Genomic DNA, 143,787 nt, shown 5'->3' with positions numbered 1-143,787 from the left:
AACCTGGGGTTGTTCTTGTTTTCTTCTATGAGTGTTGAGTAATATGAACTTCTAGCACTGCTGAGAGCTTTTTTATATGTTTTTCGGCTATCTTTCCAGGCTCTGTGAGACTCTTCTGACTTACTGGAACGCCAGTTTCTTTCTAATTTCCTTGATGTCTGCTTTAAGGCACGGATTTGGGAATTATACCAGGGAGCCAGCCTCCTCAGATTGAATACTTTCTTTTTGAGAGGGGCGGCATTGTCGAGATTCGAACGCAGCGTGGCCATAGTGCTAGTCACAAGGTCATCAACCTGCGTATGGGAGAAATCCTCATTTGAATTTAGATATGGCATTGTTGGGAATGATGACCAAATGTTCTCTTTAAATTTAGCCATAGCAGCTTCAGATAAACATCTTCTATAGCTGAATTTATTCCTCAATGCTGTGGAGCCCATTAAAGTAAACTCAAATGTAATAAGGTAATGGTCAGTCAGGAGAGAGTTTTGGGGAAGAATTGTTAGCTTGTCAATTTCAATGCCATATGATAGAACAAGATCAAGGATATGATTGTAGAAGTGAGTGGGTTCATTCACATGCTGGGAAAAGCCAATTGAGTCTAGTAGGGAAAGAAACCCAGAACTAAGGCTGTCACTTTCTACATCAACATGTATATTGAAATCTCCCAGTATAATGATTTTATCTGTACTGAGTACTAACTCTGATATAAACTCAGAAAACTCTGATAGGAATTCTGAGTACGGACCAGGTGGACGGTATACTGTAACTAACAGAACTGGTTTTTCACCTTTCCAGTCTGAGAGGGAAAGACTAAGAGTGAGGCTTTCAAAAGACCTGCAGCCAGATTTTGGTCTAGGGTTGATTAATAGGCTTGACTGAAATATTGCAGCCACCCCCCCCCCCCCCCCTCGACCTGTGGTATGAGGGATATGAAAGTTAACATGAGTTGGGGGTGTAGCTTCATTAATGCTAACATACTCATCCTGCTGCAGCCACGTTTCAGTTATACAAAATAAATCAATATGGTGATCAGCTATGAGATCATTTACTAGTAGGGATTTTGATGATAATGATCGAATGTTCAATAGTCCACATTTGATCGCAGTGTTATTTGAGACTGAATTTGTGGCTGTTTTAATTTTCAGTTAGGTTTTTGTTTTTAGCTCCTCTTCTGTTTAATTTGGATTTATTAACTTATCTAAATTTAGGTGGTCAGGGGACAGACACAGTTTCTATAGACCTAAACATAGACAGAGACTCTATTCTATTCTCGGTGGGTGACCGCTCTGATTGAGGCGCAGAAGAGCGTCCTGCCTCCTGGTCTCAATTCGGGATTGTCAGGGTTTTGGATTTCTAATAAAATCGGCCATATTCCTAGAAATGAGAGCGGCCCCATCCATGGGGGGATGGACACCATCTCTCCTAATTAGACTAGGTCTCCCCCAGAAAGACTTCCAGTTATCATGATTGCCCTCTACAGCATCCTGGGCGTCGAAGTGAAATTCCACATTTTGCACCACCCTCAGTCATCCGGTCAGGTGGAACGGACCAACTGCACCATTGTTCACATGCCAAAAAAGTATGCAAGCAGCAACGGTAAGGATTGGGACCTGAAGCTTCCACTGGTGTTGATGGCCATCAGGGCCAATCCGCACTGCACCACAGGAGTCACATCGTTTGAGATGATGACTGGGCAACAGATGACACTCCCGACCAACAGGGTGGTTAGTCAGCATGCCCAGCGGAAGGTGTCCAGTGTCGAGCATGTAGGAAATTCAACCACTGTGCCCACTGCTGTCTCTCTGAACCTGACAAAAAGGTGAAACAAAATCAACACGGACTGAAAATGAAACCAACACACAGCGCACAAAAGATGGAATGGCAGAACCAACACAGGCAAGTTAAAACTATTCAAACCAATGATGCTGAAACTGCTTCCATCAGTCATGTAGCTGCTGTTGGCTCCAGTACAGATGAGTATGTCTTTGTCACAATTGATGCAAAAGGCAGAGAACCACCAGTAAGGTCAGTTATGATAGCTGATGAAAGCATTTGTTACAGGTACCAGGCACAGTACCTGTGCACAAATAAGGTTCCTGTAAAACAGGAAAAAGAATGAGACAGATGGCCGTTTGCTTCTGTTCAGTGCACTTTCGCTCTGCAGAATTTATTCACTTTGCAAAATAACGCTTTTTTCTCTTCTTTTTTATACTTTTTTCTGTATTTTTTCTTCATATTCAAATTTCAGGTAACAGTACAACATTCATAATATCAGAAACAAATCAAAATACATATAGGCTAGTTACCACATCATCTTCTTGTTTCCAAATAAAACATATTTTCCAGTCCTTCATAAAGAATAACTCTGAATTCAGTGTACCACTGTATTAATACGTCCTCATTTATCCTCATTAACTGAAATACCATTAGTCCACGACTCCTAAAATAATACCATGAAACATATAATGTCTTTGCTCTCTCATATTCCCTTATTCAAACTCACTTGTAGTGCAAATAAAAATAAATCAGCATGTTACTCTTACAGTAAGAACAGTTGGTTCAAAATAAATGCTTGAGCTGAAGACTTGCTTTAACCATCACTATTAACAAAATGCATTATCCCTTTTGACTGTATTTGATGTATTCACACATTTACAAATGGTTTTTAACCCACAATGAAATGTGCTGGAGCCAGAAACCACGACAGTAAGGTCACAACACAAAGGAGAAAAACAGGAAGTATCCAGCGGCGCCATCTCGAGTCACCCGCGATACATGGAGAACTATATGTTTTGCCACTTGCTCAGAAAACCACTCAAACATGCTTGGTACTCTTAAAACTCGACAAAACATTGTACTTAAATGTGTAAAACAAATGTAGGTTTTAAAACAGATTTTAAAACACCACCAACCTTTAAAACAGGAGAGAGAATGAGACAGACAGCCATTTACTTCTGTTCAGTGCAGCTTCGTTCAGCAGAATGAGGAAGTAGACAGGTGCCTGAGAGGAGAAGCAACCCGTTACACTGCCCCCTGCTGGTAGCATTGAATCACTCTCTTTTCTCTTACCAAGAGGTACTAATTGACCATTTTGGAACATATTAACACATTTCAGAAATAATATTTTCAAAATAAAACAAACAAAACTACATAAAATGCGACCTTACATTTCATGATCATCACACACTGATGTTCTTTTCGATTCAGGAGCTTCAGCCAACTTCCTGGATTGAAAAGCTTTCAGCATATTGAAAACTAAACTCAAACTTGACCATTCCAGCAAAAGAGTTTATCCCTATGGTGCAAAGACTCTCTTATTTCATGGCAAAGCCTCCAAAATGGTCTCTGCTAATGGAAGAACAACTAAGACAACATTCTATATTGAAGGAAACTATGGCTCACTTCTGGGCTATGAAACCACAACTGCACTAAGACTCATACTTTTGGCCATACCACAAAATATGTCTAAAGCTGAACAGCTGCTCCTACAATATCCAAGCCTCACCTCAGGTATAGGGAAGCTGAAAATCTTCCAGGTCAAGCTGCACATTGACCAAAGCGTACAACCAATAGTCTAGCCAGGCTGTCGCATCCCCTTTCACATGAGAAAGAAGGTAGAGGAGACGCTACAATGCTTGAAGAACCAAGACATTATTGAGAAAGTAGAGGGTCCAACGCCATGGGTGTAAACCATTGTGGCATCCCCAAAACTAAGAAACCTGGAGAAAATACGCCTCTGCATAGACATGAGCCTGCCTAACACAGCTGTTCAAAGGGAAAGAAACATAGCACCCACTGTGGATGAAATTGTGCATGATCTCAATGGTGCAACTATGTTGTCAAAACTGGACCTTAATGCAGGACATCACCAACTTGAACTGGCACCTGAATCCAGGTACATCACAACATTCTCAACACAGAAGATACACAAGAATCATCATCATACATCTTTGGGATCTCTTCAGCAGCAGAGGTTTTCCAACATGCAATCCAAAATGTGCTCCATGGAATACCAGGAGTCAGAAACTTCAGTGATGACATCATAATTTCTGGCACCACTCCCGCAGAGCATCTCACTAACATCTCTAACATCTCACCTGACCCTAAGAACATACAAGCCATCACACACGTCAATCCCACAGAATCCAAGTGAAGTCTGCAGCCTACTTGGGATGGCCAACTACAGCACACGTTTCACCCCAGACTTCTCCGCAATCACCCACCCACTATGCGAACTTCCAACAAAGGATGCAGAGTGGTCATAAGAAACAAAACATACAGATGCCCTCAACCAAAACCAACCAAAAAACAGGCTGATCAGCAATCCAGCCATGAGCTATTTTCACCCAGAGAGACAAATATCATTGTGGATGAAAGTCCAGTTTGTCTTGGTGCCATCCTGGCACAGACAGATAAAATGGACAACAAGACATACATTGTAACTTATGCAAGCAGGGGTCCGACTCCAGTCGAACAGCGATACTCTCAAATTGAACGAGAGGCACTGGCAATCGTTTGGAGTTGTGAGCACTTTCATCTTTATCTCTACGGAGCTGAATTCATCATGTTCACAAAACACAAACTACTGGAGCTCATCTTCAACAACCCAAAATCCAATCTTCCTGTACCCCTGCCTGTTCACTAGTGTTATATTGTAGTTTTGATTTTTCTATTAAAAGTATTAAGTTCACCTATACCCAGTCTGGCTCCTGCATTTGGGTCCTCACTCCCACACCACCACCCGCAACACAACACCTCCCGTGACAGATCCACTGCTACAATCTACCCCCCACCCAGAGATGTACCCTTCTCTGACCCTTCTCTTGGGTTGGCTTGATAACATTATCAGGCTGTAAATTGCCGCTCTGGAATGAATCCAGGCCTAGAGGGACACAATAGGGATTGATATAATTAGAAATTGGATATTGGATATTCGTCAAATAAGATGGCAAACTGATTCCCCCACAAGAAGAGGACTTCACAGCTGTTCGAACCATTTTTCTACGAGCTAATTTGGCAGAGATAGAATTTACACTGAACAATGAACAATTCCAATTATGTAACATATACATATATATATATAACTTCAGTAGTTTCCCCATGTTTCTTAGCCCATCTCTATTCTTAGCTATTTTTCTAAACTCCACTATTTCTTGGTCCAACATATTTTTTTTTTCTTTTTTTCTTCTTTCTACTTAATGAAATTCAAATTGTTGAAATAGTTTAAATGCTCATGTATACATTCACTACTTCCCCCTACAAACATAGACATAACACAAGACCACCAACCTCCACATCTGTTTAATATATTTTATTTATCTATTTTTGCTCAAAAACATCTCCTAGGTTCTTTATTCTGTGTTATTCTCTTCATATTATAGACATCGTAAATACTCTCCTTCCATTTTATTATACATGGTGTTGCTAGGCTTAACCAGTTTTTAGTAATCTGTTTAATTGCTGTTATTCTCAATATTCTATTTAAGTATTCATCTGATGATGAAGATAAAGCTTGAGGAGGTTTTCCAAAAAGGATGTGTTGTGATGTGAGAAAAAGATTATATTGGAATATGTTGCTCGTTACCTCCCTTACTTTCCACCAAAAGGTTCTAATATTGGGCATGAGTATAATATGTCATGATCCACTCCAGTATCCTGGCAGCTTTTTCCTCTCACCTCCACTCAACTGTCTGCTCCATCTTCCTCACCTGCTCCTCATCAGCAATCAACACCAGACATAAGCACCCATCTCCAGACACTCATTGCCAGATTATTCTCGCATTATGCCTGACTCTCCAGCACTCATCTGTGGACTGCCTTCCTGGTTCTAGATCTGTGCTACTCTCTGCCCCGGTAAACCTACCCACCTGCCAGTTTACCTGCTGCCGATGTAACCCAGTCCACAACACCCTGCCTACACCCCTCCGACAATGAGTTTCCCGTTTGTCCCCCTTTCCAGTAGCCCCCCATCCATGGTCATGGCTGCTCTTAGCAGAGATTTGGACTGTTGGACTGTTGGCAGTGCTGTAGCCTCGTGGTTGCCTGGGGAATGGAAGATTGCTACTGCACCATCCTATACCAATTACAATAATATATGAGCATGGTTTGCTTCATCTTCTCCACAGTTACGCCAACAGTTTGCTGTAAATCTACAATCATATTTCACTTGAATAATATGTATTTTAAAATACCTCATTTGTACCTTCCAGGAAAACTCCCTCCAAACTCAAGAGTCTGTTGTTTTCCCAGGTATTCATACATGTATGTCCAGTCTTCCTGTTATTTTTATATGCAGTTCTTTTTCCCATTTTATCACACTTTTGAGTTTGTCACCCTCTTCGTCATCTTCGATCATTCTGTATATTTGTCCCTTTATATTCTTAGAATTTAGTTTGTATGTATTCATTATGTATTTAATTAGTGCCTGTAAGTCATTTAGTGTTTTATGTCCTATTGTTTTTAATCAAATAACTTCTTACTCGTAAATACTATGTGTCTATCCCTTGATTTGTGATCATCTGACAAAATCTGAGCAATCCCTTGTTGGCCCACAGTTTAAATGTATTATCTACTGTGCTCGGTTTAAAATCTGTATCTGTTGCAATTTCTCTCAGGCATCTCAAATCTTTGTGGAGTTGTTTTTGTTGTGTGATCTTTACCCGGGCTTTTACAGTGTTTTCTATTTTGCCGACAGTCATCTTAGGTTTGTTAATCCTCCAGATAGTTTTTTTTTTTTTTTATTTTATTTTATTTAATCCTGGCTTCTCTCCCTCCCCAAATAAAAGTGCTTAATCTTTCCCATTTATTGTTTTTTTTTTTTGAGGAATATGTATTAGTAAATTTTGGAATAAGAAAAATAAATCTTGGCAAAACATTTAATTGTTTAAATTCTCCCTGTAATTGATATTGGAATAACTGACCATCTCTGCAGGTCTTGTTTTAGGTTTTTTTTTTTCAAGAATTATTATTATTTAAATTAATTCAATTATTTTGTTCAATTGAATTTATATTTTAGTTTGATTTCTTGGAATATAGGTTGGCCTATTACCATTGTCTCTGATTTACTTGTATTTAGTTTGTATCCTGATAAACTACTATACTACTTAATTTCGTTGATTACTTCAGGGAGTGATTGAGTCACATTAGTTTAATAAAAGTTTAAATACAAGATTACATCATCTTCATACATTGCCAGTTTATGTTTTTCAGCTGCATCTGTATTCCTCTTATCTTATTACTTCCTATCTTTTCTGCCAACGGTTCCATGACCAAGATAAAAACTACGGGGAAGAGGGGGTCCCCCTGTTGTGTCCCTCTTAGGAGCTGAAATGCTTTTCACAGGGTTTCATTAACCCAAATTCGCGCATTTGGAGATTTATATATAATTTGTAGCCTACTGATAATTTTTTCATGAAAATTTAATTTTTGATAGACTTTTTTTTAATTTTCAATATGAAAATCCACAGTACTGTCAAAAGTCTTTTCAGCCTCCAATGTTAACATAAGTAGTTGCTAATTTATATTATATTTTGTGAGTATTCCATTATATTATATTTATTGTCCTTCGAACGTTATTGTTCAAGTGCCTATTGTTTATTAAGTTTGGGATGATTTTCATGAATCTTTTCTCCAATACAGAGGAAAGCAGTTTTTGATCAACATTTAACAGTGAGATTGGTCGATATGATGAACTGTGTGTTGGGTATTTGCCAGGTTTATAAATAACAGAAATAATTGCAGAGTTCCATGTTGTAGCATATTCTTTGCTCTCTAGAGCCCAATTAAATGCTTTGCACAGGGTCGGTGTTATATCTTCATAGAATTCCTTGTAAAATTTATTTGTGAAGCCCAAGCCTGAACATTTCTCATTTTTAGTTTGTCTTATAAGTTCCACCAGTTCTTGCTCTGTTATTGGCTTTATTAATTGAATATTTTGTTCTTTTGTTACCTTCAGTAATTTCCTATTCTAAGTATTTCTGTATTAATTTCTTTTTCTATTCCTAAACTTAGTTTCATAGATATTATTGCGTGATCTGATACTTCTATTGTACCAACAATCTAAAACTTTTTCTAAATCTGTATTAAACATAAAAAAGTAATCCAGTCGATCCAGTTGAATATTGATTGTGAGCTGTTGAAAAATAAGTAATCTTTTTGCTGGGATTTAATTTTCTCCATAGGTCAATCAGTCCAATCTCTAGTTCGGCTCTTTTTAAAATTTGTGAAGAATTCTCTGCTTTATCTTTGATATTATGTTGGCAGTCAAATTTTGAATTCATAATCAAATTTAACTCTCCTCCCATAACTAATGTCCCCTTCATTTCTGAAATTATCAAGTCTATTATTTTAGATATAACATCAGTTCCTTCTTCTCATGGCTTAATGTTTTTTCTGCATATTCTAGTCTTCCCTTAACTAATATCTATCGCCCATATTTGTTTACAATAGTGTTTGTCACAATGGAAGGGAATGTTATTTCTAATCAGTATCGCCATGCTCCTCCTTGCAGAGTTAAAAGAAGATGAGCACACCTGAGAATTTGCAGATCTTTCTAATTTCTTATGTTCCTCTTTAGAAAGGTGTGTTTCCTCATCTTCAATCTTTTTCCTTTTTATTGGGTTATTTAGGCCATTCACATTTTGTGAAGTTATTCTAATTGCCTGTGTCATATTTTTGCTTTTGTTTCTAACGTTATGGGTAGATTCATTTTTCCATTTCCTTTTATCTTACCAGGTCCAATAACAAAGCTTGTCAGACACAAAAGTAAAACAAGTATGAAAGTAAAAAATAACAACACAAAATTACATAAAATGGCTTCCATCTGTGCCACCCCCTTCTTTGGGTAGCTTTGTTTAGTTTTCCATGTGTCTCCTGTCACATGGATCCTGGGGTCTTTTGGTAGTTGAGACCCTTCCCTTGTCAAAGTGACAAGGTTTTTGTTATAAGACTTCATTAATTATAACAGTCAAAAACTTATGTTCCTCCTATGGAACCAACTTCCAGTATCGGTCTGGGGGGAGGACTCTTTAGTCATTTTAAAGACCAGGCTTAAAACTTTCCTGTATGACAGAGCGTGCAGTTAAAAAGTCCTCTACTCTTTAGCTATGCTGTTATAGGCCTAGGCTGCTGGGGGAAGGACTGAGCTTCTCTCTCTCTCTCTCTCTCTCTCTCTCTCTCTCTCTCTCTCTCTCTCTGTCTCTCCCTGTCACCCTCTCTCCCCCTCTCCCTCTTTCTCTCTCCCTGCGTCTCACTCGCTCTCCTTTCCTCCCCCCTTGCATGCGTAGATAAGAACCATCCTTCTTAAAAAACACAGTTTCATGTGTGATGTAACTTTGTTATGATTTGGCGCTATACAAATAAATCTGATTTGATTTGATTTGATTCCTCCAATGCCAGTGCTGATACCTGAAAAGGACACACTCTCCCTGGTGGTTTCAGGTACCCTCTTTAACAATTATGGTGAAGATCCAAAAGATGGGGTTCCCAAGCATCTGAGCAGAGTTCCCACTCCTCGGCTCAGAGTTTAGTGGCCGAAATGAAGGACATCTCCATGCGTGCTATCTTGCACTGGGTGTACTACAGCAGGCAGAAGCAGCACCAACAAGTGCCTTCTTCAGATGTAGACCAGCCCCTGCTGGCTTTGCTATTCCCCACTCAGAGGACTACCTGAAGGAGTTGCAGGCCTGTTGGAGGAACACTAAAGCCTGCTCCTGCCTCTCTGCAGACGGGTGCACCCTGGCAGTCGGATCATAGAGAATCTCCTAACAAGGGCTTATGATGCTAGAGCATGTGCTGGTCGTATGGGGAACTCCATGTCTCATCTCATGTTGGCCCTCTCAGTTTCACTGCAGGAGGGCAATGTGACTGCTGATTCCATCACCTTTTGTGATGCCCCATTGGAGGCATTTGGCCTTATGTCCAGACAGATTGGACGAATAATGTCCATCTTGGTTCAAGCTTTCACAGTCAAACTTGAGAAAGGCAGCTAGGAGAATTCTGCACAGCCTCTCGGTGGAACCGGGGGAGCTATTTCGTCCGGCAGTGCAAGAAGCACTGGGACGTACCATCCAGGCCAGACAGACCAAGCAGCAGCTTGTGGACCTTAGGCGAACGTCTCCTTCTGACAGGTCCCCTGCCAGCAGGCCAAGGGGTTCCTCGGCTGCCTCCTACACCTGGTTACTTCCACTGACCCACTCCACTGGCTGTCGTAATGTCCCATACAGAGACCGGCCGGGGAGTTTTGAGACTCCACCCACCTGCCCTCCAGACAACTTTGTGCTCCAGAGCCTACTCGTCCCCCCTCTAGGGCTCTTCGGGGCCAGGGGGCCAGCGGTTGGGTATTTTTTGTATCAGCAGCTCTGTCAGTGGGCTGCTCATACTTCAGACCCCTGGGTAGTTGCCACCTTGACCCACAGGTAGAATGACCTCCATCAGCGAATTATTTTGGACCAGGAACCAGGAATTATCCGCCCTCCTGGCCAAAGGCGGCATCAAGGCTGTGGATCCTCCAGAGGATTCTACTCAACCTATTTCCTCGTGACAAAAAAGACTGGTGGATTTCGCCTCATCTTAGACCTCAGAGGGCTAAACAGATTTATGAAGGTCATACCCTTCAATATGTTGACAACAGCAGATGTTCTGTGAACTGTGGTAACATCAGCACTTTTGATACCTCTTCCTGTGTCATTTTACAGTAGCTTACATGTATGCATGTATTCTCTATAGGATTGAGGGCCGAGAAGGAGGCAAGGAGGAAGGGGGCCCATATTCACACCAGAAGAAGAGAGAGAGATTATAACATGGTTTTGGCCAATAATGCCATCAGGCTCAGAGATCTTCAAGCCAGCATTATTGGTGACAATGCCATTTTCAATAATGTACATCAAGTCTTTCTGACAACAATATCACACATTTGAAGAGTTTTTTCTTGGCATGGTGGTTAAAGGTTTACGATCTCAGGCCCCAGGCACTGGCTCACCACAGGGCTGCATGCTGAGCCCCCTCCTGCACTGCCTCTACACCTACAACTGCAGTCCAGCCCATGGCAAAAACATTGTCAAATTCGCTGACAACACCACAGTGGTCGGGCTGATCTCAGAGGGAGACAATGCAGCTACAGAGAGGAGGTCCAAAAGTTCACAACCTGGTGCTCAGACAACAACTAGGCTCTGAACACCACAAAGACCAAAGAGATCATCGTGGACTTCAGGAGGAACCTCTACATCAACGGCAAGTGTGTGGAAAGGGCCCACACATTCAGGTTCCTATTAGTCCTGATCTCAGCTGCTGCTGGCCTTCTACTGCTCCTCCATCAAGCGCCTGCTGATGTATTGGGTTTCCACCTGGTATGGGAGCAGCACTGCTGCAGACAGGAAGAGGCTTCAGAGGACAGTCAAACCAGTGCAGAGGATTCGTGGCTGCCCTCTCCCCTCCCTGACAGACACCTACACCACCCGGTGCCTCAGCAGAGCTCAACACATCATTACGGACAGTTCACGTGCTGGCTCTCAGCTGTTTGAGCTGCTTCCTTCTGGGTGCATCAAAGCAAGGAAAAGCCATTAATAGCCATTAATATAACATTTATGTAAAACACTGTTTACTGTTACCCTGTGCAATTTAATCAACAACCTGTGCAATACAATTTGTACCCAGTGTAATATATTTATTATTTATTCTGTCCATAGCCAAACATCCTGTACAATAGGGTTAGGGTTAGTCCGTACATTTCAGTTTATATTCTCAGTATTTATCCTATTTAACCTTTTCTCTTTTCATATTCATACTGTATATAAGGCAACTACACATTTAGATTTTATATTTTAGATATTTTATTTTCTACTATACTATACTTATTTTTGTAATATATTTTAGTTTTTTTTTTCATACTTACTATCTTTGTGTATGTTTATTCTGGACTGAAAAGGGAGAAGCTCTCCAATCTCATTGTACAACTGTATAATAACAATAAAGGGCATTCTATTCTATTCTATTCTCCATTCTATCATATTCTCTGTAGAGCTTCTTGTCTGCAGATGAGCAACCAGTAGCTTCAAACTAAATCCCAAGTAAAGTGAACATTTGAATATAAACGTGCTATTTTATTTTCCCCTTTTTAATACATTGGTAAAGTTTTCATTTCACGGGAGTGTAGATTAACAAAATGTTATGCTAAACGATTTTAAATGGCTTCAGGGTTCAACATAACAAAATATGAAAAGTGAAAGGGTCAGAGAATTCTCCAGATGTTCTCCAGTAATCGGCAATGATATATGTGACACTTTGAGCTACAGTTTATGAAATGTTTCCTGCATTTTGTGTCAAATGTTCAATAAACCTTCTACTGATCCCATTTCTGTCCTATTTCAGTTATGACTTGATTACATCATTATCAACCATGGCTCATGTGAGATGGTAGTGATGTCATGGTAGTGTTTCTCATTGTAATCACCTGCCAGAGGCAGCTGCTAATATATTGCGTTCTTCTCGACAGTCTTAGAACTGTGTGGGACATTATTATTCCTCTTCAATACTCAGATACCATCACAACACATGTACTAATTAATAACACACTGCTTTGACTCAATTTGACTCATAAAACTGCATGACAAACAGATCAGGCTGCAGGAAAATTAGATCCTCTTGATTATTGTGATAATGTAAGGACATTGTGGCATCCTAGCAGAATCAGGGCTGGTCTGTATTGTGGTCAAACTGGACATTATGCAGCAGCCTATTTGTGAGAAGTGAAGTGTGAGAAGAGAGAATTGGCCTGCTAGGTGATTTATGAGTTGGAGAACATAGTTACTTTGGTAGTGCCTGCAGTCTGTTTTGTCTCCCACAGGGGTTGCCATTGGATCATTCAGTCTTTACCCTGAACTTGGCTCTGGATCTGGATCTTTCATTCCTGTTCATAGTCTTGGTGAGGTGATCAGTAAAGATTTTGCTTCCTCTGCTCTCTCATACACATTTTGGCTGTATTATTGCAGCTGTATTATTGACTGCTGGTGCATTAACTTCAAGCTGTGTGTATTATCTTTTGCACCTGGGATCAGAGGCAATGGAAAAGTGAATCAAAGGCCTCCTTCTTTGTACTCAAGAAAGTCTTAGAGAGAAAGTACATAGAACGCCTTGTTGAACACCACAGGATTTAAGTCATCCCATGTGGAATGATGTGAGCAGAGACTATTTCAGCTATTTGTGTTTGTTTATCTTAAAAATATCCATACTTTATTTAAGATGCAACATGCCCTCATATATTCCCGAAACGCCAGCACACAGAGATGGCTTGTGAAGAGACCGACAGGAATAGCAAAATTGAGATTGTTCCCAGTATACCTGATGACATGTACTTCTCTCCCAATAAATATTTAACACAGCCTTTAAACATTGTTTGTGCTTTGAAGACACAGTGGAAAGATGACGTTGTTTATTGTGTCAATACATTATATGCAGCATATTCTGTTCTCCAAAGCAGAGATCATTTGGCTAATCTAGCAGTCAAGTACTTCTTCTGAATTTTGTGTATTGAGTGAAGGGATCACATATTTGGGAGCAGGGTGGTGTCTTTCAGCTGGTGTTGTAAAAATGCAAACACCAAGGGGCTCAGCATAGTTTTGGTGTGTGTCATTGTGATTGAGTATTTGTCTCTGGCAATGCCTGCATATATGTGTGTGAAAACATATCCTTGAAATGTGTTTGTTTAAACCTGATGAGCGGGGCACTCCTGTCATTGAGAGTCTGTTGCTACACACACCCTTCACCCCACTAAAGGGCTAAAAGAAACCTTTGCTTTAAACATGATATTTTCCTAATGTTTCACAGATGTTGTGTCAGCTGCTACTGATTACCAAATGACCAAAACTTTAGTCTGTCTGCCACACCTGCACTGATCATTTTTCATACATTATACAGAAAATTTTGTCCTGCAGAAAACCTTATAAGTCTTAAGATCTCACACTTTCTACCAACACAAATCATGGCACGCAGAATCAAATTATGTCACAGTGAAACTGCAATAAAGTCCCTGATATTTCATTTTGTAGTCTGTATCTTGGGTTTTCAATATTTTTCTGAAACTATGGTAAAGTAGCACGAAGGGAATACACGCATGCATTTCAGGAATGTGAACAAACCTTCCTGAAGAGCTATGTTGCAAAACACAACATTAGTTGTCCACACAAAAACTCCAACACTGTATAGCACCACCCAGGGAAACCTTGTGTCTAAAGCTCTGCAGGTGTCATACCTGTCATACCAGCACTGAAGCTAGCTTATCCACGTAAGAAAACTGTGGTGACAGTCTGGCACACCCAGGTCACACCTCCCTGGGGAATGTATGTTGTGGACCTAACAAAAGCATCAATGCCTTCTCTTTCTTCATGTCTTACCTGCACACATTCAACCACCCAGTATCACTACAATGTCAACATCTTACCTCATAACCAGTGTAATTTTCAGCAAAAGCGCAAGGAAAATGATTGGATAGTGTAAAAAAGGCAGCAGGGCAGAACGGGTAGATTCAGAAAAAACTATTTAGTTTTTGTTCTGTATATAGAAATGTTCTATATGTTTTCACCCTGTCAAGGGTAACTAAGGGCCTGAAGTACACAAACCAGTCCACATAGCATCTACAGCTGCAGGCCCTGCAGCCTCAGCATCAGATCACACTATGTATCCTTCTCCTTTAGCCAGGTTTGTTCAACATTAGCCCTATTGGATCATACCTGAAAAAAAGCGGTCAAATCATTATGCTGGTGATAGTTATACTGACAATTCAGGCAACCTGTCCAGGGTGTACCCTGCCCTCGCCCAGTATGAGCTGGGCCAGCACCCCCAGATAAGAAATAGATAAGTGGAAGAAGATGAATGAATGAATGAAAGTAATTACCAAGGTCACTTCTGCTTTCATACTGTTTCAAATTCTGCTTCCACAAGACTTTGTCAAATCTTGACAGCTGTGACACATCTAATTTGTTTTTGTAATGTGTTTCCATAGCTTTTTCTATTTCTATTTCTGGTGCTTAAGCTTCCATTGCCTCTCCAACAGTGCTCTACTAATACTACAGCTACATTTTTCCATACATTTAACTTCTAATTTGAATAACAACCTCATAATACTGATTTCATCACAGTCCTCTACCATCTCCATATTGATTTTATTTCTTCCTCTACAATTTTCCTACACTGCAATTTCTTTCATATTTCATGTTTTGGAGCAGCTTTATGCAAAATAATTATATTAGTTCAACCTGTAGTTAACTCACACAGTGATAGTTTGTTAAAAAAATGTTGAAAGACTTTGTTTGGTCTCAGTTCTAAACATCTGGTCAGTCATTTGTGGTAAGGCTTGGTTTCCCTGAAAGTTTGGTAAAACATTCTAACTTTCTGCTTCCACTTTCTTATTATATGGTAGTGACTATGGGCTGTTGAAGGAAAATTAATATTTTATTTTTCCCTTTCTGCACCATAACATTCAACAACACACAACTTATAATGAATCCATAATCACGTCATATCCCAGGCTGCAAGGGGAAACTTGATCGCTACCATTTGTCAGCACGTATGAGAGAGACAAAGTCCAGTGTACTCTGGTCTACTCTTGTCTGCTAATGGTGTTAAGCAGATAAACACCATTAGAGTGAAAATGTGTTTGTAGATGTTGACTCTTTCCTCACAGCTGCAAACAGAACCTTAATGCCTGAAAGCTCTTTATAGTCCAGAAAATTGTTTCTCACACTTATGATTCAGCCCTCTCTACTTGTTCCTGCTGTGAATTAAATACACTTGTTGGACTTGTCCAAAAGTTTTTGTCTTTTTCACAGGGTTTGATCAGGCTGGACAGCAAGTCAGCCTCTCTGCATGGATGAATCATCCCAATGTTCATAATCAGAATGTTGTTGTACCAGTTCAACAGTGCAGCCAGAAATTCCAGTCATGGTAAACCTGGATCAGCCTCTTGGACTACACCCTGCTCAAATGCTTCATCTTTAATCACAGAGGCAGGCACTTGTGTCACATTATCCTTGTTTTGAAGGGCAATTTTGAAAACATGAATAAACAAAATAAGAAAATCTCATAATAAACACTCCTTACTTTTATGGCTTGAATTAATTAAAGGGAAGCTGCAAAAATTTTATACATGATAATCTTGTTATGACAAGAACAGCTCAGCCTGTGAATAGCTGTATAATGTCTGTGGTGCAATTGGTTGTCTTTCAAAATCAACATATAATATCATCAATCTGACAAGAGCTCAGTCCCCCCCCCCCCCCCCCCCCACACACACACACACACACACACATTTTATCCCTTTACTTCAAGGCATCATATCATACTATTTTTACTGATCTTGAAGGTGGCTTCATGATGAAACTTTTACAACTTCTCATAGAAAATATTTAGCACCTTTGTATCATTGGAGGAATGCTGTTGTAAAACAAATAGTGGGGTTGAGAGTAGGGCCTGTCACGCCTACACAACATCATAGTTGACAGTCCTACGTGGTCAGCTGTAAGCCCAAACACCACAAATGACCAGAGTTGAGATAATTATTTTTTTGATAGTGTTGTATGTGTCCCTCTGCTAGATCTCTGCTGTTGCTAGTTGCTACTTGTGTCAAATCTTATACTTTTACTGTTTGAAATGCTTTAAAGCCTCTAGTAATACATTTTCACAATATTGCAAGCATATCCATAGATGAGGCAATGCATTTTCACACTTTACTGGGCAGTAGCCAGAGGTAGCAGACTTTGCAAATCATCAGATGAACAGACCAGGAACAATAGAAGTGGACAGATATACATACACATTCATGCAGAAATGTATGTTCATGTCAATGAATGTTGTGCATTGCAAGTAGACAGAAATAGGATGTACCTAATGTGTTGTGTTAAGATGGGAAGCTACATAAGGTTAGGTTTATGAAGGTATTTGTCAGTGTCAGCTCACTCATGCAGAGATTTTAAGACAGACACACAAACACACTTTCTCTTGGGTCAGCTACAATTTTTCTGCTTTTGTGTCTTCTAGCTACCACAAGTTGCCTGTCAAAACAACAAACAAGCTTAGTAGAGCCCATACAGCACGATGTCTTTGCTTGCCAGAGCACTACCATATATTTGCAAGCTTCTCTACTGGCTTTATTTATGCTGACTTTGTACATTGTAATGGTCCCACAAGAGACATCACTTCCCTTTACATGACATATACCATCTTTGTGAAATAAATCAGCTAACTCCACCTTCCTCATGTATCAGGGAAAGTTGGTCACAATGCCAGGAGAACTGATATGACAACACTGATTCATACAAGCATTAAATACAAAGGCCCATGTTAAAATTTAATCCAAGAGATTGTATACTGAACGTATTTTGGTTCAATTTAACCAACCGCTAAAAGCAAACACTGTTCAGGAACACGCTTTAGTTTAGTGCCACGGGCTTCAGCACAGAGGCACTACGTAATCTCCATACTTATTATATGTATTTATATATTTATTATTATTCCGTCACATTTTCGGCGCGTAATGCGGCCCGCAGCGTTACAATGTATACGTCGAAACGTGCGGATCGATCGGGAATAGTGTGCTATGTTTTTTAGTGTCACGATTCCAATTTTTCCCAAAGCTATGCCATTTTAACAAACAGTAGTTATGTGCTGAGCACTGAATATGCTCTTCTGAATTCTGGGAAGAGATATAGGCTTCTCTTGTGCAGGCACAATAAATAGAAACATTCCTTTGTTCCTGTATCAATTAAGCTTCTTAACAGCTGGAAATGATGATTCTGGATATATATATACAAACATATGTGTACATCAGGGGTTGCGTTAACCGCAATTCTCCGTCAGTGACAGATTTTTTTTAGATTCGATGGACAAATCTGAAGGCCATCTGTCATTTTGACAGGTTGCAATTACTTCAGAAAAATATCAAAACAGCCATGAGAAGCCGTCTGGCCGAGGTAAAGTTACAAAATTTAATGACAATAGCCTCTGCAGAAACCTCACTTGACGCATTTGATTACACTCTAGCAGGCACCCTGTTTCACTCCATGCTCAACAGGAGGAAGGTGTGAATGAGACTGAGTTCAGGCCGCAGCAGGTGAACTAATTTAAATTCAGCTGATTTCTTGCGAAGTTTGTTCATATTTTAATTGCAAGTATTTAATTTTGGGTTGGGGTTAGCCTAACCCTAAAACTGCGTTGTTCACTTACACATATGGCCACAGTTGGTGTTTTTGGTGGCTATCGATGTCACTGCAGGGAAACGTGGTGCTGACAAGATTAATGTGTTCTCTCATGCCTCTATAAGTACATCATATAGTTTGTTCAAATTTAATTTGCATTAAAAACAAATGAATGAAAATTAAATGATATTGACTATGTCTTTATTATCATGTCAAAACGACAATTAAAATGACAGATAAAAATAGATTATGACAGATTTTTTTTTACCTGTCCATCAAAATGACGGACAATGAAAAAGTCTAGCGCAACCTCTGGTGTTAATGGAAATAAATGTATATTTAGGACTGAAGCTTGTGTATGGATGCCTGTGAGTAAATGGGCCAATATATGTTGTGAGGTTATGGGATGATGAATTCAATGTATGTTATTCCATATGGATGTATGGGAGTACTGGCGTGAGTTGGTCTGTGTTTACTCCACCAGTCTTGTAACTTGATGTAAGGTTGTACTGTATGTTGTTATTTTTTTGTACATTTTTTATATGTGCAACTTGCTCTCTGTCTCCAGGACAAATTTCTCCCGGTGGAGACCAATAAAGCAACCTTAAATCTAACCTTAACCTTTCTTTTAGGCAACATAATCAGGAAACACAGCACCAATTTTCAATGTTATGCAGATGACACTCAGCTGTATTTATCAATGAAGCCAAATGAAGTCAGCCAGATAGTCAAACTGCAGGCTTGTCTTGAAGTCATAAAAGTCTGGATGACCCGTAACTTTTTACTTATAAATTCTGACAAAACTGAAGTTATTGTACTCGGCCCTAAGCACCTCAGAGAAACGCTATCTAATCATCTAATCAGTCTGGACTTCATTACTTTCCAGTTCCACTGTAAGAAACCTTGGAGTAATTTTTGACCAGGACATGTTCTTTGTCCTTCACATAGGACAAGTTAGTCGGGCAGCTTTCTTCCACCTGAGAAACATTAGGGAAATTAGAAACATCCTTTCTCAGGATGATGCAGAAAAACTAGTCCATGCATTCGTAACTTCTAGGATGGACTACTGTAACTCATTACTATCTGGATGTCCAAACAAATCTCTGAAAGGCCTTCAAGTTGATACAGAATGCTGATGCATGAATATTAACAGGAACTAGGAAAAGAGGTCACATCTCTCCTGTGTTAGCTGCTCTTTATTGGGTGCTGGTAAAATATAGAGTAGAATTTAAAATCCTTCTGTTAACATATAAAGCTCTTAACAGCCAAGCTCCATCATATCTCAGAGAGCTCATAGTTCCTTACTGTCCTAGCAGGCCACTCCACTCGCTAGATGGAGGTTTACTTGTGGTTCCAAGAGTCTCCAAGAGTAAATCTGGAGGTAGCTCTTTCAATTATCAGGCTCCTCTTCTATGGAACCAACTTCCAGCATCGGTCCGGGGGGCGGACTCTTTAGTAATTTTCAAGACTAGACTTAAAACCTTTCTGTATGACAGAGCTTATAGTTAAAAAGTTAAAGTCCATTTACACTTTAGCTATGCTGCTATATGCTTAGACTGTTGGGGGAAGGTGCTGAAGAGGTGTGGACATGTTGTTGCAGGGGCCAGTGAGAAGATTAAACACAAACCTGGAAGTCACACCGGTATCTGTGCTCATTTGAAGCAGTATTGAGATGTGCGCAAGAACATAGACATAGTGGTATTTGATTAACAACTCGTATAATCCCTCCAAGAGTAGGCCTACAAAGACAAAAAAAATCAAGGGCTGGTTCTTTGCAATGCGGCATGTGGTTCGGGTGGTGAGATAAGTAACAATGGCTGCAGCCAAACTTTTTTTCAGGGAAATTTGTTGGGATGTGTGAGACTAGTGTTGTGGAGTGAAGTTTTGGTATTGATAGTCCACAGCCACTTACCATTTGCCGGCAAAAAGCTGATGTCCTGTGTTTTGTGCTTCTGCTCTCTGGATAAGGGGTCCAACTGTACCAGTGAAGAATTATTGAGTGAATGATGGGGTTGTGAATATACAGCGGGTAGAATAAGTTTGGAACACGTCACAGTTTTTCCTCAGTAAATATATCTCTAAAGATGCTAGTGACATGAAATGTTCAACAGATGTTGGTAACAACCCATGCAACCCACACATGCAAGGAAATCAAACCTTAGATGTCCATAAATTAAGTTATGTGTGATAAAATGGTATGACACAGGAACAAAGTGTTGAACACATGAAGAAATTGAGGTGAAAAAAGATACCAACTATCTATCAGTAATCACAAAGCAATCCTGCCCTTTGTCATTGCAAATTAATATCAGCTGGTTCAGTCCCAACTGATGGCCTATAATGATCTCATGATGGGGAAAAAGCAAAGAACTCTCTCAAGACCTTCACAACCTTATTGTTGCAAAACATAATGATGGTAGTGGTTACAGAAGGATTTCTAAATTTCTGAATGTTCCAGTGAGCCCTTTAGGGGCCATAATCTGGAAGTGAAAACAACATTATTTCACCATAAACCAGCCACGACCAGGCGCTCCTCGCAAGATTTCTGACAGAGGAGTCAAAAGAATTATCAGAATAGTTGTCCAAGAGCCAAGGACCACTTGTGGAGAGCTTAAGCAAGACCTGGAATAAGCAGGTACAATTGTTAAAAAAAAAAAACAACAACATTAAGACAAGCCTGTGAAATACTGGGAGAATATAGTCTGGTCAGATGAGACCAAAACTGAACTCTTTGGATGCCATAATACACACCATGTTTGGAGGTCAAATGGCACAGCACATCACCCCAAAAACACCATACCAACACTGAAGCTTGGAGGTGGGAACATCATGGTGTGGGGTCGTTTTTCAGCACTGGGAAACTTCATGTAATTGAAGGAAAGATGGATGGAAATATGTACCGAGACATTCTTGATAAAAATCTGCTGCCATTTACCTGAATGGCAGCAGATTTTACCTAATGAAGACGAAACAAGGTTGGACGATGATCCCAAACACACAGCCAAGGAAACTGTTAGGAATTCTCAACTCTTAGTTTGTTTACATTTGGTTTTGTTTTCATGTCACTAACTCTTATGTGATTTCAGATCACGCCCCCTTCTCTACCCAGGCAATCTGCTCATTAACTGCACCTGGTATTCCCCACCCATCTCCACACCTGTGGCTCATCCCATTTGGCCTTCAGTATATCTACTAGTCCCTTTTCCCCAGCCCTCTCCCAGATTGTCTTGTGTTCCTGCCAAGCTATCCAGCGTTTCTTCTCCTGTTCTGCCTGACTACCTGATTCTTGACCCTGTCTGCCTGTCTTGGACTCCGGATTCCCTGCCTGCCCCTTGTCAGATTTGTTTGCTGTTTTGCCTCATTTTCTGGTTGTCTACTAAGCCTGAGCTCTTAAGTAAAGAGAACTTTTCCTGCAACCTGATTGTCTCAGTGTCGTGTGTTTGGGTTCAAATCTGTGCTGGTGATTCTCACAGAAACTCTCACTTGATTTCAGAGAAAGAAAATAAAGCTGCTAGAATGGCCCTGCAAATCACCTGACCTGAATCCAATAGAAAATCTATGGAAAGAACTAGAGATTAGAGGCCCACAGAACCTTCAAGATTTGAAGACAGTTTACGTTGAAGAATGGGCCAAAATCACACCTGAGTGATGCATGCAGCTAGTTTCTACAGAAAGGAGGCGTCTTGAGGCTGTTACAACAAAGGCTTTTGTACGAATTATTAAATAAATTTAAGTGTGTTCACTACTTTTTCCCTGTATCATTCCATTATATCGCACATAATTTATCGACTGCTAAGGTTCGATTTCCTTGCATGTGTGGGTTGCATGGGTTGTTACTGACAACTGGTGAAAATTTCATGTCAGTAGCACCTTTAGAAATATATTTACTGAGAAAAATTGTGACATGTTCAATACTTATTTCACCTGTTGTATGTCAACGCTGACCCCTGTTCATTGCCAGAAATCCCTTCAATGGATACATGAACTTCAGAACAGAAGATTGTCTCACAGCCTGTCATGTTCAAGCCATTAATCTACAAGTGAATTGTGTGATTAACTTTTTGTTATTCCTGTGTTTGTGTTGTTCACCAGTGTCTCCACCCTTCTTCACCTGAAACTTTCATCACTTCTACTACTACTGAATCTGATTTCCCAGACTAGCCTAAACACGTCCTTTTACTTTTCCTGCTTCCAAACCATCAACTTCCGGAATAAATATCTCCTGTCCACTAATATGGGTCATGTCAATGGTCATAATGTTATTGTGTGCCAGTATATACTGTAACTGTAAAATACATTAGGCTGCAGTTAATCAGACTATCGACCCTAAATCTGCAGTAAAAAACAAAGGCTTATGCAACAAGCCTGGCTCCACCAGATGGTTTGGCTATCTGTGTGGTACACATGAAATGGCCAAGTTCCCTGCTACTAACTTCTGCTCTCTGCCTGTTCCTCAGCTCCCTGCACATCTGCCACATCCAGTCGTGTCATTGGTTCATGTTTGCTGAGTTAAATCCTTGATCCTAAATCTGCTCTCTTATGCCTCTATGTCTGCCTTTGTCCTTTTACCAGCACGACTGCCTGCTCTGTCACTGAATTTAACCAATGGAGCAAGCCATTATTCAAGATTACAGGCCAATGCCTATGGCCCGAAATGGGTATGCTCCAATTATGCCATTTTGGTTTTCTCTGCCTAGGCAGAGACTCCAAAGACCCAGTCATAAAAAACTTTTACAGGCACATACTTGGAAATGTAATAGTCAGCATTTTTGGAAGAATAAAGCACTAACAGCTATTTTTCCAGTCCACAGTATGAAACACACCTTCTTCTGGTGGTCTTGGTTGATGTGTAATATCTACTGCACTTTTTAGTTCACCTGAAATTCCTGTGCAGTCGTCGTATCTCTGGCACATGCCTTATGCTGACTGACACACACATACATACAAATATGCATTTACACCAGCAGATACTATCCAGTCTGACAGGCTCAACCTGTGTAGTCCTGGCACTACACCCTTCTCCTCCTCAACTACAAGCTAGTCCCACACACTCACGCCCACATACACAAAGGGTGTGACCATTGGATAATATAGATGTGGTTGAGCAGTATTTAAGAACTTTCAAATGGATTTTTTATTTGTAACAGTGAAGCAGACACCTATTTTCTAAGTAAATTATACATGTCGTGCTTCATTGTTTAGCATTAGTCTGCCTTTTGTATTAGTGATTGTAACTGACGTAGTCACCCAAAGGGGCGGGGCCGGGTGATGTGTCCCCGCCCCCTCTCTCTTCAGATACGTGCTCTTCGGTGTGAATGTTGGAGGTGAGGAGTCCAACACAGCGGGTGGGACACTGGGAAGGGTGTGTGGCATATTTGACACGACACACTCACAGCAGTGTGACTAGTGGAGTGAACACAGGACACACACGCACACGCAGCCGAGGTTCACCTGTCCTGCTGGGACTGATCTGTAACTGGAAGCCGCTGACAGGTGGACGCAAACCATGTTCAGGAAGAAGACCAAGTCCACATCTATAACGCCAACGAAGCCATCGTGAGTAGACTTCATTTCCCGACGAGCCATTTGCTTTTTGCTGTGTCGTGTCAGCAGCACGACTGGAGAAACCTTCACCTATTTTACCTTCACCTTCCTCTAGCCTTAGACAACCTGGAGCTCAGAATCCCAATTCCCTCTGTGATTACGGGATCTGCATGATGTGCAAATAACGAGGACGGATTTAACTATATTTATTTATTCATCAAAAACCACAAGTAGTTGATTCGATGGAGCGATGCTGTCATTTTGTTTGTTACATTTTAAAGAACAATGTCTGAGTTGAACAGGCAGCATGAGAACGAAGTGTACCTCATGGTGGACAAACGCCGTGACTGTGGATGAACCGCTAAGAAACAGAACCAGTGCGTGATCAGTGCTGACTTCACAGAAAACTTGATATTAAGTTGCACAAAGTGCTTGAACTCAGCTGAGGGTGTGGCTGGCACGCTTTGTTGTAAAGTTGTAGTAACTGGTTTGATAAGCCTGTCTTGCTGCACCAAGCCCAGTCCCTATCACGCCCAGTGTTTCCACCAGCCCAGGTGAAATGACTTTCTTAAGTGGATAAATGTGCTGTTGGTTGGTGAAGTTATTATTTTTCCACTTTGTGCTCAGGGTGGAGGAAAGCGTCTGAAGTGGGTAATGTTCTCTGTCAGTCAGCATTAGGCGTTTTGAAGATAATAATCCTCAAGGGTAAGGTGTGTTCCTCCGACTGTTACACCTCCCATCAAGAATGAGGGATTGTTCCTCCTCCAGAAGAACAGTGCGTTGGCTTCAGCAACCCTCTGATGGATTTTATTGGAATCTCTGTTATGCAACAACGAGGATATCATATTTTATTTTATAGTCACTGCTAAAAAAAAAAAAAAGATGAGCCAGATAGCAGACAGTAATAGATTTGTAATAATGTAGCGCCACACTCTCCATTTTCCTCATGTGCCCAAGAAAACTGACTGTGATCTCAGATTGCTGTCAGTGTAGGCCAGGCTGGTTAAAGAATAAGGTCACCAAGGATTGAGGCCCAGTTTTACATCCAAAAAGTAAAAGATTATATGCAAGTTCAAGCCAATTACTTTTTCTTTATGGTGGGAGAGAGAAAGTGCAGGATAGACAGTGAGGAGGCACTGCATGTTTTGGACTATATTTCCTCTCCTTCTCCGGATACGGACAGATTAATAACCAGGCCCACAGGACACATGGCAAGTGTCTCAGGGGTATGCAATAAACCTTAATGAGACATGAAGGGACAATAACAACAAGGAATTTAAATTGACCACACAAAAAATTGAGAACAGTAAACAGCCTCAGACGTGCGTAACACCATCACAAAGAAATGCAAAACAATTCCAAACAATTTAATGCTTTTGTAAAACAAGTACGAATTAAGCCTTTTTTGTCCCTCATATTCAGTGTTGGTCAGTAATGTGTTAGTAATGTATATTACTTTGATAGTAACAAGTAAAGTAAAGTATTTGCCAAACAGAAATATAAATTACAGTTACTATGGCAAATTTCATCTCATTAGCTGCAAGACTAGTGCAAACAGGTGTGGGAACTGTCTTCTAAAGAAAAAACCCCCGGCCCTACCATGGCGGCGGAGCAGGAGCGAGAGAAAACAGCGTTTGATTCATGGAAATATCAACACTACTTTCGGTTCGACTCCATCAAAGATGAGAAAAACATTAGAATCTACTGCAAGTTGTGTCTGAACAGCTAAATGCTTTCGACAGCAAAATATTATCCTATTATCCTATTTTATAAATGGTTATGTGAATTTCGCCATGGTTGTAGTGTTTTGGAGCCGTCTGGTGGTTATGTGGTGCAATTGCTGCCCCTTACAGTTGCTCATATATCAGACTGTTCATTTGTTTAAAAAGTGTTGCTATTATTTCACAAGTTCACCATAAATGTGGTGTAGCCTGTCAATATTAGACCCTTTGTTGAAAAAACATTTGAAGCATAGCATAGCCTGCTGTACGCTCACTTGTTTTAATAGTCTTCATGTTGGGTTAGGGTTACAAACAATTATTTTGTTGCATACCCATAGCTTAACCTAGGCTTTTAATAAAATGTTAATTTACATTAAATATATATTGTCTTTCTTTGGGAGGGGGAGGCGAGTACTAGTAACTAGTTACTTTTTCAGAGTAACTTGACCGACACTGCTCATATTGTATTTTGGCTGCAAACACATGGACATAGAGCAAGCTCATGAGACGAAGGGCGGCTCTGGGTTTGCTGTAATGCTCACAGTCCTCCACCCTCTATGACTTATTGCTGGTTTATTCTGGTTTTAATTTGGCCCCCTCCCAGTGGGTAATCTGATCTTTGTTTCTAAAGTTAATGTTTCATTGCCAGTTCTTTCCCAGAACCAGCACAGCATCAAAACACTGTCTGCATCTGTAAAATTGTGTTATGATTACACAACACACTGATCCATTGGTTTAAACGTTTCAGTGAGAAGTATGTGGTTCTTAACTTGTGCTGTAACATGACAGAAACACCCTTCAGGGTGTTTTTCAGCTGGATAGATAACCTGCTAGTTCTGAAGAACTCTGCAGGTTTCACCAGCACAGACTTGTTTCTTATCAAAACCAAAAGGGCCTCGAAAATTTAAAGACAGTGTCCAGTGTGTATTCAGCAGGCATTATATAATGTGTTGAAATAGTGAATGGGTGTGGATGTGTGTGTGTGTGTGTGTGTGTGTGTGTGTGCGTGCACATGTGTGTAAGGCAATGGTTGGTGGATCTTGATAGAAGTAAATGTTTTTCATCTGTGTCTGGTTCTCTGCAGTGGCTGCTTGTTGTAGTTGAATTGAACTATAATATACAAATATTTACTGTTGTCATGTGAAAATATCATTGTCTGATGATTGATTAACCCATTGATTGATGTGAGGAGGAAAGCTCATAAAAAGCAATCCTGAAGCCAAATAAAATTTATGTAGGCTCGGTATTTGAGGGTAATGCAGAAGTAATTTCAAGGAGTTAAATTAGTTAAAAATATGTGTTAATATCTGTTTTTTGGTATAAAAAACAATGGCTGAATTTGTTAGTCATTATGATGCCATGATGCCAGTGAAGCCATACGTTTGTCGTTTATCTGTTGACAATCTGTACATTTTCACACATTTGTTTTTGTGACAGTATCAGTTTCCTGTTCCAGCGTTGGTCTATCTATCTATCTATCGTTCCTTGTTAACAACAGTAAAATTATTTAACTGTGAGTGAGACGCTCAGCCACACCTTTCAGTTAGTTGTCACGAGTCACAGTCGTTGCAGTGACTGCTGCAGGTTATCAGCAAAAAAACCTGCTTGGTCAGTTTCTTGTACTTTTAAGAAAGATTTCAGCAATACCTTCTCTCTTTCTTCACTTCCCGGCACATCAATTTAACTTTGCAACTGGTTACTTTTAACTGTTATGTATTATGTTATGTATTAGCTGATATGTATTATGTTGACCAAAGCTTTGAGTCAACTCCTTGGTTTTACATCCCTGGGTTTGAAATAAAATTTTGCACAATTCAGTTACAACATGTCACACAGTGATAACTAGATCATAGCTTAAATGTTTAATTTCTATATTGTGTAATTGATACATACAGCATGACACCAGTGGAGTTTGCTTTGGGCCATTTGGGTGAAAACCAATGAAGAAATGTGGCTAATATACTGTCTAATATATTGTTGAATTGATCACATAGATTACAAAAGGCAAAATCCAAGCACTACATCTGCAAAACAACAGTCCAGATTTCCATTTCAATGAATAGTAGTGGATATTCACAGTATATTTGCTGACCATGAAACCTCTGGTGTGCTGCTAGCACTCCAAAAAATATCAAAATGTACTTTACACAGTAATGATAAAGATATAGATATCTTGTTCAAACTTTGGTCCTAAAACCCACTGATATTCACTTTACAATGATAGAAAGGAGAGAAGTTCCTTTATACTTCTTGATCAGCAGACTTTAATATTAAAACTTCAATGTTATAAATTGTTTGGTTTTCTTGCAGTGCGCCATCCACAGAGTTAAGTGCTCTGATTGAGAAGTTGCAGAAGAATGCTGATAAAGTGGAGAGAAACATCTGTGACGTGGAACAGAACCTCAACAAGGTGCAGCCTGATGACTCTGTCAACCAAATGACATCCTATCAAACTGACAGCTTTATAGAAATCATAATTTGACAAAAAAATTGACCAAACAAAATAAAATAATAATAATAATAATAAAAAAAAAACGGCCCACTGTTGCAGTAGAGTTAGGGTTCTAATGTTCTAAACTAAAAGGGTGACCAAACTACAGTGAACTCTAGAAATTAGAGACTCACTGAGTGATACTACTAAGAGTTGATACTTTCCTGCATTTGTCTTGATGTTAGATGTGACATTAGATGCCACTTCAGAATCATGTTTTTATATTGTAAAATGATGAAAATTATTAAGTATATCATTTCTGATTCTGCTGATAATTGTATTCACTCTGACATTCAATTATAGACAGCAGTATTTGTCTGACTCACTTTATTACACCCTCTGTTTTTCTGCTGTAGGATGTGAGTAAGATCAATGAGGGGAAGCAGCCACTGTATCAGGATGACACCAACAAAAGAATCATCAACTCTCTGGAGTTGCTGACCGGCCTGGATGAGGATGCTGTTAACGCCAAGCGTCTCCAGCATCCACAGGCTGAGATGATAGAACATGAGTGAGTAGTGCTTAGCTGTGAACACAGTATAGGCAACAAGTCTATACTTTGCTGTATAGCAACAATATGTATAAGCCATGTCTGCTAGTGTCAGTGAACTGCACACATAATAATAATAATAGAGTGAGTGGTACCCTTACCTTTTCTTTGTTAAGCTTGCTAAAGTCTTTTGTTTAACTGTTTAACTGACTTCCAGTGTTTCCTCAAATCTAAGTCAAACATAACGTTAAATACTTTTGAAAGTTTATGTTAATTGATTTCATATTTTTTAAGGGAAGCTTTAGATTGTCTGATGTGAACAGCATAATTTAAAAGCAACAAAAAATGATAAGTAGGAAAGCCAGAATTCAAATGGTGACTTCTTATTTATGAGTGAACCCAAGGCTGGAGTGTGTTTAGTAGAAACAGCTGTAGGCTGGAACATGGAGGGGTTTATATCTCCCTGTAGCCCACCAGGCACAAAAGAAATACCTGGACTTTCTTGTTTTGTCCTGACCATCATCTTGAATACAAGCTTTTATTAGACAATTTGTGGTGTTGAATATTATGGTGAAAAGCGTTGATATAATCAGAATGTGCATTCAGACAGAAATAACATATAATTAGTATAATATAGGGCAGTATGGCAGCATAGTGGTCAGCGCTGTTGCCCCACATCAAGGTCATCGGTTCGGTTCTCTTTCTGTCCAGCGTTTACATGTTCTCCCTGTGCTTGCGTAGGTTTCCTCCAGGTACTCCGGCTTCCTCCCACCGTCCAAAAACATGCATGTTTGGGTTAATTGATGACTCTAAATTGTCCGTAGATGTGAGTGTGGTTGTTTGTCTCTGTCTGTCTCTGTGTGTTGGCCCTGTGACGGACCGGCAACCTTTCCAGGGTGTACCCCGCCCTCATCTTGGCTCCAGCACCCCTTGCGACCCGGAAATAGATAAGCGGTAGAAGATGAATGAATGAATGAATGTGTCACCACATCACGCTGAATTTAACAAATTGTCATCACCATATGTGTATTCAGTATGATACAGCTGCGTGAGCGAGTGATGAAGCTGAGAGAGGATCATGACCGCATTTACCACCTCATCCGTACTGAGGGGAAGCCCAGCATCAACTGGGGCAACATGATGGATGAGAAACTGGTAGGAAACTGATCTGTCACTCACGTAGGGTCCCTGATCTGGCATGTAGTCTAGACCCAAGGCCGGTCAGATGACTTCTTGTTTTGTCCAGTTAAATCAAGCTTGTTTTCAAGGAATTTATGATTCTTGTCAAGATCATATGTACAAAGTAGTGCACAAAAAACAGAACAGGTCCAGAATCAGTGACATCACCACTGGCAGTGATCAGGAAACAACTGTAAAAGGAACTTGATGACAAACCAATGTCAGAGATGTATTATTGTAGGAAATAAAAAAAAAATAAATCAATAATTCATAATTGTCAGTCTAATGCAGAATATTTTATATTTGGATTATGTATTTATTTACTGAGGATTAATAATAAGATTTACAAACTGCAGTAATATATTTGTTTATTTGTTGATGTTTTTAGTGGGTTAGGGTTGGGTTAGGGTTAGAATGAACACACTGGAGTAACTGCGGAGCCAGATGTTTCCTTTCTGAAGCTGATGGAGGCCAAACTCAGACCTCCAAGAGAGGGAACACTGGACTTAAAGATGACTCCATATGAATTCTAATGTAGCGGTCTGCTTGACATATAAACTGTTTTTCGATATAGCTTGAATGAATTAATAAGAAAATCAATGACTGGATTCAATTTCTTTTGGCTGAACGCAGATGTTTCTCATGGTGAGTCAAAAAATACAAAAAAATGAACAAGGCTCTCTCTTTGCTGAACTGTTAGGTCCTTCCAAGTAATTTTAGGACTACAAACATGTCTATATCTTCTATGGAGGTTGTACTTCTTAAACTACAGCCTAACCCTTACCCTGAACAATGCTGTGAGGTCATATCATCAACATTGTAAAAAACAATATTTTCAGAAGTCAACAAGTGAAGTCTAAACTGTCACACTCAGCTGAGTCAAGTGGACTAAAGTTTCTTGTTTTATCACTCTGCTCAGGATAATCTAAATAACAAGGGCTTTGGACAGGACCTACCATCTGTGGAGAACGAGGTGGAGGAGCACAACATCTTCCACAGTGAGGTGGAAGCGTTGGCTCCTCACATATCCACCAGTGGCGACAAGGTGCAAACACAAAACCAGAAGGACAGAACTTATCTGTATTTATGAATAATGGTGAACATAAATGGTTTAAGTTTCATGAGTAATAATAATAATGACATTCAACTAAATCTATTGGCTGTCATAAAAGTGTTTTATATCAAAATGTTCTTTCTTTATGTCATGCAGTAAATTATTATGATTGTTATCTTGGACAGTTTGGCTTAATAATATTTTTGTTGATTTTGACAGGAGTACGTCAGTAGCCTTCAGATGAAGTACAACAAACTCCTGGTAACAACCCCACACCCACACACTTTCACTGTTGAAGCCCACAGGTGTTTCCATTGACACAAACATATGCTGTATGTAAACACACAAAGCAATGTGCATAGTGCATAATAACCTGTTCCATCTCGAACCACCAGCTGGTTTTTACCCCTTTGTCTAATTTCTGTGGCTGCCGTGTTGTTTGCAGACACTTCATCACAAGTTTTCTTTATTGCAATGAAAAGAAATCTGCTTCAAACTTCAAACTCTTTAAGGTATATAATTATTATTGTCAACAAATACCTTGTGCAAAGGTATTTATTTACAATTTACAAATTAGTACATTTATTACAACTGTAATAAATGTACTAATCTTTTCCACTGTGAGCCAAATGTGGATTTATCTGCCATAGAAATAGTCTACAATAGACTTGCATTTTCAGAAGGAAATTATGGGTTTTTAGCTGAGAGCCACAGAAAGAGACCATGTTGCTTTTAGTCTTCATCATTTCTATATATTCTATATATCTATATATATATTGCCAATCTCACTCTGCAAGCTAAACATGAAAACAGAATTATAGAATGTTGAAAAACTCACTCCATTGACTGTTCTTCATCTTGCCTTGCAGCATCATCCAGCCAACAAATATGCACATACCAAAAAAAGCTCTTCACAGACACCAATTTAGTACACCAATTCACTATCATTGAGTAACAGTGTGCTCACTGAGTGTGTCTTTCTCTTGTGTAGGCTAGTTCCAGTGCTCGTCAGCGCAACTTGCTGAGCCTGCGCGACTACATGCAGCGCTGCACCAATGAGCTGTATTGGATGGATCAACAGGCCGAGGAGAGGATCAACTATGACTGGAGTGATACCAACCTGGATTATCCTGCCCGCCAGAGGCAGTATGAGGTAGCTGAAACACATATAATCATATAATCAGCATATAATTAGGCAGCCCAAAGATACGGAAAACATGGAAAAATATGCATGTCTGTTTCACCCCATACAGAACTTCATCAGTAAATGTCTCGAGTCCAAGGAGGGCACAATCACCAAGCTAAATGATGATGGAGAGAAGCTGATTGCCTCTGAGCATCCAGGGAAAAATGTTATTGAGGTATAAATTTATCAATCCACTCCATTTAGGTGAATGCTCTATACTGTGTTTTTTCTTGTTGCCTATCTGAGCTTGTAGAGGGGTCATATAATGCCCAAGATAGATCAACTTAAATGAAGAGACTGGATGCATAAATGCTTTGACATGATAGTTGGTACTACAGCCATACGTTTTACTTGAAACCGATACTTAATCCCTCATCCACTACACGATCACTTTTCCAGAATGCAAAGAAATAAGAAAACATAATAATTCCTCTTTACACCCTAACCCTAAAACATTAAGGGAGAAAAGAATTATAATAGGGGTAACAAGAAACTAACAAACAGATAAAATTTACTTTTTTCTTGCTGCACTGTTATCATATTGATTACCCGTATTTATCTAATAGTATTTACCTAATTTAATAGATACTTAGTTATAAAAGACCATTAGGTAAATTCTGGTATCCGTCAGCTCACATGTAGATCAAACATCAGATAATTATCTATAAAGGATAAGAGTAGCATAGAGAAATAAGAGCCGTACATGTACTGCACACAGCCAGTTCTGATGGCTGTGTGTACAAACAACCAAGTCTTATGATATAACTGAAACTCAAAAAGTCTCACCAGCATGATTCTTATATTCTTTGAATGCTGGCACTCACCTCCACTTATTAGTACTTTTTATTTACATACACATTTGCCTTGCATTGTGTTTTTGCATAACCAATTCAATGTGTGTCTCCTTGTTCTGACACATCTAATGTTTATTCTTGTTGTGTTGTTTTAGATGTACTTTATATACAAAACAGCTTCACTTGAATTTTAATAATCATCTCCACACATGTTGCTGTTAGGCTCATATGGAGGCAGTCCATGCAGACTGGAAGGAGTACCTGAACCTGCTCATCTGTGAGGAAAACCACCTTAAACAAATGGATGAGTACCATAAGGTTAAACACTCACACTGGATTGCCAAATGCAAACACTTACACACTCACTCAAATCACATCATTAAGCTCATCAGTGTCTGGGTGTATCTGTGTGTGTCCAGTACCACAAGGAGGCACGTGACACTCAGGACCTGCTGAAGCGGCTGGATACAGAGGTCAACCAGAAGTACAACCCTGAGTTTAAGGATGTATATCAGATGGAGGGTCTCATTAGGGAGCTGGATGTGAGTATTTTATCTGAACAAGGAAACATCAATATCAGCTGAAGTGACTAATTTTCACAGAAGTGGAAAATATGTTTACTGAGTTAGTTTTTTTGTGTTTGTATAGGATCAAAGCAAGGCCATGGAGCACTTTGATGAACGGGTCAAGGCTCTCCAGAAGCGCAGTCTGCAGGTTTTGCCTCTGAAGTACCGCAGAGAAACCCCCCAGAAGCTGCTACCCGTTGAAGCTCTTTGTGAGTTTGACACAGAAGAGGTATGTCTGGATTACTGTGAATTGAAGTTCCCATTACTTGATATTTGTTGCTCTGTTTTTATCTCTGCAAATATATATATAGTATTTTTTCAAGGTGGTAATACAAAGTTCTCTGCAGGGCCTCACGATTCTGAGATGTCCAAAAGACATCCAAGATGCATGGTGATGTCAATAACACAATATGACAAAAAGGAGGCCTCAACCATCTGAAGCTATGAGCTTATATTCAACTTGATTTACTGAAATGCATTGTAAGCTCATACTCTGTATGTGTGTGCAGCAGGCAAGTTGCACACACACCTGTTTAGACATATTACTCTTTTGATTGTGTAATAATAACAATCAAATACTGCACCACTGACCTAAGATCAAGTGTTATTGTTCAATCATACAATCCATATCTACTTTCTGATGAAAGTGAAGCTGTGTCATCAGTTGACTCTCAGAGATTCTTTAATTATAACCAGCTCAACAAGTTAAATATATTTACAATAACATTTTCTAAAATCTAAATCCTAATTTAAAAAAGTCCAAGTCCTGTGCAGAGGAGAAAGAGCTCTGTTTGGCTCTTCACCTGCATGCATAATACGTTATGTATTACATTTAAAGACCTATTTAAATAATGCTTTCCATATTGAAATTCAGTAATCACTCGGCTGTGGGTTGAATTGGACTTTTTTATTTATGGTCTAGTAGCTGATGGCCAATTGTGGTTCTTGGTTGTGTGCAGGGACAGATCCTGCGAGGGGAGAGGTACACTCTACTCCGGAACAATGGTACCAAATGGGACGTGAAGGACGCAGCTGGACGGAAAATCACAGCTCCGGCTGTATGCTTCATGATTCCCCCCACTGACCCCGAGGCCATAACAATCTCTGACACGTGAGTGTGTTCAAATATATAAAGTACTGTACTTGTGACTTTCAGAAATCATGTAGTGTATGAACTCCAATATATAATGCAGTATCAGTTATCTTATGTTATGATGTGTTCTTGCAGCCTTGCCAACCATCAAAAGGGTGTAAAACAGAAGATGGCAAGCAGCAAGTCAACTCTGCTGAAATGCTTTGATGAGCTGAAGAAGGAGAGGGGGACAAGTACGGCTACAGGTGCAGAACACATTCAACTCAGCTTTCCTGCTACTGTTATCATTGATTAAGGTGTTACTAATCAGGCTGCACTTTAGAAATGAAGAGAGGGCAGGGCTTGACTAAAAACCAAGCCCTCACCTCTTGGTCGTAACTCCAGGTCATAATGCCTGACAAGAGCGCTGTTTATGAATGGTTCTTTCACCAGCTGCAAATTTTATCACCCTAGAACTTTTACCACTGTACTCCAACGCTCAAAAACTGTCGCATATCCAATACCAGAAAAATAAAGTGGCTGAAGAATATCTTCTTAGAGCACTTTTTATTTTAATGATAATAATCAATGTTCAGGATGCAGCTGAAAGCAAGGGGAACATCTCATAAAATACATTTTTCTTTTTTGTTTGGCTAAAATTCTGGGGAAAGGAAAGGAAAGCTGCACTTTCTTCTGCTGTAAATGGCACAAATTATTTCAACATAAACATTTTGGGTGCTGCATTCAGGCATGACAGATTTTAGTTGTATTTGACATAATTTGGAATTAAACTGTTTCTGTGTGTAACTATTGTTAATACATGACCCCAGACCAACAGGAGCAGCAGTGCCGTCAGCTGATGGCCAGCCTGGATAAGGTTGTTAGTGACCTGGACAAACAGGAGAAGGCCATTCATGCACGAGTGCGCCCACCGCTAGAGCAGAACAGGCCACTGCAGGACAGTGCTGACCGCCTGCAGGACATGAAGGTATGGCCTCCTCTTTATTGTGCTGAATTATCTAAATGGTCTGCCTCCCATTTTAGCTCAGAATACAGAGTATTTGTGTGATTTACAACTCAAAAACTGTGATGTTTGCCTTCAGGACATTGCAGCAGCTGTCAGCAAGATTGAACCAGAGAAGTCCTCTAAAGTGCAAGAAGCAAAGAGCTTTTTGCTCTCCAACCCGAACTGCTTCAGTACTCCTCAGCTTCACAGCAAAGTGGATGAGGCCAACAAGAAATACACCAAGATTGAACAGCTTCTTAAGTGCTCACAGGAGAAGTATGGGACTTGCCACATTTCATGTGTCTTAGTTGGTTTAAATGAAACTGGTAATCATGGTCAAATATGTCAATTTTGCCTCATCTAATAATTGTACTTTGCTTTGTTTTAGACTGAAGAATTCCAACCAGTTGGAGACATCCCTTCAAAATGGAAAGACTCTTTTGTCTAGCTACGAGAACAAGCTGGCCAGGGAGGAAGTGGCTCCAGCTGACATTTCCTCACTGGAGAAAACACAGCGGGAGCTTGCGGTAAGTAGTATATACTGTGGCTCAAATTAGAGGAATATCTTACACTAACTGAGGCCAAGGCCAGGGAAAAGTGGTATTTGATGGGAATTTGCAACGCCAAAGACTTTGGCCATTTTGCGTTTATTGTCAGTTGTGGTCTTCTTTAAGGAACTCATTACACTGATTTTGATTTGCCCTATCTGCCTATAGGACATTGCATCAGACCTAAGATCCAAGAGGTCAGTGATCTCTGAAACAGAGCAGAACCTGCATTTGGCCAAAGGCAGCTGTGACAACATGGCTAACAAATTCCAAGAGCACTGCCCTGACATTGAGAGGCAGGAAGCTGATGTCCGCAAGCTCAACAAACGCTTCAACAACCTGAACAGGCAGACTGACACCAGGTGAGAAGGTCATGAGAAGGATGGAGAAGTGTGCATCAATAATTACTCAGAGAGACACGCTAACTAAATACTACACCACAAAGACAGACATTACATAAATTTCGATATAAGATTTCAAGAATGATCTCTTTGCCGTGTTACAGATCTCAAAGCTTACAGAGAGCAAAGATGGCATACAACAATTACCGCAATGATTACGACAATCTGAACAGCTGGCTGTCTCGTGTTCCAAACTACGAACCCCGTGAAACTGATGACACAAGACAAGTGGAGACCAAACTGAAGAATCAGAGGGTGAGAATGAGCGGCAACAATTCATACCGTACAAAGTTTCCTTGTGTAGCACAAAAGTTGGCTTATTGTGGTACAAATAGAGTCTCATATTAACCTCTCTGTTTTCTACAGAACCTGCTTTCTGATATTGCAAGAAAGGAGTCTGACCTGAACAACGTCTCAAAAAATGCACAGCTATACCAACAAGCTGTCAAAGTAAAATACTCTCCACTGACTTTGCCACAAAATCAATTCTGTAATTTTTAGAATTAAAATTCATTTTTGATTCATATTTTTACTTTTTGTTTTTTGAAGGACTACGAGACAGAAACAGACAAGTTCAGATCTATCCTTGACCTCGAGGATGGACTAGTTCCACAGACATATAAGAGGAGCAGACTAGAATCTCCTGCTCTTACAGTCAAGGCAGAGGTAAGGCACCATAGTAAAGGTTTCAGGGGCCCGTCTGTTTTATTTAAGTTAAGTTAAGTTTAAGTTAAGTATAAGTTTAACCTCACGCCCCCAAATGTATAGAATTTAATTTTATACCTTTTTAAATATTCTAAAACACTGTTGCTCCTCAGACTTTTTCTTGTGGCATACCACATACTTTTCCCATCTTCCCATTTTTCTAAAACCAACTGAAATAAAAAACATAGAAAGGAAGATTACTTTTTGGTTGAACTGTTAGCAACATATGTACTCAGTTGGAAGTATGCTAGTGTGACCGTGTGCCATCAAGACATTTCTGTGGAGGTGTTGATTTAACGCCATGGTAATTGGGATGCAGTGATCTGTGCTGAATTGAAACATGCAACATGGGTTTGGCTTGATTTGAAGTGTTACTAAATGTTATTTCAATGTTTACAGGAAGCTGCCATTGAAGCTAAGTTTACTGAGGTAAATGCTGTGAATAAGCAAAGGTTGCAGAATCTCGAGTTTGCAGAAGGTCTCCTCAAAAAGGTAAAATATTTTCCCATAATACTATTAACAGTAATAATACCAACATTGGAAATAAAAATACTGATTTTCTTTTTCTCTCTTTATAGCAACCTGAGATCCCCATGATTCAGTCTACAAATGTTAAGTCAGTTCATACTGCTGCTCCAGGAGAAGAGCTTTGGAGAATGAGGAAGCAGCTTGAAGATGAAATTCAGAGGAGGGAGCAATTAGAAAAAGAAATTGAAACCATCCAAACTGACATCTATGTCCTTGAAGGACAGAAACCTCAGGACACAATTGTGAAGAAGGAGCTCATCAAAAAGGTTCCTGACCCCCAGCTTGATGAAGAGGTTCACAAAGTTCAGCAGAAACTCTCAGAAGAGCGCCGCACTACTCATGTCCTGGAGAATGACCTTGAAGTTTTGAAGCTGAAGCTGCGTGGCCTTGAGACAGAGGTCAAAGAAGGGGCACAACAATACACAGTAAAAGAGGTATTGCGTATAGAAAGAGACAGGGGTCAGGAGGAAGAGGTGCGCAAGCTTCGGGAGGACCTGGAAGAGCTTAGAAGGCAGAAGTTGGTAAAAGACAATGAGCTGATTCAGATACAAAAGCAGGTCACTCTCCTGGCTGAGGAGAAGAACAAGGAACAAGAGGTAATCACTGAAGAAGAGGTTATCATAGTTCAGAATGACCCCCAACTAGAAACAGAGTACAGAGTTCTACTTGACAGGAAGCAGAAGGAAATTGATGGCAGGACGCAGCTGGAGGATGAACTACAATTTCTTCAGGAGAAATTACGAAGGCTGGAGAAGGAGAAATCAATGGCAGAAGAGAAGATCTCCATTAAGGAGGTGCTGAAAGTAGAGAAAGACGTTGCCTTTGAAAGGGAGGTAGAAAACCTTAGGAGACAATATGAAGATGAGAAGGCCAAACGAAGATCCTCACAGCGAGAAAAAGCTGACCTCCAGAGGAAAATTACCAGCCTTGAGGAAGAGAAATCCAAGGTTGTTATTCAAGAGAAAGTGAGAGAGATCGTTCGCCCCGACCCCAAAGCTGAGAATGAGGTGGCCAATTTGCGGCTTGAACTTGTGGAGCAACAGAGGCGCTATAAAGATGCAGAGCTCCAGCTTAGATCCCTGCAGGATGAGCTTACCATGTTAAGGAACAGAGGTCCGCAAGTTGAGGTCAAAGAGATCATCAAGGAAGTGATCAAATACAAGACAGATCCGCAGACTGAAAGAGAACTTGAGAGACTGCGCAACGAAATTGTTGATAAAACCCACCAAACTGAGAAATCTGAGATGGAAATCCGCCAACTTAATGCCGAAATTCAAAGATGGAAGGACACCAAACCTCAAGTGCAAACTAAAGAGGTGGTAAATGAAGTACTGCAGTACAGAGAAGATCCAAAGACGAAGGAGGAGATTGAGACTCTCAAAAGGAAATTGGCTGATGAACAGAAAAAACGCCTTGACCTTGAGAGAGATCGGTCAGCACAAGAGGAGAAAATCAGACTGAGGAAGATGGATCTGTCGCAGGTCCGTGAGAAGATTGTTCAACAAGAAGTAGTAAAGATGGAAGAAGACCCTGTCCTCAAGTCGGAATGTGACACTTTCTTACAAAACATCAACAATGAGCAGAAACACAAAGAAAACCTGAAAACAGAGCTCTACCAATTGCAAAGACAGAAGACTGAGTTGGATCTCCAACTGGAAGAATTAGAGCGTGAGCGCAAGGCAAGGCGTGATGCAGAATTGGAGGCCCAAAGGCTTCGGGTCAGACTTAATGAACTGGAGATCCGTGACAAAGAGAACCGTGAGAAGGTGACAGTCAAGCAGAAGGTAGTACTACAGCAGGATCCCCAGCAGGAAAAGGAACACTCCATTCTAAGACTACAGCTTGAAGAAGAGCGGCACAAACACACCCTGCTTGAGAAAGAACTAAATGCTCTCATCCAGCAGCAGCTCACCCTGGAGAGGATGGACGTGAAGGAAAAGGTTGTCCGGACTGAGAAAGTTCAAGTTGAAAGGGATCCAGAAGCTGAGATTGAGATTGAAAATCTAAGGAGGACTCTGGAAGAAGAGAAAAGGAGAAGACGAGAACTTGACCAGGAGCTGTCCACTCTTACCTCCAGGCTGTCTGATATGGAGTTCTCGAACACCAAATCTTCTAAAGAAATGGATTACATCCGTGATGAAAGTAGCCGTCTACAGCTCGAAAATCAAAGGTTGCAAAATGAGGTCCGTAAACTGCGGTCTGAGATTGAGATCACCAGCAAAGAGACTCGGCTTATTACTGAGTCAGCCCCAAGAGAGGATGGAAAAAACCTTGAGTTGAGGCTTGATTCGCTACAAAGGGAACTCGCAGAACTCAGAGGCATAACCCTCCAAAAGGATGAGGAAATTGATAGGCTTCAAAAGAATCTAGCCTCAGTGAGAATAAAGAGGGAACAGAGGGAGAGCCATCTTCGTAGGTCTATCGTCGTCATTGACCCAGATACAGGCAAGGAGATGCGTCCAGAGGAGGCATACAAGCTAGGGCTGATCGACTGGAAAATGTTCGTCAACCTGCAGAGCCAGGAGTGTGACTGGGAGGAAATCACAGTGAAAGGTCCCAAGGGAGAATCTTCGGTTCTTCACGACAGGAAATCTGGGAAAAAGTTCTCCATCGATGATGCATTGCGTCTTGGACACATCACAAATCACCAGCTTCAGCAGTACATTAATAAAGAAATCACCATCCAGGAATTTGGTGTTATGGTGTTGGGAAAGAATAAGTAAATTTAAGAAAATGCACATTTGGTTTGAATGTTTTATTTGTGTTGTTTGAGAGTCTCTTTGCCTTTTATTAGACTGACTTATGTTCTGACTTTAATACTTTGGTGACTTGGCATTGTCTTGTAATTAATGCAGCATTCCATAATACACAACATATTCTTGTACATGTACATAAATACATGTATTTATTTGCGAATACATATTTGGTATGCTGTTACTATTTTTACAGCCAACTTCATAACAATTCAACCTAACAATGTGGTAAAAAAGGTGAGCATTAATTTCTGAGACTGGTTGCTATGGTGGAGAATATATCAGGGATTTGAGATTGTCATTGTAATTCATAAGGGTGCTATGATTCATTTATTTGTGGGCGCTTTGGTTTATCAGATGTGTGATCTCCAAGCTTCAATAAAAGTTCAATCAAACAGAAGAACACTGGTCTAGAGTAATTTTCTCACTGTATAACATTTGAATAGATATACATAGTAAAATTGAAAAAAAAAAATGCATCAATCTGCTATACTGCTTAAACTTTGAGGGTATCAGGGGGGCTGGAAGCAAGATGACATTAAGCATGTTTACATGACACCTAAAAAAACAAATTGTAGTGTCAGTCCGACCAAAACTGCACTTTCAAAAGTATCTGTAAACATTTTTAGCTTGGCTGAAATTGAACTGAAAATGTTCGGATGAACACACCCACATAATCCAAATGAAAGTCGATCTACTGCTGCATATATACGGACAATCGAACGGGAACCGGAGAAGGTGATCCACGCGTGTGCTTAAATTTTGCGCCAAACTATGACCCAGAAGTTGAATGCCATTTATAACCTAAACGCAAACGTCAGACAAAAGCAGCCGGCTAACATGGTGAAGTTATGTACAAATTTACAAGGTGGTTGTCCATCGTCGTGCCAGTTTACCTCTGAGTCGCTAACTTGCTAGCTCACCTGTCTTTGTTTCTTTCCACCTCTGTTGTGGTCTGTGATGTCATAGGTCAATCGGAAGTGACAAATTACCCAGAAGTCGAAAGGCGACATGATTTCAACAAATAAGTCGATTTCACTCCCATGCATGTATACTGGGACAAGGACATAAATCTGAGATGGCTTTATCGAGCTATACCATAGCTCGTTTTGCATGTGCATGTAAACTTGTTTATTGTGTGAAGGCAGGTTACGGGTGACAAAGGACTGAAAAAACTAATTACTATTCATGATCACATCTACATCTACAGGCATTTTTGATTTACCATTTCATGTAAACTATACAACCATGTTTTGTGAGGACATACAAACTCGATGCATTTGGCTGAGCCACGGTTTGAACACTATCTGTTTCAGTTCTAACTAGCGAAGTGTAGTGAAGAGTATATTTTGAAGATGATGTCCAGGTGCGAAGCACTGAATATGTGAAGTAAGAAATACTTGTCTAAACTGGTGTGTGTGCTTTGGTAACATCTGGTTACACCATTTGTAAAAACAAACAAAAAAACTATACATGTGTATATATTTCTATCTATGAAATTATTGCAATCCGGAATAAGTTCCATATTTAAATAGTAACGTGGAGGCGACCCTAACCCTAACCCCTGGGAGCCCAGTGAGGTTCGCCCTCTCGCCATTAGGGGGCAGTAGATTCAGTAAAATAAATAATTAGGTGATCTTAAATGAGCTCAGGCTCTGCTGTTGTGATAATGCGCCCATCGTGGTCGTAACCCCAGACAGAAATTGGTTTCAATTTAAAATAAAGTTTGTCTAATATTAAGTGTAAATACATAATTGATACAGCAGAAGATTTTACAGCATGAAGATTCTACAGTACACCATCATCTATTTCCTGTTTTTTTCCCTTGATGTGCTATTTTGTTTACACGGTTAACGTTATGTTAAATTACTGTATATTTTCTGTACTCTCTGATTTGGACGTTAAGCAGAGCAATAATGAAGACAGTAAAGTAGCGGATGTTACATAGGGAGGAAGACTTGGTGCTCATGTGATTAGTGGGTGTGTGTTGTCTTCTCCCCTCATTCAGTGCGACGTTTTAGTAAAGTTGTAAGATGGCGACGGTGCATCTAAGGATCGGGGACTTAGTGTGGTGAGATAATCTTTAAACGCTGTGAAACAACGACATTTCTTAGTGTGAATTTGCATCATCTGTGTTAGTGTTCTCTAAATTAGTTGAAAGACAATGTGTGATGTTGGTGTTAACTTAAATAATTAATTGTGTTGGCGTACTAGGTGAGTTGATGGTCAATCCAAACAAATTGCTAACCAAGCTGAGTCAGCCAACAGCTGTCGTTAGCTGCTAGCTAACAAACAAGCTACAGGAAAGGGTTAGACATAAACGAATCAATTCCGAAAACCTGATTGTTAAACGGTAGAAGTTCGACGTTGTGTTTATTTGTAAAGCTTCACGAAACACCTTTCATTTTTCCTTGTTTTACACATTACATTGTTTGTGACGAGCTTCGCTAACACGGTAGCTTAAGCGGATTTCTTATGTAGGCTCGACTCTCTTCCGTGTTAACGGTAGCCCCTCTGTCAGGATGGACAGCCCTCGGTTGTTATAATAATGGTAATAGTTGCTACAATTGTCAATTGTTATCGTTAACCACATGTGTTATTGGTTTAAAAGGTGAATAACGTCAGACCGTTCGTTTCATGTTGCTTTGTAGTACTAGTTTACCTATAGATTATTGTGTATCTTACGAAATACGCCGTGGCAAGTTGCCTTGTATATTGGAAATATGCACAACGAAACACGATGTCTCATCTCCTCCTTATAACGGCATTAGTCTACCAATATACCACCAGTTGAAGCAACATGTTTTTATCTATCTTCATGCTTCTTCCAGTGGCCTGCTGCTTTGAATGTACTGTTTTCAACTCACCAGACTGACTGACGAGACAGACAGCACATGCTTATTGCTAAAGAACATTCACAGCAGTAGAAGCTAATAGTTTAAATTTGACAGACTCTGTGAAACTATAATAATTTTGCAAGAGGAAATGTGTGGCCGACTTATGAAGACAGAGAAGCTCTCTGAATGACAAAAAATTTGACCCTATCAACTGACTTAAATCACCAGGGGATAAAAATAATTTACAAACACAGTATGAGAATAAAATCTTGAGTTGGAAGAGGTGCTGGCTCCACACCCTCGCTGGAGCCAACACCTCTGCTCTGTTCAATGGCTTCAGTTATATCATTCACTCTTTTCCAGTAGTTCGTTAAATTTGACCTGTCTTGATGTTCAGGTTTTTAGCCCAGTATTTGCCGTCTTGTAACAACCCTGAGATTGGATAGCTGGGCATTCTTTCAAAAAGTGCTGATAACTGAGATTTGGGGGAAAAACGCCAAAGTTCAAATGTTGTCTAAATTCAAAGCATCTCTGTGGGAATCTGTAATCCTCTGATTTCATGAGAAACTGACCAGGATTTGATTCCAGTTTTCATTAATCAGTGTCATGGATGCAGTTGGCACCAAAAAAGTAAATAGAGCCCATACCAACATGATGTAAATGTATGACTTCTTTTTAAGGGGGAAGCTTGGTCGTTACCCACCATGGCCTGGAAAGGTAAGGAGTGAAGATATGTCAATACTAGTTCAGATACATTCAAACAATTGTATGAAAAATTGTTATGTTAATGTTTTACTCAAAGTTTTGTTCGCATTGCAGATAGTAAGCCCTCCAAAGGACTTGAAAAAGCCTAGGGGTAAAAAATGCCACTTTGTGAAATTCTTTGGAACTGAAGACCAGTAAGTCTGCACTGAAAGGCTTCCATTCTGACTGACTTCGCAATGCCTTCTCTATGTCAATGTGTCCATGTGTATTTTTTCAGTGCCTGGATCAAAGTAGAACAGCTAAAGCCCTACCACACTCATAAAGAGGAAATGATAAAGATAAACAAAGGAAAGCGCTTCCAACAGGCTGTTGATGCAGTGGAAGATTTCCTAAAGAAAGCAAAGGGGAAGGAGCAGGTGAGGGTCTCCAGCACTCTTTTTTTTTTTTTAAACAAACGGCACTTTTTATCCATCTGCATTCCACTGGAAAGTACTGGAGATTCACTCGAAATGCTGCTTACATAGATAACTGAGTAAGAAGGTCATTACATACAGTGTCATTCAGAGCATTAGGATGTATTTTCACAACACACTCCTGTTATGAACCGTTGCTTGGTATACCATTCAGTTTCAGTGTATGTTGAATTTAGGTGGTCACATGGTCTGTATGTAGGTGGTCTGGGCACCGGAAGCTGTAGTTGCTCTGTCTGGACTGGTTTATTTTAGCTGTCTAGAAGCCAAACAGTTCTCCGACTTGACAGTTATCATGGCAGTACAAAATAATGATCATTTGTTGTTGCCAGAATTCAGATAGCAAAGGAGACTCCAAAGGAAAGAAGGCATCTAACAAACCATTAAAAATACTGGAAGAGGATGATGAAGATCTCAGTGCCCTGAAAGATCCCTCTGAGAAGGTCAGTTGGACAAAGTCAAGTTTAGAACACATGGAGATGTACAGATTTATTGATCATTAATTTCAGAAATTCATCATTTCACCTCAAGCCATCCAGGCTAATGTATATTCAGTAACCTGCAATTAAAGTTAAAATTTAAAATTAAACTTAAAAAGTCTAGAGTCAAAAACATTCACAATGTCTCACTTTTATACACACACACTTGTAAGTTAGCACTTAAAGCACATCATGTTTGTTTAATTTCAAATCCATTGAGCCAAATATTTATGGAACTGACCCTAAACTAGTTTCAATTGTGTCTGGATTGCAGGTTGATAAATTGTGTTATATATTGTAGTTAAGCCTTTAATTAAACACCCCATGTAACGTGTTATGACGTGGAAATAGATTCTGTTGTCAGTAGCTTCTTTTCACATAGTTTCATATCTGACATGTGTTGGTGTTCTTATATCTTCAATTTCACCTTATTTGTGAAACCCTTTAAGTAGCACTTAAACTTGGTGATACCTGCATGTAACAACAGCAGGGGCTGTGTTACAGCCATCTGACATCAATACTATCCCCCAGATTACAGACATATTTTCTGTCCTATCTCTAGTGGTGTCTGTCCATGCAGCACAGTCTTGTTGTTAGGCAGGTTCTAAGATGTCTGTATGTTTAAAATTACTACCTTGACACAGACAGACCAGAGGCGAATGGCATTTACCCCAAATTGTCTCCTTCCCACTTTGTTCCCCATTCTGAGCTGTTCCTGGAAAGGAAAGACCCAAACTGAGTGGTGTCCTCAGTGTGTAGCTCAGTCTCCACTCACCCACACATCCTGCATACACGAAGCAGAGCTTCTCTGACTAAGCTGCTATTCAGAGTGTGAGTGTGTTGCAAACAGTGGTTATAATTGGTTTATATCGGAGAAACTGTCATGAAAACAATTAGTATTGTTGTAATATTACACATAATGATAGTAAGTTACTTAATTGTAAAACAAGACAAATATTGTCTTGAAATTGGCATGGGCAGAAGCTGTTGGCGGTTGCTCTGATGATCGTCAATCACAGAGATCATCATCCATTGGCACAATCCTAATGTGTCTCTCTCCTCCTTAAGGACTTAACTGACTCTGACCCTGAGCCATCCACTATTGAGAGGCTGGGGGCTGGACCTGGCTCTGGATTCAAATGGGAAAGCAGTGTAGGTGAACCCCCACTTCCCACCAAGCCTGCCTTGCCTTGCTGTTCTTCTACCTGACCTTAACCTTTGGCTTTAATCACCAACAACTGTAGACCTTTCCATTCTGAACTTTTGTGTGGTGCTCACTCATGACTGCTGAAACTGTTAGTTTGCTATGTGCTATGCTCACCAACTCTGTATGTGCAGCCTAATAGAGGCTGAGGTTTGGTTGAGTTGAAATGTACACTTTGCTGGCTTCCTGCTTTCCATTTAGTCAGCTCATCAGGACCAGCGTTGTTGACCACTTTTGAATAATCTCTCAAACTCGTGTGATCAACAGGCTTGTGTTAGTGTGTGCAAAGAAATGCTGCATCTCCAAATAAGACATTAATCATTAACTGGTGATTTGTATGTCCGTGGAAACAGTAAGATCCATCAAACATGGTGAGTTCGCTGTTCCAGTTACAGTATAATAGCTGTGGGACTCGGTGTCAGTTAATAGTAGTTTGTGTTAGTGTGAGCATTCAATACTCCACTGTGGCTGATTAACTTGATTGCGCACAATCCAGTTTTTATACCTGAATGTAGCTGTTCCCATATTTCTTGGTACTTTGTAAAAAGATGCAAAAAAGACTGTGGTGGATCCCTGATGTGTCAGCACTGCGCATTGTAGATTTAAGGGTTTCTGCACACGACATTGTGTCAAGACATCCACTTGCACAGAGAAAACTGCTCCACTGAGCTCTTCCTTTGTTGCAGCCTGTGAAGGATGACCCACAATTTCATCACTTCCTACTCAGCCAGTCTGAGAAGGTATGAGGAAGCATGCTGCTTAACACTGTCATCACTGTACCTTTTGAATTGTTACATTTTCAGGCTCGTTTAGAAACATTCCTCACTTAGAGGAAGGGGTTTTTGTAGGTAGTTTTGCGGAGGCTGCATAGAATCAGATGTTAATTTTCAGTTGGCTGTGTATAGAGTTGAGTGATGATCTTTTCTTGGATTGTTTGTCCACAGCCAGCCTCATCAATGGAGCCCATTAGCAAGCGCCTGAAGATCATTGAAGAGGTAAATGAACTAGGGATGCATGATATTGGATTTTTTGCTGATATTTTACAACTAATTTGGCCTTTAACCAATACTCTTCTTCGTGTTGGCGAACTGGCAGATGCAAGCATGAAACAAAAAGTGTAAAATTATGTAATACAGATTGTTTATGCAAAATAAAACAAAATAAATGTAGCAAAATAAATAAAGTACTTCAACTTGCATTATATTGAAAATGTATTTATGACAACTTAAAACAGACTTGGATGAAGCTCTTCATAAGATAGTAATACCAACTAAGGAAATTTGGCAATTTAGTAAACAGGCTTGATTCACAGGGAACATATGAAAAGTGTGTTGTACAGCTGTACACCAACTCAACATAAATCAAATTACAGTGTACTCTTACAGTGTCAATAAATATGGCTGAATTACTAGGCTGTGTGCGCTAAACAGACTGTTGCTTGAATTAAAGATATATTCTGGCACTTAGAAAATTTCCAGACCGCACACATTTTGGTTTCCTCTCTCCTGCTGCAGGTAGATGTACACATCACATCACACTATGAACATTTTCTACACGCCATGCCCTTGAGGTTGGGTGTTTTTTGAACGAAATTGCGGCCGTATTTTTGATCAACTTTTAAAATTGGTGGATATTGGCCAGATGGCCTATGTCTGATATTACATTTTTCGGCCATTATTGTTTGATACTGATAATGTGCGGATAACATTGTGTATCCCTAAAATTAACTAATGAACTTTTATAAAAGTTACACATGAAATGTTTTAACTTTGAATTAATTTACTTTAATGTGAGTGGGCTTTTCACTTGTTTTGTTTCACATTTTAAACTATAGTTTGTTAAATAACAGCCTATTCTGTTTCATACAATACGGTTTCCCAAAGGATGATGTTTTGATTGTGCAGGACACGGGGTCAACATCTATCCAGGCAGCCGACAGCACAGCCATCAATGGCAGCATCACACCCACAGATAAAAGGTATTAACATGCCCACTATAGCAGCACTGAACACAATTATCACATTGTCAAAATTTTGCTTGAAATGGATGACGCTTTGTTGCATCTGCAACATTCCACATTTGACCTCAAGAGGATGTTCTTTGGGAAAGGAGACCAGTAGGTTCATAGTCAGTCACATTTTTCATCTTGCAGATGTTTAATGTTAATTCATGATTGCATGAGTAAACACATGTAGAGGTGTTCCTAACGTAGTGCTCAGTGAATGTCTGGCTATGCTAATTTATAATTTCATCATTTGTTTGCTCACAGTTTGATATGTTTGTTCTTTCAGGATAGGCTTCCTGGGTCTTGGGCTGATGGGTAGCGGTATAGTTTCTAATCTGCTGAAAATGGGTCACATTGTCACAGTGTGGAATCGCACAGCAGAAAAGGTGCATAATATCATATAGTCCTTTTTAGTTTAGGAGTTGGTTGACTTAGTTTATGAAATCAAAACATGAAATCAGATAAACCATACATGGACACAGAGGGATGAAAATGAAGTCACTTAGAGAGACTAGTTATTTGTGGACATGTCACTTAACAAGAAGATGTTTAGGAAGTGAAATACATGCTATGCATCTCTATGCTGGTTTTCACATTAGAATCTATTTAATTTCTCTTTCCCAAAGACAAGGCACTAACTCAGCATTAAAACAGCATTACAATAGAGCACCAAAGGTGAACATCACTGATCTCATTAATTTTTGCCTGTGGAGTTTTTGATCTCTAGGGCTGCTATGGAGAGTTCCTACCAGTGTTGTCAGATCTCACTGATGCACCCAGAAATGTTCCAGTGTAGCAAGAAAGACAGGCCACTTGCTGTTAAATATGGATGAAAATAATGCAGGGTTTAAAATACTTATAAAATTTTGAAACAAATTTATGAAGAAGGAATATATTAGATACTTTTGCCATAACAAGGATGTTCAGAGTGCGACTAGGTGAACATTGAATGTGGACAACACATACAACTTCACAGCCTTGAATAAAGCAGTGCATACAGTATCAAACTGTACAGTGATACTCTATTTCTGTGTCTTCATGTTGCTAATGGCTCTTGCCTGCTGTGTTCCAGTGTGACCTGTTCATCCAGGAAGGGGCAAGGTTAGGCCGGACTCCTGCAGAAGTGGCTTCCATGTGTGACATCACTTTCTCCTGTGTCTCAGATCCAAAAGCTGCTAGGGATGTGAGTATCAGTAACTGTCTACTTGTTAATTTATAAATGTTTGGCTTCTCTATGTCTTTGTCTTCATCGTTCTCCAGTTGGTGTTGGGTCCCAGTGGGGTGCTGCAAGGAATCAGACCTGGCAAATGCTACATTGAGATGTCCACTGTAGATCCAGAGACCATCACAGAACTCTCACAGGTGAAAAAACAAAGAAACAAAAAACAACACACACACACACAAAAAGACCCAAACTCAACAGGTGCAAAACAGCAGCTCTCTGCAGTTAGTTTGTTGACAGTCTTGGCTAAGACAAAGGAGCTCACTGAAGACCTGCAGCTGGACATTGTAGCTGCTCACCTCTGGCCATATCAAAAAGTTACAGTTCCAGTGGCTAGAAATCAAATCAGATTTATTTGTATAATGCCAAATCTTAACCATGAGCAAGCACTTGACAACAGTGGCAGGTAAAAACTTCCTTTAAGAACCAGAAACCTCAGGGGGATTTTCAACACAGGTGCAAGCAGGAACATATGATACTGTATGACGTTCATATGGGGGCAGCAGGAAGATGGGGTAGTGATGATTCAACACCTACGGGATGAGGACAGGGAGAGAGAGGAGAGAAACTGGGAGAGTGAGAGACTTCGGGAAACATGGTAAGTAAATAGTTACACATGGTTAGAACTGGGAGAAAGCGGTTTTCGGGAGACATGGTTAGTGGTATGTCGGCAAGTGTGAGAGGGAGATAGAGAGGTGCTCAGTGCTTCCCCCAGCAGTCTAGGCCTATAGCAGCATAGCTAAGGAGTAAGTGAGCTTTGATTTTTTTTTTTTCATTATTGTCATGTTATTCATCTTCATTATTGTCATTGTACAGCAGTTGTAATAATGAAATTGGTTTGTGATTCTCTCTTCCCATGGTGCAGAAGTGTCAAAAGATAAATAATATAATTTAAAAAACTTTAATCTACTTAAAGAACTGAACAAAGAAGAAGACATCTGATGTTCTGTTTTATGGTCAGATGTAACAAAAATGTAATTGTTTGGCCGCAATGATGTAACCTCATTTGGTGATTAGGAGATCTGCAGAGAAACATTTCAGAAAGACAACAAACCAAAACACCCCACAAAAGTGTTAAAGAAACAGTTAGCGGACAAAAACATGAATGTTTTGGAGTAGTCTGTCAGAGTCCTAACTTGGATCCAAATAAGAATCTGAAGGGAGCCAAATATTAGGGTGATGGCAAGGAGACCCTCCATCTGACAGAGTTGGAGCTAATTGCAAAAGAGGAATGGGCAAAAATATCAGTGGAGACATGAAAATACTGGTCAGCAATCATAGGAAGTGATTGATTGCTGTAACAGCCAATATTTTTTATTTATTTATCTATTTATTTATTTATTATTATTATTATTATTGTTATTAGTATTATTATTATTATTATTATTGAGAAGGGTATGAATAGTTTTGGACATGCAATTTTTTGTTCAAATAAAAGCTGAGATTTTTTTTTTACCCCCACCACCCACAATGATGCCTTTTGTACATTGTCTTATCTTTTGGGAGAAGGGTGTGTAGTTTCCAATTTTAAAAAAACAAAACAAAACTTGTTTTGTCTTAACTATGTATATACGTTTATAAAAAGAATTTAAGTGGCATTATGATGACGTTTAATGTTTCGGTTTTAAATTTATGGTTTTAAAGGTTATAACATCGCGTGGTGGCCGATTCCTGGAAGCTCCGGTAGCAGGAAGCCAGCAGCTCTCCAATGATGGGATGCTGGTCATCCTGGCAGCTGGAGATAGAACAGTCTATGAGGACTGCAGCAGCTGCTTCCAGGCCATGGGCAAGACCTCTTTCTTCCTTGGTATGTAGGGTGTAATGATGTTTATTGGATGTTTCTGGATTAAATGAGAATCAAACTGAGAACAGGATTCTTCATGATTTTTTTCAATGATTATTTATCTGATGCAGTCTGATGTAGGGTTGGGACAACAACTTCGGAAAACAAGAAAGGAGTGCTCTTGTTTTTACCTTCAAATGCATAATTTTATTGAATCATTGAAACAGCCTACAACAACCTGATGAATCTGACATTGAAACAATTTTTTGTCCTCTTTTTGCAACATAATTGTTTTTACTACTTACACAGCTTTCATTGACAGGTGTCTCACTCACTCTCTATGGGCTTATTTTTCTCACATCTAGCTTCTGCTACTTTGCATGGGAAGACACTGTTATCATTTATTTAAGGAGAAAGTTTGAGCACTTGTTTGATGGAGCCAGTTTTGTGTTTTATTTTATCTGGTTCTGGGCAGCAGTCTCAGGAGGGAAGTCCAGGCTCTCCTCTCTCCAGCCGTAACATAGACCGCTATATTAAGAGCTCAATTAGAGCATGGCCTCCTTGAAAGCCAGAGTTTTCATCTCTGCAACTGTAGTGCACAGGGATACTGGTAGTTGGTAGTCAGTTGCCTCAGGAGTCCCATAAGATATCTATGCATTATAGGACTCCTTCAGCTATGCCTTAGAGAGAGACATTGGTGAATACTGCTAGGATTAGGGTTGGGGACTCTCTAGGATTTTAACGATTCCGATTCCTTGCTGATTCTTTTCTATGTATATATTACTTACAAGCACATGATAAACACAAATGCAATCTTACAAATACAAAAACTTTATTGTAAGTGTTGCACAGTACAATTGTGGGGTAGTAGGTTGATCAAACATATCCAAAAACACAACATTAATCCCAGGGAATGTACATTGTTCGTCACCCTGAAAAAACGTGCACCAGCACTGCAGTTTCATCATAGCGGATGTGCTACCACCAGTACAAGTGATGACTGCATTGCACTTAATATACTTTGCCTCGTTCTTTAAAATTGTTAAAATACAACCACACTTTAGATTAGGGCAGTTGATATTGAATATCTCCTGAAAAGTAATTGGATAAAACATATTTTTGCCTTGTTAAACAGCAATTCTAAATATACATGAGAAAATAAGTAATTTCATTTAATAATGAACAATTGTTTTCCTTTTTTAAACAATCAACATTTATCTTTATCATCGCTTTCGTCATCACCATGTCTTTCCTCCATAGAGGCAGAGCACATTTAAGCCCCACCCACACTGGAGAGGAAAACAATCAAGAGCTCTCCATTGACTTTGTATTGTGTGAAGGTGTCTCTTGTCACTCTCTGTATGCCAGCAAACACAAACAAATGCTCAAAATCTGCTGTGTGGTAGGGTGCACTACTAACAGGGTAAAGAACCCTGATCTAAGTTTTTATAAGCAGCTGAACAGAAGAAATTTACCTGTAAGACGAGAGAAGTGGATACAGGCAGCAAGATGAGAGGCTCCGTCGCCAGCTAGACACCAGCCTTGAAGACAGGTCAGTCAGAGTTGGCAGCTTATAAAAACTTAGATCAGGGTTCTTTACCGTGTTAGTAGATCACCCTACCACACAGCAGCTTTTGGGCATTTGTTTGTGTTTGCTGGCACACAGAGAGTGACAAGAGACACTTGTAGTCTGGGCGAAATATGCGCACTATCTGAGATTAGTGGGCGGATCCACTTGACTCACGCTTGTAGATGGATGTGACGTCACCACAGTCACTTTAATGCATGGGCACAGCCAAATCAAAGAAGAATTACACAGCTGCCACTGTCAATCCAAAAGCGAACCGGATCCAGATCCCAACCCTAGCCAGGACTAGCAAGCTCTGAATAGCCAACTCTGCAATATCAGTGCAGACTATGGACCAATCAGTAATCATGTCAGCCTTTAGCACTTTGCTGATTGTAATGTCAGCCCTACTCCCATGACTGCTGCCACATAATTGAATGATTTTATAAATGCAGGTGTGTACTTTTACCTAAGAAAATGCTTGCTTGTTTGGTTTTATATTTTCTGCTTGTGTGTTTAAGAAAATTGGAAAATTTAACTTGACAGATTCCAGACTACAAGCCTGTTCTGTGGTTACCCATAATTACCAATTATAGGCATATTAACAATTGTAGTGTCTAGGCTTTTGCACATTTATCCTCTTTATGTATGTATAAAGTGTGCGTGTATGTGTTTTAAGGTGAAGCAGGGAATGCAGCAAGGATGATGCTGATTCTTAACATGGTGCAGGGAAGTTTCATGGCTACCATTGCGGAAGGTTTAACTCTGGCCCAAGCCACAGGCCAGTCACAACAGACTTTCCTGGACATCCTCTGCCAGGGCCAGATGGCGAGCACCTTTGTGGACCAGAAATGCCAAAGTAAGTCAATCCAAAGGAGATGTTAAATAATTTCCTTATTCTATTCATTAATCAGGTAAACAGTTTAAAACATAATGTGCCAAGGGGAAGGATTGCTTGTGCTTACAGCAAGTCCAGGAGTCGAGGTCAGGTCATGAAGGGTGAATCACCTAGTTTTCCTAGGAGATTACAGCACTCAGAAGGGTAACTGGTGTAGAGGGAATGGCCTTATGGGTTGTTACTGTTTAAGACTAGCAAAGAGGGTAGTCATTGATTGACAAATGAGAAAAAGTTGAATTGAGCATGAGGGCTAATGCTGCTGAGCATGCTGTTAAATGCCCTGGACACTTAGATGAAGAGAGAAGCTGTCACCTGATCACAGCCTGATGGCAAGCTGGATCCACTGGTATGTGAGACAACATATATTGAGTTCAAGGTGGGAGCCTCTGCCTTTGGCCTCCCAGTGGGGATCTTACAGTTTTGTTCAACCAGTCAAGGACCTTGGGGTAGGCAACAATATGCCTCATCTTTACAGACCTCAGGGTTCTTCAAGAGGCGCTGGAAAAACTTTCCTCGAGAGGCACATGTAGACTATCACGTCTATAGTGCTGCTCACACTGTGACCCGAATTGTAAACCTTGTTTGTTTGAATTAATATTCATAATAACCTTTCGTTCTGTGTCTTCCAGATATTTTGCAGGGCAACTTTAAGCCAGACTACTATTTGAAACATATTCAGAAGGATCTGAGGCTAGCCATCTCCATGGGAGACATGGCCAACCATCCAACCCCAATGGCGGCAGCTGCCAATGAGGTACCAGCATGCGCTTATTTATTTAGTTTTTTTTTTTTTCCCTGACGTACACATATGCCTCTGCACCAGTGATGGCTCAGTTTGGAGGCTTTCGTGTTGTCTTCAACTTCAACTAATTACATTTTTTGGCAAAAATGTTTACACAATTGATCACAATTGGTTTGTTTCTCTATTTGTTTCATTGGACTGCCATGCCCTGTCTGCAAACAAATTTACCCTTGGGTGCTAATAACACATGCATTTTATTATATTGTGCAGCTTGAGTGGTTGTAGGAGGCATATTAGTATAAGGCAGTGATTCCACGATTTTCTGCTTTTGTGTACTCATTGTATGGTTTAATTTCTAGTATCAAATACTTCTGTATCTTTAAATTTAACTGGAAGTAAAACACCCAGTTCCAAATCAGAACCAGTTCCAAAATGCTAAGAACCCTGCTTATGCTTCCTATCCGTCAGGATCTGTTTATGTGACTACTGTGTCCGCTTGCTTAACCACAAGCTAGCATGAGCAGAATTAGGTGATTGAGATCCCAGTGTGATATAGACATCTTTGACAGTTTCAAATTTACTGAAAATATTAACTTAATGAATAATATGTAGTTCTTTTCTGTATATATGTTTAAACTCTTCTACATGTGTTTACATTTTCCATCTTTGGATTTGCTTGACATTTAAGTTTAGTTTTTATACTTATATAGTTTTTTTTTTTTATAGTTTTTAAGTGTTTACATATGTAAAAAGATAGCAAATAGAAAATGTCTTTTTTCCCCACAATGGCCTTTAAAGCCATTTGTCTTTTTCAGTGCATAGGTGTGTTGACACTGCAGTATGGCAACTTTCAGTGAACTGGAAGTACCCAGATGTTTCACTCAAAGTGGTGAATCGATATGCAGTGTAAAAAAGACTCTCCTCATCCCTGACAGTCACTATATCTTGGCTATGAAGCATAAGGGGAGGGGGTTCAAACGTACTATTGGACAATAGTGTTTTAATTTGTGTCAACACTACTATTTCTTAAGTTTCTAAAGCACATTCCTAACTTGCCCCAGGGCTGTATTCTTAAACAGTGTATGGTTAATAAGTTACATTATCATTTTAGCTGAAAATACTGGAGAAATTACGAAAAATATTAGCTTTTTATTATTAAATTACCTTTCACTGTTACCTTTGTCTCAGCCAACTCCATTTTTGATGAAGACCTTTGTTGGCGATACTTTTCACTTTTTTAAATGCCACCAGACATTTGTGATCACATCCGGTGTATCAAGTATGCTAGCAGCTCAGAGCCAAGACCCAGTTATTTGACTTGAGATGGAGCCCTGTTATTGTAAAATTTTGAAGTCTCTTTTCCTGGTTCTGCTCACTGTAGAATTGGAAAATAATGAAAGAACTGAAATAGTTTTCCCATTGGAGAGAGTGGTGTGAATGAAATTGACCTTAACTATAACTCCATCGCCATGAATCTGCCAGTGAAAATACAACTACATGGGAGATTATTTTTGCCTCCTCACACTCTCGTAGTGAGTAACCCTTGATGAAAATAAAACTGCTCTTTTGGCTTCTAATACAACCTGCCATTCTAAAGAGTCTAAATTGCGATGGGATCTTTACCGGATTACTTGACAATAGACACCTGGGTGTTTAACTCCTGTCTATCACAATTTGGATAAAAGCTAAATTAAAACAAGTGATGTGAAAATCTGCAATATAGCTGAAACCTGTTTTTTCTGATCCCATGCAGGTTTACAAGAGGGCTAAGGCACTGGACCAGTCAGACAATGATATTTCTGCAGTCTACAGAGCCTACATTCACTAGAGAAGGGTGTGACCTATCCTATGGACCACACAGTCTTTAATCCATTCTTATTTCTCCCTCGTCATTTACTGGGTTTTTAATTTTTAATTCTAGTGCTTTTATTTCATTTGTTCCAGCTACAGGTGTTACTTGCCCACAAGTCTATGGACGAGCATTGTGCTGACTGTATAGTGGAAATGTAGTCTGTAAGCCCGGGACATACTGCTTCTGCTGCATGTTTGAGGCAATCACAGTACAACAGTTTGTAACTTCTTCATTTCAGATGCCTTGTGGGCAGATTAGAGCAGGCTAGCCTCAACTGGCTGCATTGCAACATCAAGAAATAAAGACATTTAATCATTAATGGCAATAGGCAACAAACATACAGGTGGAGTGGGCACAGTTCAGTGAGAAAGCCATCATGCACACAGAATGTAAGCTGCGTGTCCTGGGTGGAAGACACCTCACAAGGTTGAGCCTCCTCACAGTTGCAGGTTCTGGCCACTCACAAAGGGCTAGTACAGGAACTGGTGATGGTGTGGCGTCCAGTACTACTGCGAAGAGCAGGGTGTGTGACTCCATTGCTGTCAGGCTTTGTTGATGCGAAAACCCCTCAGATTTTTTTTCCCTTGTTCAAATGAAGAGTTTATTTAAAAGTGTGATACTTGATTTTCTTTTTAAAATCACAGAACATGCAACTGCATTGCCTTAATATTATAATCCCCTAAGCGATGTATTTATTTATGTTCTTTTCCAGGTTTCCCTGGTACAGTTTGTCCATGGCTTGTATTTGACAAGACATTTGCTTTTACTATGGTGTGAATAATCTCTCAAACAGGTTAAGGACAGAGCAACAGATGTGTTGAAGCCTTAAAATGCAGTAATAATTGATGTTTCCAGCAAGACTTAAGATTTCCACATTTGGAACCATTTTTTCCTTTTTCTTGAAAGAGTTTTCATTTCTACTGCTATTCTTTTTTTTTTATATATATTAACCTGCAACTACAGTAATCCACTGTTTGCGTTGCTGAAGCTGATCATTAAGCTCCAGAGTCATGTTTGTTTTTTTTTTTTGTTTTTTTTTTCTGATAAGTTTTGGAAATTAGTGGCTGTGTTTTGAAGCCAAGTTTAATCCTGATTGAACAAAAATACAATATATAAAGCCAAATTGACAGCTTTTGTCTGTTTGTGATGGGGTTTCATTGGTTTCAAACAAACTGATAATAACAAAGGAATAAATTAAACATCCAAAATGCCACAGTTTTATTTGGACTATCATTATTGACAAACTGTCACATCAGTTTAACACACACAACTGACTTCTGCTAGAATGTTCTTTAGCTAATATGAATGTGGTGTTTTGTTTTTTTTTTTCTCTCTTCTCAGATAGCAAGTAAAACAAAGGTAGGCACATTTAGCGCATCCTCACTACATTGTATTGATCCTTGAAAGTCAAATCCCAGAATACGAATTGACTGCTAATTGTATTGGCTTATATAAGGTCATGACAGATTGATCAAATTGGTTGTCAGCACAAACTAGAAATGTCCTGAGCTCTACATCAGTCACAACAACTGCATAAATAAATTCTACGAATTACGATTTATGAAGTTACATTAAATCTGTTGCATGCTGTTTTAAAGGGAATAGTATTTATTTAATATATTTAACACATTTCCAACCCAATAAATCAATGGTTTATGTTTTACTTGATTACTGATTACTGTACTGGGGCCCGAAATGACTTTGAGGCTCATGGCATCATGCAAAAATGAGTTCTGTGACTGAAGATCTCTGGCCTGTTGATCCAAGCAGACTCCAAAACAAATGGCGACAGTAAAATGTGACACATTAATGTTTAATACTCACTGACTGTGGAATCAGTCATTCTGGATCAAGTGTGATTACTCATGTTTATTCTACTTAGGTCAATTTATTTATGTTAGGTTTTCTCTGAGAGCCCATATTGGATGTGGACGTTTAAGACCTTGGTAGACGTAGGTAGCCCAAAACACGGTCTATGTAATTATACAGGTGCAAATGACAATACCCATTATTTGCAAAGGAAGCCTAGACAATTGTGCATAGCCATGATGATTCCAGTCACTCAAACTGGACTTGTCCAAGACCATAGAGAAGAACAAATCAAGACATTTCTTCCACTGAAATGGATCACGATGTGTACATTATATTCAAAGTTTTAGGTTTACTTCCTCGATCCTCTTCTGTCAGATTTAGTCACCTTTACACAGGCTTGATTCTGTTAATGTGGTTTCAGCGGAAATAAGTGCAGAAACAGGTTTATCACCTTGGCAAATGTGATTGTTCACCCCAGTGTAAAAGTTGTTAAAGTGATTAAGACACAAGCTTGTTGCTACAAATTGTTAGAAGGCAATGAAGCAAGCCATCAGCGACTGTGTGGACTCTGACTCATTATTATAATGCCATCCTGCAGGGGGGGGAAGACCTTGGTTGATTTGTTCATTTGCAGTTTCGATCAGTTGAAACTGAAAATGGGTGCGTTTCCCCTAAAATAGGCTTATTGCATGTTAAGACTCCTGCATCACATTCTATGCCAAACAAACTGTTGAGGTTTTAATTTAGATCCTACACCAAGTTTAAAGAACAGTTTTTAGTGGACAGGTGTAAATAGCATATTTGGTTGAGTAGACTGTCTTTTATATCTATAATAACCACAAAAAGCATCTATTGGTTTTTGACTCTACAGAGCAACTGTCTAACATCTTTGTGTCTTAATACTGTAGACTGGTCAGTTCAAGTGTAAATGGTTTGTTGATATATTGATATATATTGAGATGACAATGGCTTGGGTCATGTTAAAGAAAGGAGGATGTAACTTTGGTTTTGGGGATATATGATTTTGTGTACATGTGGAAATATCAAGACTTTTGTGCTGTTTAATAAATCCTCTCCTGATTACTGGCAGTTGTTTCATGAATGATAAATTGTTATTATGCATTATTTGATTGAACTAAATCGAGGGAAAAATGACATAAAAACACTGCCGAATTATATGGTTTCATCAATAAGGCTTGCGTGGTTTTTCCCCGGATATTCCGGTTTCCTCCCACCATCCAAAGACATTTGTGACTAAATTGTCCGTAGGTCAGAGTGTGAGTGTACATGGTCGTTCCACTGTCTGTCTCTGTGTTGGCCAATGAAGGACCGACAATCTTACCAGGGAGTACTCCGCCCTCGCCCAATGTGAGCTGGGATTGGCTCCAGCAACCACCGTAACCTGGAAACGGATAAGCGGTAAAAGATGAATGAGTTGAAAAGCTCAGCTGAGCAGGGTGTGCGACTCCGTTGCTGTCCGGCTTTGCGAGCTGGGCACTAATTTTTAGAGAATTGTACTGAAGCAGTAAATAAGGTACTATCGGAGAATTTGTCTGTGTTGGATCAATCCATATCTGGATTTCTGTTGGGAAGGCAATGTGTGGCACTGTGCCGTTGAAAGTTTGGATCGGGCGATATCTCCCACAGGAGACCTATCAGGCTCTGGATACACACACAGTACTCATTATGGGATTTGTTCATAATAGAAAAACTTAAGAACAGTTTCAGCGTCCTCCGTCAAGAGGAAAGAAGTGTGAACTGACCAGTGTAAGGATTTTTTAAAGTGATACGTATAGAGGACATTACATCTTATATGGAAAAGCATAGATTTCCTACCATAATTTCCAGGAATCTAAAAATACAGTTTTCTAATTTTCAGTTCAGGAGTACCTGAAGCCATGAATGAGGTGATAAGACTGAGGCCAGATGGAAGTTATTTGTAGGTTTGGTTGCAGATAGTGACCATCAGCAAAGGAATTGTAAATGTTTTCACATAACTAGAATATAAATTGCAAAATACGAGGGATAATTTCCTAAGGTGTTAGGCTACACAAATGTCTCAATGTGATGTAATTTCATTTTAAATCTTGAAAGAACTAAAAAAATGTTTTGCTTCAGACTTTATTGACACGGTAGCCTAATCGTACATGTTCAGATTTTCCGCCGCCCACTGACGTTTCCAAATGTTCCCTTTCTCAATGTGTCAACATTTTCCATGTCACCTGAACCACACCGATGCTCTCAGTTCGCTTGCGTGACGCTGAAGCGGAAGTTTTTTTGTTTATTTGTTTGTTTTGTTGTTGTTTTTTAACGCCTCTTAGAACGAGTGGGTGGGTCAATTTTTATGGTGAATGTGTGACCAGCCAAATGGTGTGTTCAAGTTTCTCGGAATGGGCACAGACATCCATACTTGCTGGTTTGGTCAAAATTCATAACGGCATATATTTAAGAAATGCTATTTTGCACCACAGACATCATGCGAATGCCCAGTGTGGCACTATGAAGACATCGTTCTATGCTTGAAACATGACCGAAGTGAGACATTTAAGATTAAATTGCACACAGTTGAAACATACGGAATTTTCTTTATTTAGGCTTAAATTCGTTTAAAATGTACCCGCAGGCAAATCGTCTCGTGGCCAAAGTGGTAATATCTCGGGTGTTTTTTAAGGCTGACAAATGTCATTTGAACGCACACAATATTTCCGACAACACTGAAGGCAACAGATCAACCGCTAAGCTAGTAGTGAGACGCTTTCATCCCGAGGAGCGGTCAGGGCTTCCAAGGTGGGACTCGAGGCTTTGCTTCTGTTCGCTGGACGAAATGCTCAACCCGCAGAGGTCTCTGTCCGAGCTCCCAAAGATGTCCGCTGCCAACCAGGTGGAGAGAGCCGTGCTGGTAAGCTCTTCTGTCTCAGTTTGCAGCACCGAGAATGGTCAGCGAAACACAGCGGCTCAATGGCTGGCTGGTTTACTCACTAACCACTCGGCTAACTCGCGTTTTGATATTTAATATCTAATAATTGTCTTTGGAGGATGTAGCTGGACATATGCGACTCGCAGTACAGTGCAGGTGCAGAAGCCAGAGCTGGAGCTGGGCGGGGGAATGACCGTGACCTTATACATGCAGCCGACTGTCTCAGCCCAGTCCTTCTACGAGCTGGCCTCCATAGCCAGTAAGAACTGTATACGCAGTGAACACTTCACTGCACTTTTTTTCTCGGTTGTCTGATTACTTAGTGGACTGGTCAATAAAATCCCAATGCCCGAGTTGACGGTTTCAGATTTGTTGCGTCAATTACACGGTTTTACATACAAACATATTACGTCTACTCGTGTACACTATTCAGCCATAACGTTATGATAACTGACATGCAGAGTTAATAGCATTGATTATGTGGTTACCACGACAACTGCATCGACTGGGATATAGTAATACAACGAATTAAAATGTGTTGAAGCAGGAAGGTTGGTCAAGTGTGAGCATGTGTACAGGTCCTGGAGGTCCTGGGAGGCTACTGCCCTCATCAGACCTCAGCAGAGCTTGATGACTAGTTTATCATTTGAATCAGGTGTTTTCTAAACATCTAAAACTCTCCAGGACTGGAGTTGGAGACTCCTGGTCAGAGCCCCTCCGCTGGATAATCCCAGTCTACAGGGGGAACGACCTAACAAAAAACGCTACAAGGAAGGGAAACTAGTGACAGGTGGAGTATAGCCAGATTGGGCACATTCCTAGCATCTTGGGCTAGGAACATTTATTAAACTGGCAGAGTATGAAGTGCAAATTACATATGAAGCTGCAGCATATGACTGAAAGTACAGGGTACAAGCTTTAAAAACTGCATCTTACTGTTAGATTTTTTTTATTCTATAATCTTTATATACTTTCCTCCCTGGTGTGGAGCTAAGGAGGTGTGAGGGCTGGGTCTGAGCTGTTCGTTGGCCAAGTTGCTGTGTGTGCTGCAGTCTGTCAATCACTTGGTAGCCACACCATAATGCTGCGGTTCTCAAAGGGTGAGGAATAAAGATATGGCAGGTGAGGACAAAGTCTTTCTTTCAAAGGCAGAATACTGTCAGCAGGAGAAATGCATGGTAAATGCTGCTTCTGTGAAGTAAAGCACTATTGATTTCATACAGAGTTGCATACAGAATTGCCCAATATGCAAATACATAGAAACACATTTGCGTTTTTCACAAAATTGGAAAGTGACAATCTGAAGTACAATTTAAAACAAAATGTATTTTTTACTTTGTGGTATTTGTTGTAGCACAGCGGTGTGGTGGTTCGTGCTGTCGCCCCACAATAAAAAGCAAAACTTGTATGTTCTCCGGGTACTCCGGTTTCCTCCCACCATACAAAGACATGCATGGTAACTCTAATGAGTCCGTAGGGCTGAATGCAAGCATGAGTGGTTGTTCGTCTCTAGTGTGTTGGCCCTGTGATGGAACGTTGGCTGAGATTGGGTCCAGCACCCCATGACCCGGAAACGGAAAAGAAGTAGAGAATGGATGTTATTTATTTAAGATAGAACACAATTTTAAGCCAGGGGCATTTCGGTAGCATTTTGTTGGGTCAACAGGGGGAGGTGGACCTTGAAAATTCTTCCTAGACCATGGTTGAGGATGACAGAAAAAGTTTGAGAACCACTGCCCCATTGCGGACCATATTTTATGGTCTATTTCCTTCTAAGTAAGGCCATCATTTAAAAAATTAACAGTACTATGTGGAGTTGAAGAATTGAAGATGGAGACCTTAAATTAATTAGGAAGATGTTTACTGAGGTACTGAATAAGAAGTATGACTGTTTCCACAACCTTCAATTTAATCTAACATATTTTTACAACTTTTTCCTTTGATGGCCATTAGGCAGAATGCAGGTTTAAGGTTGCTCAGGCTGCACTTTATAGACCCAAAATCAACATTATAGCTGGAGAAGGAGTGAAAATGATTTTGTATGATGACCTGAGTGTTTGCATCAGTACCCCTCGAAGCCAGAGATATGTGATAAATGCCTATGTGTACTGTCGAGTCATTTGACCTGTATCCAAATGCTGCTTTCTGAAATCCAGATGTTAGAGGGTAATAAGCTGAGTCTTCTTACACCTTCCTCAACGAATCAACTTTCACCAAAAGGTTTCTGTAAATTTTTTTTTTTTTTTTTCCAGGGGGATTTTAGCCCTTCATCCTTTATATTCCTGTCATTCTGCAGGAAAATCTTAATTTTATCTTTTTGGCAGGAGGACGAATTCAACTGGCTGCTGAAAGAAGAGGTACATGCTGTCCTGAAGCAGCTCCAGGATGTCCTTAAGGTAAAAGTTAAGATTTCATGTATACTGTCCTATTCAGGATTGAGTGACGTCATTAAAAGATTTACAATCCATTAATGTACATGGAGATCTGTTTACTTGTCTTGGGGAGTCCTCCTCACTGTGAGAATGCTTTTATAAATGTTGTCGATGGCTCTTGAGGAAGTTTGAAGTTTGGGAAAAGGAAACTCTGTGGACTTAAATCAAATCTGATTTATTTGTATAGCACCAAATCATAACAAAGTTACATCAAGGTACTTTACATATAGAGCAGTTCTAGACCAAATTCTTTATACATTTTTTTAAAGAGGCCCAACAGATTCCCCGATGAGCAAGCACTTGGCAACAGTGGCAAGGAAAAATTTCCTTACTTACATTTTTAACTATAAGCTATAAGTATAACAATAACTATATAGCTATAAGCTCTGTCATACAGAAAAGTTTTAAGCCTAGTCTTGAAAAAAGTTAAAGAGTCTTCCCCCCAGATTGATACTGGAAGTTGGTTCTAGAGAAGAGGAGCATGATAACCGAAAGATCGGCCTCCCGATTTACTCTTGGAGACAAAGGAAACCCTTTGATAGCGTATACACCACATTACATTGCACCAAATAAAGAAACATCCTATAGACACAAAAGTCCTGCAGGGAGTTCAGGGAGATGCATGTTTCAAACTGGCGGGGGGTGGGGTCTGACAAGATTCAACCTATTTACGTGCCCTATGAAAATGGAGGACATGGCAGTGAATTAACTAGAGCAAACAGTCAACCAGATTTTAGCCAATGACACGAGTAGATCAAGTTTTGATCAGTCAGATAGTCACCTGATACATAAACAGCAGAAAGACAACTTAATACATTTTTTTGAACCCACATTTCACAAGTGGAACAATACTTAATTTACTTACAGTGGTTCAGAGAGTACATGCTACCACAAATGTCAAAAATCTTAGGAAATCCAAAGTGTGAACTCACAAAAAATTGCAGTCCAATATCCTCAATCATCGAATGGTTATAATTTAAATAGCCTAAAATAGGGCACCTATCACAGCTTTAACTCTAGCTAGCTCCTTGTGGGTAGTTGCAATTTATCTATCCATCCATATTCTATACGACTTATTTGTGCAGAGTTGCAGGGCAGCTGGAGCCCCATGCGCAATTTAAAGTTGCAAGTTAACATGCAAGTCTTTTGACTGTGAAGTACCTGGAAGGAACCCATGCAGACACAGGAAAAACATGCACAACTTCACATAGACAGACCCCAGGCTCATGGTTCGATCACAGGAATGTCTTGCACTGAGGTGCTTACCACTGAACCACTGAGCAAATCTAACCTTGTCAAATTAAAGTATTATAATAATTAGACTCTAGCCAGAATGATATGCTGTGTTGGTCATTTACCAGGTGCCGAAATACAATAAGGACTTCTTAACCAAGTCCTCTGACTTAGGCAAATGTTTTATTGCAATTTAATGTAAAATTCTGCTTTGGAAGTGGGTGCAAGAATTTATAAATTAAAGATAAACATATAAAAGACAATATAGGAATACAACAAATGAAATGTAAAAGAAAAACAGCACCCATTGACCATGACTGCATGAGACTAAAAGAAGAAATAATGCATAAAAGTGTAGATAAATGTGTATAAATGGCCAAATTCCATAGACACAATAATGATGAGCACATCAAAAGGGGGTTCAATATATATTTTGAGGGGACACACTATATGCTAATATAAGAATTGTTGAGTCTGAGTACTGCACTTGGAAAAAAGTTCTTCACAAAGCGAGACAAAGAGCATCAGCAAAGAGCTGATCTATAGCATTTGCCTGATGACTAGGGTCACTTATAGTACTAGTGGCCGGAGATAAAAGCCTTGCACTGTACAGGTCTTTTAAAGCTGGAGTTAGGGTTAGGGTTCGGGAGTGATTTTACATATTTACATATTTTACATGCATGGTGCACAGCTGTTCAGGGATTTTTGCTCCCGGGCAGTACGATTACCAAATCCAGCAGTAAAGGAGCTGGGAAGAATGCTCTCTATAATACAATGATAAAACATTATTTAACAGTATTTTATGATTACATGCCTATTTCATTCCAAACTTCAGTTCATTTATGACTACATTAAACTTTGTGTACCAATGTCATGTCTTTTAGCAGATTAAACTTAAAATCAATTATAAGTTATAGCCTGTCTAACTAGGGCAGCTGCTGACATAGTGGTTAGCACTGTTGCTCCACAATAAGAAGGTCATGGATTTGGTTCCCAGTGCCCTTCATATTCTTTTAATGTCTCTATTTGCATGTTAGGTCATCAGGTCTCTTATGTGTATATTTTTATTTTTTGAGTTGAAGCTTTGTCTTTGTACAGTACTTTGTCTTGCACTCCTGTGTTTTTAAATGTGCTTTATAAATAAATTTTATTATTTTAATAATACTTATTACTTATAAACTTATAGTTTAATGATGTGAATTTCATGCAACTGTCATGTTTTGATAGTTTTTGATAGTTGATTGTTTGATAGCACAAAGTACCTTACACATGTAAAACAGCGTATGTTCATTTATTCATCATTAATTTATTATTACAAATTGCACAGAACTCTATAAAATCCTATATTAATTTGATTGATTACCTTTTAATTAAAAGTCACTTACCATCCTATTTTTCTATCGCCCCTATTTATTTCTGGCTGTTTTTTGTTTTTAAATTGTCTTGGTGCACAAAGCATTTAACTGCATTTTGCAGTATACATGATTGTTTATGCAATTAATAAACCTTGATTTAGAACTTTTATTGATATAGTGCCAAAGCTGTCACATTGAAATTATTCATCTTTATATTTTTTAAAAGGACCCAACATTCCCTATCAACATATTCTGTGTCTGTTACATGTAACTGAATTGTGGAACAACAATCAAGTCAGAAGTGTTCACTAGAAGCCAACAGAATAACCTGCAAGAAAAAAATTACTGTGATGTAGTTTTAGTTCTAATCTTGTGACATATTTTTCTCTGCTGTTGTCAACAGGAAGCACACAGACGTTTTTCAATGCCGACACCAGGCCTGGAGAGTCAGCTCAAACAGGAAAACTTCATACTCGGCAGCTCAACGTAATACTGCAATATCTCAAAGTATTTCATCTTAGAGTAGGTTAGAGCTGTTGGTTGCTTTTATTATTATATGGTTATTCCTATTTTCTGTCATTTTTAATGACTGAAACACACTAACACACCTTTTTCATAGCTGTCCTCTAGGGATGATGCCTTTTGAGTTTTTAATGCATAATATATTCTGTAACCTTTTTGAATCTCGCCCCTGGCCAATGCTGCCTATTAAGAAAAAGAGAAACCAACCTTAAAACTGATAAAAACAGAAACAGAGCATTTTCAAGAAAAAAGAAAAATATGTCCAAACACAAATTAAAGTTCATGTAAACATCAAGTAAAAACTAATGACAAATCCCAAATTATTCATTTGACCTGTGACTTTGGCTGCTTTACTGTACATTGTGATCTTATGTCAGGTACTTTGTCTCTCATACTTATCAAAAATTGCTTCACTATAATCTGCCTTACCTGATGTGTCTGTGTTGCTACTTAAGTGAAATATGATTTGTTGTTTTGTAGCATGGATCAAGTGAAGGGGGTGCTGACTCTGCAGGGAGAGGCTTTAGTTCAGGCTGTGAGTTTGACCATTTCTCATCAAGGCTTTATCCCATTATATGAAACTCAAACTGTAATTCAGCCCAATGTCCTGTTCATGTTTTGCTTTTCTCAACAGGACATAAACCTGAAGGTTACAAAAAGTAGCCAAGTTCTGCACTTTCAGTTCAGAGAGGACAAGCAATGGAAACTGCAGCAGGTACAGTGTGTCTGAGGTGATTGATGCTACTAGAGAAATCAAAAACTGTTTCAGGAACAGAAATCTCTACAAATTCATTTCCAACAGACAGCAGATAAACACACGCAGTTAATTAGGGACACTTGCACACCTCCTTATTTTTACAACTATCCAACCAACCAATTACATATCACCAGGGAATAAAATCCTCAGATCCAAACCAGAGCCACAAATACTAAAAAGATAAAAATATGACATTGTGACTTTGATTGTACACACACACATGCAGGTAGTGACATGATTATCTAAACATTTCTAACAAATGCTTATCTGCATGGCATTCACAATAAAGATAAAATAACAGGTAGCAATTATTTACTATTGTGGTGAAGCAGAAAAGCTTCACAACACATTGAACATGACGTCTAACCTTGAGGTAGATGGATTATACCAACTACAGAATCCTAGGCTCCAAAGGACACAGACTCACCTGCACTAGACAGTTGAAGACCATGGGCCTAACTCACAAAGCTGGATTAACTTTTCATTGGATCTCTTTTCATTATCTGGGTTCCCTTCCCCAGACATCCACAGTCCTGATAAGCTGTCTCATGAAGCTGGTTATCAACTTACTATTTTAACCCAGGGTTTCCTTTTTAGATCTGCATGTTTTCACATAAAAGGGCAGACTTTTTTTGCATACAACCAATCAGACCATGGAGAGGACACTAATAGCTGCATATTTCACAGTGGAGGAGAAAACTAAAATCTAAAAAATAAAATTTGAATACTCTAAATCAATAATTCAAGCAAAATGTTACACTGTGGTATCTGCCTGAAGTAACAAATGCTGGCAAAAAAAATAATTGCTTGACTCTGTCAGCGCGTAAACTGCCTGGATTTTTAATAAGCAAGATTTACTGTATGTTCCCCATAAATTTATGCTTCGGATTTTTTTATTGCTTGTTTTACAATTTTCCCTCATTATTTAAGTTCACACCACAGTGGAGCAAAGCAGACTTGGGGGCAAGCCTGCTTACCTTGTCTGGAAAAACACGGAAAACCAAACGGGTTAACTTTCTTTCTCTCTCTTTAGAGCTCCTTTCACTATTCTATCACCCGTATCAATAGGCTCATCCAACATAAATTACTGGTTAGTAGGTGGTCAAATATACCTGCCGAGCTCCTATCCTGAACTTAGGTATTCTGTATAAGTTACCATGACAACGTACCCCGACAGAAAGTAAACCACGTTTTTGATATTGAAACCTAGGTTCAACCCTGAAGTTAACTCTTTAAGATTAAATACATCCATCAGGCCATGCCTCTGGTCAGGGAGCAGGGTCTCTGAGGAAAGTTTCAATACCTGGTAGATCCAGGACATGGAGAACTGAAATTGTTTGAGCAGAGGGAGGAACTGACTGGTGTGATGTTCCTAATAAAGTGCTGTGAGGTACAACTGAGATGACCTTGATGAAATTGGCCTGATAGCAATGTTATGAGAATTTGCCAAGAAATGTTTTTTTTTTTGTAAATGTATGTTTTTATGTAAACCTTGGCTTGATTATTCAAACGATAGCGTGCACAATGTATTGCAAATTTTTCTGGTTTTTCCCAATGATGGTTGTTTTGACCAGGCACATGTTGACTATTCATATTGCATGGGTTGTCCTATAGTCTGTTGTTTTTTACATGACCTACTGATAACCCTGCTAGCAGTGCTCTAAGGTTAACTTATTATTTCTGGTAGCGTGAAGGATGATTTAGTCTCCCCACAAGAAGCCACACTCAGCAGCAGAGAGAACATGCATAAACACTGAAAGCATACAGAAATGTGTGCTTTTTCAAACTCTCATACTTATCACTAATCCTCTTGTCTCTGTTCCTCCATTAGATCCAGGATGCCAGGAACCATGTGAACCAGGCTCTGCAGCTGCTGAACAGCCGTGATGAAAGCTACCATTTCAAGACAGGGGCTGAAGTTAATAAGGTCAGTCCCTGTTAGGGCAACAGTCAGCACAGAGTTTAACATGGATAGGATTCAAATCTGTGTCAAATCTACAACAACTCCATGTAGCATCTGAGGAAGCTGATTTTAGAGTAACTAAACTTTACATTCTTGGAGATGTCTCACCTCATCTGTTTCATCGGTTCTGAGTGACTGGTAGGGAAACCAGGTATTCAGCCTTGTGCTGATGAAGTACTGGATTTACAGTGGGAACAATACTTATTTGATTCCTTGCTGATTTTGTAAGTTTGTCCACTTACAAAGAAATTAACTGTGTAGACGTGTAATCATAGGGCAATTTTTACATTGAGAAACAGAATATCACAAAAAACAGAAATCCAGAGTAAACAATTTTATATATTTTATAAGGAAGTTTTTCCTTGCCACTGTTGCCAAGTGCTTGCTCATCGGGGGATCTGTTGGGTCTCTTTAAATAATTTTATAAAGAGTTTGGTCTAGACCTGCTCTATATGTAAAGTGCCTTGATGTAACTTTGTTATGATTTGGTGCTATACAAATAACTCTGATTTGATTTGATTTGATATATTTTTGCTATCATATTCTCACATGAGGGCGGCTCAGCGGCATAGTGGTTAGCGCTGTTGCCCCAAGAAGTTGTGAGTTTGGTTCCCAACCTTGATCCTTTCTGTGCAGAGTTTGCAAGTTCTCGCTGTGTCTGTGTGGGTTTCCTCCCACCATCCTCCCAAGACATGCATGTCTAGGTCAACTGGTGACTCTAAATTGACCATAGGTGTGAATACGAGTGTGAGTGGTTGTTCGTCATTGTGTGTTGGCCCTGTGATGGATTGGCGACCTGTCCATGTGTTGGCTGGGATTTGCTCCAGCAGCCCCGTGACCCGGAAATGGAAAAGCGGTAGAAGATGGATGGATTCTCACATGAAATAAGTATTTGATCCGTAGAACAATAGTACTTAATACATGGTGGAGAAACCTTTGCTGGCAAGCACAGAGGTCAGACATTTGTTGTATTTTTTTCATCAGGTTTGCCTCCACAGCTTTTCAATGGGATTTTGGTCTGGATATTGGCTAGGCCACTCCACAACTTAATATCATTCTTTTTGAGTCACTCCTTCATTGCCTTGGCTGTATGTTTTGGGTTTTCAGTGTTCACATTCATCCTCCCCTTGATACAGTGAAGTCGTCCTGTTCCCTTAGCTGAGAAACAGCCTCAAAGCATAAGGTTTCCTCCTTTAATCTTCACAGTATTCACAACGAGTCGAGTTGATGCCATATAGCTCTATTTTGGTCTCATCTGACCACATCACCTTCTCCCAAGCCTCCTCTGGATCACCCAGGTGTTCTTTGGCAGACTTCAGATGGGACTCTGCATGTGCCTTATGCAGCAGGATTTTAATCTTTTACAGTGTAGTGTGTTACTAATGGTTCTCTTCGTAACTGTGGTCCCAACTGCCTTCAGGTCATTAACAAGTTCCTCCTGTGTAGTACTGGGCTGGTTCCTGATATTTCTCATGATCATTGATATCCCACAAGGCGAGATCTTGCGTGGAGCCCCAGATCAAGGGAGAGTGGCAGTGACTTTATGTTTCTTTCATTTTCTAAAAATTGCTCGAACAGTTGTTAACTTCTCACCAAGCTGCTTGCTTATTTTCTTGTAGCCCATCTCAGCCTTGTGCAAGTCTATAATTTTGTCCCTGATGTCCTTAGACAGCTCTAGTCTTTTATACAGCTGCATAACAATGTAATGAGTTGACACAGGTGTTTTGGGTAATGAGTTGGGCTTCTTAATGGAAAACTAACTGGTCTGTGGGAGCCAGAATTATTGCTGGTTGGTAGGGGATCAAATACTTATTTCATGCAGAAATCTGATAATAAATATGTAAAATTTATATGATGTTGTTATTCTGGATTTTGTTTGTGGTATTCTGTCTCTCAATGTTAAAATGTACAGATAAAAGCATGGTTGTGCCATGGGCTCAGTTTTTCCCATTATGGCCAATCTCTAGATGCAAGATCTAGAGAACAGATCTCTGAACTGGCCCCCTGAGCCATGCCATGATTAGCATTAAGTGAGTGTTCCTCCTTTCCCGTGCTTCCTCAATCCCTGTAAAAGAAGCATAATCCTGCACCATGAATGTGTGACCCTGGATGTGGTGTGTTGGATTAAGATTGGGGGACAGGAGAAAAGGGTGGGGACAAGTCAGAGGGCTACAGCTCACTGCTGTTCTGCAGCCTGCCCCAACAGTGAGCCTTCTGAACCTACCCCTGTCTGTTCCCCAAGGAGTGGTGCATTAAAATCATGTGTATTATGTTTATGTTCATAAATGTGCCTGTGAAAATGTACAGTGAAGTATGTGTTGAGTGAACAATAAGTGCAATATAAGACACCAATCAAGTGAGGGCTTGGCCCCCAGCCAGAGTGTCGCAGGAGCGGCAGTCCAGGAGGCTGCTATTTAAAAGCGAAACCATCGTCGAACAGAGGCAGAGGCTTCAGGCAATACTCCCCACCCTCGCTTTCCAGGAGACTAAACCATCGACATTTGGCCTCATGTGACTCCAACAATCATTCACAGCTTAGTTAAGGTAATTTTTAACAACCGTGATGGCAGCTATCACAGCAACCAAGAGTATGAAGGAATATAGTATATATAGTATCAATGGTGCTGTTAGCAATCCCACCAAGGCTGGATACCTGGATTTGCCCCACAGTCACACAGAATTAATGGAGTCTCATGGATGAGGTGAAACTTCTTGAAGAATGTACAGTTCAGACCAGTTGCCCAATATTGGAACTTTCTCAGAGATGCTTCTAACTGCATGTTTCTGTTGCAGCTCATGGACGCAGTGATGCTCCAGCTGACAAGAGCACGAAACCGTCTCACCACCCCAGCATCCATGACGCTGCCTGAGCTCGCCACCAGTGGTCTGATGGTACAGGCCAGCAGGAAATACACACGCACACACACAGACAGCGACAAAGTACAACCGACAATGGGAGGTTAAAACATAAATATTATTTAATGTAGAGGCTTTTTTTTTTTTTTTTTTTTATACCTGGAGATGAAACATCATGCTGGATCTGGAAGCCAGAAAGGTTTTAAGATTTGCAGAAGTGTCTGAACATAGAACTCTGATCTTAATCAGAGTTCATCTCAGGATGAACTGGGCTCGATTGAGAACTACAAGCTAATTTTGTGTGCAGAAGCAGGTTAAAGATCTGGTAGAAAGACTTAACATTCAGATGTTCACATACTCCTGTTCTGGAGTATACAAAACAAGATGGTCTCCAGCGAAGAAACTACATAATAACGTTGAAAACAAAATGCCAGTTGATTTGTACTTTTCTATGTTCCTTGTTCTTGTTTTTCATCAATAGAAAATGTTCATGCCTCCCATGCCTGGAGATGTGATGGTCAACTTTTACATCAACTTGAGCAAACTTTGTCTGACTGTCTACCAACTTCATGTGCTGCCTCCTAACACAACCAAGGTTTAAACATATGATTCAGTGCAACACTTAATGAAGACACAGAGGGATGAGTGACCAATGTTGTTTTTTTTTTCTCTCATTTCTATAGAATTTCAAGCCAGCTGGAAGCTCAGTGTTGCATAACCCTGGTGCAATGTTGTAAGTTCAGCCACCTCCTTTAATTTTTTTGCTCTTTCTATATAGAATGCTCGATATATGAGCAGAATAAAATAAACAGTTCAAAAGAAAAAGAGATTAAAAAGTAGTAATATTATGTAAATAGGAAGAGTTAGTCAATTAATCAGATCAATTAGAAACTATTCTACATTCATAAAGTGGAAGTAATGTGCTTTGTCTTTACTTCTCAGTGAGCTGAACAACAACCGTTTCGAGGTGAGCCATGTTCACAAGGTGGAGTGTGTGGTGCCTTGGCTCAATGACACTCTAGTGTTCTTTACCATCTCCCTGCAGCTCTGCCAGCAGCTCAAGGACAAGGTGGGTGTCTCCTTTGGAAGATGACCCTGCCACAGAGAATGGCAGTGTCACAGTCACTTTTCACATTGATTAAAGTGCTTCAAAAATGATTGATGATTTTTTTTTTTTTTTTTTTTTTTTTTTTAAGGATTCTGGGATAGATTTGTATTAGCAAAAACAAAAACATGGGCAAGGGATTATTAAAAGGAAAAAATAGAATAAAATATATTCACTTCACTAAAAGCCAGAGTGAAGAGGAGCATAAAAGCTGTCTTAGTGCTGCAACTGAACACTCTTGCCTGAGGACCCGAGGAGTCATATGGTTCAAAGGATGTAAGCATGTCAGACATACAGTTAATGCCAGCTTCAATCCACGAAGTGCTAAGCAGAGAGGCAACCAATGTGGGGACTTCAAAACCAGCCCACAGCACTATTGACATTAGGAGTGTATTTCAATCCAGCCATGCCTACAAACTGATCAGACCTACAGCTGGGCGCAGTCCAATTGCAACCCACTGTGGCATTACCCATTGGTTTGTGAACTGCCGGTAAATTTGCCATCCTGATTTATTTATTTATTTTTTATTTTTTTTATTTTTTTTTTTTACACACAGTATTTACACTGTAATGGATGTTTTGCTTTTTTCAATTTAAATAGCTTTAAATTGGAAATGGGACTGTCATTTAAAACTGTTGCATTGAAGAAAACTTTGAAAGACCATAAACTCATGGGAAAAGTATTTACTAAGACACTAATTCAAGCATGGCCATTTTCACATAGACATCAATAAAAGTGGCCCACTGAGTGTCATTAGATAGAATGTACACTTTTAGACACAGGCTATGGGTGTACATAGACAGGAAGACCTCAATGTGCTGGTCACTATGAGACAAGGTAACTTTGTCCAAGTTGTGTTGGGTCCTGAGTCCTCAGCATACAGTGCATCCGGAAAGTATTCATACCACTTCATTTTTCCACATTTTGTTATGTTACAGCCTTATTCCAAAATGGATTAAATTCCTTTTTTCCCCTCAAAAATTCTACACAAAATACCCCATAATGACAAAGTGAAAAAACTTTTTTAGAACATTTTGCAAATTTATTAAAAATAAGACACTCAAATGTTGCATATACATAAGTATTCACACCCTTTACTCAATACTTGGTCGAGGCACCTTCAGCCACGATTACAGCCTTCAGTCTTCTTGTGTATGATGCAACAAGCTTGGCAAACCTGGATTTGAGGAGTTTCTCCCATTCTTCCTTGCACATCCTCTCAAGCTCAGTGAGGTTGGATGGGCAGCGTCAGTGCACTTTCAGGTCTTTCCAAAGATGTTCAATCGGGTTCAAGTCTGGGCTCTGGCTGGGCCACTCAAGGACATTCAAAGACTTGTCCTGAAGCCACTCCTTTGTCTTCTTGGCCGTGTGCTTAGGGTCATTGTCATGCTGGAAGATGAAGCGTCGCCCCAGTCTAAGGTCTTGAGCGCTCTAGAGCAGGTGTTCATCAAGGATGTCGATGTACTTAGCTGCATTCATTTATCCCCCTCGATCCTGACAAGTCTCCCAGTCCTGAAAAACATGCCCACAGTATGATGCTGCCACCACCATGCTTCACTGCAAGGATGGTATTGGCCAGGTGGTGAGCGGTTCCTGGTTTCCTCCAGAAATTAAGCCAAAGAGTTTGTTCTTCGTTTCATCAGACCAGAGAATTTTGTTTCTCCTGGTCTGTGAGTCCTTCAGGTGCCTTCTAGAAAAGTCCAAGTGGGCTGTCGTGCTTTTTATTGAGGAGTGGCTTCTGTCTGGCTACTCTACCATAAACGCCTGACTGGTGGAGGGCTGCAGAGATGGTGGTCCTTCTTTAGGGTTCTCCCATCTCCTCAGAGGAACGCTGGAGTTCTGTCAGAGTGACCATCGGGTTCTTGGTCACCTCCTTGACCAAGGCTTTTCTCCCCCGCTTGCTCATTTTAGCTGGGCAGCCAGCTCTAGGAAGAGTCCTGGTGGTTCCAAACATCTTCCATTTCTGAATGATGGAGACCACAGTGCTTTTTGGGACCTTCAATGCAGCAGATATTTTTCTGTAACCTTCCCCAGATCTGTGCCCCGATACAACTCTGTTTCGGAGGTCTACAGACAATTCTTTCGACTTCATGGCTTGGTTTGTGCTCTGACGTGCTCTGTCAGCTGTGGGATCTTATATAGACAGATGTTGCTTTCCAAATTATGTCCAATCAATTTGCCACAGGTGGACTGCAATCACGTTGGAGGAACATTTCAAGGCTGATCAGTGGAAACAGGATGCACCTGAGCTCAATTTTGAGTTTTATAGCAAAGGGTGTGAATACTTATGTATATGCAACATTTGAGTGTCTTATTTTTAATAAATTTGCTAAATGTTCTAAAAAAGTTTTTTCACTTTGTCATTATGAGGTATTTTGTATAGAATTTTGGGGAAAAAAGGAATTTAAATCCATTTTGGAATAAGGCTGTAACATAACAAAATGGGGAAAAAGTGAAGTGGTATGAATACTTTCCGGATGCACTGTACCTGCCTATGGTGTAGTTTTCAACTGGATGGTAGATAATAATTTGGTATAACTGCAGCTTTACTAAAGCCTCATAAAGCTCCTGTGTCTTCCCATTGCAGATATCAGTCTTCTCCAGCTTCTGGAACTACAGACCTTTCTAATCCACCTCTGGTCCATCTTCCAGTGTAACCACACAAGTGTAAGGGATATCCCGGGAAGCTTCTTATTTTTTTTTATTAATATGTAATCATCCAGTCACTCAGTCCAGGTTGTTGCATGAAGATGCAGAAGAATTAATCAAAGCCTGAAAAACATCAATATTTGCCATTCCAGTTGTGTTAGCCCATCTGAATGAAGCTCCTCATTTGTATATTGCATTTTGCTGACTTAAACTTCAGAGAGAATAAATGAGAATGTTGCTGATTTATCATAGAATTATTTTTTGCTACAATTGAACAACTTAACACTGTACTAGTATTTTTGTGATTCTTATCCCAAAGGTTTCATGTAAACTGTCCTGTTGTGTTAAACTCTAATTTGTGTACTCAGGGTTAGAAGATTAATGAGTCATCAGAGGTCATGGGAGGGTTGATTTATTTATTTATTTTTATTTTTATTTTTTTTCATAAGTAGAAACATTTTTGAATTGCTACAGCTGATGAATACTCATGAGTCCTGTATTTTTCTTTGTGTTTGAAAGACTAATTCAGTTTCTCATTTTGGTAAAAGAAAAAACAATTCATGATAACATTTTGCGTCAAAAAATCAAGCTTAGCTTAGCATATACACCACAAACAGGGGTACAGTCCCCTTTCACTAATTCCATAGTCCACTGCTTATTTTACCGCTACATTAAAATCATTCAATTCATTTATTCTAACTTGGATTGGATATATGGAAAAGTGAAACTACCAGTCTTAACTGTTGATGTATAACGTGTTCTGTGTTCATATTTATTTTCCGTGTTTTGCACATTGTGGATTCTCTGTGAACCAAACACTAAGCCTATCATGAACAAACTACTTAATTCCAGTGTTATTCTGTTTTCAAAAGCTGCCTGTAAAATGTTGAAATAATTTATCTGTGCAATAAAATAAAATAAGCTAACTTCTGCATGTTGAACCTAATGTTTTTATGTTTCAGTGCTCAGTGATATTCAATTCACTTTGATAATTTTCTCTTGCTTAGCCCTACTGAATAGAAACTCTCCCAGTAATGATGTACATAACCTGTAACTCTAATCACTATTAAGTCACGTTAGTGGATTAATTTTTTTCTCAGGTCTAGTTTCACACGAACAGATTTTAGTACACAGTACTACTGTGAGAAAACACTGCATGACATCTTTTCCACTTTCAAAATCATACTGGGAGCATTTTAAGTATCAACATACAGCACTCACCCAGTGCAGAATCAACATTTGAGACCTGTGTGATTTTCACAGCAACACAAACACACCAGTGGTTTTGTTTACTTCTTCAGCTAAAAGTGTTTCATTTAAAGGATCAAAGCAAGTTTGATGAAAAAAGGGCACAGAGCAAAGTTTAAAATTTTATTACTAAGTAAAAGCTTCAAATCAAAACATGAAAAATCAAAGCAAGAGGCAAGGGTATCCAGATCTACAACACAAAGTTAACATGCTGCCTCTTTTGGTTTTTCTAGCAAACACATAGCAGCAGATAAGTCAACAACATTATGTAATGTGAGACTTCGCCAACTATGTAGCAAAGGACTTGTGACTACTTCATTCTATGTGCAGCTCAGTTTCCACAGTGAAATTGTAAAATCAGAGCTTCTGCTTTGGCACAAGAGTTCAAGGCTCTGCTTCATCAGTTGCCTTCGCACCACTGCAATGCAGCTCTCAGGGCTCCAAAGCCATGTTTTCTATGCCCACTTTCCGTCCACGAGACTGTTGAGGAAATGTAAATGCATCATTTATGTTATCACACTAGATGAGTTGTAATAATATGATCTGAGCCAGATTTCACTTTATATCATTTAATGGTATTCTGTGGTTTTTGGTGCAGTTTTCCCACCAGCCACCAGGTGTCTTTCTTCACTGAAGAAAAGGAAAAAAAATAAAACACACACACACACACACACACACACACACACACACACACACACACACACACACATATATATATATATATATATATACCTATATATCTGTTCATTGGCTCAGTAAATTTAAGATTTTTTTAAATCCAGCTTCAGCACGTGTTATTAGCAAAAACACTGATTATATTACAAATTGGTTTTTACAGAAAATTAGGCAATTTTGAAGTGTTTCACACAGAGCATAAACTCCAGACACAGAACACACTGTTTTTCCTCTCAGTACTTCACAACAGGTGTGTTTTCCTTCATGTCTGACTTGTGTGTCTGTGTGTGTTACCTTCTCATTATCACAACAGCAGCAGCAGCAGCGGATGAGGACCAGGATGAACAGCAACAGAACCATGCCTGCCAGTAAACACATGGGTAGAGGACTGAGAACAGGAGATCAGGGTTCAGCGTTGGACTGCATTCATGTTAGGGTGGCAACATTTCCTACAGTTACATCCAATTCATGACAGTTTCAAAGTGCTACAGCAGATAAATTTCCAAAGAGCTTTATTGGTAATAAGAATAAAATGTGTATCCATAACAGAGTCCTGTCCAGCTTTAACAGATCGAAACCAGATAAGATAAGAACCTTTATTGTCATTGCAAGGAGCACAACGACATTTTGTCCGGCAACATCTCTTGTAGCAGCTACAATGTCATAATTGTTAAACATAATATTAAAAACAAGGTGCAGTTCAGAATAAGAATTTAGAATAGATACAGACTGGAATGGTCCGTATCAAGAGTGCAAGACAACAAGTCAAAACAATTTTATTTCTACAGCATGAAATCTTAGCAAAGTCATTTGAAGGAACTTTACATATAGAGCAGACCAAAGATTTTACAGAATTATTTATAGACCCAACGAATCCCTCCATGAGCAAGCATTTGGTGACAGTGGCAAGGAAAGGAAAAACTTCCTTTAAGGGGCAAAAATTGCAAACAGACACAATTGGGCTTTATATTACATAGAGTATTATACAAAAGAATGTTTAAGATGCAGGCAATAGTGGAAAGTGGATAAATGATGGAAGATTTGGACAAACACACTGTGTAGATTTCAACACAACCCCTTAGTGATTTTGTTGTTTGTGTAACAGCTGTGTACAGGACAAATGAAGTGCTGCTCAGTATAAGACTGATGCAACTAAGAAAAAAAAATATATTAAAATGTGAATGTTTGATTTTTTTATTTTTTTTTACAGCATGTGTGTTCTAGAAATAATTACCTTTGGTATGAAACCCTGTTTCTTTGTTCTTCACTCACCTATAAAGATGAAGAAGACTGCAAAAGAAGCGATGTCCCAGTCAGACTGGAACAACTGCTTGGACTGCAGTCTGGAAACCACATCGTTGAACTGCTCCTCAAATTCCTGTTGAGTGGCCCTCTGCGCCATCTCTCTCAGTTCTGTGTACACCATACAAAACCATTCTCTCACTACAACCTTCTCTGACATATGCACATGGATTGAAGAAACGCTCTCTGAGGGAATCCTCACTCAGGCTGATCAGTAACAAAATGGTCTCTTCACACCTTTCCCTAACTAAGGAGGTGAGAAAAGTAGGTGTCCGATGAAACAGTGTAAAGTGAACGAGCTGATCTCACAGCTGCTGGGAAGTGGTTGGTGAATCACCCGATATAATTGACTGGATATTATCGGTGGATCAGATATTGCAGAGAACAGAATTCATCTCCAAGGAAAAGCTTCCTGAACCGCTGACGTGAACGACGACATGATCCCTCAACTGATTTGTCTGAGAAACCATTCCATTCTGAACTAAATCCACAAACTTCAATCCTCTTAAAGACACAGTAAATTGTATCATCTATGCTGTCCGACACGGCGACGTTAATCTGAAGTGTAGGTGCCTACCTGATCGTGGCGTCGCTTGTTGTGTTTTCTTTCCGTGTATGTGTTTGTGGCGCACCTGTTCACCGATCACCTGACACCCTGCTCTGAGCCGGCCGGAACAGACGCACGATCCCACACCAGGGAAGGTGAAAGGAAATGACTCGGAAACCAACTTGAATGGCACATTGGTGTAACAGTACTATTTCAGTATGTTTCACTCTATTTCTGTGTGCTGAGGTTTGGCACCATAACAACTTCCATAGTAAATTACCAAGTGTAGGGGGTGTTATCAGAGCTTTAGGGTCAGGTGTGGTTTTTCTTTTTTTTTTATTCAATAAAAGCCAGTTACAGGGCACTCTTGGTGAACTACAGTTGCGATTTCAGGATTAAATGGGAGATATTGACCTAATAAATAAATTGGTCAGCGCGCAGAGATCACTGTGATCACCGTGGTTCTATACCTAATGTATTGTGTCTTGTGAATAATAAAGAAAGTATGAGGAGGGTCAGTTTTCACATAAACGTCATTTTAAAAGATAAGGTTTCAGACCGGAGCTTTCTTTCCTGATGATAACGTGTTGTCTATAAATACCAGGTGCTATACAAACGTGTGATGACCGCTTTGCAGGTTGTGCATTGTTACTTTCGACCCCGTTAGCTGGGACGAACGTAACATGATCAAATAAACTGGAATTGCTTACATTTTTGTATTTTTTTTAAACATCAGACAATTTCCTCGCTAATTAGCAACTACAAATATATAATGTACTTTAATAATTTTATTTGCTCAAAATAATTTATCAGTAAATCCAGGTCTGCAGCTACTGCTGTGAAAAAAAACTAAAAATATCATATATGAAATGACGACACAAAAGATTCTCGTGATGTCTTTATTCCCTATCAAAACACAAAATATAACTGTATCCTCTTTGTCCCTCTTTATCACACATAACAAAATAGAACTTTGTCCTTTGCTCACAACATAAAACAAAATATTCCCATACAATCTTGAGCCTTTTCCTTTGGCCTTTAGATGTAGACCTCTTCTTCTGGCTCTTCTGGCTCCTCTGCTGAATCTTCTCCTCCAAAGCAGCCTTCACAGGGGTATCAGTCAGTATTACTGTTGACGTGCAAATTCTATGTGATTGTAGAATCATCTTGTTTTTATATTGTTACAAATTTGCATTGAATTCCACACCAACCAGGGTTAATATTAGGAACCAGACCCCTCTCTTCCTAACGTTTAGCATTTTCTGTCGGGAAAATATAGAATCCTTGTGTTTCAATAAGCTGTTAACGCAGAGTGCGGCCGCATTAGCAGATGGTGACAGTAACTTCTAACATTTCCGCCAGGTTTTTTCCTAAACCGTAAAACATTTGATCGACAAATGATCTATCATATCATTACAAATATGACACACTAAATGATAATCACAATTTCTTTTGGACAAAATTTACATTGACAGACAGAACAGGGTGAGAGGGTTATATACGAAAATAAAATAATGCCGATTGAAATGTACATGAAATCAGGGTGCAGGAGAATAAAGCAAAAAAATATATTTCTGAAAAAAAAAAAACATCGAAGTAAAAATAATAATTTTAAATACTTTATAGCTTTCTAGTTTTCAGATTTAATAATTGTGTTAATGTATTTTTTAATTTCCCTATCGAGACGGTAAGTGCATGATAATTGATTAATGAATTTACGGTTATGGATGTGAACTTTGGCTAAAAATAATATTAAATTAATTATGTGATATTGGGCTATTTGGGGGGATGGGACTGAAAAGAAACCAAATAATACATTTTGACATTTTGATAGTCCAAAAAATCTGCAGGTGGGGACATGACCAGAAGAGATGGTGATTTTCTGAAGCCTGTTTACAGAAGGAGCAGAATTCGCTGATGCCTTTTTGTGTCTTTGCATGAATAGATTGGAAGGATAGATTCAGTGGATGCGTTTTAGGGATATTTCTTTGGTTTGATTAATGATTAAATATTTGCAGGGGACCAACCAAAAACAGTTTCCGATAATAAATTCGAGGGAAAGTGACGTATTCAAGCTTTTTCTCTGGTCCGGGGATTACTGATGACGTAATTTGGCGCGTCTACATTCATCTTGTTACTTTCTCACCGGCTCACCCTGTGTGGTTAGAAAAACAGGATCACGCTTTGGAATCATTTGATTGGTTCAGCAGTGTGGGTGGGCGGGATCCTGCCTGTACGGAAGTGCCCCTGACAGACAACATTGATAACCAATGTGCAAGTCGCTTTTGGTCGCCATCACAGTTTCCCCTACGTGGACGCAGGAAATATTTTCACCCTGTGAAAATAGAGCGCGTTGGCATTAATCGAGGGGCGAAATAGTTTGGGCACCATGGCAGAGGCTTCTGCGTTGAACCTCCGGGTCTCGCACATTAAACACCAGACGGATCTCTTCGAGCGGTACAATACAGAGGAGATACGCCAGATCGAGCGCAGAGTCCGTGGGGAGATCGAGCAGAAGAAGGAGGAGCTGAGGCAGATGGTGGGAGAGCGTTACCGGGACCTGATCGATGCCGCCGACACCATCGGAGAGATGAAGCAATGCTCGGAGAGTGTCGTCCAGTCCATCCAGGACATGCAACAATACTGCCAGATGCTGAGACGAGGCAGAACCGGCTTTGGTGGCTGCAAACAAGAGGTGAGCCATCAGACTACACAACACCAGCTCCGTCCTCCTCTGAACGCTGCACTCAATTTCTTTGAAATGCCAGGGTCCATTAATCACCATGACATCATTGCTTCACATCAGGTCACCCGTGTTAATATAATAGAATAATAACAATAATAATAATAACATCATATATCAATAATAATGTGAAATATTATCCACTGGTTGAAAAATGTACAGCGTCATCTTCCAATTGCCAAATCTGAAACACCAAGCTCAACTGAAGTGGTGAACTGGTGGATTTCCACTGTGCCCAATCAATGACAACTCTTTAAACCTGCCTTCCCTTCTGTGACCACAGAAGGGAATATTAAGCCATAGTGTTTTGTTAAAAGAATTTTGAGATGGGTCTTTATTAATATTAATATTGTGGTACGTCACTTTGCTTCTGTCAAATAATTTCTGCTGTTTCTCAAATTAAATTTAACGCACAACTTCATAAAAAAAATCCTGCATAACATTTGTTCTTACAGAGCCAGAGCCAATGGCAAGAGAAGTTCTACACCATGGCCTCCCAGATCAAGCTGCTCCTGGAGATCCCGGAGCGCATCTGGAGTGCCATGGAGGCATCACAATACTTGCAGGCCACCCAGCTCTACCTGCTGTGCTGCCATCTGCACAGCCTACTGCAGCTGGACACTGCTACAGGCGGCCACTACAGCCCCATCCTGGCCCGCTTCCCCATCCTGGTCCGGCAGGTCGCCATTACTGGACACTTCAGGTATCAGATGTCTTCTTTTGACTAGTTCCATTTAAACAGAGATTGAGCAGTGAGAAAAGTCATTATAACACCTTTGCTTGTTTACATTCAACCAAACTAAGTTAGAATAAATAGAATGTTCTGGAATCAGAGGTGTAATGAATTAGCACCACAGCAGCATCTGTGTACAGGGACAGAGTTCTGTTCTTTAAAGACCTCCATTGGAAACATAAAGGCAGAACTACAGTCAGCCTCATTCTAAGTTTACGCCATCTACACATAACGGCAACCAGAGTAGAGATGCAGCAGTCACCCCTTGAGCAGCTGGATTGACACGTGAAACTTGTTGTAAGCTCTGGCAAAGCTCAGCAACAGGTCTACTTCTTCTTCCTGTAGGTCCACTATACTGCTGGACAGCAGGTCACTGCTGCAGGGGCGGGCAGTGTCGGACCAAGCTATTGCTGAAGCCCTGGTGTCCACGATGCTGCTGGAGGACAGCTCGCCACGCCAAGCCCTGGCTGACTTCTTGCTGGCCCGGAAGGCCTCTATCCATCAACTGCTCAACCAGCCGCAGCATGGTATTCACCTATTTTAGCGAGACAGGAAGCAGAAGGCACTGGTTAACATGCAGTTAACTGTCAGAAATGTATACTTGTACATAAAGACATTTTTTTCCACCTAGGTGCAGGGATCAAGGCTCAGGTGTGCAGCCTGATTGAGCTGCTGGTCACCACTCTGTTCCAAGCATACACAGTTTTTTACTTGCCTCCAGAGGGAGGTCCTAGGCCAGGAGAAGGGGCACTGAGCTGTGGCATGCTTTTCTCTATCTTAGAGAATGTTACCGCTACCACTCCTGCAGGTAAACAGCTGAATTGTCCTCAAAGTTTGGACACTTTTTTGTCATTTCATCACCAATAGTCATCATATAAAGAACCTTAGACCAGAGATTTCCTTTTGAAAATCCAGACTCAGAGGTACAGAGCAGCAGTGAAATGGAAAACCATTTTAAACTTACAACATACTGTACTCAGGGTGGGTAGCCACCTGCCAGCGGTTTGAGAAGAGAAAGAAGGGTTGCAGGGAGAGAGAATTGGGGAAAGCAAATAGGAAGAGCAGTATACACTATTTTTTATATTAATTCATAACTAGGAAAATTCCTTTTCGAAGCAGCAACAGTCAAACACCGCTTCTCTTCAAAGGTAGGGACCACTTTACTCTGTACAGCAATGTACCAGCAGGAGAGTAAAGAGAGAGTACAGTGCTACACTGTAAGAGGGGATCCTAACTCCACTATTGTGGGGGGCTGGTTCCTGTTTGCACTGTAAATGTGAACATAGATGTGTTACAACAATGGTTTTGGTTTTGATGAAAGGATAATGATCATGTGACAGGATTAGTTTAAATCGTTCTTCAGAAGAAATGTGCTGATTGTGGCATTATGCAGACCTGAGTTATTCATCCTGGTACAGTTTGAACTTGAATTGATACCTAGAATAACTTCTTGCAGTTCTTGCAGTTTTTTCAGTTAGGTTCAAACAGTTTACATACAGTGCATTAAGTTTGACTTAAGAACCATATGCACATTAAAAAGACACATTGTTTGAGGGACAATTTAATAGTATGTCTCCCCCATAAATCCCACTTCTCTTACTTCAGCCAAAGTCAGGAAACTGTTGCAGGAAGAGACAAGTACTGGCCGCTGGTTCAAGTACTTGCCTCCCTCCATCACAGAGTTCCAGCCCACCCTTCGCACCCTAGCTCAGCCAATCCAAAGGGAGCAACTCCGGGATACCTTGCAGCAGTGGATTGAAACGTGAGGACGTTGCTCATCTTTTTCAAATGACGTGTTTTCTCTGTCATAGGTTTTGTTTAAAGCTTGACATGAATATCCATGAGATACAGATGTTACATACAGCAAAACATGGGACTGACTTGTAAGTACTGGGTTTTAGCACAGTAGAATCAGTAAGACTTGTGCACCTGTCTGTTGAACAGTGAAGTAGTCAGTGTGATATAACTCAATTTATATACTCTTACTGGCTTTCATAGGTAGCTCCTAGGACTCCTGTTTTCACTCTTCACCTGTGAATGTATACATCCAGCAATGGATGTATACATCAAGAGCAAAGTCACTGCTCATCATCATCATCATCATCATCATCATCATTTATTCACTAATTATTTTGGAACTGCTTTCAAGTTGCTGTTAAACTCAAGTCTCAAGCAATTTACTATTAAAAGCTTTCTGGTAAAGATGAGGGCTGAAAATACTGTTGATGATAAACCTTTTGACATTTGCACACAGTAATGCTGCAGAGAGCCAAGCTTTTTGTCTGTGTAGCCCAGTGTCCTAGCACTGGTAGCACTAGCTGCTGGCCTACTTAATTGCAAACAGTGCAAACCCTTGTCTTATTAAGCAAGAGAAAGGAAAAAAAAAAGATAAAGCCTGTTTAAGAAAGGGTTGTCCTGTAGCAATGGGAGTCCAGACGTTTACACTGCCTGTATGGTTTGAATGCATGCAAACAATGGGGTCATGTACAGAAAGTCGTGGATCTGTGATGGTAATGATATGTGCCGTTTGATGTATGTTTCCTCCTGTGTGGTGTTGTCTCTTTTATCTCCAGGTGAGTTTCTCTCTTCTGAGTGCGTGATGATAAGTTCCGGAATTGTCTGTATTCTTTGGCTTTGGCACATTGTGCTAGTTATGGTAGCGAGCAAATGGTCAGCCTTTTCATTCAAAACATTAAATGCAAAATTGAGCTGTCTTACTGTCTTATTAAGTAGCAGACTCCATGTCTTCTCCAAGATTTTTTTTCCTGTTCCGAAGCCCCTCGTTGTTGACTCTAGGTGTACGTGAGATGAATTTGTGTTGTTGGTATCTTAAGTTGAATCGTGAGTGCTTCCTGTAGCCCCCAATTTTCCTGGCTTTTCTGTCACGCTCCCACACAATTCTGAAGGCGTTCATCCAGAGTTGTTGTGCTGCAAGTCTGTGAATATTCGCCATCATCCTGGTCATGGTTCTCAGAGAGCTATGGTTCAAAGAAGAACTATATCAGCTAATTTTTAGCATCTTTGACATCTAATCATAAACTGTTTGATACCATTGGTTTTGTTGCTCCTGGTTGTTGTTTCAACTTGTAATGACTGTTGTCAGAGTTGTTAAGGTTGCCTAAACTCAGGTGTGAGCGTTTCAGTGTGTTCACCTTAAGTTAACCAATATTCTGACCACATGATCCAGAAAGGACACCCAACACAGTGGGTGATGAAGAAAAGAAGGAAATGAAAACATAATGTTGTTATACAAGTGAAAAACTGGTATATTCCGAAGCCTGTGCTCATCAAACCCATGAATGTAGTCACTCAACACAGGAGGGCTCATCAGTATGAGACCCAGGGATTATCTTACCACTAAATGACCCTTGCAGACATCTATAGAAACTTGATTTATAATGACTTCAGTTTGATGAATTTATGCATGTGGGCTTAACACAAGAATTAATACACACTAAGGCCCTGCAGCATTTAAAGTAATCCACGGTCAGCTATCCTGCAGTTTTAAAGAACAAACCCTATAGTATTTATGCTATTTTCAATGTTTTCCATTGTCCTCACATACTGGGTTTAAAGACAGCAAATCTCTCATTAATTTTACTGTATTCCTGCTCAATTAGCAGTAGCATAATGTACAGTGATTTTTAATGTTCTTATAGATTGTCCATGATCCAGGGGACATCAAGCCGCTCTCTTCCTGATCAGCCTACTGCTAAGTAATGCTGACGGGAATTCACTTTCTCGTGTGACAAAGTAAGAGCAGTCAGAATTGCAGGATTGTCACACTGATTGGAGTTACTGCTCTGGAATTGTACATATACCTAATTTATCAAAAAATAGCACAGATAGATCAACCCTCGTGTTTATTAATAGGCAAACACTAATGAACCAATGTCTCCTCTGATCTCAGGTGTAAGGAGGACATCTGCCATGGCGTCGGCAGCCTTCTGGTCTATGTCAAGAGTCTGAAGGGGCTTGCAGCCATCAGAGATGCTGTGTGGGATCTCTTATTGACTGACTCTATCAGTCATCACTGGAACAATGTGTGCAAACAGCTGCTGGAGTGCCCCCTGGCTGTCTGGGATGACTTCCTCCAGCAGCTCTTCCTTCAGCGCCTGCAGGTGTGTGCTCTCCTAGCTTCACTGATATTAGAGCTACCACCTGTTTGCCAGTCTGTCTATTTACGTGGAAAGGTATTTGTACCTTCAACACTGTATTCAGTCTGTTACCACACAAACAGCCTAGTCTGATTATCTGATTTAAAATCGCACATACTGAAGTGCTCTAATGAATCCCTCCTGCCATTCCCTAAGGCCATCACCAAAGAAGAAACTGAAGCCATCTCATCCAGCTCTGTCTTGCTCCTCAACTTGGCTGTAAGGGACCTGGATTGCGAGACCATCCATACTTCTTCAGGGACCACCCCTGCCTCTAGCTGCACAGCCCAGTATGAGGTAGATGTGTCGTCATTCCTGTGGTCAGAATCCCCAGGGGACCTGCTGAGTGATGCAGGGTGGGTTAGCGTGACTCAGCGGGGGCAGCAGAGGAGTGGCCTTGCCATGAAGACTCAGGCCCTGACACCATGCGTTCAGAACTTCTGCTCTTCATTGGATGCCAAGCTGAAGGCTAGACTTGATGACCTTCAGCACTACCTTCCTTCCCAGGATACAGGTAGGTGTAGTTCCAGCCACTATCTACTAGTCTCCATTCACTAGAGCCATTTCAGACAAACATATTGATGGAAAGTGGATTTTCACTCCAGTCCCAGTCTAACCCAGTCCAGTTGACGTGCAGTACCTGATGTACAGGCAAATCTTTTCTTTGAGCTTACTTTTAGATTCGCTAATCAAAGAGGGATTTTAGTTTAGGAAAGTCCATCTTAAGCGAATGCCCAATGTAGGCCCTGAGTTTTCTTCCATCTAAGTGGATAACCCTAACCCTAACCCTAACCCTAAGGCCCTAAGTGGCGTAAGAAAAGATAATGGAGGGACCAAAATGGACACCGGTCATCTGCAGAGCTGTTGTCAGCTTTGAGGGGTTGTGACAGGACATGCCGAGTCAGTACAATTCTTCTCCGCACACCAAAATGGTCTCTTTTTGTAAAAATTCTGTTTTGTCTGAAAGTTATGATTGAGCTGCTTTTAATGCATTTTCAAAAATGGACAGGATTCATCAGCTGAGGAGCAAGGACAGTAAGTTTTAATATTGCTCTGCCTTTGCCTCACATCATAATTCGTACTTGCCCAATAAGCTGTTTAGACATATACTGTACCTAAGGGAGGGATACAAATGATCTCCACACATTTTCAGTAATTGAATCCCATTAAAATTTTTTGTGTCTTACAAAATTAACAGTGATAAATATTCTTCTTCCACGCTGGGCAGGGTCAGACTCCATCACAGTCTCATCTGGGCCTGTCAAAACCTGTTCAGCATCATCCTTTAACCGTTTCATGGACTCACCAATGGTGGAGGAGGCTTTACGGGAAGGCTCCTTGGCCTGTGTCAACCACATACTGTCCTCCATCCGATCCAAACTGGTCGCAGCTTCATCTTGCACCAGTCTCAACCAGCTTAGTTTGGTCCTTTTCATGGCCAGACTGTGCCAGTCAATGGGTGAACTATGCCCTAACTTGAAGCAGTGCATCTTGGGAAAAAAGAGTGGGTCTGAAGCCAGGATTAAAGGAACCCTTCGTCAGGGAAAGAAGCTTGGTAAAGCAAGGACTGCAATTGAGCTCAGTCCCACTCAGGCCAAGTGGGCAGGTTTGAAGGAGGAGCTTCTCAGCTGCAGTATGGAAGCCTACCGTATCTGGAGCACCGCCGTCTCCAAAGTTAGACACTGTCAAATATATTTATTTATTTGCTGCATGTAATATGAAGAATGTTTACTGTTGATTGTGTGTGCTATAATTTAATTCTGTTTATACAGGATGTCATTTCATCAGCTCAAATCTGCCATTAATTAATTTTTTCACAAAAATTCAACTATGTCTTGTTCTGCAGGCTAGTCTGTATTGAATTCAAATTCAAAAAAGGTTTTTAACTGATGATCAACAACAATCAGTTTCATTTTCAAAATTTCAAATATCTGATCATCTTAAAAAATATAAAAATTTAAAGCTGTATAAATAACATTTTTTTCTCATCCTGGCAACCTCACTAAGTTTTCATCTTCACTTTTCATGATCTTAATTCAGTGAAAGTTGACACTTTTAGTGACGTGCTAATTGATTTGATTGATTTGCTTTTATTTTTGGGCTCATTAATTCATCAGCTGTCATCAGTGTCAAAGCCCCTAAAACCCACTGCAGCTCCAAAAAACTCTTGGGTCTATTGAAGGTACTTTGTGATGTCTAACCAACAGTCCATAAAACAGAAGATACTGACATTGGACAAACTGGAACAGAAAAAAATTAACTACAAGTACAATTGATTGTCAATAGTTACTTATTCATTTTGTTCTATTATTTTAGTTGAATAATCCATTACGTTCTATTCAGGTTGACACTCAGATGAACGGAGTGAATGACACTGTTGCTCTGCTGGATGTTTAAATAGAAAACCTGATATTACACAAAAGAACTGTTTTGATAATCAATGTGTTTCCAGTGTATCCAAGTGCAAAGGTATATGAATGCAGCTTTAATTCACATTGGAAATGTTTCAGTCATGTAGAGTGTTGACTGTGCTGTACCATGACTTATCCAGGTGTTGCTGGATAAGTTTGGCTCAGTGCTGCAAGCAGACTCTGCTGGTGCCATCTTAACAGCAGCAACAAATTGGGAATATCTGGAGATCCAAGAGGAGGCTGAGTCAGGGAGCAGCGTAACATCAAAGATCCGTCTTCCAGTCCAGGTCAGCCACTCAGCACTACACACACTCATATGCTTTCTGATTCCATTCAGGGATTTAATGGGAAACTGTGTATGTTCTGCAGCCATCTTGGTTTGTCCAGTCACTGCTGTTCCAGCTTTGTGTGGAGGTGAACAGGGTGGGGGGTCATGCTCTGCCTCAGCCCACCCTGCAGGAACTGCTGCAAGATTGCCTGGATAAGGCTCTGTTCCACTACAACAGCCTCTCGGAACAGACCAGCAGCAAGGTTTCTGGCAAACACGCATGCATATGCACACACACAATGTCATGTCTTTTAGCAGATGAAACCCTTAAAATCAATTATAAGTTATAGCCTGTCTAACTAGGGCAGCTGGCGGCATAGTGGTTAGCACTGTTGCTCCACAATAAGAAGGTCATGGGTTTGGTTCCCGGCCCTGGGGCCTTAGTGTGCTGAGTTTGTATGTACTCCCTGCGTTTGCATGGTTTTACTCTGGGTACTCAGGTTTCCTCCCACCATCCAAAGACATGTTAACACACAGGTTAATTGGTGACTACATACAAGTGTAGGGCTGGGCGATATGGAACAAAATCATATCACAATATTTCATATCAGTCAATATATCACATTATAAATCAAATAACAATTTCTGCCAAGTTTAAAGGTTCCATTTTACCCATATGTGAGATGTGAAGATACCACAATATTGGTTTAAATATATGTATTTTCTGTCAGAAGTTAAACATAAATGTACTACAGGCCTTGTAGAACTGTATCAAATAAATATAATGATTATATAATAAAAAAAAATCTTAATTCTCACCAGTCAGAAGCTTCAAGTGTAAAATAGGTAATACAAAATATAAAAGTCTGAATTCTGACCAAAGGCTCGACATAATTTGCAATGCTCTGCTTTTTGTCAGATAGCCAAAATATCCCCACACCACCGAATTCCTCTGACCTTTCTTCTCAACAATGTCCTCTTCTTTTGAGCCTTGGGCTGTGTCCGTTGGCGTGTCTTCTTCTGGAATGCTATTGTCGCTAACGCTAACGTCTGCTTACGTTTATGCCAGCTGCATCACCTACTCTCTATGTGTGTGTCAACCTACCCTGACATGGCTGTAACTCTATTCCAGCTGCGTGATTGGCTCGGCAGGGCGCTATTCTCATTATCGTTGGCTGTTTGTGTTGCCTGCCAAACATGGATGGAATGAGTTCAATCGGCCATGTCTTATATTTCTATAGAGAAAAAGTTATTTCGCGATAATTATCGTTTTATTGCCCAGCCCTATGTGAGTGTGAGCACGAGTGGCTGTTCATCTCTGTCTCCATATGCTGGCCCTGTGATGGACCCCTGTGACTCCACCATCACCCAATGTGAGCTGGGATTGGCTCTAGCACCACTCATGACTGGTAAACGGATAAGCGGTAGATGAATGAATGCACCTGCCTAACTGGCATACTCCCTTCACTTTTCAAATTTTCCTGAATCCAGGAAAAATTTTTTCAAGACTAATTCTCATGATTTTTGTGAAGAACAGAGCTTATATTTGGACAAATAGAGGGAATAAAAAGTAGAGAGGGGAATGAGAGGGAGAATAACAGGGCAAAGAAGCAAAAGAAAATAGAATGGCAAGGGGGAACATTCATCATCATCAGCCTTATTCTATGTTTTTTCTGCCCGTTCGTCCTGTAGGATGGTGTGTTCCCTATGACTCAGAACAGAGCCCTGCAACTGCTGTTTGACCTTCGTTACCTCAACACCACACTGGGGAGCAGACAGGAGGAGGGCAAGAACTCCCGCTCCCATCAAGACTCCAGGTATCAAACCCTTTGTCTATATTGTCTGTGAGTCCTGACCTGAGAGATTAGTCTCTGCACTTGGGGACATGAAAACATTAGGCCCACATGCATCACACAGTATGGGTTTCTTTTATGTTCCTCCACTACATTATATGGTGTGTGGGAAAGTATGTATTCATGCCCTTTAAGATTTGATTATATATATTGTCTGTAATCACTGTAAAGATACAATGAAATGCTAATGTAGCAACCCTCCAGATGCCTAATATTTTGTAATAAAAATACAAATGAGTACAAAGTGTACAAGTAGCACTGAATTTACAAATAAGTTTTGGATACACAAATGCGTAGTACTAAGAAATTTACTGAAGCCAAAGGCTAAAAAAAATGCATCTTAAACCACTATAGTCCGAGGGGGGGGTGGCATGACAACAGGCAGGCAGGACGCATGCAGTTATGGTGAGGTGAGAGAAGTTACTTTCCCTGGTAATTAGTTTCCCTAGTAACACAGTTACTTTAACTAATTACTTTTTTAAAGTAATGTGCCCAACACGTTGACTTTTTGTGAAAGTCCTGCTTTCTTCAGACACCACTGGTGGTGAAACCTCTGGGATCTCTTCTTGGCCATGGCTAAGGTGTTGACAGACAGTTCATGTCCTGGCTGTACTTGAAAAGCTTCTCGACCTCTACTCTCTGAGAATTCGTGCAAATTTTGGCCAATGACCAGAAGGTTTAAGTCCAGCCAAAGAAGCCCTTGAAGTCCAGGATCATCTCCTCCATCTTTGATGCATTGAAGATCAGTTTATTGTCTTGGCTCCAGCACTCAAGGTTTTCAACCTCTGCTCTGTACATTGACTCGTTATTGTTAGTTATTATCAGCAAGGTGTTGAAGATGGAGCTGTAATTGATGAACAGCTTTTGCTCATAGTTGTGTTGCTGATATTGTTATTACCCGTCATTGTGTTATAACAAAATTGGCGCTGTGCAGGAAGGCTTTCATTATTAATTATTAAACAACAAAAACCTAGATGAAAAAAAACAAACAAACAAATACTTTTTCTTGATGTCTCAGAGTCAAAGTCACGCTTTATCTTATTTCTTCTAATGTGTTTGCTAATATTATGGAGGACATGAGCTGATCAAATGGTGAAAGTTGACTTGAAGATATTTCTGAATTGTAGATAAGAAAAAAACACTTAGAACATAGTACCACTGCAAACCTCTCGTCAATATGTTCAGTGCCTCATCAGAGACAATAAATCCATCAGGGCCTGCAGTCTTTGAATGTTACAAGACCAGAGAGTAGGACTGGGTGATATGGCTTGAAATTCAAATCAAAGATTTTTTCGCACCAAACCAAATTTACATTTTAATACAAAAAAAAAAAATCCTTCTTTGAAATACACTACAAATGACAAATAATGTATCCATAGGAAGGTTTGCTTATATATATTTTTCTATTTTCCCCTTTGGGATTTGAACAAAATAAAAAATTCACATATACATAGACATAGACATATACAGGAAAGGAATGATTAAACTCTTATTGCAGAAAATGAGATCCTTCAATGTGTGCAGCAAGATATTGGAGATCTTTTATCAGTTAGCTGTGCTCTGTTGGGGTAGCAGCATCAGAGCCAGTGAAACGATCACAGTCAATAAACTAATAAAGAAAGCTGGTTCAGTCATTGGCTGTGGTGGAACACACAGCTGTCCATCATGGATAATCCTGACAACAATCTCCACCCCACACTGGACATACAGCAGAGCACTCGGTCCAGGCGTTGTGGCTTAAAAATAACGTATCCGGTCAGAACCATAATATGTGCATGTTAATTTTGTTGAATATGATGAAAATGTAATGGTTCATATTTACGGTCTTTGTAAAGGACAGAGTTATGTAAAATGTACACAATGTATGTATGACGTGAATGTTCCTTTAGTTAGTGTAGTGAGTCACGTACAGCAAAGCCAATTTGGACGAGAGAGCTGTATGTGCTCTGAGTATAGAGGTCATGTTGGGACATTAGACAATTGCGTTTTTCTGCTTTTCTGGTCTCTTTTGCAGGGGCTCCCCAACCACACTCACACAGTTACCCACATTTGCATGTTCACAGCCAACCTCAATCTGTTCTGCTCTAGCAGGGCAGAAAAAGTTAGGGGCCTTGATTAAGACCTCATTGGGGGTGATGAAAGGTGCAGGTGCTGCTATTTTCATGCTCAGATTTATCCTGATATTAATTGTATTTTTGAAAACTTTAAGACATGTCTGGAGACAAATTTAAATAATGCCTGCTGGGTTACCTTGAAGGTAATTTTATAAAAAGTTTGGTCTAGACCTGTGCTATATGTGCCTTGATGTAACTTTGTTATGATTTGGCGTTATATAAATAAATCTGATTTGATTTGAGGTTTACAAAAGAGTTCTGCTACTCAGCTGAACTGTGAGCAGGCACTGTGGCATGGCAGTATCCTGACGTTATTCTGTGCCCCCCAGATTCCACAAGGTCTGCGATTGGTTGGAGAGCTTCATTGACCCCTTTGACCTGGATGTGTTTACACCGCCACTGAATGCAAACCTCACCCGCCTTTCCCAGAGAACCTCGGTACTGTCAGCCACATAACATCAATGTCTCATGTGAAACCAAAACAAGCACAGTCAAACATGAAGTTTATAGTTCACTTTACAAATACTGTTGTCCAGTTTGAGAGAGATGTAGCAGCAACCATGAGACATGGCTCCTGATGTTAATTGGTTATTGTGATGTTGCAGGTGCTGCTTGGGCTGCTGAGCAGCTCAGAGAAGCAGTTTGCCTTACGGAGCAGCAGCATGAACTCACAGGAGCCGTACAACATCGTGCCACTTGCCAGCAGCCCGATCAGGTCAGAAGGGCTCTGAGACATTACCTAATTAGAGAGCCCATGAAATAAGGTCATGAGTAAAATTAACTGATCTTGGTTTCTCTGACCTACTCAGGATTCCATAGAAAATAATTGAGTGAACTGGAATGGTCGTAGTGGGGGGCTGGCAAACTAACAGATTGATATGGTTGGTCATAGATGACACTTCGGTGTGGGACACATTACTTAGCTTGTATGTGTGTTGCTGACTTGCTGCACAATGTGTACTGACTCCACCTGGTTGTCTGCAGCTACTGCCTTCCTACATCAAGGCTTTCATAAGGGCAATAAACACTATTGATATCCTTGTAATTATTCACCTTATTCATCCACATGAATAGATGTATTGATAAATTAAGTTTATTTATCAGGATCCCCATTAGCTATCACTCCATTGAAGGAATAATGGCTATACTTCCTGGGGTCCCCAGACAAGACATACACTCAAGTTTCAATATGGAATGACATTAAGATAGTTGCATACAAAGTGAAAGCAAAATCTGATAAGGCAGTCAGATAAGACAAAAAATAACATAAAACGTAATGCCTTTAAAAGTTTTTAACTAAACTTCAAAATTATGAACACAAGCAACACAAAGAATTTCTTTCTATTTCAGCCTATAACAGCCTAAAATAGTTGGGGATTGTGGAAAATTATTCATTAATTATTATTATAATATGGCCAGCATGTCTTTTTGACTGTTGAAATGTTTCACATCTGCAGTTCCATCATTACTGGAAATTGGAAACTTGAGTTGACCTGATCCACACTGTGACTCTTTTGCAGGTTTGGATTGCTGCCTCTCAGCATGTCCAACATTAGGAAGTCCAAATCTGAATCCAGGAGCTCTGAAGCACCATGCCATCGGGTGAGTCTCACAGCTGAAATCTGGTCATTAAGTCAGTTTGACTTTGTCTGACTTGTTTTTATGAATTCATTTACTGACAGCCAAAGTGTGTCATTTTTTGTTTGTTTGTTTTTTGTTTTGTTTTTTTCTTCCCTTGTCCGGTTTGTTTCATCCTCTGCCTTTTCAGTTCTGAATTCAACAAACCCAGGCAAGTTTATCAGGGTGGGTTTATGGATCTTTTTGTGTGTTTTGGGGTTTATTTGTTTGTTTGCCTTTGCTATACTTGCTGTGTGAGAGCATTAAGAACTCAAAAAAATTGCGGAGGTTGAATTCATCTCCCTCACTCTGATCCAATCACTCCAATCACTTAAATCAGACTAGAAACTCTTTCTGGGCGGCACTGATGCTGAAACATTTCCTCCTGTGTGAGCGGACTAAGATTGTCCGCAACACTAGCACAATGTTTTTGTGCAGCTCGATTTGTCAAAAATGTTAGCTTTTTCCTCATTTAAGACAATTTACAACGTGGTCTTGCTTGCTGTTTTTGCAACACTCACCTAATAACATCTATAACACTTTGCTTTACGGATATTATAAGATAAATCTTATCACTAGGCTATCCAGTCTGTCTGAGACAGTGTGATGCGTGTCACTGTGCTCTGTGCTCTCATCACTTACCAGTTAACAAGACCAAAAGGACAATTCAAGAAAACCTTAGCAGATCTCATTCTTCATCTTGTCTTCATCAGGCTCCTGCGTCCATCACAGCAGACAGTGAAGATACCTTCCGGCCTGGCAGCTTGTTCAGACAGCTTGCTGATCAGGACGAAGATGCAGCAACGCCATCTTTATTCAAACTCAGCTGGCTCTCTGGCATGTCGAAATAACCATTAAATGCTCAAGATTTTTTATTTTTTTTTGCATTAACTTAATGCCAGACTAGAATTTGCCTGAACTCATTCATGCAGCTGAGCTAAAGCTAAGGACATACAGTTGACTCTTGTGTGTTTCAGGACTGCCAATTAGCAAGCACAGATAAATGTATGGAGTACACTCAAAGCTTGCCATGTTAGTTCCTTATGTCCATGTCGACAACTACTAGCATAGAAAGAGGCATACTTGCCTGTGTGCACTGTCCGTTTTGGAAATTACTCTCATTGACATCATGCATTGATGTTGTACTTCTTGATTATTACTGATATATTTTGATAATTTGCAGCAGTGCACAGACAATTTCAAAAAAATCTCTCAGCAGTATATACAGCCACATTTTTATACACTTGCAAATGCCAGAGTATCTCCGACCTAAACATTAAACATGAGACAGCAATTTGAGTGTTGCTCACATGTATGACATAATATGAATGGCTAACTATTACAGTCAGCCACAAAAATCTATTTCATTGGTTGGTGAAAAGACATTCAAGAATAGGCTTGACTTTAATAAGCCATCTATTTTAATAATTAAAATCATCATTATTATTTGTGTTTATCATCATCCTTATTTTCAAAAAAACATATGAAACTAATTTATAAATAAGATATTCAATAAAATGTTGATTTAGATACTGTATTACAGTCTAAAGTAAAGTAAGTAAAAAATAAGAAGCATTTCAGTCAGTTTTTTCACATTTTAACATTTTCTACAATGAAGCAACACTGAAGAATAACCGCTACTTGTGTTGATACTTTATGTGTCGCATGATATCAAGTGCCACAGTATTGCTTTTTACTTCTTCCTGTCGATTTTGCTCATCATGGCCTTGACATCGACTGGAGCAGAGGCAGCAGCAGCCTTTGCTTTCTCCTCCTCCTCCTGCTGCCAGAGGATGATTGGATGAATGCCCACACCGCGGTTCAGAGAATTTTGCTCCAGCTGGTTTGGACTATAGTAAAAAAGGAAACATGATAAACCCGAGATGATAGCACATACCAAAGCCAGATGCTGTTAATTTAGGATCTGTTAGTCCAGGTTTAAAGAAATGTGGTTATCAGTGAAACATGTGTCTCACAGTACAGTAAAGGTTAATTTCATTCATTTCTGTAGGTGATTTTATTTGGATATCTATCAAGATAAACAACAAGCCTATCAGTTTGCTTATATTGTGATGACAGTTAATAGACATTGGAGAGAAACTAGATTGGAATTAAACAACCTGAAGTTATGAGGCTCAGGGTTCCGCGCCTTTTTCTGGATGTCTTTGTACACAGGTGACTTGAGGTAACGGAAGAAAGTATCCTGTACCAATTGAAGCACAGGAAATTGTGTGTGACCTCTGGATTACTCAGACCATGTTTATAGTAATTATTCATTTGAAATCGAGATCAAATCAGTCTTTGATCCCTTTTTGTTCAATACACACCTTCTTCATTAGCAGGAAGACATGTGTCTGAGCTGCTTCCAGCACATAGCGATGAGGATGCTCTAAGCCTTTCACTGTCAGTCCCATTGTCCTCCCATCAATGTTAATCCAGCGGGGGGCCCCAGGGGCCAGGAAGGTCCTGAACACACAGACACTCCAGATCAATAGAACTGCAACAACCATATTCTATATTAGACTTTTTGTTACAAACCAAGTTCATGTTGTGGTGGTTACGTAGTAGGCAAAAGCAAAAAAAATAAATAAAATAAATAATAATAATAATAAATAAAATCAAGATTACATAAATCATAATCAAACAGAAAAGTCAAGATGATTGTTCAAGGGGATGTGTTCCTAATGTCAACAAGAAAAAGAAAAACAATTTTATACAAGGCCTGCTGATGATGGTCAATGGACAGAGAGATAGCGATAGTTTGAAGTTTATTTGTCTTACTTGAAGATGGTCTCAGCTTTTGTTGACATGGATGAAGCAGTGCCCCATTTCAGTTCTTCAGCAGCTTCCCAAAAGGCCAGGTTCTCCCCTGACACACACACATGCATGCACACACAGACACCTACCTTAGGGGTGATATGCAAAGGTTAGCTTGCCCTCTAAAAATAGTGACCATCACTATGCAATTTGATGTTACCATACAGCTCAAACTGCTTTATGTAAACTGTCCGAGTACAGCTGCACAGAGCTATGAGGAAGCCCAGTAAAGCCCTCCCTATTTAGTTAACTTTGCAGTGCGCACTGCGTAAAGTGATAAAGGTTCAGAAAAAGTAAGAGATGCTGGTAAATGGTCAAGAGTCCCCAGAGAAATTTAGAGAACCTCTTTGGTATCTCACCACTGAACTCCTTCTTGAGGAAGATCTTGAAGTCATCTCGGCCACGCAGGTCACTCAGCAGCTCAAACAAGCTGAAGGACCAGCGCTCGACTCGCATCTTAGTGGGGACATCAACTCTGAACGTATACAGGCACAAACAGGCCCCTTATTTATGATGGCAGCGTAAAAGAGGGTCCATAGAAAAAATTACAATAAACAACCTATTTGATTCCGAGTAATCCAAATAACTAGTTAACATATAATTACATAATAATGATGCTTAATTTCATTGTAACATCCATGATAATAAATCTAATAGTTTAGTATTTAAATGTATCAAAATGAATGCCTTTCACCTCAAAATTGCTTCCTCCCACACTTCAAAAACATGAATGATAGTGGTATAGATAAAGGATGTTTGAAAGAAGATGCTAAAAATCTCCTGGTTGTGTTTTTTTCTGTAATTGTACCCATGTATCCCCATGGCTGTGACCAATTCTTGGTGATAAGCCATCTTCACCTTCTCATGTTTAGAGTCCAGTATGAGTCATTGTCGGTTTGCCAAGGGTTGCTGGGTAGACATGGAGCAAGGAACGCATCATGATTTTTGTAGGTGGTGATGTACTTGACCAATCTGCAAAGACACAATAATAGGACCAATGGAGGCCACAGAGCCTCAATGTCAGGGTTCCTCAAACCAGCATACTGGACAACAGTGTGCACAAAATGCTGAGTCAGATTTATGAGCAAAACAGGAAATTCATTTTAACTGCTATAGTAAAAGTTGAAGTACTTACGCTCCAAGAGACACACTGGATTTGACCTTTGACCTCATGATAGCTTGTTGATAGAAGATGTTCTAGCAGAAAAGAAGAACGCAAAATGTTGATAATGGTAAAATTCCAATTGTCATTTTGCTAATGAAATTCAATCTATTCCCTTGTTGACTTTCTGATAGATGTACTCTCACAGACATACACTGACATACAACCCGAGATACTGTCACACACACTAAGATATAAACGTGCTCAGTTACACTCACATACTGATACATCTGTTTAGACTGAACACTCGCATTTGGCATTCTGAACCTGAACGTGGTCCTGCATGGGGCCCGGTAGGGGACTCCATAGTCCTACTGGTAGACTTCAATGCACACATGGGCAATGATGGAGAAACCTGGACAGGTGTGATTGGGTGGAACGGCCTCCCCAGTCTGAACCCGAGTCGTGTCTTGTTGTTGGACTTCTGTACTAGTCATGGATTCCCCATAGCAAACACCATGTTTGAGCATAAGGAAGTTCATAAGTGTACGTGGTACCAGAGCACCCTCGGCCTATGCATCCGAGCTGTGTACAGCAAGGGTGCGATGTTACTGACCTCAAATGAGGAGATAGTTCAGCAGTGGAACTTTGAGAAGCTCCTGAATCCAATGTACCCACCCTCTGAAACAGAGACAGAGCTGAAGGATGAAGGGGGGCCATCTGCAATTTCCCGAAGGGAAGTCACTGAGGTAGTCAAACAATTCCACAGTGGCAAAGCCCCAGGGATTGACGAAATCCGTCCTGAAATGTTGAAGGCTCTGGGTGTTGAGGGGCTGTCATGGATGACATGGATGACATGCCTCTTCCACATTACGTGGGGGTCGGGAGCTGTGCTGAAGGATAAAGGCTGAGTGGCAGACTGGGGTGGTGGTCCCAATTTTTTAAAAAAGGGGTGCCAACTATAGAGGCATCACACTACTCAGCCTCCTTGGGAAAGTTTATTCCAAGGTGCTGGAAAGGAGGGTCAGTCTGATTGTTGAACCTCTGATTGAAGAGGAACAATGCGGGTTCTGTACCGGTCGTGGAAGCTATTCACCCTTTCGAGGATCCTGGAGGGAGCCCTGGAGTATGCCCATCTGGTCTACATGTGCTTTGTGGACCTGGAGAAGCCATACGACCGGGTCCCCTGGGAGCTTCTTTGGGGGGTGCTGCAGGAGTATGGGGTGATGGTGTCATTTTTAAGGGCCATCCATTCTCTGTATGCCCAAAGCGAGAGCTGTGTGCGGGTATTCAGCAGTAAGTTGGACTTGTTCCAAGTAAGAGTTGGTTTCTGCCAGAGCTGTGCCATGTCACCGATCCTGTTTGTGATTTTCATGGACAGGATTTCTAGGTGCAGTTGAGGAGGAGAGGGGTTGCAGGTAGGGGGGCTCAGCATTGCATCACTGCTTTTTGCAGACAATGTGGTGCTGTTGGTACCATCAGTCTGTGACCTTCAGCTCTCACTGTACAGGTTCGCAGTGTTAAACAGCTGGGATGAGGACCAGCACCTCCAAATCAGAGGCCATGGTTCTCAGCAGGAAACCGATGTACTGTCTACTCCAGGTTGGGAATGAGTCTTTGCCCCAAGTGAAGGAGTTCAAGTACCTCGGGGTCTTGTTCACGAGTGGGTTGCAGTCGCTGTAACAAAAAGAGAGCTGAGCCAGAAAGCAAAGCTCTTGATCGTCAGGTCAATCTTCATTCCTACCCCCAACTATGGTCATGATCTGGGGGAACATGAACTGGATCATGACCGAAACAATGAGATCACAGGTACAAGCGACCAAAATGAGCTTCCTCAGAACGGTGGCTGGCTTCTCTCTTAGAGATAGGGTGAAGAGCTCAGTCTTCCGAGAAGGGGTTCAGAGTAGAGCCACTGCTCCTTTGCATTGCGAGGAGCCAGTTGAGGTGGTTCTGGCATCTAGTTAGGATGCCCTTCTGGACGCCTCCCTTGGGAGGTTTTCCAGGCATGTCCAGCTGGGAGGAGGCCCCAGGGTAGACCGAGGAACAGGTGGAGAAATTATATCTCCACTCTGGCCTGGGAACGCCTCGGGATCCCCCAGTCAGAGCTATTCAATGTGGCCGGGAAATGGAAAGTCTGGGGCTCCCTGCTGAAGTTGCTGCACCCGCGACCCGACCTCAGATAAGCAGCCAAAGATGGATGGATGGGATGGATGGATGTACTGAGACACACTGACAGCTTTACAGATGGTGGTAAATATTTACCATAGTTCATAATAAAAAAAAAAAATTAGATATTAGAATGTGGTTGCTAACAAAATATTCAGACTTACCCTCCGCCTATATTCGTCAAAGCTGATTTTCTGCATGATGAAAAAAATCAGTATGACAGAGAAAATCATTCTGGTTTTTATTCCTACCTACAAGACGCTGCTGCAAACAGGAACACACAACTAAACACAACCTCAACAGTTTCTCCAGGGTTAAGGTTACTTTGCAAAATATTGAGGTCTATTTTGCAGTTCTACAATATATAAAGATAGACTTACTAAGGTCATGTGCCATAGTGACAGTGAAAATTAACTTGGCTTGCTGACATTGATGCTTTCTATGGGCTCAAATTAGGGTCCAACAGATTTTCAGTTTGTAAAGAACAGTAGAGGTAAAATAAAGAGAGGATACACAAAGTGAAAATGAAATAATAGTGTCATATTAACTAGAAAAAATAATCCAAAACTTGACTGAACTTACAAGTATAAATTTTGTCCCTGTGTTCACACCTTCAGTATGATTGGACAATCACAAAGCAGAGTGGGATATAACAGGTTCAGTTGATTTGTCAAAGCTCAGGTAGGCAGGTAGGCAGACACACATAGTTCATCAAAAGTTTACCAATATTTTCTACACAATCAAATAAGCTGCAGTCAAAAAAATATTTAAGAAAACTTAATTTAACTTAATATAGAAAAATATGGTCAATTCCTGACCAGTTCAAACAATCCAATCCCACTCCCTGGAGAGACTGACTGAAGCTTACATGGAACATCAATCTATATGAGTGTAGTTTACACTGAGGAAAAGGCCATATATACTTTTTTTCTTTTTGCTTGTTTTATTACGTTACTGTGTTTTCATCAAGGTAAGGATATCTGTTTGAAAGGAGACAAAGACAGACAAAGACAAAGACTTCATAGGCTGCCTTAATATTCCTATTCATTTATCATCTTCAATAGGTTCTCTTGTTCTCTTATTAGGTTGAGTTCATACTAAGAAAAAAATCAAGACACCATCATTTTGTACCACTGAATTTATAGTTTTAAGATGAAATATTTGTGTGAATATGTGGTTGTGGTGCTTCATTTCAATTAATCAACTAACTGTTTCAGCCCAATTCTCAATGACTCTAATAGTGTTATCTATTGGATTATACAGTATACAATTATAAGTATTCTGTTAATTGACCATACATTCAGTGTGTGCATGCGTACTGACCTGTTACCTCATCTTTGTTTGGATCAATAAGTCGCTCTGGACCACAGTCCAAAGCACTGTGAGTTTGTCGCTGGACACACACAGATAAGGTTCAATATAATGATGACATTATGATGAGATCTTTTTTAAAACAGTAGGAAGAGTCACACACACAAATACTGACCGGAGGCCTGTTCACTATCCAATAAGCTCTCTCCTGGCAGTCAAACACCACACGGTCCGCCTTCTTTCTTTCCTTACCAGCCCTGACACACAGGCACACACATACACATGGTATTAAAAGGAAGGAATGTAAAGACTATGTCCTCACAAATCAGATAGTTTCAATGTTTGAACATTTTTATCATAATTTTTAAATAGTATTTCTACAATAACACATACATGAAATAACGTGTGCTATGTGCTATGAAATTACTTTCTCCCTCAATAAAAAATGAAGAATGAAGAAACTATGAATAGATAAATATTCATGCCCAAAGGTTAATGTTAAAATTTTCTGTGTCCTCTTTCACCAGCAGTCTACTCTCAGTTTTTAAGTCTCCATACCATACTGGTCAGTGATGGTGTATGTGTATCGGTGTAGGTGGTTAATTTCATGAGAGCGCAGCTCAGCTCTTGAAGCAGATGAACAGATAGCCAGAGTAATGCAAAACTGTAGGGTTTCCCTTACTTGTACTGTTCAGTGGCTTGCATCACAATGAAGTCCCACTTGTGGTTCAGCCATTCATGGAGATGGTTGTAATGCACCTGTTAAAACACAAACAGTCAGCTCAGAGCAAATTAAAACTATTAACCTTTGCTTGAATGAAAGTGTATGCTCTTGTTGTTGTTTAAGTCATGATGAAGTACTGTGGTAAATGTGGAAATATTTTAAACTGAAGAGGCCACTGAAAGACCCACTTAAAGAAACACTTTCACCACTTTTTCACATAGGGCTTAGTTTGGTCATCACTGAGTGTAAGACTGTGTATGAGGACTTTGAGTGAATCCTTTCGTTCTGGGAGAGCTTTATGTCTAAGGAAAAGCGCAGATTTTAATGTTTAAGATATAAATCTCATGAACTGAAAACCACATTATAATACCAAGTTCCCAAACTATATCTAAACATGAGTTTGATTGTTATTTGTTTTCTCCCTATATAAACATGTAAATGCCAGGTAATGATCCCTTGATTCTCCACAAATCCACAAAAAAATTACTATCATGTTGATTCAATTCAAACAATTTACAAACAGGGGTTGTCCAAACAAGGGCTGTGAGAGGAACTGAATCCTCAAAAGGCATCTGTTCTACAAACAGCCATTTGGGAACATCACATAAATATTAACCTTCAGCATTGCATAAATTGTCATATCCAACAAACAACACTTTCTATACTTTTACCTGTTCATAAGGCTCTAACATGCCTTTCTTGCGAATGTTCCTCTTTGCCAGGTAAATGGCTGAAAACAACAAAACACACAGGGTACTGGTTACTGGTTGGTGGAAAGTGACCAATCAGTTTTACACAAGTATTGCATTGAAGTAAGATCTATTTTAGAGGAAAGTATTGCTGTTTATAGTCTAGTTCATTCATTTAAAAGTTTAAATTACTAGTTACTTACTAGTTACTACTATCAAATTATCTGTTGTTTTTATTTGTGGGTTATTTTTCGTTTTTAATTTTGAAATCTATCTTCTTTGGCATGGCGGTGGTGGTCCTACTCTGCCGAATTATGTGTAATATTTGCTATAACTAATTTCTTACTGATTTATTGTTACATTTATTATAAGATTAACTTATTTTTTAGTTCGTTTAAATCTCAGTTTCATAGTGTACTTAAAAAGAAAGAGGAAATGGTCAGTGAAAAAGAAAGTGGCCAGAAAAGAGTGTTCAAGTAGTAGTAGCAGAAGAATTGAGCATTAAATTAAGCCAATATACTGTACCCCTATATCTGTGAGCCAATAGTCTGCAAGCTTGACTGTATGCTGCTGAAGATTCTCTACTGTACTCACCATAATCTGAATCCTCTGGAACCCATTTCTGTGCAGGCCAAAAGTATGGTGTCTGAAAAAGTTGAAATATTGAAATGGAATTAATGTTCCTTCAGCAGCCTTTTCATTGCCGTACAATACAGCAGTTATTCTGGGTAACAGAGGCATTCGATGGTCATGACCTTATTACTAAATGCGATATGCAGTTGGAAAATAATTTGACTATGAAATACAATTTAGAATAAAATGGAAATGAACTCACAATTAGTTGCATTTTAATCTGTTTCGAAAGGTTATAAAAATGATTGGTTAATTTCTGTGCTATACAATTTATTCATGCAATTGTCATAATTATTGTCAACCTATATAATATTGAATACTTTGATGTGCCATAGCTATCCAGACAGTTCAAAATTACATTGTTATAGTACATGAAACCACATACACACAACACTTTCATGAATGGCTCAAGGCCCAGATAAACGGATAAAGCGGTTGAAGATGAATGAATGAATGAATACTAAATTCAAATCATGTGTAAACACCCAATAGTGTAGGAACTAATGCAGGATCCAGCGATTATTCTGTTGCGTCCTTCAACACATCTGTGTTAGTGTCTAGCCGTTTGAGGACAAAGTATCACATAGATTCCAGCTGTTGGTAACAAGGGGGGTTTTACCTGGAAGCGGTAAAGGCTGGTGTCATTGCTCATAACCAGCTTCTTGTGGTTCTGCAGGGGGTAGATGTAGCCATAGGCCACTAGCATGGTGCCAAACACATGAGCCTCTGGAAAAATATATGCAGGAGATAGCAGCCAAGGAAATGAATAAAATTAATCTGTGAAGATGTCATGATGCCATTGTTTTGTACAGTGTACAGATTTTACCCTCTAGTGGAGTTTTCATCTTGTTGGCAATCCATGTAATTATTTCCTGACCTGCATGGAAACACAGAAAATCTATTTACTTAATTACTAGATAGACAAACCCTTTGATGTACAGGTGTCCTGTTCAGAGTGTACCCCGCCCTTGCCCAATTTAAACTGGGATTGGCTCCAGCACCCCCTGCGACCCGGAAACAAAACAAAACAAAGTAGAAGTTGAATGAATGAATAGACAGACATATACATAGTCTGACCCCAGTCTTACTGGATGTGCCAGCTAACATCAAGCCATTAGCCATAACATTTGGGCATGAGCCAATCCCAGCTGACACCAGGCATGTTTGGTGTCCACCTGGGACCGTTCTCAAGGTTACAGAGCTGGCATACAGAGACATACAGCCGATCACTCACATTCATACTTTAGATTAAGGACAAATTAATTGGACTGGAAGTAAGTGAGGGGTTAGGGTTAGTTACAAAGGGGACATGCCAGCTCCAGTTGAACCCAGTACCATCCATCCATGCATTTTCTACTGCTTTTCCATTTCCTGGTTGCGGAGGGGTGCTGGAGCCAATCCCAGCTCACTCTGGGCGAGGTGCGGTACACCCTGAACAGGTTGCCAGTCCTTCGTAGGGCCAACACAGAGACAGACAGAGACACACAGCCACTCATCCTCATATTCAGACCTATTAATTGATTTAGAGCCGCTGTTGTGGGACTTTTTTTTGGGCAGATGGTGTGCTGCACGTTATATTGCATGTTCAATTACTATACTGTATCTTCGCACTGGAAAAATACACTGGTAGATTCAAAGAGGCTGCAACCCACAGCTGAAGCAGAGGTCTGCTGATGATTTGGTAAGCACAGATAATTGGGGAGTACCACTGCTGATGATGACTGGGGGAGTACCAATAACTGATAAGCACCAAGGACAACAAAAACAGGTGCAAAAGTTGCACAGTCATGGAAAGTTACAAATTTGGGTGGCAAACAAGCTCAAACTGGTATTTTAAAAGAATGGTTTGTGGCCTCGGGTGAAGACAGGAGGACTCGAAGGTATATATGAAGGTGTTGTTGTATTTTGAATAAGATTATACAGACTCTGAGACCTTCTTATCCTGAATTTTTCAAAAACATTGGTTGCTGATTTTTGAGTCAAGAAGTTCATGTTGGGCACTGCTGTCTGACCTTCCTGGCCTTTAGTCAGGCAGTGTTCTGCCCCAACATCACCAGTTAACCTACTGTAGACATGTATGTCTTTGAACGGTGGGAGGAAACCCACGCAGACATGGGAAGAACATGCACACTCTGCACAGAAAGGCACCACAACCTTTTTATTGTGGTGCGACAGAGCTAACCACTATGCAACTCTGCTGCCTGAACCCGGTACCAGAATATTATAATTGTTAGACAGTGTTACTAAACCATGACTAAACCTGGGCATATAATAAATTATACTCTCATCAGTCCTGAGAGACCTAAAAGACACTATATTATCATAATTCACTCAAAATAGCCTCGACTTCCTGCTATTCCTTAATGTTTTTGTCTTTACAACGCTTGCAACATTTATACGGTTTCACTTGTAATCCAAGGGGCTTCTTCTGAACTGCTGCCTCCTGTGTGTTTTATTTCAGAAACATCCTAAGGAACTATGACATGGACAACCGAGAGCCTCCACAAACTGGTGGATCAATAAAACTATCATACACAAATACATGTGTTTTTCTACAATAAAATAACAGTCTCAAAATCATAGTCAAATTACATTTTATAAAATCTTTCAAATTATTTTTTTAGTTGTTTAATTTTACATTCATACACCCAGTTCTCATTTAAACTAATCATGCTATGTCATACTGACATCACATCCTGAGATAATGGTAGTGATGATGATAGAAGATAGAAAGCCACAGCAACTCAACAAAAGTGTAACTAAAGGGAACAGTCATTCAGGATAAATTGTGCTCCTATAACTAACAGCCAGAGGTGCATCACAAACTACCTCAACTATTGTCATGGTGGTCCATGTATCCATGCTGAGCTTTCCCTCTGAGGTTTTAGACCAGATTAAAAGAGACTTTGACTAACCCATAGCACAGTCCAGTTTTCATCCAATTATGGTTGCTTTATTTAGCCTGGTTTAGCAGCTTGGACAGTCAAAGCCACCTGCCAATGTCTGTTTTAAGTATACAGTGACAGAGTTTGTCTTTGCCATGAAAAAAGTATTATGTTTGCCTGATTGGCATACAAGTCCATAATTAACTGATACTCAGTAACTCAAGACTTTGCTAGTAATCAGACAATCAAATCAGAACTATGGAGAAAATTCAGGAACTGGATAGCTTTTCTTGCTCCTTTTTATAATAAGTACTGCATAGATCCAAATCAGTTATGCAACATTTTGTATCACTGAAAAATAAATTAAAATGATGAATATATGTGGAAATAGAAGAAAACACATCAAAATCTTAACGCAAACTGTGCTATTATGTAAGTCCAATACACTGTGGAGGACAAATGTAAGGGTCAAATCAAATCAAATCAAATCAGATTTATTTGTATAGCGCCAAATCATAACAAAGTTACATCAAGGCACTTTACATATAGAGCAGGTCTAGACCAAACTCTTTATAAAATTATTTAAAGAGACCCAACAGATCCCCCGACTAGCAAGCACTTGGCAACAGTGGCAAGGAAAAACTTCCTTTAAGAGGCAGAAACCTCGAGCAGAACCAGGCTCAGGGGGGGCGGCCATCGGCCTCGAGAGAGAGAGAGAGAGAGAGTGAGACAGGCATTGGAGGGGGGGGGGGGGGGGGGGGGGGGGGGGGGGGGGGGTGTAGGCAGGAACATGTTGCTGCATGAAGTTCATGGAGTTGAGCTGTAATACAGAATTCATGAAATATGGGACCAGCAGGTGTTGCAGGAACATGGGATGGCAATGAGTCACCACCTGCAGGATGAGGACAGGGAGAGAGAGGAGAGGAACTGGGAGAGACAGAGACTTTGGCAAAACATGGTTAGTAAATGCAGTATAAATGCTTAGAACTGGGTGAAACTGTGTTTTTTTTAAGAAGGATGGTTCTTATCAACACATGCAAGGGGGGACGAAAGGAGAGCGAGCGAGACGGAGGGAGAGAGAAAGAGGGAGAGGGGGAGAGAGGGTGACAGGGAGAGACAGAGAGAGAGAGAGAGGGAGAGAGAGAGAGAGAGAGAGAGAGACAGAAGCTCAGTCCTTCCCCCAGCAGCATAGCTAAAGAGTAGAGGACTTTAACTTTTTAACTATAAGCTCTGTCATACAGGAAAGTTTTAAGCCTGGTCTTGAAAATTATTAAAGAGTCCTCCCCCCAGACCGATACTGGAAGTTGGTTCCATAGAAGAGGAGCCTGATAACTGAACGATCTGCCTTCAGATTTACTCTTGGAGACTCTAGGAACCACAAGTAAACCTCCATCTAGAGAGCGGAGTGGCCTGCTAGGACAGTAAGGAACTATGAGCTCTCTGAGATATGATGGAGCTTGGCCATTAAGAGCTTTATATGTTAAAAGAAGGATTTTGAATTCTACTCTAAATTTTACTGGCAGCCAATGAAGAGCAGCTAACACAGGAGAGATATGATCTCTTTTCCTCGTTCCTGTTAATATTCGTGCAGCAGCGTTCTGAATTAATTGAAGGCCTTTTAGAGATTTGTTTGGACATCCAGATAGTAATGAGTTACAGTAGTCCAGCCTAGAAGTTACAAATGCATGGACTAGTTTTTCTGCATCATCCTGAGAAAGGATGTTTCTGATTTTACTAATGTTTCTCAGGTGGAAGAAAGCTGCCCGACTAACTTGTTTTATGTGAGGGACAAAGGACATGTCCTGGTCAAAAATTACTCCAAGGTTTCTTACAGTGGAGCTGGAAGCCAAAGTAATGCCGTCCAGACTGATGAGATGATTAGATAGTATTTTTCTGAGATGCTAAGGACCGAGTACAATAACTTGTTGTGTGTAACTGATTTGTCAGAGTTGAGAAGTAAAAAATTTCCAGTCATCCAGACTTTTATGTCTTCAAGACATTCCTGCAGTCTGACTATCTGAGTGACTTCATTTGGCTTCATTGATAGGTACAGCTGAGTATCGTCTGCATAGCAGTGGAAGTTGATGCTGTGTTTCCTGATAATGTTGCCTGGAGGAAGCAGATAAAGCGTAAAGAGGATTGGTCCAAGTGCCGAACCCTGCGGGACTCCATGACTTACTACAGTACATGAGGAGGAGCTGTTGTTAACATGAACAAACTGATGTCTATCTGATAAGTAGGATTTGAACCACTTTAGTGCAGTTCCTTTAATTCCAATTTCATGTTCCAGTCTCTGTAGTAAAATATTATGATCTATGGTGTCGAATGCAGCACTAAGATCTAGAAGGAGAAGTATGGAGGCTGATCCATTGTCTGAGGCCATTGAATGTCATTGGAGACTTTAACCAGCGCTGTTTCTGTGCTATGATGGGCTCTAAATCCTGACTGAAACTCTTCAAACAAACTGTTCCCATCCAGATGCTCATGTAGTTGTTTTGCTACAGCTTTCTCAATGATTTTAGAAATAAATGGAAGGTTCGATATGGGTCTATAGTTTGCCAAAACATCTGGATCAAGATTAGGCTTTTTAAGCTGGGGTTTGATGACCGCAGTCTTAAGTGCCTGAGTTACATAACCCAGAAATAAAGTCAGATTAATCAAATCTAGAATGAACGGCTCAATTAAATAAAAGATCTCTTTAAAGAGGCTAGTTGGTACTGGGTCTAATAGACAGGTTGAGGGTCTGGATGATGAAACTATAGAAGCTAGCTCTGAGAGATTCAGAGGTGAGAATGATTCCAGATATTAAAGAGGCATTGCAGCTGATTCAGGAGTTGCTGTATTCAGTAGGAGATTTTTATCTAACGTAGGCAAGAGCTGATAAATTCTTTCTCTGATCGTGAGAATTTTATCTGTAAAAAAGTTAATAAAATCATCACTGCTTCGAGCTAAGGGGATCACTGGTTCAACTGAGCTATGGCTCTCTGTCAGCCTGGCTACAGTGCTGAAGAGAAACCTGGGGTTGTTCTTGTTTTCTTCTATGAGTGCTGAGTAATATGAACTTCTAGCACTGCTGAGAGCTTTTTTATATGTTTTTAGGCTATCTTTCCAGGCTCTGTGAGACTCTTCTGACTTACTGGAATGCCAGTTTCTTTCTAATTTCCTTGATGTCTGCTTTAAGGCATGGATTTGGTAATTATACCAGGGAGCCAGCCTCCTCAGATTGAATACTTTCTTTTTGAGAGGGGCGGCATTGTCGAGATTTGAACGCAGTGTGGCCATAGTGCTAGTCACAAGGTCATCAACCTGCGTATTGGAGAAATCCTCATTTGAATTTAGATATGGCATTGTTGTGAATGATGACCGATGATGACTCTTTAAATTTAGCCACAGCTGCTTCAAATAAACATCTTCTATAGCTGAATTTATTCCTCAATGCTGTGGAGCCCATTAAAGTAAACTCAAATGTAATTAAGGGTGTGCCACTGAATGTTATATCATATAATGATAAATGTATATACAGTTGAACTCAGCCTTATAAGTGTAAACTCTCTGTTTTAACCATCTTTGTTAGGTTACAACCACTAACCTACCTAAACCACTGATGCAAAGAGTTTGAAGTTCAGTGTTTCCATGGTCATGAATAGCACAGTTCCTTTTTCTTCCATTGGTCCTGAGGACATCATGGGAGGTTTTGTGTGTGGAGCTACTTGATGTATGGAGCATTGGGGCCATAATTATGAGCCATTTAGTCTTAACCAAACTAACCTGTTTCCACACCCTTGTCACAGAGGTATTTTGGCGTGTCATGATTCCACCAAGTTTTGTCTCTTGTCTCTGATATTCATGGACAGGATCTTAATTTGCAGACAAGGTAAGGGATGTATCTGGTTTGAGAACCTCAAAATCTCCAAGTCTTAGGCCATAGTTCTCAACCAGAAAATGGTATAGCAAGTAAAACAAGATCTTGTTCCCAATTGAGAGAACAGGACTTGCAAGCCAATTATGTGCACATCTGCAGAGGAATGGCTTGTTTGAACAGTTTAAGTCAGGTTTTAGAGTGCATCATAGCACATAAATAGCACTGGTAAAAGTTAACAACCACATACGAATGGCTTCAGATATCAGATTGGCCTCCATACTTGCCCTGTTAGATCTCAGTGCTGCTTTTGACACCATTGACCATAATATTCTATTAAGGCTAAAACATGATGTTGGGATCTAAGGAGCTGCACTAAGCTGGTTCAGATCATACTTATCAGACTGATATCACTTTGTTCATGTTCACAATGACTCTTCATGACGCACTTCAATTAATCATGGAGTTCCACAGGGTTCTGTCTTTGGATCAGTTCTTTTCACCCTATTTATGCTTCCCTTCGGCAAAATTATCCAGAAGCCCAGAATCAATTTTCACTATTAAGCAGATGAAGTTATACTTGCCAATGAAGCTGAATGAAACTAATCAGCTAATCAGACTTCAGACATGTCTTACAGACATAAAGACCTTGATGACCTGCAACTTTTTACTTTTGATCTCAATCGAAACTCAAATCATTGTACTTGGATCTAAGCACCTTAGAGAAGCAATATCTGATGATGTAACCACTCTGGATAGTATCAGTTTGACCTTCAGCTCCAATGACAGGAATTTTGGAATAATTATAAACTATTGTGGAATAGTTTATAATTATTATAATAAACTAGACTACTGTATTTCATTACTATCAGGAGGTCCCAATAATTCTCTGACAAGCCTTCAGTTGATTCAGAACACTGCTGCATGAATATTAACGAATAGGAACTAGAAAAGGAGATCACATTTCTCCTGTGCTGGCTTCTCTTCATTGGCTCCCAGTACTCAGAATAGAATTGAAAATCCTTCTCCTAATGTACAAAGCTCTTAATGACCAAGCTGCATCACATCTCAAAGAGCTCATACTACCTTATCGTCCCAGGTGGTCACTTAGCTCTCTGGATGTAGGGTGACTTTTGGTTTCTAGAGTCTCCAAGAGTAAATCGGGAAGCAGATCTTTCAGCTATCAGGCTCCTCTTCTATGGAACCACCTCCCAATCTCTGTCTGGGGGTGGACTCTGTCACATCTCTCAAGATCAGGCTTAAAACCTTCCTTCATGACAAAGCCTACTGTAAAATAAATTTGTGCTGCTATAGGCCTTGACCGCTGGACACCTCTCTCTCTCTCTCTCTCTCTCTCTCTCTCCCCCCGTGTACATTACAACCTTACATTTATCTAACTTGCTTCTTCCTGTAGTCTGTGTTTTGTCCCTCCTGCCCTCTCTTTTCCTGTCCCTGTTCTACAGGAGCTGAATCATCTCTGTACCATGTTCCCACTCAGTACTCAGTACAGCTGCTGCAAGAGTCACCTTTAGTTATTATTACACATTACTACTCACTTCCCATTGCAACCTCTTTTTCTCCCCTACTGCTATTATTTACTAATGCACATTTAGAAGTGCCAGGTTGCAATCACTGTATGTTTCCTGTATGTTTTGTTCATATTTACCAGAGCATATTATCTTTTCCTGTTCTTGAGTTCGTTCCATCCCTCTATGGAATTGAGCTCCCCCATGCTTGCTGTCACTGTGTCTCTCTCTCACTGCCTCTTCTTCTATTTCTGCTACCCCCCGCTGAGGTTTCTGTGTTGCAAAGGTAGTTTTTCCTTGCCGCTGTCGCCAAGTCCTTGCTCTTGGAGGCATATGTTGGATCTCTTTAACAACTCCATAAAGAGTTTGGTAAGAACTGCTCTTTAGAAAGAGCCTTGATGTAACTTTGTTATGTTATGATTTGGCGCTACATAAATAAATATGATTTCATTTGATTCTATTTGATTTGTGTTTGACAGATGGAACACTGGGACATAAGCAGTAATGCAGGCTTTACACCAGGTTGTTGTGGTGAAGCGGGACCTGATCCAGAGAGGCAATGGTCTCCATTTACCCATTAATTTCCTTTCCCACCTTCACCTATGGTCCTGAACTCTGAGTTCTGACTGGAAGAACTAAATTGTATACCAAGCAGCTCAAATTGGTTTCTTCTTCAGGGTTGCTGGGCTCAGCCATAAATGTAGGTTGAGGACCTTGGACATCTGTAGGGAGCTCTGAGTAGAGAAATTGGTCTTTCACATAAAAGGGGCCAGTTGTGGTGGTTTGGGAATCTACTTTACTGGCACCCAACTTTGGAGGCTTTCTGGGCATCTCCAAATGGGAAGAGAATACAAGGTAGACTCAAAGCTTGCTGGAGGAATTGCATATCCCATCTGGCCTGAGAGAGTTTGGGGATTCCCCAGCAGAAAGCGGGAGGCATTTCAGAAAACAGCAATGTCAGGAATTAATTTGTTGTATCATGCATCACCCTCACACAGTGACCTGGCAAGCAAGCCGGACCTTAGTCTAAAACTGAAGTCACATTAACTGTCCAGATGGAGTAAGGTTAGGGATGGATTATTTGTGTGTGTGTGTGTGTTGTTACAACTGTCTCGTAATGTTCTGCTTGCATATATTTTCTGTGATGGCTGGTTGTTGTGTGTCTTCTTGCTGATTTGTCTGGCAATTTCCAGGTTGGCTGGGGATTGGCAGTGGAGACATAGGAACTTGTATATAAGGTCCAAGTTTGCGTCAGTTGAGGACAGAGAGGCTGATGTGCGTGATCATTCCTTATTCTCCTTTTCATCCAAACAGCCACGTCAGCAGTAAAGCTCTTGTTGTATAGGGGTGGACTACCATTTGCTTTGTTCCTACATTTTCCTAAGCATGCATTAGTTTGGGAAATTAGTCTTTGTATTTTGGTTACCTTTCTTTTCCTTTTAGGTGAGTTTACTCCTGCTCAGTTAGATTTGTTTTTGCTTGTTGCTCTTGCTTAAGCTGGTGGTATAATTTTTTTGCATTGTACAAATAAAACATTGTTTCACTTTTTTTGTGTATCCTGGTGGCTGTTTGGATCTTGGGGAATATGGGGATCCTTCATGAGGCATAACAGTGTGTGTGTGTGTGTGTGTGTTCAATCTTACCAGCAATAACATGTGGGATGGTAGTGACATTAAGTTTCTGATCAGAACCTTTCACTCCAACCTGTGGGTCTTGCATCTCCACGACAATGCCCTCCAGCTGTGAACCAAACAATACTGAAAATATTCAGACACACTTATATCAAAGTCAGTTATCCATTGTCCGGTCAGGAACAGAAAAGCTCAAGCACAACATAAACATTGGTGTGTGTATCATGTCTATCAGCTTCTTTGGTAATCACATACTTATTTCCACATGTGTTATGTTAGTTGCACAAAATCCCCAGTACACAGGGAGCAAGGATTTAAATATAAGATTGTATCAGTCAAAACTTGCTTTTATACAGATTCTTATCTTTTTCAAATAATTATTTACTAACTACTCATAAGTCAAACTGAGTTGGAACCCATTATATACATAAAAAGGTGGAATCCTAATTCTTGTCCAGTAGATATGTAATATGTAGTATGTATTACGACGAAGAGTTGTTCAAAGACCCCATAGATTGGAGAGGGAGGAAGGTTACCCTGCCCGGAAGAAGCCCCGGGCCCATGTCTGAAGCCAAGCCTGGACGAAGGGCCCATCAGTGAGCGCCTGATGGCCAGGGCTGCCATAGGGCCAGGTTAGGCACAGTCAGAAAGAATGACATTGAGAATTGTCAGAAATGATGGAGATACCTGTAGGAACTTCCCCAATCTGAACCCGAGTGGTTTTCTATTGTTAGACTTCAGTGGTAGCCACAGTTTATCCATAATGTTCAAGCACAAGGATGCTCCTAAGGGTACTTGGTACCAAAGCACCCTAGGCCAAAGTTTTATTATGTTTCTGGAAGACCATCTGACACCTCAGGAGGGGAAGACAGGGGACCAACCAAGGTGAGTACATGGAACAATTTTGACCTGAACTGAGGAGGTAATAGGACGGTGGAAAGAGCACTTTGGGGAACTTCTGAACCCCACGAATCAACCTTCAATGGCTCCTCCACCATGTGCACCTTCCTCTGTTTACCCCAGTCCCTAACCCTTCCTGTTTTCCTGCCGACCTGCTTACCTACCTACCTGTTTTCAATCTGCCACCATCCTCCCAGATTTTGGTCCTGTTTCTATTCCCATTAAAGACTTGCTTCTCATCACTACTTTCTGAATCCTGTGCCTGCTATTTAGGGTCTAGGTTCTGTGTCTCTGGGCTTAAGCCTGCCACAACCTTGACATGCATGTCTTTGGACTATGGGAGAAAACTGGAGTACCAAGAAGAAATCAACTCAAGCACAGGCAGAACATGCAAATACACAGAAGGGCCTCAGGCCCAGGAATTAAAACCCATGAAGTTTTCAAATCAAATCAGATTTATTGATATAGCGTAAAATCATAACAAAGTTACATCAAGGCACATAAGGCACTCTATATGTATATTTACATCTATACATATAGAGTTTTGTTATGAGGCGACCATGTGCCGCCATGCTACCCATCTAGATTTCATCATGCACATTTCTAACCACATTTGCAATTACTGAAATTACTACACAGTGAATCTGAGGTATATGGGAGCCCTTTGGGTCTGTGGATGCTGGAACATCAGATGTGAAATAAAAATCTGTAATAATATAGTTCATATCATTATCAGAAAAAAAATGCAGCGTTTTTTTCTTTTCTGTATTCTTCAACCTCTGTTATACAATGCTGGTGACACAGGAAATGCACAAGGACATTCATATAAGGCAAACACTTACACTACATCTGTACTCGCACAGTTAGATCAGAGAACTTTGATTTTCCTGTAATTAAGGAAAAAACTGAATAAGTATATTCCTTTTCCATCCGATTAAAGTAACCTGTTGAATTGTTTGTCATGGTTCTGGCCCTCTCCCTTTAAACTTGAGTTTCCTGGTCTACCCTTATCTCTATGTTTCCTCAGACAACCATCAGTGCCGTCCAGCCATCAGTTTAACTTAAACTTATCTGCATTATAGTCCAAAACCACTATTGGCACTTTCTTAACATGGGTATATAAGTATGAAGACCATAAGTTCAGCAAGTGCAAATCATTATACTTGTGTAAATTATAAAAATGTAATCTTTAAATCCTTTTGTTTTATTTCTATGTGTCTTTTCTCCTTGCACATTGTAATCACATTGACTTTTGCCTGGTTGCGATCCTCTTTTTTACTTCTATCCTTTGACTTACTGCGTCAGTGAGGTTAAAGCAGGGATCTTCAAAGGAACACACCATGTGAGGTCAGGGCTTTCTACTAAACTAATGTATTCAGGCAGCAGGAGATCAGCAAAAATAATTGGCTTTAAAGAGAGATTAGAGATGTTCTTTAAATATCCTCTGCTCTTCTGCTGGCAAACAAATCACATGTAAATCTCATATAAGTGCAGATGTACCGAAGGAGATTCTACAAATGACAGGTAAAGAGAAATTTATTTCTTTAAATTTTCTCACAGCTTAAGCCGTTGTTTATAATATCTATATAACATCTTATATAATATCTAACTGAAGCCTGGTTATTACACTGTGTGCCTCAGGGAGTACTGCAATTTCAATGTCTGTGTATATCAGGTACTCATGGCATTAACAATCAAGCTGACTTTGACTTTGATTTTGGAATAATTTTAAGGACTAAAATGTCTGAATTGAAAGTCATTCTATTGTAAAATACATTTCTGACTCATTTAAATATAACAAACATATACTACAAATAAAATACCAACAGCTTAAACTGGAAACAAACTGAAGTATAATAATAATGACAGCACCCACCCACCTTTTTGAGACAATGCATACGAGGCTGAAAACGTTGACTCCGGTCAGGACGGGCTGTTCTTATAGTCATATTTGCTTGCAGATGAAGACAAAGTCAGATGTAGAAAAGTTAAATCCTGGTGTGAATTAGTCCAGTTCTGATATGTATGGTTGCTGGCAGAGAAATATGTGTATACGCTCCTCCTGTCTGGGGAGGATGGGAGGAATGGATTTATCCACCAATCAGCTGTATGAAGCCTTTGCTCTTATCCCTCAGCAATTAGAGCGAAAAGCCTCTGGTGCTTCCTAAATAACTGCTGCAAAGAGAGGACTGTGATTGACCCAGTGTCAGAGCTGTAATATTAATGAAATTATTTACATTACTGTTTGTACTGTATCGTTAGATGTGTTATATAAGTTATTAGGTAATGTAAAGATAACCAGTTAGCCTAGTTTAGCATATATTGCACAATATATAAACTGAAAAATATCAGCATGACTTAGTCCAGACTTGACGAAATCTAATAGTATTTTTTATTTATTTATTTTGCTTATTGTAGAGAAATTTAAATTAACATTGCAAATTGGAAAGCTTTTAAGTTACATTTATTCATTGCAATAAGTAGAGTATTTGGAAATCATCTTGCGTGCAAGTCATTCGTCACTGTCACAATCCAACTCTAACCCTCTTACTCATAATTACACACCGTAGTAAGTCACATCAGGTTAATGGTTTTCATTCAGACACCTGGTGACACTGAGTGTAACCAAGCCTAGGTTGTTACGAGCGATGCGGACAATTTCCCTGAGGATCCTTAACTCCAACCACTTGTAGTTTGAAATGCCTACATCCCCAAAAAGTGCTCAACTGTACCGCTACTGGAATCCACTCAGACACTGATGCGGGGGCGCGCTTGCGCGGTTTATCTTGAGCATTCCTTACATGGCACTGTACATCCAATTTATGTTCGATTCACGTACATCGGAGAAATCACAGCAATAGCAAAAATGGTTTGATTAAACCACACACCAAATTTCCAAGTCGTTGAAATTGTTTTATTTGCATACGATGGACAGTTTGTTAGATGCAATTTGTGTTTCCAGGAATGTATTTATTTGAAATGTTTTGCTTAAAAGGTTGTTTTGTTCAGCTTCCCGCACAGCATTTGCCACACGTTCAGCTCAGAGCGGTTGGCTATTCCTTGCTGGATTTTACTGGTTGAACCACGCTGATGACAGCTGCGGAGAAAGTTTGTCAGACTATTCCTACTACACATGAACGCAGCAGCGGACAGGGGTTAGCTCAGTCCTCAAGTCCTCACTGTCTATATAGATGAAGTTGTTTCAAAGATGGCGGATTTCCTGCCGTCCCGCTCGGTTTTATCTGTATGTTTCCCTAACTGTCTCCTTACAAGTGGTGAGGCAGAACAACTGCGAAAATCCAAGGAGATAGATAAGTGTATCAGTCGAGATAAGACATACGTAAAAAGGTTAGTTAAGATATTATTGCTTGGGGCAGGCGAGAGCGGCAAGTCCACTTTCCTCAAACAGATGCGCATTATCCACGGGCAGGACTTCGATCAGAAGGCCAAAGAAGAATTCAGAGCCACGATTTTTAGTAATGTTATAAAAGGTAAGGCTCCAAAGAGCACCTCATGTCTTTCGTGTGCGGAAGCAGGCTTGTTTTGAGCTCAACTGGTTGTTTTTTTAGGGCGTGAGAAGTATTTAAGTAGGAAGTTGGTAGCCATGCTAGCTGCAGCTGAACCGATTGTAGCACTTTTCTGTGTTCGACGAAGCTAGTCTGGTTAGCTGGCTTGAGCGACCAAGAAACGCCCTTGTTATTTGTGTTTGACTGCAGTGGATAGTAGCGCACACAGTCTGGTAATGGTTTTGTGTTTGTTCAGACCTTCCCGGTCTTATCCTTTAAAAGTAACACAAACAAGTTACAAAAACATAGGCAATAGCACCAACATTGTCTTGGTGCTCCTCATGGCCGCTATTATTAAATTACGCTTCTTGGTACTGTTTAAAGTGAATATTACCCCAAAATGTGCTTGTTTACAGTAAACGTACTTTCCACAAGTGAGACCGGGGTTAGGCATACCTAACTTATTTACACCTGCGCAATCCTTTTATTATCGTTGACACATTTAAAATGACTGATCACGTTGGTAGGAAATGTGACATTTAAACATTTTTTAACGCTAAGTGTAATGTAAAGTTTGGTTTATCCAAAATAACCATCCACCCTTCCCAGCTGCAAAATGCCAAGTGTTCCTAAACTTGTAGCTGCTCACCAATGAGCCAGGGGAGCTGTTTCTTTGATTTACCAAAAATGATGGACCACTAAGCTAAGCCACCAAAGATGTTGCAGTTGGTGTTATCGAAGACTATCTGTGCACACTTAGACAGCGAATCACATCTTGCTGTGAGATTTGTCAGACCAACTGTGTTGTCTTACGCAAGGTTGCTCTGCTGCAGATAAGCAATGAATTTGAGTCTTACAATTTAGTCTGTTCAATGTCACTTTACTTTTATTAGCTTCCTTCAACCATGAACAATATCACAGAAATTATTTACAAAATGCATGTTGTGTTATGTGCGTCTTTTTTTTTCTTTTGATATCGACTATGAACGAACACAGTGAGACAGTAAATAATAAACATTATATCTGAAGTGTGGGTGCCATGATAGGTCTGCACAACTTGAAGGAAAAAAAAACAACACCTTAACTGGTATCCTGTATGAATGTGTCTTTTATTTCACATTGATGATTAGAGACAAGCTATTCACCTTATATTTCATGGAAGCAAGGAGTCCAGACACAACGCAGCCAGTTTCCAGTTTTTTGTGTGACACTTCTGGTCCAGCACTCTTGACCGCTGTGTAGCTATTAGCTGTGTCTACTACAGCTACAGAGAGATATTTGTGTTTTTTTGTTTGTTTGTTTGTTTAAGTAATGGCTTCAAGGAAGACCGGGGTCTCTTGTGTGATTACGGGCTATCATAATAACTGGTATAAACGCAAAGTTTACCTAGAGGGGGAGTGTTTTGAACATTGGCCGTGTACAAGGGCTGAATGTGGATGTAAGGCGCTATATGATCTGCACCCTACATCGAAAGACAATAAATCCCTTTGCCTGTGGTTCATCCATGAGGATGCTGAGTAAAATTGGCAGTCTTACGGAAAAATGTCATGTCCACTTTTTTTTTTTTTTTTTTTAAATCTAGTTACAGACCACTGTGCCTTGATTTTGCTATCATTTGTACATATGATATACATACATATGTGTATGTTTACATTAACTAAACAATTACAATTTATGAGAAAGAGGGTGCTTCTTGAATGAGCTATTCAAGAAGCACTATTTTTGTGATGATATTTCAAGTATTGAATGGTGCTGAAAGATTTTCAGACTATATAATTACACATACAGCTTGACGTTAAATAAAATGTCTTCTCATTTTCAAGTGTTAATTGAATTTTTATTTCATACGTGACTGCAGGACATTCCCTGTCCCGCAACACAAGAACAACCGGTCGTTTCGATCGTGCCGGCCGATGTAGTAAGGACCCAGGCAGAGTGGAGGTCAGCTTTGCTTTGACTGGGCAGTACATCAGCTTTGTACTGGTACAAAGCTCCAGTAAGGGAAAGCGGCTGACCGGAAGTGCCACACAAATACATGGAAGTTCATCACTATTTACTTCCGTGTTTGAAAATAAGGTGAATAGATGACCAAAAGCTTGCATGCAACTAATTCCTCTTGAAGAAACACTTGAAACTTATCTTTGCAGCTCAAAGGCAGACAGCAACTTCTGTAGACAGGATTCAGGATGAGTTAGTTTCATTTTTTTTTACTTTATGTTGTCAAGGACACACTCTGTGGACCAAAGCCACTTGTTTTCTGGCTTTTGGTGTGGGACCGAAATTTGTTAAGAAGTCTGAGTTTTCGTGATATTTGTACTGACCAACTGGTATTATACAACCTACTTTGGATTAAAGGACAAAGAACAGACACTGCAGTTTATGATTGAAAATCAATAGTATACTACAGTGTTTCTATTCCTGTTTTTTTTTTTTTTTTTAACCTATGCTGAGATTTTCCTAAAAATTCCACATTCTAGACACACACACACAAAAAAAGGATGAAATAGTCAGTTGTACCTTATGCTACCAGAAGCACTGGGAAAAAAATCTGCTTGTTGGTAAATTGGTGGATGGTTAAAAAAGATCCACAGTTTTTGTCATCTTTGTCTGGCACTCCACTGGCCTTCTCTGTACACACAGAGTGTTGTGAACATAATATGTAATCCACCCTCACACCTGGGCTGTTGTCTGTATTTTTCTAACATAAGTGGAGAATAAAAAAAAACATGAACAGGATAGTCACTGATCACATAGGTGAGCCTTGGGTGGAAGTCCCTTCCAGTTTGACGTGTCTTCTGTTATAGAAGAAGTCTGTCTGTTATAGTAGCCACATTTGCAAGTACTTGAAGATCTGCATTGTCTAAATGTACCGTTCACACTGTCATTTCTGTGCCAGTCAAACAGCATTTAGACTGATTTGCTGTTACTGGCCATGCAACAGAGGGATCTGTGAAACACCAGGTTCACTATATGTTTTTACATCGCAGATGATCAAGGGTAAACCAGGTGTGCATTAATTATTAGGGTTACTATTGTAAAGAAGGTAAATTAAACCTTAGCTAATTGGAAAAATGTAAAATCAGGTCTGTTCTAAAGTAACTTTCCAGAATTTTAAAATCCCTCTATTGGTCTGTAATTAACTGGACAGTTTCTTCTTTAAACCTTTGTGAGTATATTGCAGTATTGCAGCAATTTGGTGAGTTTTACTGCAATTTGCAGTTGATTGATTTTTGCAATGTGGTCCAAGTATTTGACTCCAGTATATCTTTGCTCTCAGTGTAAAGTTAGTAAACAGAAGTTTAACACTAAACATACAATTATTAAACGTAAGATTGAAAATTAAAAAAATTTTCAAATAAACACAAACTTACCCAACTTAACTTATATAAATATAAAAAAAGTCAAAGTGAGGATTAAACAGAACCTAAAACATTGAACTAATAAATACAATTCTGTGTTAAATTTCAAAATTTGTTGTTGATGGAGAGCAGAGTCACTCTGGGGTCCTTGTGTGCGTTGGTCTGAGCTTAGATGTGATTGGCTCTATACAGTGTGAGATGAATAACAATCAGCCAGTGACTTTTCCGAGACAGAAGCCCTATTTGTACTTCCAATTATGTGACAGTGATTGTGTGTGTATTTAGGGGGTTGTTGTATGTAAGCTCCCAATGAATAAGTGCAAACAGGAGTAGAGTGATGTAAGGCTGAAAAGGCTTGCTCAGCTCCAATCACTGGGATGTTAGTGATGCTTGATGTATGTAGACTAAAGAGGAAACTATTTCTGTTAGTATAATGTCAGTATGGAGGTAGTAAATCTGTTGTTTGGGGGTGGGGAATCAATTTGTAACTTTTTGTTGTGTCCAGAATGTAAATAGGATTGAAAATGAAAACAATTTTTTTGTAAGTTGTGGTTGTGTGGTATGAAGAGTGTGTATGACAAATTACCAGGCCTCTGTTCTACATTTAAGCACAGAAACACCAAGCGCTATCAAAGCCTCTCCAACTATCCTATGTGATAATTAAGACAAGGGTCACAACAATAGTTGTAGTTAAATGCAATCTCCAATTGCAAATTCTCCTGTCAATTTTAACATGGAAAAAAATAAACATGAAAAATATTTATTTTATTTGTGTGAAGAGCCAAAGCTCAGTCCTGACTTGTATAAAATTTTATATCTACCAGTTATTTTTCATTTGGGCCTATTTATAGGAGGATTAATGTGACAGTACTTAAGAAAATGTTTTCCTAATGAGTTTACTGACTCTTGAATATTGAGTTTCAACTCTTTAATACACCATAGAATGCTTTAAATGGTGGTCCCATTTGGAGAACATAGACCATTAGAGCAGTGGCTCTCAAACTTGTTATAATCCTGTGTACACGCTGAGAAAATTTCTCTCACAAACACACATGGCAAGTGAGAACATGAAGAATAATAGCTGTATTCCATTCATTTACTCATACTAACACAGTAAGCTATTGAATAACTGAAAAGAAGCAGCACTCTGAAAGCGCTAAAAGTGGCTTATCTGTGAACGATATTACAAGAGTATTATTTGAAGAAATAGAACAAACTCCAAACTAAATATTTCAGCAACAAAAATTAAGCATGATAAATGGGTTCGGGTTCCAACCAGAATTAATTTCATTCATTTCATTAAAGAAAAGGAAGTTCACTAGCTACTTTTGGGTGCAATGCACCCTTCACATGTGCCTTCTGAGTAATTGTTACAAGTTGTGCTAAGTTTGTAGGTATTGGAAGTATTTGAAATGTAGTTAGGAAAATCAAATGGGGGTGTGAGAGTCAATTATGAAAGAGTATAGAGCAGGTCAGAACCACCCTTCACTCCTCCTCAGCTCCACTTTTTCTTCAAAATATGGTTTCTTCTGACTTAAAAAAAAACAAAAACAATTATGCTCTACAATAAGAAAAAAACAAAAAAATTAGCCCACGATTGGGTTGCATCTGGTTTGACTTTAGTCATAAGAGGGAGAAAAGAGCATCCCCAGTCAATTCCTAACTAGCATCATTGTTTTCTGCAGAAGCTGAGACAGCTCTTAGTGAATAGCAAGATCTTGTTTGCAACCCACCACCACCACCACCACAAGGGCTCCTGGTACTCAGAAGGATAAACCCCTTCAATAAAATCTGGTTAATATCTTTACCACTGCTAGTCCAGTAAGCAGTTAGCCTGTTCTGATTGAGGGCATACGTGCAGTAACAGATGCAGAGACCTAATGGACAGAGTAAACTTGAGCTAGCCACTGTGCTAAATGATGAAAAAGAACTGCCTTGTATCTCATCTACATGCTGTCGCTCATGCTGTAGAGTTACTCTCTACATTTGAGACTCTTGATCCATTACTGTGCTCAGCTCATCTCAGTGTGCAGAAGGGTCTCTGCATTTCTAGTTAAACGGCAGGTTTCTGGACAGGTTACAGGAATTTGTCTTTGCTCTGACAACATCATCAGGAAGAAGGGGGCAAAGGGGTGAAATGCTGCCAATTATGGCTATGGACAAAATAGCATAATCTTTCACAGGTGATTTACTCCCCTCATGCTGCCAGATGAATTCCCTCCTCTGTTTGGACTGAGAGGAAACAAAAATAACTACAGGGAGCAAGGCCACCAACGCACACCCAATGCTGTGAGATGTTTTGGTTGGTGATTGTTAGGAGTATGCCAAAAAGTTGATTCATAAGAATCGCAATTTACATTTACTACGTTTCAGAATACATTTAACCTCTTCATGCAGTCCCCCTAGTGGCGGCGTCCCAAACTGATAAACATATGAAAGGCGCGCTTTATACAGCGAAAGTAGGCAGGGTTTAATGAAAATTTCAACGCAGACAGCAAGACAACAAGCGGCATCACGTCAACAACAAAGGGACTGTAAAGACATATGTCCTATCTTTACCCCATTTCTTCACCTCCAAAACATCGTATACTGTCATAGAAACAACACCAAAGTGCAAAAATTTAGTTTATTTCCTGATAAAGGTTTCAACAAGCCTGCTCACCAAAAACAAAAAAAGTCGGACATCGTTTTCTGTCTCTGTGAAATACGAACATTCTTCGATCAACCCCCTACTAAAACATTGAATAAAACCACAAGCTTGGCCTCATTTTAGCTGAAGCTGAAGATGTGCCCAACAATAATCCGTGGTTCAATTTTATCCATTGTGTCCAGTTAATCGGACATTTTGTCTTTTTTCCCCTTTGGGCTAATGCTAATTTAAAGGTCCATCAGACTGCGCATCTACTACGCGCAGACAGCGTCTCCTGTCAATCAAAGTTACGTTGAAAACTTTCCCTCCAATAGCAGAGGCCTTGAGGTTTCCTCTGACGTATAACAATCTGCGTAACGGGACCAGAGCTGCACGGGTCGACGTTGACGACGGCCGCCTGCAGCCAGCTGGTCCCTTTGTTGGCTCTCCTCTCTGTGTCAACAAGTGGACATTTCGACTAAAAGTGTGTTTTTACTGCCCCATGTTTTAATGTAATTATGAAATTTATAATAAAAGACAGTACAGAAAATTTCATAAATTCATATTTCAAAGGTCTTTGTTAATTTCAGCCATCCCTGATAGTTGTGGGTTTACGTCTGGAGTTATAAAGCTTCAAAATAACAACATAAAACAGGCAAAAATAGGTTCAATTCGTGTTATATGTACTGTGCTGGGATTTATACTTGTGCCAATGATTTGCTAAACGCTTTGTGGCGAAAACACTTAGAAAATGTATTTAATTAGAACCCTAACACTAACTAAAAGACATATTGGAGTTATTTCCAAATATATGCAGAATAAACCCATCCTTGAGTTGTCAGCAAACACACTGACTTGCCCACAGTCTGATTAAATGTGTTTGGGGCCAGGAACAAAGCGGGCTTGTATGAAGTGGTGAAGCAGAGTTCAGATTTGCAGCCTGGACTGCCACCATCAAAAGGCTGTACTGAACCAACACAGGCCTTGTTGACATGTTTCACTGGATTAAGGACCTCAGGAGGTAGAGAGGATTGTTCACTAAAAAGGTTGATGGTTCGGTCCTCGGATTCTGCAGTCCTCATGTTTCAGTTTCCTTGGACCTCACTGGCCCAGTGCATCTTTAGTGTTTGTGTGTGTGTATATGAATCAAAGAAATGTGCATTATCACATCAATTCTTGGTTCACTAAAATGATTAAATAAATCCCTTATGTAATCTGTGAAGTGGCTCAATATAGATCCCTCTTTCTCTTGCTTGTCCTAGAGTGTGTAAATTGCTTTTCCTTTACAAGGAAGGTAGACAGACATTCCTTCAACCCACTGCATAATAATAGGTCTCATGTTACTTTTCCATATTACTGTATTCAATAAATGGCACATATTGAATGGCAGCTGTTTTGATTGTGTTTTAGCAATCTGAGTTTTAGCATTTTAAGACGCTACATTAGATTAGAAAACGTTATTGTCACTGTAGTTGTTACAATCAAATTATGTTTGGAACTCACAGTTCCAGCAGCAATAAAAATAGAATAATAGAATAAAAATAACAATCGTAAAATGGAATAGAATAATGATTGCACAAACACAGAAAACAGAAAACAAACAGAAACTACATGCCTTCAGTGTGAGACCTGGCACCCTGTCTGGTCCTGCTGCTTCGGTGATGTCAATTCTCCTCAGAGTGGATCTCACCTGGTGGTGATGAGTGTGGGTTCCTCCCTGGATGGTGCAATGGGGTACTCTGGGGTGAATGTCAAACCGGCCAAAGAACTAGTTTTGAGCATCAGGGAGTGTGGCATCATGTCTGGGTGATGAGGTGCTTCTGTCTGTAAGGCCTTTGTAGTAGCAGTTTTTTTTCTCCTTCTCCTCTGCTGTCTGTTCGTAGCATCTTCACGGGGGGGTGATACACACAAACACATTAACAAGCATATACACAAACATACACTTGTATACAGGAAAACAAGACCATGACTTGACCATTACTAGTAGCGTATAGCACACCCTCCGGCCACTTCACTTAGAAAAATGTTTTGCTATTTGCATGTGACTTCAGGAAAATGAGGCCAGACTTCATGGACCATGGAAGGAGTGAGGACTCTGAGGTTTAAGTTTTTAGAATAAATATGTGTTCTGTGCTACGGACTAGCCTAAATTTCACTCCTTTTTAACCTACATTTAATATGTCCAGGTGAATGTTTAGAAAGATATTCATAATAAATCAGCTGTCCAGGCCCCTTCTACCCGACTCAACAGCATATGAGTCAGCAGCAGTCCTGTCCCTGTCAGCCCATACCCCTCCTTGTCCCAATGACAAGTTATGTCAGTTAGAACCACTGCTGTGGTGTGGTGTGTTGCTGAATTTGTGCTGAAAACATTTCAGGTCTTAGCCCAGTCTGCTTTCTTTTACATCTCCCACTCTTAAAATCTGGATGGAAATCTGGATATGGATTAGAGAAACACAATCTAATCTTCTAATAAGTCTGGATGGCATTAGTTTGGCTTCCAGCTCCACTGTAAGAAACCTTGGAGTAACCTTTGACCAGGACATGTCCTTTGTCCCACACATAAATCAAGTCAGTAGGGCAGCTTTCTTCCACCTGAGAAACATTAGGAGAATCAGAAATATCCACTCTCAGCATGATGCAGAAAAACTACTCCATGAACTCGTAACTTCTAGGCTGGACTACTGTAACTCATTCATTCAGTTCATTCAAAATGCTGCTGCATGAATATTAACAGAAACTAGGAAAAGAGATCACATCTCTCCTGTGAGCTTGGCCATTAAGAGCTTTATATGTTAAAAGAAGGATTTTGAATTCTACTCTATATTTTATTGGAAGCCGATATGATCTCTTTTCCTAGTTCCTGTTAATATTCGTGCAGCAGCGTTCTGAATTAATTGAAGGCCTTTTAGAGATTTGTTTGGACATCCAGATAGTAATGAGTTACAGTAGTCCAGCCTAGAAGTTACAAATGCATGGACTAGTTTTTCTGCATCATCCTGAGAAAGGATGTTTCTGATTTTACTAATGTTTCTCAGGTGGAAGAAAGCTGCCCGACTAACTTGTTTTATGTGAGGGACAAAGGACATGTCCTGGTCAAAAATTACTCCAAGGTTTCTTACAGTGGAGCTGGAAGCCAAAGTAATGCCGTCCAGACTGATGAGATGATTAGATAGTATTTGTCTGAGATGCTTAGGACAATAACTTCTGTTTTGTTTCCAGTCATCCAGACTTTTATGTCTTCAAGACATGCCTGCAGTCTGACTATCTGAGTGACTTCATTTGGCTTCATTGATAGGTACAGCTGAGTATCGTCTGCATAGCAGTGGAAGTTGATGCTGTGTTTCCTGATAATGTTTCCTGAAACAGCAGCTAATACAGCGTTTTGTAAATTTGATCTTTTTTATCTGTATCTTTTAGCTATCACTGCTCACAGGCTTAGTAAGATATTATCTTTAGGGCACATAGGGCAGGATGAAAGTTTGTTGTTTACTCCATTTTGTGACTGAACAACAATTCCATATAGGTAATTACTCACATTTGGTCGAGCAAGACAATTTCCTCATGCTCATAAGCATCTTCGTCAACTGAGTCTGCGCTGTCCAGGTCCGAGCTGTCGACGTCCAACTTTTCGTCCTCCCTTTCCAGCATTTGCAGTACCTTGGTCGCTGTAAACATCTAAGCCATTTTGGTGGAAAAAATGGCAAATTTTTCCAGAATAGTAACAAAAACGACAGTAAAATATCGATTGAAACAGGTAGAAGAAAAATACAGGACAACGACGACTGTGTGCGTCACTGTGAGCGCCACTGTGGGCGTAGTGCTCCTCAACTTGATGCTGAATAAACTCAGTTACGCAGGGCTTATTTGGGGTGAAAAAAATGTCCCAATCAGGGATTGTTATACGTCAGAGGAAACCTCAGGGCCTCTCCTATTGGAGGGAAAGTTTGTTTTCAACGTAACTTTGATTGACAGGAGACACTGCCTGCGCGTTGTTGATGTGCAGTCTGACGGACCTTTAAATTAGCGTTAGCCCAGAAGGGAAAAAAGACAAAATGTCAGATTAACTGGACACGATGGATAAAATTGAACCACGGATTATTGTTGGGCACATCTTCAGCTTTAAAATGAGTCCAAGCATGTGGTTTTATTAATTCAATGTTTTAGTCAGGGTTTGATTGAAGAATGTTCGTATTTCACAGCAATAGAAAATGACGTCCTACTTCTTTTGTTTTTGGTGAGCAGGCTTGTTGAAACCTTTATTGGCAAATAAACAAAATTTTTGCACTTTGTTGTTGTTTCTATGACAGTATGCAATTATTATTATTAACTATGATAAAACCGTAACACCTAGAAACATCCCATGTTCCTGCAACACCCGCTGCTCCCACATCCTCAAGAATTCTGTACTACAGCATCATGTTCCTGCCTACACCAGTTTAAATATCCCCCTCTTCTGCTCTAGATATTCAATACAGGTGCAGGCAGGAACATATGATGCTGCATTGTAGGAACATGGGATGGCGGTGAGTCACCACCTATAGCAGCGTAGCTAAAGGGTAAATGAACTTTAATTTTTTAACTACAAGCTGTGCCTTACAGAAAATATAGGAATATATGTACTTATTTATTTATTGATGATTTGGAAAAAAAAATGTCTGCATTTGTGAATATAGGGAAGAACAAAGGACAGACAAGAGGCAGAGGGATGGACAGGGGAAGGGAAGCAGGTGTTGCTGATAGGAACTGGTGGAGTGAAGGATGGTGTGCTTTTCCTGCCACCTCACTCACGACCATGAGAGTCCAGAGGGTTTCTGTGTAGATCTCTGGAGAGACGACAGTCCAAATGGATGAATGTGTCCCAAAAGAGGACCCAAATAAAACATAGGGTACATAATGATAGATTGAAAGAACAGCTCAGCCCATTTTTGATAGGATTAATCAATTCTTCATTATGTGACCCAACAAGAGCTGTCAAGTGAAACCACACATGCATGTGGGGATTCCCTAAATATGAGTGAGACCATTACTAGGGTCCAGAGTTGGGTCAGGGGCAGGAGCACAGGGGCAGGAGCACAAGAGGCGCCAAACACAGAGAGCCACTGCAGCCCCCCAGGCTGACATTTATATTCTAAATACTTTACCAAATGCCTCTCACATTAACGCCACATAGATTTGGATACCGGAAACACCACCACTCATGAAAGAAGCACTACCTTATTGGCTGGCAGTACACTGAAACCAGTACCTCGTACACATTTCGCAGTTTTGTTCTACCCTCATCTGCACTGCTCCTCCACCCCTATCTCCAATACCAGCGCCAGTGCAAACAGCGAAAGACCTCGGAACAACATTTGGATATACTCCTACACTGAAAGCAGTGGTACTGTGGTGTTTGAACACAGAAACAAAACACCGTTGATAAGTCAAATGAAGGAGTAGGTGACTTATTTCGCGCGTGAAGTGTATTTCCGACAAGACGGTCTACATTAGCAAGTTTGAATTAGGCCTGTACATCTAAGGCAAAATGGTTTTAATTTATGTTATTGTTTTCCATGTGTTCCACACTAGAAAGTGTTTTTTATGTTTTTTTTTTTGTTTGTTTTTTTTTCCCCTTCAACGTTTGAAGTAAATCATATAGCTTTTTCACTGATCAAAAAAGTCATGTATTATGTAATAATAAACATTTAGGCAAAATTGTCCATAACCCTATTAAATTTGTCTTTTTTTTTCAGTTTTGGTTATTGTAAAGTTGGTCTTAAATTTCACTACAAGTGGCATTAAAAAGTCTTAAATCGGACTTGCCTGAAGCTGTAGGAACCCTGTTTCAGTTGAGTGGCCCATGTAGTCACTATGAAATCAAATCAGATTTATTTGTATAGCGCCAAATCATAACAAAGGTACATTAAGACACTTAACATATAGAGCAGGTTGACCAAAATCTTTATAAAATGATTTAAAGAGACAGAGACTTCTGGAAAACATGGTTTGTAAATGCAGTACCAATGCTTGTAACTGGGAGAAACATATTTTTAAGAAGCATGGTTCTTATCAGCGCATGCAGGAGGGAGGGAGAGAGGGAGAGAGAGAGATGCTCAGTCCTTCCCCCAGTAGCCTAGGCCTATAGCAGCATAGCTTAAGAGCAGAGGACTTTTTAACTATGAGCGCTGTCATGCAAAAAAAGTTTTAAGCCTGATCTTGAAAATTGTCCGCCCCCCTAGACCGTTGATGCTGTGTTACCTGAAAATGTTGCCTCGAGGTAGCAGATAAAGCGTAAAGAGGATTGGTCCAAGTACCGAACCCTGTGGGACTCCATAACTGACTACAGTGCATGAAGAGATTGAGGTACATAACCCAAAGATAAGGTCAAATTAATCAGATCTAGAATGAGTGGCTCAATTAAATAAAATCCTTAAAAGAGGCTAGTTGGTACTGGGTCTAACAGACAGGTTGATGATCTGGATGATGAGACTGCAGAAGCTAGCTCTGAGAGATTCAGAGGTGAGAATGACTCCAAATGTTAGAGGTGTTGCAGTTGATTCAAGAGTTTCTGTATTCAGTAGAAGATTATTGTCTGATGTAGGTAAGAGCTGATGAATTCTTTCTCTGATCGTGAGAATTTTATCTGTAAAAAAAGTTAATAAAATCATCACTGCTTAGAGCTAAGGGGATCACTGTTTCAACTGAGCTATGGCTCTCTGTCAGCCTGACTACAGTGCTGAAGAGAAACCTGGGGTTGTTCTTGTTTTCTTCTATTAGTGCTGAGTAATATGAACTTCTAGCACTGCTGAGAGCTTTTTTATATGTTTTTAGGCTATCTTTCCAGGCTCTGTGAGACTCTTCCAACTTAACGGAACGCCACTTTCTTTCTAATTTCCTTGATGTCTGTTTTAAGGCACAGATTTGGGAATTATACCAGGGAGCCAGCCTCCTCTGTTTGATTAGTTTCTTTTTGAGAGGGGTGGCGTCGTCAGTATTTGAACACAGTGCATTAGGATGCAAAACCCTCCATGAGTGTGAGAGGTCATTTTATATCTGTTTTTGCCCATGTGACTGTAAAGCCATCAAACCTAATGTCACCCAGCTGACTGAGCCATGTCTCAGTAAAGCAGATCAGGCTACTCTCTCAAAAGCCTTCCTCATATCTGAGATGCATGCCAAGTCAGAGGATTTACAACATACCTCCACCAGAACAAATTTAAATCACAAATCAAATCACAATCACATCATCTGCCATAAAAATGGTAATTAGATATTTCGGCCAAATCATCCAGTCCTATCACTATTTATCAGTGATTTGTTCAGGACAATTGTGAATTGTGACTGAATTGTGTGTACTTTTAGGGAAAATAATAAATTGTATCAGAGTATTACTTGTGCCACTCAAACTTATACAAATAAACAAATAATCTTGATTAATATCCTGATGACATTTCTCTTCCCCTTCAGGTATCCGAGTGTTGGTGGATGCTCGGGAAAAACTGCACATCCCGTGGGGCAACCCATCAAATCAGCGACATGGAGACACCATGATGGCATTTGACACACGGGCAGCAATGGCACATGGTCACGGCATGGTGGAGGCCAAAGTTTTTCAGCACTATCTGCCATCAATCTCCGCCCTGTGGACTGACCAGGGCATCCAGAATGCCTATGACCGGCGCAGGGAGTTCCAGCTGGTGAGTGTTACCCAGTATCTGTTCTCCAGACGACATACTAATAATATTAACAATGGTAATATATTTCATTTGTGGTGCGCTTTACATTTAAAAGAATTTCAAAGTGCTCCAATGTAACAAGAAAGACAGTAAGAACATCAATCACGCAGTCACAAAAAAATCACTGTTTACTTAAAAGTAATAAATGCATCACTAATAATAATATTGGTTATGCACTGATACTACTTTTTTGCAGACCAAGTACAGTTACTTCTTTGGGTAATTACTGATATGAGTACTTAATAAGGAAATAAAAATTCTTTCATTATTTTATATTGAATGCCTTTACTTTGACTAGTAAAGGCAGTTCAAATTCATACAATTACTTTGAAAATGTTCTCTTCATCAGTGTGTGTTTCCTGACTGTAACAAATTTTCATTACTGACACTTCACTGTCTTAAAGACACAGTTCCATATTCAAGAAACTGCAAGCTCCCTGAACTTGTGTGGTGTCATGTTGGTTCCACAATTGTCTTATCAAGTTGCTTGTGTTGTAAAAGATGGGTTTTCACCCCGTCTCTGGGCGGTTTGGCAGTGCATAATTTTCAGTCAGCTTGACTTTGGTCAAAATTGTTTCTATTGTCTTAAGTCATCGCCAAAATTTTTATCGCGAATCCAAATGGACTGTATAATGGATGTAATTTGATGTATATTATTTGATAGCTTCCATTAGTTGATACCAGTCTCTAATGGAAAAAATAAATCTTCTGTTGTAGTCACAATAGGTAAGATTTGAGTTCCATGTCTTATTTCCACGTACATGTTTACTCATATGTATGTGTCAAAAGTAGGGCACCACTTTTTTCCAAGAGCCCAAGATGGCGGACCCAACTGTGCATCACTGTTTTTTATATATATATATATATATATAGTTCTCAAAATTAATGCACCTCAAATTGTTTCTGGCAATGCATATCTGGCACTACATTAATTAAGTTTGCCCAAATGGAGTTGCCCTAAGTTGCTGTCCAAGATAGCGGCCAGCAGTACAGAGCAAAGGCGAGTATTAGTATGCAGGACTTTCCCCCCAAATTCAGAAAACCCTGCAGTAAGTTATAATAAAAGATTCAGAAGTGACACATGCACTTTTATTTCGCATAAATACCACAGAATTGATACCTCCATCATTAGTGCTAAGCTCATTCAGGAGTCCATATAAAACTGACACTTTTGACTTATAAATATCTCACCGCTCTGGGTAACGTTGTACATAGGAAGCAGTCAGCTCTTCTCTCCCATACACAAGTAAACAAGTGAGTCTGTCTCAGTAGCTGTCTAAAAGATTAATAAGAGGGCCACAGTAATGCCAATATTTGTTTGTTTATAAAAAAGAAAAAGACTGGTTTCTAAATATGATGTGGTTGGTGTTTTTATATATTGCCTTCTTTCGTGAGTTTTTATTCCCACACAAAATGAAACGCAATAAAGAATGAATTTTAATTGTGATTAATTTAAATTAATCCACAGTGGCTATGAGATTAATCTGACAGTGTTTGACAGCCCTAATATATATATCTTTTCCCGTAGATGCTAGTTGATGTGCTTTCATAAAGTGGTATCGGGTGTGGTTGTATTGGAGCACTTATATGATTGCAAGTACAGTTATTCGTGCACAGTGCCAGAACCTATACCCGATGCTGTTATTGTTATTGGGACATCCCTACTAAATATCCTTACTTGCTTGTCCTTGCATTTCTGGGACAATATTTGATACGCTACATAAATTCAGAGGGTAAATGCGAATCAGTGGTGTCAATGAAAGAGGGAAAATTGAACATAGAATTAATTTCCAGTATTGTGGTTCAGCACCACTAGATCTTTGACTTCCCTTTCTCTGTTCTTTAGTATTTGGCCTCTGTAAATAATTTTACATTCACAACACTTAACTGTTTGCCTGTGAAGTTGGAACTCCAATGATTACTGTAATGCTCATCTGTTCATCAACAGATAAGCATTGAATCGATAAAAGTCACAGTGGCTGAGCTACAGCTACTAAAAGCAAATAGGTGGATATATGAGAAAAAAGGGTTGCCTCTCTCTGCCGCTTTCTGTCCCTCTGCCTCCCCACGCCCTTCCTTCCTCTATGTCTCCCTCACTGTTCTACACAAACTAAAGCTGTGGTCTAACAGTGACTTGCTTACAGGAAAATGATCTGTAACCGTCCTGTGGGAGCTTGACTTGTCCTGAAACTGTTTTGTTGCAATCTATTCTTTCATTTCATTATTCCCTCACCAGTCTACACTCCATACCTGGGAATGGTCAGTGTCAATCTCATGCTAAAGTTAAAATAATTTTTTCCCTCATCAGTCTATTCTTAGTTCCACATATAGAATGTGGGATAACCTAGATAGAATATCCTCAGCAGGTCTATTCTATAGAGGGGAGATTATCAAAATAAGAGCTATATCTCTAGTATCAGTAATTATTAATGGCAAGAATATCTGTATACCCAGCTTTGTGAGTAGAAGGGTTATGTACCTGTTAAAGATAAAATTGGCTGAGGCCTGAGATGAAACTATCTGGTTTGATGGTTTGTCAAGGGTATTTTAATTTCACCACCATGTGACTCACATGTCAGACACTGCAGTTTTGTCATTTAAAGTTTCTATATTTAGATATTTAATTCAAAAAGTCCAATTGCTGCAAATGATGCCATACCAAACAGCTAGCCTGCTAAATGCAGGTTAAAATCCAAGTTCTGATCTGCAGCTTCAAATTATAACCACCATCATCATCAGCTGCAGTCCATGATGGTGATTTTTGAGTTGAAGCAGCTGTGTGTAGATAGTAGATAGTTTAGATTGTGCATGTTTAGTCCAAAAAAAAAACTGTATAGAGACTGCTGATTCAAGCTGTGGATTGCTGTTTTATTGCTGTTTTTATAACATCACTCTTTCACTTCTCCTTTTCTCAGGGGGAGTCGGTCAAGTATTTCCTGGACAATTTGGAAAAGCTTGGACAGTCAGTAAGTCATGCCCAGTGGGCAAAAGCTCCACAAATTACATCGAGCAGGATGCATAACAGATGGTTGCAATGGCACTAAGATACATGGACAAATACTGAGTGCCACAACCAAACCAGTGTGAAGCATGATTAGGGACAGGAAGACAAGATTTTCACTTCTCTTTTCAACAAACTAGCTACCAGCGCACACACTATTCAGCAACAAGCTGAGTCATATACATTCTATGAATAATATAAGACACTGACTTTGTGGTAACTCAATTGGTCAAATATGCCAGATGTATTAAAAATTTAATCCCAAACCCTGAATAACAGCCATGAAATGATACTGTAATTTTAACAATGGCTTCAATGAGCCATTTAGAAACAGATAAGGATCAGCTCACGCCGTAGTCTAAAAGCACATAATAGGTGACTGATAGTCATTGATGTGGGAAAATGGAAATTAAAAGTTTCCCTTTGTCCGCCCCCCTGTTTTATCCTGAAACCAGTTTACCTCGGCCAATCGGTGTTGTTGCTTCAAAAATTATTTGGGGAAAAAAATAGTTGTATATCTTCTGTGAGAATGTACAGCTACAAGTATCAAGTATTATTATTTTTTTTTTAACAATCCATTTGACATTACAAGGAAGATGCTCAAGAACAGCTACACGACCACAAAAAATGCCACCGCAAGGTACATCTGGAAAGTATTGTTTTAAAATTACATTAGTAAAAGATTGAACTGAGCAGTGATTACTTATGTTATGGTATGTCAGGAATGCAGCGTGTAAAACAGGGATGCACTAACTTGCAAATGTATCTGTGTGTGTATTGAGTTGACTTTTGGAAATATTGACCTAAAAATACATGTATTTTTATCCTGAAAGAGCTTAAAAAACAGCTTTAAGTTCAACTCCAACAAATGTGAACTTGGAATGAGAACTGTACTATTTGTAGAAACCCATCTCTATACATATAATAATCTCTTTACAGGACTACCTTCCCAGTCAACAGGACATTCTCCTGGCCAGAAAGCCAACTAAGGGCATCCATGAGTACGACTTTGAGATTAAGAATGTGCCCTTCAAGATGGTGGATGTAGGTGGACAGCGCTCTGAGAGGCGGCGCTGGTTTGAATGCTTTGACTCAGTCACTTCCATCCTCTTCCTTGTCTCCTCCTCAGAATATGACCAGGTGAGACAGATCAAAGCAACACAATGCAGTGAAGTCAAACAAACACTGGCATGGAATTCCTGATTGTGGCTGAATTTGTGGTGTACTCCATTTAGGTAGTCCAGATTATTAACTTCAAATGACAGATCTGGATGAAATGGGCATAATCTGGAATCATTTTAATGAAATTTCTCAGCATATCAAAATGGAAGTAGTGGAAAACCTTTCATTAATTTTGTTCCCAGTTAACATTCTGGTAAAGGGCAGGATTCACCCTGGGCCGGTTGCTAGTCTGTCACGGGACTGACATACACAGATAAACAACCGTCCACACTCATGCTAACAGACAATTTACATTCAGAAGTTGAATTAGAAATGCAGTCCAGTGATGCATGCTTTGCATGCAGAGGATGTGGAGGACACTGCTTCTGAGAGGGGCCCTCAAAAGGAGGGTAGGCGTAAGTGACCATGATGATGTACCACAGTCGTAACCATTAGTATTCAGCCTGAATTTGCATTACAAATCTGTATCATAGTACAGGCCACAGGTCGATGCAGACTAAACTGGGAGAAGGAAGCTACTGTGTTTTCTGTAGCTGTCCTTGATGTGATGTCACATTTGCTGGACCAATTATGTTTGTAAGTTGAAGTGTTGCTGTTTTTATTTCGTCTGCATCCTAAAAACGTGAAAATGATTACGCCTAAAAAAAAGGTTTGAGACCCTTTTTGGATGCAGCAGCTATAGTCAAATAACTCTTGTTGGACGTTTTTCTGTCGATGGAAATGCTTATCTGCATGGGGCTGACTTCTAAATGTTCCTAGAAAAGTGGTAAAGGATGACTTTTGTTCAGAGAGAGATCTTTGCTTCTTTCATAGTCAAACACACTTTGTTTGCATCACAAACACATTGTCACGATCCCCTTTGACTCCAACATTTATTCTAACCCATCTAGGTGCTAATGGAAGATCGACAGACCAACCGGCTGAGTGAATCCCTCAATATCTTTGAGACCATAGTCAACAACCGGGTTTTCAGCAACGTCTCTATCATCCTGTTTCTGAACAAGACAGACCTCCTGGAAGAGAAGGTAAAGGAGGTATCCATCAAAGACTACTTTCCTGAGTTTTCTGGAAACCCCAGGAGCCTCGCAGACGTCCAGCAGTTCCTTGTAGAATGTTTTCGCAAAAAACGTCGTGAGCAGCAGCAGAAGCCACTGTACCACCACTTCACCACAGCTATCAACACTGAGAACATCCGACTGGTGTTCCGTGATGTCAAGGACACCATCCTTCATGACAACCTCAAGCAGCTAATGCTGCAGTGAGTGGACTGACAAGAGGAGGAAGCGGGAGGGATGGAGCCAGCTGGAAGGATGGGTGTCAATGTGCATTTTTCCTTACCCTCCACACCACCACCAGCCTGAAACTGAAGCAGGCAGTGACACTTTGGAACTTTGACTGTGTTTTCAAGCCACCATCACTACTACCAGCCCCCACCGCCCACATGCTTGCTCTCTGCCTTACTGAGCTTGTTCACTGTGACTTATAATAGCTGCCTTTGGCTGAGAGCCTCCACCACTGTCTGACCTTTAAGACCACTGTAAATGACCTCTAACCCCCACCCTTTGCCCGCTGCCTACACTCTCCAGTGGAACTTTCTGACATCCTCTACTGTGTATTCTTCCTATGTGTTGGTCTGATTCTTGTTCTTTACACACTGTCCTTTTCAATGCTGCTCTGACTATGTTCATGGGGGGGGTATATTTGTGTTACTGAGTAGCCATTAAAGGCACCTACAGGCACTGATGGGATCAGCAGCTCAGTGACTGTTGCCAGGTGCCTGGGATGGGGGTTGGTGAGAGAGTGCACAAAAAGATAGACCACTAGTGAAATAAAACCCTGTGAGACCAGGCTAGTGCAAGACTGAGAGTGACATATTGTACTTGGCTTTTTCTTAGGGCATATTACAAATCACTCCCCTAATTTGAAGCTTCTGCCCTTCAAGCCCAATGACCATGACCCCATGTTACAGGGTCTTTTTTCCATGCATTGGCCAAACAGGCTTCTCGTGCTTGTCAAAAAGGGTTGCCTTCATCCAGGAGCAGATTTTCCCATCAAGGCCTTTAAGACCACAGTTCCACCTAATATTGACGTCATCTGTGAATTTTTTTTTTTCTTTTCTAGAAGGTACCTGCTAATGTCCATCTGTCTTTTACATTCTTCCTAACTTAACATGAAAGGGGATAAAGCCGGCCTGTTTGTTACTGATGACCCTAAGCTGTTGTCTGCTGGCTGCTCTCACTGTTGTGTACAGGTTATGTATTGTTTAAATTTTCATCTATTCCTTTTTTTTTATGTCTCATTCATCATCATGCGTATTTCATACCAACCTGACTGTGGCCTATAACAGGTGATGTAACCCACCACACGGATTTATCTACTACCATAAGTTATTTTTATTCGATTTTTTGTTTTGAGAGCAGCACAAACTTTCAGCCAAGATGGCCAAACTCTGGGAGTTTAAGACAGGTGTCTGGGCCTGAACTCTACAGAGGTAACCAAACTATTAGGTCCTGTTAAAAGAAGGGGAAGCAGTGTATCTTAAGAATTTAGCTTAATTAGCATTTTATCAATGTCCATCTGTTTTTACTCAGGGTGATGCCCCAGTAACTAATGGAACACACCCTTCAAAGGTCTTAAAATTAAAGCAAGCCAACAGGGTCTGCATCTATGGGCTAAAACCTGAACATTTTTTCTACTTACTCATAGCATGATTCATATATAACAATGTCATCTACTGCCACTGAAGACTCGGTGAGACATGGCTCAGTTCATTGACTTCACTTGGACCAATCTTACATGATCAATTACCAGTGTGTAGGACCTCATCACTAACAGTCGGAGCTGCCAATGACTCCACTGTGTTTGTCCAACTCTGAAACATAAAGTTGATGAATCTAAACCAGCTCTTCGAGCTGCGTGCGTGTACACGGCCTCTTTGTAAGGATTGTTCCTGACTTGTCTTGCCATCACTTTAGGTCAAAGAAAGCCTGTGGTTATGCAAATGCTCACCCCATGAAGTCACTGACAAAACAGGAATGTGCTCTGACACAGCCTCTGTCAGTGCTGAACAAACCTGTTTTTTTTGATGATTGGAGCTTAGACAGTACACTGACAAGCACTGAGTGACGAGGGTGCCCACTGCTCTGTCTTACCTCTTTAATGCAACCTCTGATGCCTCCATTTTCTGCAACTGTGGCAACAACAACAACAACAACAACAACAACAACAAAAAAAAAAAACAAGCCACATCCTTCCAGAGGACACACTTCGTCATCATACCTGCCACATCTGATGATTCACTGGAGGCACTGGACTTGTTGGAAGACAAAAGAAAAAAGCAGCTCTGAGATTTACTTGAATTCTGAAGAAATTGTGAAGTTGCCGTCAAAGTCAAAGTTGTTAAATTTGCCTGAGTTAAAAGATCAAGAAGACATCCATAGGTCAGAGAAGGGAAGTGAATTTAACAATGTGTATAACAGATTTTAAGTACATTTTCCTATTAAGAGGTACACTGATAGCCTACTGTTTTTGGACTCATGAAGAGCTCAGTTTGTTTTTCTCATTTTAAACTACATCTAAACCTAAGATGAGGCAGCCCGAAAAACCTTGCCTTCTCCATCTGTCCCTAGGTACTCTGTGCCTTTAGCGGCTGCAGTCTCAAACATGTCAGTGAGGTGACAAGCAGTTGTTGAAAGAATGGAAGAAAGTGCTTTAGAGAAATTTGAAACACTGCAAAAAGACTTTTGGCCCTCAGGCAGCTGTTTGAGGCACTGCTACATGATCTGACTGACACTTTGTTAGAAGCATACTGAGGCCCTGCATCCACACCAAACCTCACTTCAGCTGCCATGAGGAGTTCTGTCTCTCACCCTTGTTACTCAGGAGTGGAGTTCTCTCTTGGTGTTGTCCAGTTTAGACAAATGTTCAACATCTGCCATCAAGCCTTGTTTGATTTCTGCTCCAAGAGCTTTGCCTTTTTACATGACTGTAACAGTATGAATCACATACTTGGAAAAAGAGAAAAGCTGCTTTTGTTTTGAATTTTAAATACCTGTGATAGAAACCAGTGTCAACTATGCTGTTTCATACATTCAATGTGTTCAGAAATAATCATGACCTCATTGACTGATTCTATTGATGCCTATTTCATAGAAATATGTCTGTAATCTTATCAAGAAAAAAAAAATCAGCCACATAATGATCTTTTGTGCCTCTACTCCCAGCTTTGCCTCTGTCAATGCTAACATGTTTTATAATGTAACTTTGTCTTTTAATGATGTCATACACTCTAATGTCATGCTAAGTTGCATAAAACATTTCTCCAGTTTTGGTATATTCAGATAGATGAGCTTTCCATGTACAGTCTAACTTATACTGTTCTACCATCTACTCCTGAATAAATTTAGCTGTTTTTTGTTTTTTGTTTTTTGTTTTTTTTTTTTTTACTTGTCAGTGCTGTTTCAACAAACTTTTTTCAACCATAGCAAAGGCATATGAGCCCACTGGTTCATATGGTATAACTGTCGTTATGGTACTTGGAGTCACATGAGGTCTGTTTTGGGTAACCATTGTTGGAGGCTGAGTTGTTGATTCTGCTGGGTATGGTTGACAGGGCAGCATTGTAGATAGGTGGTGTTCTTTTTGGAGCGTATTTTTGTTTTGTGAAAGGTCCAAATCGGACAGCCAGAAGTTTTCAAAGCTCCCTTTAAATGCTTATGCTCTTTCTCTTAGTCCCAAGTGGTGGCTGGTACATGATACTTATAGTATCCAGTTTTCCCAAACTTTTGCACACCTATTCATTCCTGCCGTGTACGTGTCTATATGTCAAAACAGAATCACACGCAGAGCGCCATTTAATGAATACAGGAAGTCAGCACGACTCATAAATAAAAGAATACCTGCATTATTTACCCAACTGACTTCACATGCACCGAGAATTAAGATCTTTCAAGATAAAGATAAAGTTATTATATTCTTTTTCATCCACCACACCTGTTGGCTGTGGCCTATGGGGCAATTTCGATGTGTTGCGATAAAAGAGGAAGTCCCAATAATTACAGCATACATTGTCCAATCTGTCACACATTTTGTACACATGACAGGACTCCTGCTCTGACTGGTCTATGTGTCAATACTGAGTCACACCTCCTGGACACAGGAGGTCAACCTCATTATGCAAACATCGTCTGATTTGTACGATACTTACAGGACATGTTCTCCACAATGTACACTTCCACATGACGGAGAACTGATAGTGGAGACTCACAGTACGTTTTGTCATATATTCCCATTTGCAATTATTTACAGGACAAGAACGATGCAAAAAATGAAATGTAAATTATTTGTTAGTTCATTGATTGAATAATTCATTCATTCGTTCATAGGTACATTCATGTATGCTGTTGAGGACGCTGAGAACCTCAGCACGAAGTACAGGGCACTCACCGGGCTGCTTTAAAAAGCACCCTAAAGCAGCGGTCCGGTTTGAGGTCAGACAATATTTTAAACTGGCCGACGGATAAATACAACAATATAAAATGATACAAGCGGCATAAAAACAAATTTAATAATAAATGTGCACTCGTATGCAACTTTATTAGCAGTGTCCTCGTCCCGCCAACAACAAAACATGAGTAACATCCTCTCTGCCCCCTAACCCCGAACCGAAATGCAGCTTTCTTTTTCATGGAAGTCGCAGGCTCTTCTTCTGTCTCCTCACTGTGCCCCTTCACAAAGAAACTTTACAAAGAAATCAGAAATAATGTAAGTTTATTCTTTTTGTGCGGCCCAGAACCAACTCACCCACGAACCAATACAGGTCTGCGGCTCGGGATTGGGGATTGCTGCCCTAAAGGGCTTCGAGTACTACCACAGTTCTACCGCAGTGCTGAGGTGGAGAGGCTGACTTGGTGGTGCAAGGAAACAACTTGATCCAGTTGAGTTCCCAAAGTGAACTTGCACATTTGTTTGATGAAGGATGCAGGAGACGTCCAAATCAATTTCACGTGTTTTATTATAACATCTACTGCAAAGTAAATTATAGAAAAAGAGATCATTTACAGAGCTCTGGGCCAGACTATGTTTCCCTGACCAGCATCAGTTCATGAAGTCTGATGCTTTATCTTTCCCTGGTCCAGCTCATGTTATGGTTACACAAAGGAAATGAGGTATGTGGGTGTAGTTCTCTTCAGAGTGCACACTTCCTCCTCGTGATATCTGGCTCCACTCTCGTGATCATCTCCTGGCGGCCGCTGATAGTCCCTGTTTTTGTGTAAAGAGAACAGACACAAACCACAAACCCCGCAACCCCAGTGTATCTCCGGCATTCAGTTAGCAATTTGTAGGTTTGCAACCAATTTCAATCAAGCCTACTAATCAACCCTTACCCTAACCCTTCCCCAAACTGTCTCCTGATTGACCATTACCTCATTACATTTGAGTTTACTTTAATGGGCTCCACAGCATTGAGGAATAAATTCAGCTATAGAAGATGTTTATCTGAAGCTGCTGTGGCTAAATTTAAAGAGAACATTTGGTCATCATTCCCAGCAATGCCATATCTAAATTCAAATGAGGATATCTCCCATACTCAGGTTGTTGACCTTGTAATTAGCACTATGGCCACACGTTCAAATCTTGATGATGCAGCCCCTCTAAAAAAGAAAGTAATCAAACTGAGGAGGCTGGCTCCCTGGTATAATTCCCAAATCCGTGCCCTAAAGCAGACATCAAAGAAATTAAAAAGATGTTGGTGTTCCAGTAAGTCAGAAGAGTCTCACATAGCCTGGAAAGATAAAAACATATAAAAAAGCTCTCTGCAGTGTTAGAAGTTCATATTACTCAGCACTCATAGAAGAAAACAAGAACAACCCCAGGTTTCTCTTCAACACTG

General features: G+C 40.0%; 7 protein-coding genes across 18 annotated transcripts; 5 read left to right on the top strand and 2 right to left on the bottom strand.

The window, feature by feature from the left end:
- The first annotated feature begins 23,536 nt into the window (after window positions 1–23,536).
- On the top strand, window positions 23,537–40,623 carry ppl (periplakin). Of its 2 annotated transcripts, none has more exons than XM_029507726.1 (22): window positions 23,537–23,741; window positions 27,761–27,860; window positions 28,298–28,452; window positions 29,466–29,586; window positions 30,530–30,655; window positions 30,884–30,925; window positions 31,656–31,817; window positions 31,918–32,025; window positions 32,867–32,962; window positions 33,064–33,186; window positions 33,293–33,439; window positions 34,170–34,321; window positions 34,439–34,536; window positions 35,113–35,270; window positions 35,386–35,564; window positions 35,677–35,815; window positions 36,005–36,198; window positions 36,342–36,492; window positions 36,604–36,687; window positions 36,787–36,903; window positions 37,342–37,434; window positions 37,521–40,623. In XM_029507726.1, the coding sequence occupies exons 1-22, from the start codon at window positions 23,692–23,694 to the stop codon at window positions 40,191–40,193; spliced, it is 5,268 nt and encodes a 1,755-aa protein (XP_029363586.1). In that variant the 5' UTR covers window positions 23,537–23,691; the 3' UTR covers window positions 40,194–40,623. The 2 variants fall into 2 exon arrangements, with proteins under 2 accessions (XP_029363586.1, XP_029363585.1); XM_029507725.1 differs by having other exon boundaries at window positions 34,439–34,548.
- A 1,608-nt stretch (window positions 40,624–42,231) lies between these two features.
- Window positions 42,232–58,880, top strand: glyr1 (glyoxylate reductase 1 homolog (Arabidopsis)). Of its 5 annotated transcripts, none has more exons than XM_029508156.1 (16): window positions 42,232–42,294; window positions 43,741–43,777; window positions 43,880–43,959; window positions 44,043–44,181; window positions 44,568–44,678; window positions 45,783–45,866; window positions 46,605–46,658; window positions 46,863–46,913; window positions 47,823–47,896; window positions 48,210–48,309; window positions 48,996–49,106; window positions 49,184–49,285; window positions 50,790–50,952; window positions 53,175–53,354; window positions 54,023–54,147; window positions 55,889–58,880. In XM_029508156.1, the coding sequence occupies exons 1-16, from the start codon at window positions 42,257–42,259 to the stop codon at window positions 55,961–55,963; spliced, it is 1,524 nt and encodes a 507-aa protein (XP_029364016.1). In that variant the 5' UTR covers window positions 42,232–42,256; the 3' UTR covers window positions 55,964–58,880. The 5 variants fall into 5 exon arrangements, with proteins under 5 accessions (XP_029364016.1, XP_029364017.1, XP_029364020.1 ...); XM_029508157.1 differs by having other exon boundaries at window positions 44,043–44,187; XM_029508160.1 differs by lacking the exon at window positions 44,568–44,678 and having other exon boundaries at window positions 45,783–45,864; window positions 46,588–46,658; window positions 49,014–49,106.
- A 1,442-nt stretch (window positions 58,881–60,322) lies between these two features.
- rogdi (rogdi atypical leucine zipper) lies at window positions 60,323–76,528 on the top strand. 3 transcript variants are annotated; one of them, XM_029509453.1, is made up of 12 exons: window positions 60,323–60,698; window positions 63,041–63,112; window positions 66,140–66,222; window positions 66,739–66,793; window positions 66,893–66,973; window positions 68,847–68,942; window positions 71,772–71,870; window positions 72,316–72,429; window positions 72,518–72,567; window positions 72,777–72,801; window positions 72,880–72,903; window positions 75,528–76,528. In XM_029509453.1, the coding sequence occupies exons 1-12, from the start codon at window positions 60,411–60,413 to the stop codon at window positions 75,567–75,569; spliced, it is 1,029 nt and encodes a 342-aa protein (XP_029365313.1). In that variant the 5' UTR covers window positions 60,323–60,410; the 3' UTR covers window positions 75,570–76,528. The 3 variants fall into 3 exon arrangements, with proteins under 3 accessions (XP_029365313.1, XP_029365314.1, XP_029365312.1); XM_029509454.1 differs by lacking the exon at window positions 72,880–72,903; XM_029509452.1 differs by having other exon boundaries at window positions 72,777–72,903.
- Window positions 76,529–76,946: 418 nt separating this feature from the next.
- On the bottom strand, window positions 76,947–79,474 carry smim22 (small integral membrane protein 22). Its single transcript, XM_029509455.1, has 4 exons — window positions 79,392–79,474; window positions 78,785–78,925; window positions 77,807–77,874; window positions 76,947–77,317 (listed from the first exon to the last, which is right to left on the bottom strand). The coding sequence occupies exons 2-4, from the start codon at window positions 78,912–78,914 to the stop codon at window positions 77,270–77,272; spliced, it is 246 nt and encodes an 81-aa protein (XP_029365315.1). The 5' UTR covers window positions 78,915–78,925; window positions 79,392–79,474; the 3' UTR covers window positions 76,947–77,269.
- Window positions 79,475–81,662: 2,188 nt separating this feature from the next.
- cog1 (component of oligomeric golgi complex 1) lies at window positions 81,663–97,618 on the top strand. Of its 4 annotated transcripts, none has more exons than XM_029509226.1 (16): window positions 81,663–82,056; window positions 82,560–82,807; window positions 83,183–83,364; window positions 83,469–83,645; window positions 84,443–84,599; window positions 86,748–87,030; window positions 87,151–87,508; window positions 88,223–88,668; window positions 89,546–89,692; window positions 89,775–89,936; window positions 91,366–91,490; window positions 93,970–94,078; window positions 94,246–94,355; window positions 95,161–95,242; window positions 95,409–95,429; window positions 95,971–96,091. In XM_029509226.1, the coding sequence occupies exons 1-15, from the start codon at window positions 81,751–81,753 to the stop codon at window positions 95,412–95,414; spliced, it is 2,898 nt and encodes a 965-aa protein (XP_029365086.1). In that variant the 5' UTR covers window positions 81,663–81,750; the 3' UTR covers window positions 95,415–95,429; window positions 95,971–96,091. The 4 variants fall into 4 exon arrangements, with proteins under 4 accessions (XP_029365086.1, XP_029365087.1, XP_029365084.1 ...); XM_029509227.1 differs by having other exon boundaries at window positions 95,409–95,443; window positions 95,971–96,078; XM_029509224.1 differs by lacking the exon at window positions 95,409–95,429 and having other exon boundaries at window positions 95,971–97,618.
- On the bottom strand, window positions 95,940–117,512 carry rgs9a (regulator of G protein signaling 9a). Its single transcript, XM_029509228.1, has 17 exons — window positions 117,381–117,512; window positions 114,613–114,709; window positions 105,526–105,576; window positions 105,319–105,425; window positions 104,661–104,712; window positions 104,049–104,107; window positions 103,336–103,412; window positions 102,829–102,910; window positions 102,673–102,735; window positions 101,507–101,536; window positions 99,210–99,271; window positions 98,933–99,046; window positions 98,434–98,549; window positions 98,039–98,126; window positions 97,585–97,723; window positions 97,378–97,460; window positions 95,940–97,107 (listed from the first exon to the last, which is right to left on the bottom strand). Exons 1-17 carry the CDS (start codon window positions 117,447–117,449, stop codon window positions 96,951–96,953), a joined length of 1,446 nt encoding a protein of 481 aa, XP_029365088.1. The 5' UTR covers window positions 117,450–117,512; the 3' UTR covers window positions 95,940–96,950.
- A 1,184-nt stretch (window positions 117,513–118,696) lies between these two features.
- gna13b (guanine nucleotide binding protein (G protein), alpha 13b) lies at window positions 118,697–140,192 on the top strand. Of its 2 annotated transcripts, XM_029509230.1 has the most exons (5): window positions 118,697–118,991; window positions 132,444–132,673; window positions 135,628–135,678; window positions 136,653–136,853; window positions 137,786–140,192. In XM_029509230.1, exons 1-5 carry the CDS (start codon window positions 118,709–118,711, stop codon window positions 138,155–138,157), a joined length of 1,137 nt encoding a protein of 378 aa, XP_029365090.1. In that variant the 5' UTR covers window positions 118,697–118,708; the 3' UTR covers window positions 138,158–140,192. The 2 variants fall into 2 exon arrangements, with proteins under 2 accessions (XP_029365090.1, XP_029365091.1); XM_029509231.1 differs by lacking the exon at window positions 135,628–135,678.
- Window positions 140,193–143,787: the final 3,595 nt, after the last annotated feature.

Source organism: Echeneis naucrates, chromosome 8, assembly GCF_900963305.1.
Source record: "Echeneis naucrates chromosome 8, fEcheNa1.1, whole genome shotgun sequence".
NCBI classification, from domain to species: domain Eukaryota; kingdom Metazoa; phylum Chordata; class Actinopteri; order Carangiformes; family Echeneidae; genus Echeneis; species Echeneis naucrates.
The sequence above is the reverse complement of the archived record's forward strand: the minus strand, read 5'-3'. Positions and strand labels throughout refer to the sequence as shown.

Coding starts and splice junctions, on each gene's coding strand:
- cog1 (XM_029509224.1), top strand. CDS start 81,751: ATGGCAGAGGCTTCTGCGTTGAACCTCCGGGTCTCGCACATTAAACAC. Junction 83,365..83,468: donor GCTCAACCAGCCGCAGCATG/GTATTCACCTAT, acceptor TTTTCCACCTAG/GTGCAGGGATCAAGGCTCAG. Junction 87,509..88,222: donor CCTTCCTTCCCAGGATACAG/GTAGGTGTAGTT, acceptor CACGCTGGGCAG/GGTCAGACTCCATCACAGTC.
- ppl (XM_029507725.1), top strand. CDS start 23,692: ATGTTCAGGAAGAAGACCAAGTCCACATCTATAACGCCAACGAAGCCA. Junction 30,656..30,883: donor TATCCACCAGTGGCGACAAG/GTGCAAACACAA, acceptor TGATTTTGACAG/GAGTACGTCAGTAGCCTTCA. Junction 36,904..37,341: donor CTCTTACAGTCAAGGCAGAG/GTAAGGCACCAT, acceptor CAATGTTTACAG/GAAGCTGCCATTGAAGCTAA.
- rgs9a (XM_029509228.1), bottom strand. CDS start 117,449: ATGACTATAAGAACAGCCCGTCCTGACCGGAGTCAACGTTTTCAGCCT. Junction 105,577..114,612: donor CATCCCACATGTTATTGCTG/GTAAGATTGAAC, acceptor GTTTCCATGCAG/GTCAGGAAATAATTACATGG. Junction 104,108..104,660: donor TCCAGAGGATTCAGATTATG/GTGAGTACAGTA, acceptor TGTTGTTTTCAG/CCATTTACCTGGCAAAGAGG.
- rogdi (XM_029509452.1), top strand. CDS start 60,411: ATGTACCCGCAGGCAAATCGTCTCGTGGCCAAAGTGGTAATATCTCGG. Junction 66,974..68,846: donor AGCAATGGAAACTGCAGCAG/GTACAGTGTGTC, acceptor TTCCTCCATTAG/ATCCAGGATGCCAGGAACCA. Junction 68,943..71,771: donor CAGGGGCTGAAGTTAATAAG/GTCAGTCCCTGT, acceptor TTTCTGTTGCAG/CTCATGGACGCAGTGATGCT.
- glyr1 (XM_029508157.1), top strand. CDS start 42,257: ATGGCGACGGTGCATCTAAGGATCGGGGACTTAGTGTG. Junction 45,867..46,604: donor GATTCAAATGGGAAAGCAGT/GTAGGTGAACCC, acceptor CCTTTGTTGCAG/CCTGTGAAGGATGACCCACA. Junction 54,148..55,888: donor TGGCGGCAGCTGCCAATGAG/GTACCAGCATGC, acceptor GATCCCATGCAG/GTTTACAAGAGGGCTAAGGC.
- gna13b (XM_029509230.1), top strand. CDS start 118,709: ATGGCGGATTTCCTGCCGTCCCGCTCGGTTTTATCTGTATGTTTCCCT. Junction 132,674..135,627: donor GGCGCAGGGAGTTCCAGCTG/GTGAGTGTTACC, acceptor TCCTTTTCTCAG/GGGGAGTCGGTCAAGTATTT. Junction 135,679..136,652: donor TGGAAAAGCTTGGACAGTCA/GTAAGTCATGCC, acceptor ATCTCTTTACAG/GACTACCTTCCCAGTCAACA.
- smim22 (XM_029509455.1), bottom strand. CDS start 78,914: ATGGCGCAGAGGGCCACTCAACAGGAATTTGAGGAGCAGTTCAACGAT. Junction 77,875..78,784: donor AGTCTTCTTCATCTTTATAG/GTGAGTGAAGAA, acceptor GTTTACTGGCAG/GCATGGTTCTGTTGCTGTTC. Junction 77,318..77,806: donor GCTGTTGTGATAATGAGAAG/GTAACACACACA, acceptor TTTCCTCAACAG/TCTCGTGGACGGAAAGTGGG.